Below are 129,768 nucleotides of genomic sequence, written 5' to 3'. Positions count from 1 at the left end.
CTTAGCTGCTTTCTGCCATCTGCTGCTGCTTCTCTGCTTAGCTGCTTCTGCCGTCTGCTATTGCTTCTCTGCTTAGCTGCTTCTGCCATCTGCTGCTGCTTCTCTGCTTAGCTGCTTTCTGCCATCTGCCGCTGCTTCTCTGCTTAGCTGCTGCTTCTCTGCTTAGCTGCCACCACCATCTGCTGCTGCTTCTCTGCTTAGCTGCCGCTGCCATCCACTGTTGCTTTGCTGCTTAGCTTCTGCCATCATCTGCTGCTGCTTCTCTGCTTAGCTGCTGCTGCCGTCTACTATTGCTTTTCTGCTTAGCTGCTATCTGTCATCTGCTGGTGTTTCTCTGCTTAGCTGTCACTCTCATCGCTATTACTTCTTCATTAAGCTACTATTGCCATCCACTCTTACATCTCTACTAAGATGCTCTTACCATCTTCTGGAGCTATCATCTACTACTGTTTCTCTTTAGTTGCTGCTACCATCTATTATTACTTCTCTGCTTAGCTGCTGCCACCATCTGCTGCCGCTTCTCTGCCAAACTGCTGCTGCCATCTTCTTAAACTATCAGCTCCTTCTACTTAGCTGCTGCTACCATCTATTGCTCATTCTCTGCCAAAGTGCTATAGCCATGGGCTGTAGTATCATCCTCTGCTGCTCCTCTACTAAGGGGCTACTGCCGTCTACTGGAGCTGTTATCTGCTCCGCCAAGCTGCTACTACTACCCGCTAAAGCTGTCATCCACTGCTGCTGCTACTCTTCTGAGCTGTTCCTGACAGTTGCTTCTCTCCTGCTGTCATCTGCTAGAGCTATCATCTGCAGCTGCTTGCAATCTTTTTACTTGCTGCTATCATTTTCTATCTGTCTCTGTGACTTTTTCTTTCCTCGGAGAGAGTATTAACAGCTTTTTGTGAACTGCTCCACAACAACATGCCTGGGAGCTAATCAACACATTTTCCTCACTTTTAATAGCCACCATATACCACATTTGGCTAATACTCAGACAACTGTCAATACCTTGTTCTTCTTTAATTTTTTCCTCCTCCACCCAAACCCTCCCAGGGAAAGGCCTTCAGCCCTCACAACTAGTTGGATTATCTTAAGTGAATTCCTTTCACCTCCCATCATGTCTCTGACATCGAGCTGCTGGCCCATTCAAATTACTGAAAATATCCACACTGGTGGGGTTGGGGTGGAACTAGAAACTTTTTTTTCTATTCCTTCCAGTACAAATGTCACTGACTCCTTATACTTGGCATGCTTTACCAACTTCCTTTCACTTCCCACATCCTTCTCTTCCTCTTTCTCTTAGTCACGTTTGCTTCTCTTTCAGCTCAAAGCCCCCTTTTCCTCCTGTAATTAATGTGCTCAAGTCACCTTCTTTCTTCTTGAGTTGTTCTCCAGCTGTAACAGTCTTTCCTTTCCTTTAGCTTAAGTACCTTATTAAAAAGTAGTATCAGTCTGCTTCTCTCTTTAGTATCAGCTTAATCCATCATTCCAGCATTTGCCCCTAATCTACATCATGTTTCACCCAATAGATTATGCTCCCAAGAACTCTGAAAAGTACTATCCAGTTACCGAGGCATCCACAATTTCTCAAGAATCCACAGTGCTTGCCACATAGCCACTGCCTTTGTCCCTGCTGCCTCCTTTTACCCCCCTCTCACCACCATAATGTGGAAACCCCTTCTTTCTTGTAGCTCTTATTTCCCTAGAAGCCCCTACAACCACTGCGTGTGTGTATGTGTGTGAATGTGAACATGTGCCCTCTAAGACTTTTCTCTTGGGAGGGGCTCCCTTGGAACTACTCAGATTCCTTCAGCATAAATTCTTTCTGTGCATGCCTGCTACATTTACTTTTAATTTTTCATGTCTCCTCTCTCAATTCTGGCTAATCAACAGTCACTTCTTCTGTAATTTTGCCTGTTGCTAGGAGGACTATCTGCCATTCCTTTACAACATGATGCTTTTCTTCTGTTGTGGGCAGATAACCAAGCTTGTTGGTTTTATTTAATAACAGTGCATACAGCTCCAAATTACTGTCTAAAGGATACAGAATGTGACTTTATTGGTAAGAGCTTTGTATCAGCTACTTCAGGGAATCAAAGACCTTTTTCTAGGGTCACAGAGGTGCTCCCAATCATGGAGGTTGGTGCAAATCTGACCTCCAGTTCATTGGTATGTTACTCTGCAAGAACACTGACGAAAACCAGGGGTAGATTAGCTATGAGAATATAACAAGGTAGTGAATGCAAAGCACTTTGAAAACACTAAAGCAGTATATAAATGTTAGTTACTATTTCAGTGGACCTGTGATGTCATTGATGGGGGTACTTCCTCTGACTCTGAGGGTCACAACTCATTCTTGCCTTCTCATGCATCTTTTGTCCTCATCCTCCCATTCATCCTCCACGGGCTAAAATAGAGAAAGGAAACATAAAAATTCACAATGATTATTCTTTAATATTGCTTTATTTTTAGTAAAACACTTTCCTCACAACATCCCTGTGAAGTATATATTAGATGTCTCATCATCTTTCTTTAACAAATGAAGAAAATGAAACTCAGAGAGGTTGAGTTACTTGTCTGTTGTCACACTGCTAGTATACGGAAGAGCTAGGATTCACTGTTCTTTTCACAACATATAGTGTCTAGCGGCAGGAAAAAAATGTAATTAATATAACAGGAAAAGAATGAGCATTGAGTTATTCAAAGCCCTGCTGTAAAAGAGAAGAAAATAGAGTAGTTGTTCACTTCTGCTGCTTCTTTCCTCTATTCATCTCCCCCCTCCCAAATTGTCTCATGGTCATTTTTTCAATATCTTGGTCTTGACAGAAATGTATTTAGCAAAAAAATATTAGAGCATTTAAATAGGTGCTTAATGAGAATTGCAAGAGCGAATTTTATTTGAGCAAATGATCTAAATTACAAATGTTACAATCCCATTCTGTGTACAAGTAATTTTATGCTTTTGAATTTAAATAGAAGTTCACTTGATTTACTGGATATTTTATTCTACACAAAACCCCTGAAATATAAGAACCCAGAATCTTGATGTTTACTAGTAACATTATCCTTGGATCTACAACCCTAGATGCCATGATTAAAAAGATCACTAGCTTGACCCTATCATTTACCCTGCTTTATAATTCCTTCTAATTCTTCACCCTTAGCACCATAGTAAATTCTAGCTAGGTATACCCTAACTAAAATTTCTAATAACTTTTCTGGGTAATGAGGACATTGCTTTGTAAACTGCGGAATGTGATTGAGATGTTAACTATTATTGTTGTAGTAAAACACAATTTTAGGGTAGACAGTGTTATAGGAGGAAATTAGTTCCAGAGGAAAAGTGATATAAGCATGTTTCATGATTTTATGGCAGACTTTGAAATTCAAAATTGATCCATATTGAGGTTGGTTCCCATACCCTACCTCTCTCATAAGTGCTAGTCATTCCTACTAGTGATACCCAGCAGATGTCTGGCTGAAAACTATATGAAATAGTTTCTCCCCTACTCTCACTTCTGGGGAATGGGTAGAACTGATAACTACATAAATACAATTGCCTGGAACACCATATTTCCAGCTTGGTAATCAAAGGATTGCCTAGTGGCCCAGAGATTTATTACTTTTGCTAATAATATGTATTTTAAGCCTTCTAACATTGCAGAGAAAAGAAGGCCGCGTGGAATTGGAACCCATACTCCAAACCAGATATTCCTAAACTTTTTGTGTCATAAACCCCTTTGGGAGCAGGTAAGGTGTTATCAACCCTTTCTCAAAATAATGTTTTTCAACATATAAAGTAAAATGTCTAGGAATACAAAGGAAATTCATTGAAATCATTGTTAAACTATTAAAAATAAAAACCATGTTCATGAACCCAGTGTTAAGAACCTCTGCCCTAAACTAAAACCCTCATGAGCTAATTTCATTATTTCCCAGCTTTTGAATAAGGGGGTCTTTGGGAAGAAGAAGGGACATGAAATCCTCAGAATAACTGAACATTAAGTGAAGGTCATGTCATCTAGAAAAGTAAGCCAGAGAAATGAAAAGGCTCTAACTACCATAGGTCTTTTCCCCTAGAAAGCATCCTCCTTCTGCTATTACTCCTGCATTCTCCATCATTCTTCTCTCTTTATCTCCTCTATTTACTCACTGGATCACTCTACAGAGAGATTTTTAAATCATCGCTACAGTAGAAAAACTCAGACTTCCACATCTGATCTCATAGTAGTTTTGTTTTGTCCTGAGCTGGGGGAAACTACAATTCCCAGCATATTTAGTGACTTAGCCCCTATGCCAAGACAGTCAGTTCAGCCTTTGCCTGAATGATTCAGATTGATTTGCTCAAGCCTAGCATATGGGCTTTATCCCAATCCTAACAGGTAGACAATGCTCCTTTATTTTCTTTAGGGGGTAAATAGTGATGTACATTTCCAGGAAAATGGTCTTTGTCTTTAATAAAATAAAAGAATAATTTGTTCAAATGATTTCTTCATAGCTACAAAGTGATTTACTCATAAATAAAAATGGAGGCTGAGAAAGGAGAGTATGCTACAATAAATGGGAACCTGTCGGCAACTGTTTGTATTTCCTATTCTACTTAGGTGTAAAAGGCAATGCCCTCATACTTGGCCAGAGCATGAGAGCTAAAGGGCTCTTTCAGCCTGGAGACAGTAATCATCATTTTCATCAACCAACGTTTATTGAATACCTTCTCTGTGTAGGGTGCTAGACAAGGGGCTAGAGAGTGACTGAGCCCTTCTAGATGAGAAGCTCCCTTTCTTGAAGAATCTGCCTCTAAAGAACAGAAAACTACAATGTGAGGTAGTGGAATGACAGCTGTACTTGGAGTCAGGAGATCTGGGGTCATGTCCTAGTTCCAACAGTCACTAACAGTGTGGCCATGGGCAAATCCCTCAGCCTCCTTGGGTTTCAATCTCCTCATCTGTGAAATGAGGATGGTAACATTTCTACTACCTACCTCACAGGGTTGTTGTGGGGGAAGTGCTTTGGAAATGTTTAAAGCTCTTATAGAAATGTGTCATTAGCATCAAGAGGCAGCATAATGCAATGTAAGGAGCACTGGATTTGAAGTTCAAAGTCCTGAGTTCTGCTCTGTCCTTCCTCTGCCATTTAAGACCTGTCTGGCTTTGGACCAGAGGCTTAACCTCTCTAGACCTCAGCTCCATCATCTGTAGAATGAAGGGGTGGGCTAGAGATGATCACTAAGGACCCTCCCAGCTGCAGATCTAGGAATATACCATAGATTTCTTGGTGAAGGCTATTCACATTTGTATACCCCTTACCATTGTCCTGGCTCTAAATGGAAAGAAGCAGTGTAAAATCTTGGAAAGAGCTCCAGACATTGGTTATAACTCTCCCTCTGCTCCTTACTGTCTGTCTAATGCTCAGCAGGTCATATAACCTCTCTGAGCCTCAGTTTCCTCATCTGTCAGTTGGGAATAAAAATACCTACCTCACAGGGTTGTTGTGAGGGAAGCGCTTTGTAAACTGTGAAGCTGTAGAAACATAAGCCATTGTTATGAACTATTTCTATTGTATTTGAGTTTTATTATTCTATCACCTACAGTATTGTAGGAACTTTACTGTTTTATCTTTATCATTTTTATTATGCTTTTAGTAAACCTAGTTTACCGTTAGGATTCTTTTTATTGTGCCAACCTGGTTTTTAGTAGTTTAAGACTGCTTTTTAGTGTTTTAAATATTGCCATTTGGCTCTTAACACGTTAAAATTGCCTTCTTATGTCTTCCTTCCACTGTCCTGAAGACTTATGGTCTTAGTTTTACTGTCCTAAAATTACTATTCGTATCTTAAAAATTTCCTACAGCGAGTGACTTTGGGTTGTTTTAGGCTGTTTTCATTATTAGATTGCTTTTGCTTTTAGTCTAGACTTTAATCTGTGACTTAGATCTTGAAATTCTTGTGTTGTTTTCCCTATCTGGCTGTTTTGAGTGATCTGCTAAGATGTTATCCTCTCATTCCATCTTAATGCCTTCAGTGTTTTCAAATAAAGAATCATTTCTCAAAACTTATGTATGGATTTTTTTTGGTTAATTTATCAGTAATAGACAGGAGAAAAAAATGGATCAGAAGTTGAAGGCTATGGGAGGGAGAAATCTATTTAAGTCTATAAGGGAAATTATAATGGCACAGCTTGGGGACAGGGAGGATGATAATTACAGCTTTCATTTATACAGTGTTTTAAGGTTTATGGAATCCTTTACAACTCTCAGAAATATTTGGAGGTGATAAAAAATAGGAAGAGGGGCAGCTAGGTGGCACAGTGAATAGAGCACCAGCCCTGGAGTCAGGAGGACCTCAGTTCAAATCCGGCCTCGGACACTTAACACAAAAACTAGCCGTGTGACTTTGGGCAAGTCACTTAATTCCAATTACCCTCCCAAGAGGAAAAAAAAGAATAGGAAGGGGATTAATACAGTAATTTGGTAGGATAATTTATTAATATTTGAATAAAGAGTAATTCATTGGAGACAGTATGTTACTGAAGCAGAGGGCCTGGCAATGGTGTCTTGGCCTTGGGTCTCTTCCCCTGCCCAGTGATTTTGATGTATGGGGTGTTATTGGTGTTTGGTACCACTCTGTGGTATGCTTCATGTAGCTGCCAAACCCCTCCACACAGTATGTATCTATACAGGGAGTAAATTAAACTTAAAGCTAAAATGTCATCTCCACTTCAGTATAATTCATCTGAATTCTATCAGCTGAATTTGCTCCAAGTTCTCATACATGGAGAAGGACATCACATTGACAGAGTCACTGGACATCTGACAGTAAGAAAATAATTGATCTATCAAACCAGACCCCACACAACCCAAAGGCAGCACTTCCTTTTGCTCTATTTTATTTGTTTGTTTTGTTTTTTGTTTGTTTTTCGGAGGGGGCAGAGTAATTGGGGTTAAGTGACTTGCCCAAGGTCACGGCTAGTAAGTGTTAAGTGTCTGAGGCTAGACACTAGAACTCAGGCTCTCCTAACTCCAGGGCCAGTGCTCCATTCACTGTACCACCCAGCTGCCCCTTCCTTTTGCTCTATTGATTCCTTACACTGCATATATCAGCAACTATTATTTTACCCATGCTGAACAACAGTGAAGAATAAAACTCCTCTTAGTAAGATGATTTAGTAGAAGGTCTTTAGGAATTACTGTGGTATACTTTTTGTTGCAAGAAAGAACTGGAAACAAAGTAGATGCCCCCTGGTAAATGGCTAAACAAATTATGGTAAATGAATATAACAGAATATTACTGTGCAGTAAGAAATTAAAACTATGATGAATACAGAAAATTATGGGAAGAATTAGATGAACTGATGCAAAGTGAAATGATCAGTACCAAGAACATAATATAGACAATGATTAAAATCACAATACTATCAAGACAATTGAAACTCAATGATATGAAATTATAATGCCCAAGTGTGGCCCAAAAGAGAAGATATGAAAAGACACCTTCCCCCACAAACTCTCCCCCCCCATTTCTTTGGAAAGGTATGCGCTAAGGGAACACAACACTGTATATGTCAGACTTTTTCCATATATTGGTTAATTTTGCTGAACTTTTTCCTCTCTTTTTAAAATTCTTTGTTATAAGGTATGACTCTCTGGGTGAGTGAGAGGAGAGGGATGCATTGGGAAGTATGTAAAAACAAAAGGTATTGACAAAAAAATTATTCTTAAAAAGAATTGCTGGCTGGGCATGATGGTGCATACCTCTAATGTGGACTCCTGGGGAGGTTGAGCACTTGAGCTTAGAGGCTCTGAACTGCAGTAGAGCTGAGAGTAACTGGGTATGCATACCAAGTCTATCACTAGGATGGATTATGGGAAATAACCACCAAATTGTCTAAGGAGGGTGAACTAAAGCAAGGCAAAAACAGAGCAGGTCAAAGCTCAACATAGGGAACAATATAGGGACTAGACCCATGAGTAGTCATCATACTTCCAGCCTGAACAAAATAAGGAGACTAAGGCTCAAAAAAAAGAAAAGATTAATCACCAATAAATCACCAATCTAGTGATAAACCTGTAAGAATTTAGCTAGCCTGAACCTCAAATCATTGACATGGAGTCAATCACCAAGCCACACTTGAACCCTCTTCAGCTTACAAGGACTTACCAGTGCTTACACCCCATTAGTATAGCATTCAGAAACTTAAGGTTAATTCTACACCATGATGGAGTGTCAGAGTGGGACTTTAATGGAATATTCATTTCTTAAAATAATTTACTTTACCAACATCAAAAAATGTGACTATTGGAAAATAAAATGCTTTAATTCTTAGGAAACAAAGGTTGGAAATCCTATTCTTTGACATGTCTTTGCCTGGGATATGGTTAGTAGTATTTTTTTCAATCATTTGGATGAAAGTATATACATTGGGGGACAGAGCCAAAATGGCAGAGTAAAAGCAGGAACTTGTATGAGCTCCTGCTCCAACCACATCCAATACCTGTAAAAAAAAATGAGTCTAGACAAATTTTAGAGCTACAGAACCCACAAAGTGACAGAGAAACAAATCTGCTGAAGGTAGCCTGGCAGGCCAACAGGAAGGGTCTATTGCACTGGGCTGGGGGCTGAGCACAGTCCCATGTGAGCCAGCCCAGACTTGCGGCCCAGATGGGTCAGAGCAGACTTTGGGAGAGTGAATCACTGGCAGCGGTGGTGGTTTCCAGAATTCTCAACCCATAAACACCAGGGAGAAAGTAAAAAGGAACTCTGTCAGAAATGGGAGAGAGAAGAGCATGGGTTGGCCCCTGCCCCTGGGGTGGTGGAGGTGATAGTGGCTGCAGCTGCTGCAGATTGTAGGGGGACCAAGTGACCAATCAGAGGGTAATTGCTCTTGCTTTGACCTGCTTGGACCCGCATCGCAGTCTTGGGTGGTAGTCCTGGGGTAAGGAGTGCTAGCGTACCAGAGCTTGTGGGGGCTGTAGTGAGGGCACCCTCCTCATAGCTCAGACAACAGCTCTGACAACAGATGCACAAAACCCCATAAATTAAAGACATAGCTCTCTCCACTCTGGAAGCAGAGTTTTACCATGGCAAAGAGCTCAAAGTCAAGTAATTGATTGACAAGATGAGGAAACAGAGGAAGTGCAGTCAGACCATAGAATCTTTTTTAGGGGACAAAGAGGATCAAAACATAGAACCAGAAGAAAACAAAGTCAAAACTCCTGAATCAAAAGCCCCCAAGAAAAAATATGAACTGGTTACAGGCCATGGAGGAGCTCAAGAAGGATTTTCAAAATCAAGTAAGAGAAGTGGAGGAAAAATTGGGAAAAAGAATGAGAACAATGCAAGAAAATCATGAAAGGCAAGTCAAGAGCCTGCCAAAGGAAAACCAAAAAAAACTGAAGAAAATAACACCTTAAAAAATAGACTAACTCAAATGACAAAAGAGGTCTAAAAAGCCAATGAGGAGAAGAATGCCTTAAAAAGCCAAATTGGCCAGATGGAAAGGGAATTTCAAAAACTCACTGAAGAGATTAATTCCTTCAAAATTAGATTGGAGCAAATGGATGCTAATTATTTTATGAGAAGTCAAGATACTATAAAACAGAGCCAAACAAATGAAAAAATAGAAGGCAATGTGAAATATCTCATTGGAAAAACCATTGACCTGGAAAACAGATCCAGGAGAGATCATTTAAAAATTATTGGACTATCTGAAAGCCATGATCAAAAAAGAGCCTAGAAGATGGCAGCACAGAAGCAGGAAAACTCCATGCGCTCCCCCCATAACCACCTCAAATACCTATAAAATATGATTCCAAACAAATTTTAGAGCTACAGAATCCACAAAGTAACAGAGAGAAACAAATCTACTGCTGAAGGTAGCCTGGCAAAAGGACAGCAAGGGTTCATCATGGCGGACTGGGAGCAGAGCCCAGACCCTTGTGAGCCCATGGTTTTAGCCTCAAGGTGGCCCTGACCAGCCCCCTCTAGAGGGACTTTGGGAGAGTGGATCAGTGGCAGCTGTGGTGGTTTCCAGAATTATCAACCCATAAATGCCAAAGGCAAAGTAGAAGGTCTGTGTGGACTTTGGGAACAGGGGGTCTGAGAGTGCGGTCCCCAAAGGGAGAAGTGGCTAAGGCATGGTGGCAGTTGCTGTGTGGCTGCTTCAGAGCTCCTGGCCTGCAGATCATAGGGGGACCAAGCAACCATTCTGAGGGTAGTTGCTCTTGCTTTAACCTGCTTGGATCTGGATCACTGTATTGGGTGGATATCCTGGGGTGTGTGACCAGGTGCCAGAACCTGTGGAGGCTTCAGAGAGGGCACTCAACTAATAGCTCTGGCAGCTGCAAAAACTCCAGTGATTTGGGACAAAGCTATACTCTCTGGAAGCAGAGTTCTACTGTGGCAAAAATTCAAAAGTCAAGTAATTGAGTGGCAACATGAGCAAAGAAAGGAAGCAAAGCAAGCACAGCAATCCGACTTTAGATTCCTTTTATGGGGACAAAAAGGATCAAAGCATGGCATGGGAGGAAGACAATGAAATCAGAAGTCCTGTGCCAAAAGCTTCCAAGAAAAATATGAATTGGTTACAGGCCATAAAGGAGCTTAAGAAGGATTTTGTAAAACAAGTAAGAGAAGTGGAGGAAAAATTGGGAAGAGAAATAAGAATGATACAAGAAAATCAGGAAAAGGGAGTCAACAACCTGACTGAAAAAAATAACAACTTTAAAAATAAACTAACTCAAATGGCAAAAGAGGCTTAAAAAGCCAATGAAGATAAGAATGCCTTAAAAAGCCAAATTTGCCAGATGGAAAAGAATCTCAAAAGCTCACTGAAGAGAATCATTCCTTCAGAATTAGATTGGAGCACGTGACTTTGTTTAGATTGGAAGCTAGTGACTTTATGAGAAATTGAGATACTATTAAACAGATCCAACAAATGAAAAAATAGAAGGCAATGTGAAATATCACATTGGAAAAACCACTGACTTGGAAAATAGGTCCAGAAAAGATAATTTAAAAATTATTGGACTACCTGAAAGCCATGATCAAAAAAAGAACTTAGAAATCATCCTCCAAGGAATTCTCAAGGAAAACTGCCCTGATGTTTTAGAACCAGAGGGCAAAATAGAGGTTGAAAGAATCCACCGATCACCTCCTGAAAAAGATCCCAAAAAGAAAACTCCTAGGAATATTATAGCCAGGTTCCAAAATTCCCAGATCAAGGAGAAAATATTACAAGCAGCCAAGAAGAAGCAATTTGAATATTGTGGGAACACAATCAGGACAACACAGGATGTGGCAGCTTCTACATTGAGGGATCGAAGGGCTTAGAATATGACATTCCGGAGACCAAAGGAGCTGGGATTAAAACCAAGAATCACCTACCCAGAAAAACTGAGTATCATGTTTCAGGGGAAAATATGGTTATTCAAGGAAATAGAGAACTTTCAAGCATTCTTGAAGAAAAAAACAGAGTGGAATAGAAAATTTGACATTCAGATAGAAGAAGCAAGAGAAGCATGAGAAGATAAACAGGGAAAAGAAATCATAAGGAACTTATCAGAATTGAACTATTTACATTCCTACATGGAAATATGATAATTATAACTTATGAAACTTTTCTCAGTATCAGAATAGTTGAAGGGAATATAAATGTATGTGTATATATATATATATATATATATACATACATATATATGTCTACATAGGAGGGTATATGGGCATATGAATACATATGTGAGTGTGTGTATATATGTGTACAGGTATACATAGACAGAGGGCACAGGATCAATTGAATAGGAAGGGATCATACTTAAAAGGTGAAATTGAGAGATAAGAGATGAAATAATGATGGAAGATGGGAAGAGACAGAATGGGGTAAATTATCTTATAGAAGAGGCAAGGGAAAATTGTTACAATGGAGGGGAAGAACAGGAAGGCAAATGGGAATGGGTCAGCCTTACTCTCATTGAATTTGGATTAGGGAGGGAATGACATACACACTAAAGAGGGTATCTCACCCTACAGGAGAGTAGGGGGGAAGGGGATTAGAGGGCGGATGATGGAGGGGAGAGCAATTTTGGGGGGAGGGTAGTTAGAAGCACACACTTTTGAAAAGGGATAAGGTCAAAGTTAAGTGCGGGGTGGGATAGGATGGAGGGAAATATAGTCAGTCTTTCATAATATATCCACTATGGAAATGTTTTGCATAGCTACAAATGTACAAACTATATTGAATTGCTTATCTTCCCAGTAAGGATGGGTCACAAGGGAGGAAGGGAAAGAAGCTGGAATTGAAAGTTATATATATATTTTACATGCAACTGGGAAATAAGATATACAGGTACTGGGTTATGGAGATCCATCTTGCCCTACCAGAAAGTTGGAGGGGGAATGGAGGGAGGAAATAGGAGAGAGCAGAGTGGGGGAGGGGGTATACAGTGGGATCACTGTTTTGGTTTCGTGGGTAGGGGAAAGATGGGGAGAAAATTTATAACTTAAAATCTTGTGGAAATAAATGATGTAAACTAAAAATAAACATAAAATTTAATTTAAAATAAAATAAAGAGCCTAGACATCATCTTTCAAGAAATTATCAGGGAAAATTGCCCTGATGTTCTAGAACCAGAGGGAAAAATAGAAATGGAAAGAATTCACCAATCCCCTCTTGAAAAAGATCCCAGAAAGAAAACTCCTAGGAATATTATAGCTAAATTCCAGAGTTCCCAGGTCAAGGAGAAAATACTGCAAGCATTCAGGAAGAAACAATTTGAGTATTGTGGAAACACAATCAGGATAACACAAGAACTAGCAGCTTCTACATTAATGGATAGAAGGGCTTAGAATATGATATTCCAGAAGTCAAAGAAGCTAGGACTAAAACCAACAATCACCTATCCAGCAAAACTGAGTATAATGCTACAGGGAAAAATATGGTCATTCAATGAAATAGAGGACTTTCAAGCATTCTTGATGAAAAAACCTGAGGTGAACAGAAAATTTGACTTTCAAATACAAGAAGTAAGAAAAGCATGAGAAGGAAACAGGAAAAAGAAATCATAAGGAACTTATTAAAGTTGAACTATTTACATTCCTACATGGAAAAATGATAATTATAACTCATGAAACTTTTCTCAGTATAAGGATCGTTGAAGGAAATATATATATATATATGTATACACACATATACATGTATGCATAGGAGGGTGTGTGTATATATGTGTGTGTACATATATACATAGACAGAGGGCACAAGATGAGTTGAATATGAAAAGATGATATCTAAAAAATAAAATAAAGAGATGAGAACGGGATATAATGAAAGAAGGAGAAAAGGAGAGATAGAATAGGATAAATTATCTCATATAAAAGAGTCAAGAGAAAACTGTTACAATGGAGGGGAAGAGCAGGAAAGTGAAAGGGAATGAGTCAACTTTGCTCTCATTGAATTTGTCTTAAGGAGGGAATAACATACACAGTCAATTGGGTATCTTACCCTACAGGAAAGTAGGGGGGAAGGGGGCAAGATGAGGGATGATAGAAGAGAGGGCAGATTGGGGGAAAGGGTAGTTCGAAGCACACACTTTTGAAAAGGGATAGGGTCAAAGGAGAAAATAGAATAAATGGGGGGCGGGATAGGACAAAGGGAAATATAGTTAAACTTTCACAATATAACTGCTATGGAAATGTTTTGCATAACTACACATGTACAACCTATATTAAATTGCTTGTCTTCCCAGTGGAGGTGGGTGAGGAGGGAAGAGAAAGAATCTGGAACTCAACGTTTTAAAAACAAATGTTAAAAAATTTTGTTTTTTTTTTACATGCAACCAGGAAGTAAGATATATAGGCAACGGGATATAGAAATCTATCTTGCCCTACAATAAAGTTGGGGGGGGGGATGGGGAGGATATAAGAGAGAACAGATTTGGGGAAGGGGTATTCAGTAGGCTTGCTATGTTGGGGTGGGGGATAGGGAGAGATGGGGAGAAAATTTGTAACTCAAAATCTTGTGGAAATGAATGTTGAAAACTAAAAAAATTAATTAAAAAAAGAAAGCATATACATCATCTGCAGATGATACAACACGGAGAGACAGCAAATGCATCCTGAATCAGGATCTAAAAAATTTTGAAAGGCAGGAATGGCGTGCTAAAGCTAATAAGGTGAGAAACTTTGGAATAATTAATGATAAGTTTTGTACTTGGGGTAATATAAATATAAATTCAACAATATAAATACATATGGGAAAAAATAAAAAGTTCCAGACCATAGTTTCTTCAGCTATAAAACAAGTGAAATTCGACTAGATGATCTCCAGGGTCCCTTCCAGCTCTACATCCCCTGACCAAATGACCCTGCCACAATCCTTGTCATACCACCTGCCAGGACACTTTGCTTACCTTCTTCAATGACTTCATCATTACTTTCACAGCCTTCCTCTCCAATCTAACCCCTGCTATTGTCCTTGGTGACTTCAGCATACACACTGATACCCTTTTCCAATCATTTCATCCCCATGATGCCTACATTTCAGCCATCATCTTCACCTTCCTCCCTTTACAACTTTAAACTGCACCTCCATATCCCTTGGGTCTGATGGGTGAGACCTTGCCCTATCTTGCCTGGAATCAGGTCTCCAGGTCACTTCTGTCCCATCTCTGCTCTATGTTGCTTCTCAGTTTCCCTTTATGTATGATGGTCTTCCCCATTAGAATGTTTGCTCTTTGTCCATGGAAACTGTCTTGATTGCATGTATCTGCATTCCTAGAATTTAGCACCATTGTTGTTACATAGTCAGAACTTAATAAATGGTCTATATCCTTCTATCTATACATCTTTCTTTCTATATATTTTCTAATACCCTACCAGTTTGTCTTCAATTCCATTTCCATTCTATATCAGCCATCATGCATGGCTACCATCATACAAAACTCTGCCTCTTTCAGATTTCAAACTGAAATTCTCTTTACTGATCAAAATGTCCAGTCCTCCTTTATCTACTCCTTTATGCTACAGTCAACCATTTCAACAATGCACTCTTCTTTACCCTTCAGATCTGTAGTCTTTCTGTCTTTACTCTGTTCATGCCCTGAAAATGCCAAACTCTGGGTCCTTCTGATCATGCAGTTAGCTCTTATTGCTGAGGTGTGAAACTATGTTGACTGCATCAATGTTATTCATGCTTTCTAAGTCAAAATGGCCCTTACCAAAGTGGATCTCAGTAATGTCTGGTGACCTTCTCTTCACCTATCATTGGCTTCTCACACAATCCACAACAGCAATTCTTACTTTCTCTTTTCTTCACATCTCCATATACACCTTCAATATAAGATTTCACCTTCTACTTTACAGAAAGATTATGGTGAACCTGCAGGAATTCTTTCATCTCAAAACTTCTTCATGTCTTCATATCCTCTATTCCTTTGATTATTAGGGGATGAGATGGTTCTTTTCTTTGCAAGGGCGATTTATTTGCATTTTTGGTCCAGTTCCCTCCTTTTTCTTCTATGACCTTGCTTCATTAATCACTCTCTCTCTCTCTCTCTCTCTCTCTCTCTCTCTCTCTCTCTCTCTCTTACTATACCCACAAAGTGTTACACTTCTACTGTTCTTGAACATTAAAAAAAAATTCCTCTATCTGATCACAGTCTGCTGTTATTCTATTTCCCTCTGCCTTTTAAATCTTAACCCTGTTTTTTATCCTCACTATGACCTCCAGTCTCTCTGTGTCTCAGTTCTTTCTCAGGCCACCAACCCCTGCTCTGTGTGTACTCTTCACTTCCCCATCTTGACTTCTTAGTGAACCAGTTTAACTCTATATTGTCTTCTTCTCTCAAGCCCTTTGCCCCCTTATTATGCTGCTGATTTTGCCCTGTAAAGCTTAGGGCACCATCCACCATCCACTGCCTTGCTTCTACTCATGGGCTACTGAACAATGTTGGAAAAAATCACAAAACTGTGCTGACAAATTTATGTTACATAATTTCAATTTATTACTCACTGAGGTGAGGCAATTATTTTATATCTCTCTAATCAATTCACTATCCCATTCACTAGAATGCCTTTTGTAAACCTTTTCATCCCTCTCAATGCTCCCATGTCTCCTCTTACCTCCATGCCTTTAGCTAAGAGCCTTGCCTTATATTCCACTGAAAAATTGAGGCCACTCATCCCCAAACTCCCTCATATAACCTTTGTCTCCTCATCTTACATTAACTCACATTCCTTTATCACTCTCTCTTCCTTCACCTCAATCTCACATGAAGATGTTGCCCTTCTTCTTGCCAGCGCAAATCCTTCTACGGGCACAAATTATCCCTTTGAATGCTATCTTTTCCAACAGATTGCTCTATCCATCATTCTCACTCTATCTCTAATCTTTCATTTCACCCTATTTACTGGCTGCTTCCTTACTAGCTAGAAATATGCTCATCTCCCCCTTTCTCAAAAACCCAAATTTGATCCATTAATTTCTACTAGCTATTTCTTTCATCCCTTTCATGGCTAACTCCATGGCTGTTAACAATCAGTGTCTTCACTTCCTTTCTTCTCACTTTCTTTCTAACTGTTTGTGGTCTGGCTTCCCAACTCATCATTCAGCTAAAACAAATTTTTCTCTAAAGCTATCCCTGATAGTGCTAAATCTAATAGTCTTCCTCTGCAGCCTTTGACACTCTTGATATCATTCTTTTAGATACTCTCTTCTTTCTGGGTTCTCTACCTCCTACTTGTCTGACTGCTCCTTCACAAGCTTATTTTCTGGATCTTCATAACATCTGTGTTATTCCTGATAACATAGGTGTCACCCAGGCCTCTTTTCTTGTCCCTGTTCTCTTAGCCTTCTATACTGTTTCACTTGGTGACCTCATCTTACCATGGATTCAACTATGATCTTTATGTAGATGATTCTCAGATTTATTTATCCAGCCCTAACCCCCCCTACTGACTTCCAGTCTCACATTTTCAACTCAAACTAGATCTCCCACAGATATCTTAAACTAGATATGTCCAAAACTGAATTAGTTTCATTTCCCCAAAATTATCTTCTCTTCTTAACTTCCCTATTACCATTGAGGGTGGCACAAGTCTCCTATTCACTTCCATTCACAACCTAGACGTTATCCTGCTCTCCTCACTGTCACCCTTCCTATATCCAATCTGTTGCCAAGCCCTATGAATCCTGCTTTCATAACATCTATCATATATACCCTGATTTCTCCTCTAATACTGCTATCACCCTGATCCAGGTCCTCACTGCCTCATGCCTGAATTATTTCACAGCCTTCTGTTTGATCTTCCTGTCTCTAGTTTCCACCCACTTCATCCATCCTCCACTTAATTATCAAATTGATCTTTCTAAAGTGTAGGTCTGACCATAACACCCATCTATTCAATAAATTCCAGGGGCTTCCTATTACCTCCAGGCTCAAATATAAAATCCTCTGTTTTTTAAAGTCATTCATAACCTAGCCCCATCCTATTTTTCTGATCTTTTTATATCTACTCCTTTCCACTGACTCTGTGTTGCACTGTTCTGCCATAAGATATTCTACCTCCAACCCTATGTACTTTCACTGTCTGTCCCCCAAACCTGGAATTCTCTCCCTCCTCATCTCCAACTTCTGGCATCCTTGATTTCTCAGGTTCCAGCTAAAATCCCACTTCCTATAAGAAGTCTTTCTCAATCTCCCTTAATACTAGTGCCTTCCCCCATTTGATTATCTCTAATTTATCATATACATGTATACATATATATGTGTGTATATATATATATATATGTTCTTTGGACATAGTGGTTTTCATGCTATCTCTCCCATTAGATTTCAAGTTCCTTGAGGGAAAGGATTATTTTTTCTTTACATTTGTATCTGCAGCACTTAGCACAAAGTCTGACACATAGTAGGTATTTAATAAATGTTTGCTGACTTAGCTCCTCTCCCATATCTCCCAAGGTAGCCCATTCCAATTTTCTCAATCTTCATTCTCCATGATTTTTCTTCAATGTTTGTTACTGCTAACCATACCTTCTACTTCACAATACTAATCATAGCACTCTTCTGCTCAAAGTACTAAAGACTTCCTCACTTCCTATTTAGTAAAGTCAAAACTTTCACCTGATTTTCAAGGTCTATCATAATCTGGTTCTGACTATTGCCTAAGCCTTGTCCCACACCATTACTTATGTTCTAGACAAACCTATTGCCTGCATATGTTCTAAATTTTCTTGCCTTTGCCTGTGTAATTCACAACTGGAACAATCTTCCCCCTCCTTTGTCCCATCTGCTGAAATTCTACCAATCCAAGTCAAATGTCACCTCTTTCAATGAGGCCTTCCCTGATCCTCCTCCCCCAGAAATTAGCTTTCCTTTTTTGGTCCTTGTAGAGACTACCTCTTTTACCTATATTCTGTACTATGGTTATTTTGTGTTTGTGGCTTGTCAACCCTACTGCATGTTTGAAATTATTTAATTGGAGACCTTAAAGTTTAACAAAAACATAAACATGTTACTAGAAAAATATACAGAGTAAAATGAGCATATTTACAGAAATCATGCTGAGTGAAAAATAAGATCAACTGCTTATGAAAGCAATATAATTTGGTTTCTAATGGTTTAATCAACAATGCACTGCTCCAATAAGTGAGCAGAGCTACAGTTTCTTTTACACAAGAATTCAGTACAAAATGGTGCTAATTAAATAATCCCAGGGCATATTTCATTCCTGGAGTAGCTGCACCTAGCTTTAAAAACCATAAAGTAACATTGACAGCCTTCAAAAGGAGGCCTTATTACCATCTAACACCATTAGATGATTCTAAGTAACTACTGGGTGATTTCAAAACTGCTTAAAAAACAGAACAGCCAGTAGATGATATTACAATAGTGCTTTTTCTCCTGTAAGTATAATGCTTTATTCAGCTAATATTCATCCCCCAACCAATTCTTCTGAGATAACTTCAGAAGGCAAATGGATTGTTTTGATCGGTGGCATTTTACTAATGCACACTGAAAAATAATTTAAGACCTGACAAAAGCAACCCTTCAGCTATTTACAGACCTCAGTTGTGTTCCCTCTAATTCTCTTCTTCAGGCTTCTTCTTCAGGAATAAGGACAGACAATGTGATTCAATGGAAAGAGCTTTGAATTGGGAGTCAGAGGATCTGAGTTACAATTCCAGTGGTTCTATTTGCTGTGTGAGTTTAGATGATACTTCATCTCTCTAGTTCTCATCTGTAAAATAAGAGGGATTGAATGAGATGGCCTTTGATGTAACCCCTAGTCCTAGATCTATGACCCTATGCCTTTTTTCTGAGATTACTTCCCACTTAAACTATATACACCTTGTGTGTTGTCTCCCCCATGTAGAAGAACAGCCCTGAGGAGAGGAACTGTCTTATTTTTCTATCTGTATCCTCAGCCCTTAGCAAAGTGCTTTTTATTGCCTCATAGGAAGCATTTAATAAATGTTTTATTCATTTGTAGTTAAGATGTTCTTCTAGGAGAGGAAAACTGTGGCAGGTGAAAAATGAAATGACTGAGGAAACAAAGGTTTGATCTTCCAACCATAATCATTTATAAGCAATGCATGTCAAATGCCTAAAAAATTGGGACCAAGCCCTCTCCTCAGCTCAGGGCTGAACCCAAATACAAGTGGAGACAGATTTTTTATAAATTAAAAACAATTAATCAAATAAGACCAATTAATTAAATGGAAGCAATACAATATTAGGTGATCCGATTTCTAATTGGATGAAAGATTTGGGACTTTGCAAGTCGGGAGGGGGAGAACAAGCAGGTATAATTCCCTGAATTCAGAAAAAGGGGTGTCCCATGCCCCCCCTCCCAGTGTCTGTGAAAGAAACATGGAAACAATCATTGATTTGTCAGTATGGTGCCAGTTTGTAGATAAGAGATATATGGATTGCTTGAGATGTACACCTGTGAACAAAACTCCTTGCATCACTCTTTGGATCTGAGCTTCTGGTCAACATAACCTAGGTTCTTAGTTAATGGTCTCCAAATAGCAGGTTGGGGTGGTCCAGCTTCCCACTCACACAGAGCTTGGTTCAAACAATGCAGCAAGGCCTTCCCACAATTGAACAAAGTTTTTCCACAAGACAGAAATTGGACTAGACTCATAATTGAACAGAAAGAGAGTTAGCTCCAGAACTGAGTCACAAGATGGAGGCAGTGTGGTTCACTCAGTTCCCAGAATTAATCCCTTACTATCCTAATCCTCTCAATCCCTCAAGAACCCAAACAATCACCCCACAGGAAACACAAGCTCCTTCTTGAGCAAGACTCCTCAAGTTTTTTCTGTTTTGGGTCCTTTTGGAAGTCTGGTGAAGCCTACGACCCTTTCTTGGAATAAAGGTTTTAAATGCATAAAATAAAGAAACCTATTGAAATAGTTATCAAATGTTCACAGACTTCAGATTAAGAACTCCTAACGTGGAAAGACTTACATGAACTAATGCAAAGTGAAGTGAGCAGAACTAGAACTTTGTACACAGTAACTGCAATATTGTATGATGAAGACCTATGAATGACTTACCTATTCTCATTAATACAATGATCCAAGACAATACCAAAAAACTAATGATGAAGCATATTATCAGCCCCCAGAGAAAGAACTCCTATTGTCTGAATACAGACTGAAGCATGCTATTTTTTGCTTTCTTTCATTCTTTTGTTATTCGAATATTCTTGTACAAAATGACTAATATTGATATGTTTTACATGATTGCACATGTATAACCTATATCTGATAGCTTATTGTCTCAGGGAAGGGGAAGGGGAGGAAAGAGGGATAGGATCTGGAACTCAAAACTTAAAAAAAAAAAGTTTTAAAAATTGTTTTAATGTGTAATTGGGGAAAAAACAGAATATATTATATAGAGACTAATGCCAAATTTAAAAGTCTAAATCCTTGAGGAAATTAAAATATACATCCTTAAAGTCTAGATATAGAAGAGACCTGTAATCTAAATCTAATCATCTAATCTAAAAAAAGATCATAACATTTTATAGACGAGAAAACAGAAATTCAGAGAAGGTACCACTGGTGACCTTGGATAAGTCACTTAACCCATGACCACACACTGTCTGAGCAAGGTTTTAACATAGGACTCCTGAAGCCAAGTCCACTGTTTATCCACTATGTCACTCCATTTCTTTCTTATTATGTTGTAATCTCCATAATTGCAAGCACGATGTCTTACCTAAATTTTGTGCTTCCTTCAGTAGGCCCTTAAAATGATTTTTTTATTTAATTGATATAAACTCCTGATTTTGGCATTCCTACTCCCCAATCTGGCTACAATTCATCTTTCCAGCCTTAGGTCATACTCTCTCTACTCTATGTAGAGTTGTTCTCTACTCCAGTCATACTAACTTAGAGATTCCATTTCCCATTCTTCCTCTGACCTCTCCCAGCTCTACATCTGTGCTCCCACTGCCTCCCTTACCCAGAATAAGCCTCCCTGTTGAAGTCTATACTGTAATAGAATGAACTCAAGAACTAGAGTCAGAGGAAGTGGGTTTGAATCCCAGTTCTGTGAGCTACTTCCTCTCTGTGAACCACAATTTGTTCATTTGTACACTCAGTAGCTTAGAGTAGGTAGGTGTGCACTAATGTTCTTTCCAGCTCTAAAGTCACTATGTTCTTAGACTTTTTCTTGCTTTAAGGCCCAGTTCAGAAGTTATCTTCTCCATAAAACTTTTCAGAAGCTATCTTCTTCATGAAACTATTCTTATTCTTTCCTGTCCCCCAAATGAAAATAATCTCTTCTTCTTCAAATTTCCCATAGCATTTTGCCTAGATTTCTGCTTTCTCTGTGTCATAATTGTTTGTCTACATATCTTTTCTTTCATTTTCTTTTTTCTATTTTTTAAATTAAATTTTCTTTTCTATTCTGCTTTTTTTCCTTCCCACCATGCCAACCCAAATGAAGAAAGCAAGAAAAACAAAACCCATTATAAACATGTGCAGTTAAGTAAAAATACTCGTGTTCACATTTTTTCCAACCCCCTTGGACTATAAACTTTGAGAGTAAATGCTGTCATACTATCTTGTATATTTAACATCCACAATGGTTCCTTGCACATAGGAAGTATTTAGCAAATATTTGTTGAAATTAAATGAATGTCTTCTTTCTCACTTCTTTGGATCTGTCCCACTGAGAGGACTCCCATATTTCCTATGATATCTCCCTGTCCTCCATTAAAGTCCTACTCCAGTGTCTCATAGTGGTATGGAGGTGACATTGGGTTCTCTGTATGAGCTTTAGTTAAATTCTACCAAGCAAGAAAGGTTTTTTTAGTATAGGTAGAGTGAAAGACTACCTGTTTCTGGTTTGAGAACCAACCTAAGTTAGGAGCTCAGGAGAGCAGTAGATAATTAATACCTTGGCCACAGCAGCTTTCCAAATCTACTTACTTAGTTGCAGAGATGTTTAGATTTGGATTGGAAAGGTGATGTCTGATTTTTTAGTGTATTTTTAGACACCTTTAGAGTATCTTTTGAAAGGTAGTCTCTAAACTTTTTTTGATCATGCACTTCTATCACTATTATTTTTTCCTGATGGATATGCTGTCATGGTTGTGGGTGCCTGAATTGGGTTAGGTTAGAAACACCCCAATTGAGCAACCATTGGCACTGAAAAAATAAAGTTAGGAGCTTGCTCTGGGGTTGGGCTGTATTGAATGAAGAATAAGTGTGTGAGACGGTTATATGCATCAAAGTAGAGTTAAGTGAAGAGAATCAGGGAATCACTTTATACCATCACGACAGACAACAGGATAGCTTTAAAAATTTTGTTTAATTATATGTGTGTGTGTATAAAAGCAAGTGGTACACGATTCACAGTTCCAAGTAGAGGGAAAGGGAAACGAACAAGCATTTATTAAGTAATTATTATGTTCCAGGCATTGTGCTAAGTGGTTTAATTAAATATCATTTCATTTGTTCAATCCTCTTTTTCTATTGTTCTGTATATGGAAATGTCCCTTTTTTATTTACCACTTAATTTTAATTAAATGTTACTAACTGATTTTCAGTTTTTCAAGTTGATATGGTTGTGCTGGAGATAAATCTCATGATTGGCTTTCATAGAGTGGCCTTTGATGCATTAACACTGGTTGATCACATGAAACATGAATACATTGCTGAGGCAGTGAGGTAGTACAAGAGATAGAGGAATGGACTTGGAGTTTGGGGGACCTGAATTAAAATTAGATAGTTACTAGCTGTGTGGCCCTGGGCATATCATTTGAGCTCTGTCTGCCTCCATTTTCTCAGCTGTCAAATGGGAATAATAAATGTGCCTACTCGCAGGGTGGTTGTGAGGATCAAATAAGATAGCCTACACACACAGAGCTTTTAAAACCTTAAAATGCCAAATAAATGCTACCATTTGTTAAGTACTGTCGACCTGGAAGTTTGGTTAAAAGAGGCAAATATGCTAGGTGACACATAAATTCATATTGTTTATTCTCTTAAAGCTAGCAGAATACATGTACATGGAGCCAAAACAAATTCTGTCTGATAAAAAAAAAAGTCTTATATACATTTTGGAGCAATCCCAACTCAGGATGTCTGTGTCCCTCAGATTTGTGATCTCCATTTATGTTTAACTGTAGCATGAGAAAGGAATTTTCTTTTTCTTTTTTTAAAGCAATTGGGGTTAAGTAACTTGCCCAAGGTTACATGGCCAGTTTTTTTTGTGTGGGTGTTGTGTCTGAGGCCAGAACCTATCCAGGATCCTCCCAACTCCCAATAGGCGGTGCTCTTACTGCGCCACCTAGTGCCCAAGAAAGGAATTTTCTTAATTGAATAGGCTGTAAATACAGTAAGATAAGAAAGCTGACAGAGTACCAATTGAAATTACAACCCAGAGTATCTGTGTTTCCTTTACCATTAACATGACATAACATAGTATACCTCCACAAAATATTAAGATAAGAAAAGTCCCATTATTCAAGATCCTGTCTTGGGTTAAGGTGTCTCACCCTTACCTTACATAAACAGAGGAATGCTCCTAACTTCATCTGGCCTTGTAGTTGTTGACACAGAAACAGCATTAACAAAGAAAAGAATGTCTTTTAGGCCGAGATGCTTTCTTTTGGTTGATTAGTTCAGGCTTTGGCCCTTACTGGGTTTCAGATGATCTTAAAAGATTATCAGTATCTACTATGAACAAGGCACAATGATACAAAGACAGAAACAAAGGAGATCTGGCTCTCAAGGAGCTTTCATTTTATTGGGAGCAAAAACAGCATGTGAACAAGTCAACATGCATATGCCATACCCTGTGCTAAGCCTAGGTACACAGTGAGGTGGATGTAAAATATACACTAGTAATTGCAAAGTAGTTTTGAAAGGTACTAACAAATGGGGAGGATCAGACATTTGATCTCAGCCTTGAAGATAACTTTTCTACTGATATACTTGGAACCTTCCAAGGTTCTACTCAGAGAATGAGCTTCCTCATTCTGATGAGGTATGGGCTCTGGAAGCCCCCTCCAACTCTCCTTGAGTCCTTGAGGTACAGGCTCTGGGAACCTCCCTAGGACTCTTTATTGAATCATCACATTTGATGAGGCATATCTGTTGCTAGACTTCCCAACCTTGAACTGGCCTAGCCCACCATTGTTTGTGGTCTCCAGGTGCCTTCCCACCCTTAATCACTCATTGACCTCATTAACTCCTCCTGCACACCCTCCCCAAACTCCTCCTCTAGATCAGCCCTAGATTCCTCCCATAACCTTCTGTACATAAGACCCCATCTTCATACAATGTGGTGTGAGAGCACCAAAGAAAAATGAGAGTGCCATAGAAGACCATAGAATTTTCTAGCACAGACTTACTCTGTGTCTAATGTAAGCAAACTTAATAAATTTTACTTTTCTTTGGCTGAGTGTTACACTCCAGTGGAATTCATTCGGCAGGACCCTGCGTGTTGGTATTTTGGGGTCTCCAGAGCAACCCTAACCCTCTTAGTGGGTAACCTCATTACTTCCACTTAACTCTTCATAGAATCTCCTTTACAACACTTCCCACCCCTCCTATCCCAAAGAAGATCTAGTGTACCAGTTTCCTTCTTTAAGGTACAAATAGTGGAACAAACAGTTCTAGAGTTTAGAAAGGCCCTACACAACTTCATTTTCCCCTGGAAAGTCTTGTCATTATCATATGCAAAATAAATGTAAAGGCACAGCAGTCCTTTCCTGGATACCCATCCCAATTCAAAGACTGTTTGGATAATATGTATATTTATGAAAAGAGAAAGGAAAGAAAGCAACTGGCAGGGCAGTCTACTGTTGCTTTGAGTAAAGATTTACTATTGGTGTTGGAATGTGTAGAAACAATCCAGACTTGGAATGAGGCAGTTAGCTGTAGCCCCAGGTGTTTACTTCTTCTCTTTTCATAGGAGTAAACTCCACCAGAGCAGATCCTGAAGTGGGAAAAGTGGGGCTTAGTCTGAGACCTGTTATTTTATACCTAAACAATGGCAGTCAGGAGGTTGGGGATCAGGGTGGTTGTTGATTTTGCTGCTGTTGCTTAGAATCAAAAGCTCATGGGCTTTAGAGCTGGAAGCTGATAAATCATGTTTTCCAAACCCCTCATTTCGTAAATCAGAACACTTAAGTCCAGAAGGTGAACCAACTAGTTGAAGGTCACAAAAGTTAGTTAAGCAGCCAAGCTAGAGGGTCCAGCTCCTAAACTAGTGCTTTCTGAAGCCTCTGCTTACCGACCCACGATTTTAAAGTTCGCGTTGTTTAAGGATTTGTAATTTAAATTTTTGTTACTCTTTAACTGTTGCCTAATCAGTGATTCTCATCCTATTCGACTGTTCATTTTAAGAAATAAGGGAAAGGTCATTTACTCGGGATTAACACACAGCTCATATTTCCATCATCTCTTCTCCAGACTCCAGGGTAGACGGGCAGACTAGAAGTTCCAGAATTTTTACAAGGCAGTTGCGTTAGCTAACAGCGGGCATGAGGGTAAGGCGCCCCAGGGCAAAAAAATAAGAACTCCCGCGTGCTTCTAGGGAGGTGTAGTTTCACTCCAGTCCACTCAGGAATCCGAGCGCCCAGAGAACTACAAGTCCCATGAAGCCCCGCGCCTCCAGTGGACGGGCCAATACCGTTTCCTGCACCCTCTCCAGAGCTCCCCCGCCAACGAGCGAGGAGGCGCCACCATGGCTGACAGGCTAGGCGCAGCGGGGAAGGAGACCTCGGGCTCTTCCAGCCCTGCCCAGCCGTCGCCGCCTGAACAGGATCGCGTGGCGGGGGCGGCGGTAGCTTCCGCTACCAGCACCATAAGCGGACTGTCAGTGGCCCAGGAGTCGCCGCCGCTGCGGGAAGGTCCCGCGGGGGGCGGGGTCCCGCCGGTCGGGCTGGCGCTGCGCTTCGATAAGCCCATCAAACAGGCCTTCTACAACACGGGCGCCGTGCTGTTCGTGTGCCTGTGCTGCGGCGCCGCCGTGCTCGTGTACTTCATCCTCGAGGCCTTCCTGCGGCCGCTGCTGTGGGCCGTGCTGTGCGGCACCTTCCTGCATCCCTTCAAGAGCTCCCTGACGCGCATGGGCCGCCGCTGGCTGCGCCGCCTGCACCGCGCGCACACGCCCATCGTGCTGGCCGCGCTGCTGCTGCCGCTCTGCTTCGCCAACTACGGCGTGGAGGCCCTGGGCGAGCAGGTGCTGCGGCGCCGCCGCCTGCTGCTGCTGCTCGGCGCGGGCGCGCCCCTGCTCTACTCCCTCTACCACCTGGGCAGCTACCTGGGCGTGCAGGTGCTGCTGGCCTACGCCTGCGCCCTCATCCGCCAGGGGCTGGACTACTTCAACACCCTGTGGGTGAGTGAGCCGACCCCCGCCGAGCCCGAGGCACAGGCACGCCCCAGTCCCCTCCCCTCCCTCTGCCCCGAGCCCACGGACGGACCGTGGCCCAAGGACTGCCTGGAACGCGCACCTGTAGAGACACTGTTTGCATTAGGTTTTGCGATCCTTTCTCCATAAAGCACTTTGGAGATCTTTTTTTATGTGCAAAAGTTGGCATTTCATTGAGATAGGTCTACAGGATTCTTAAGCTTTTTAGACTTCCTTGGCAGTTCCCCCTTGTCATAAAACATTCCTAAGATTCCAAAGGAAAACCGCATTTATAGTAATAGCTAAATAACACTCTGAGGTTTGTAAAGCACTTTTACGTGTGTGAGCCCATTTGATCATCACAACAACCCCGGGAAGTTATTATCCTGTAATATTATCCCTTTTTGCAGATGAGGAAACTGAGGCAGACGCATCTGATTTGCTAGTGTCTTATGTTGGATTAGAACTCACGTTTTTGGACTGCCTCTTGACAGCCTGTTCTGCTTTTGGACAGTTCTAATTCTTAGGAAAGTTCCCCTCCCCCCCACTTTGAACCTAAATTTGCTTCGAACTCCCACCTGTTGATCTGTGCCTGGTTCTGCCACTTGGGACCAAAAAAAACCTAATTCTTCTTCCATGTGACAGTCCTTCAGTTATTTGAAGACAGCTATCAAAACAGTTGCTGTCTAACTTAACCCCATTTCATATTTGAGAAGTTTTGAGGTTTTTCTTTTATTCTTTTATTTTTTTGATAGCCAAATGCAAGAATTTAAATTAATCTCTATTTAATTTCATCTGTTAGGTTCAGCCTGATGCTCTAGCCCTCAGGTGTGACCCTTTGACTGAATCCAAACTTAACAGAACAAATCCTCTTAATAAAATGATTTGTTCTGTAGAACTTGGACTCAGTCAAAAGGCTGTATCCAAGAACCTAGAAGGCCACATTTGGCCTCAAGGAGGGAGGTTCCTCACATGCCTAGCCTGTCATGATCCTTTTCGATCCAGTCATCCATTGGGTTTTCTGTTCTCCTCAGCTTTTAGCATGGGTAAATTTGATGAGCATACCATCTGTGCCTTTATCTGAATCAGTGATAAAAATATTAAATAACAGTTAAACTATCTGCATAACTTTGGGTAGGTGCCTTAACCTCCTTCTTATCTGTAAAATAAAGGGATTGGAATTTATGGCTTCTGAGGTCCTTTCCAGCACTAGATTTATGATCTCTGATGATTATCTCAGATCTTGACATGTGAGGATGGGAGTAAGGGTGAATCTAGTGATTTTGGTGCAAGTTTTCCTCTTCACATTTGCATGTGTTGATGTTGATTATTTTACTTATTTTTCTTCCCCTTGATTGCAGAGTTTCATTGAGTATTATTCCAGGCATTTAGGGGATACAAAGACAAAACTTAACAGCCTCTTCTTGCAAGGAGTTTTCATTCTACTGAAAAAGGAATGTTGGGGGTCTGGGTGCAGAGAGAGAGGAACATAAAAGTAACTAGGAAGTACATAAAGAGTACAGTAATTTCCTCTGGGGATTTTGGGAGGTCCTAGTACACCGGTAGGAGGTGGTACCTGAGCTATGCATTTGAGGGAAGGCAGGAATTCCAAGAGGCAGAGGTGGGAGGAAGTTGGGAGAGGGACATAAGCATTAACATCATTTAAAAATTACTGTTGAATTATTGCTGATTGTTGAATGTTTGATAAAGAAGTATTTCACAGGGCTGGCCGACAAAATTCTTTTTTTTTTTTTTTTAATAAGCGGTTGGGGTTAAGTAACTTGCCCAAGGTTACGTGGCCTTTCATTTTGTGTGGGTGTTAAGTATCTGAGGCCTGAACCGATCCTGGGTCCTCCTTACTGGTGCTCTTACTCACTGCGCCACCTAGCTGCCCCAGGATGACAAAATTCTAAGCACATTAATCTTGCCTAAATCTCCTTGGAATTTTTTTAATCACATATTTCACAGGTCAGATGCAGAATGAAATTCATGAAATTGAGAACATACATTAAATAAACTAGTAATAACTTAAAGAGTTTGGGTAGCTAGGGGGCTGTGGATATTCAGATACTTAGTAGCTGTGTGACCCTGGGCAAGTCACTTTGCTTGCCTCCATTTCCTCATCTGTAAAATGAGCTGGAGAGGAAAATGACAAACCACTCCAGTATCTTTGCCAAGAAAACTCCAAATGGGGTCGTGAAGAGTTGGTCACAGCTTAACAACAACAAAAATAAAAAACCTTTAAGAGTTTACATTATTTTTAAAACTTGATATTGAGTGCCTCCCTGGGAAAGAGATTTGTTTCAAAATATATCTATTCTTAAAATAATCTGAAAGTCAAGTGATTAAATTCTTGTGGCAGAGAAATTCTGAAATAAATTGTCAGTACAGAAAACGCTTGATAAACTAGATTTTTTTGCCTTCTTCCTACTTTTAGCAAAGAGAAGTCAATGATGATGGAATATATGTATATCAAAGAATCCAGTTTTTAACCCCACTTACAAGAACATTTAGATTCTTTCCAAATTCCTATACCTTTTCACATATCCAGTACTAAAATTAAGTAAATTTGTGTTTCTAAGGTGTTGATGTGGACTTGGAGTTGAGGGGAAGCCTTAATAGACTTGAATTATAAGGTTCCTTACTTTCTGTGAAATGGTCTGGGATACCACCATATAATATTTAATAAAAGCTCTTAGCATCTGGAATTAGGAATCAGAGGAAGTGGCAGAAAAGTAATTTCTGTGGCAGACTGACTGTAGTGTGTATAAGGAAGATAACTGACTATCTATGTACAATTCACTTAGAAGCCTGCCTCTGACCTCTGGGTGTGCTTATCTGCTGAATGACACTAAACCTAGAAATAACAGAAAAGATAACACAGATGCTTTTATACCATTGTAAAAATAAATGTGTGAATGTTTAGTAGAAAATATTTCTGTAATTAGTATCAGACCCTGGTAGAAAAGAGGAACTCAAAAATGGTTGTGAGAACTTCTTGCACACACTCCTCTTGTTATTAGTAGCACATCTTCTTTGTATCTCTCTTGAAAAGAGGTCACTGAGGGCAGAGCCAAGATGGCGGAGTAGAAGCACAAACTTGGCCTGGGCTCCTGCTCCAGCGACTTCCAATACCTGTAAAAAAAATTACTCTAAACAAATTTTAAAGCTACAGAAGCCACAGTGACAGAGAGAAACAGATCTCCTGCTGAGGACAGCCCAGCAGGCCAGCAGGAAGGGGCTATCGCAGCACTGGGAGCCAAGCACAGTCAGTCCCCTGTGAGCTGTGGCTCGGGCCCCAGGGCTGCCCAGACCGGCTAGAGCAGACTTCAGGAGAGTGAATCACCAGCAGCTGTGGTGGTTTCCAGACTTCTCAGCCCATAAACGCCAAAGACAAAGTAAAAAGGTCAGTGGGGACAGAAGAGCGAGGTCTGGCCCCTGCCCCTGGGGGGCAAGAAGTGGCAGAGGCCCAGAGCTGCAGCTGCTGCAGCATGACTGCTTCCAAGCTCCTGGCCTGCAGATTGTAGAGGGACCAGGAAACCATTCAGAGGGTAATTGTTCTTGTTTTAACCTGCTTGGATCTGGATTACAGTTTTGGGTGGTGGTCCTGGGGCGTGTGGCTAGTGTGCCAGAGCTTGTGGGGACTGCAAAGAGGACGCTCTTCTAATAATCCCAGCAGCTGCAAAAACCCCAGCGATTTGGGACAAAGCTTTCTCTATTCTGGAAGCAGAGTTCTGTTGTAGCAAAGAACTCAAAAGTCAAGTAATTGGCTGGCAATATGAGCAAGCAGAGGAAGTGCAGTCAGACCATACAATCCTTTTTGGGGGGACAAAAAGGATCAAAGCATGGAGCTGGAAGAGGACAATGAAGTCAGAACAACAGCATCAAAAGCTTCCAAGAAAAATATGAATTGGTCACAGGCCATGGAGGAGCTCAAGAAGGATTTTGAAAATCAAGTAAGAGAAGTGGAGGAAAAATTGGGAAGAGAAATGCAAGAAAATCATGAAAAGCGAGTCAACAGCCTGCTAAAGGAGACCCAAAAATACACTGAAGAAACACCTTGAAAAGTAGACTAACTCAAATGGCAAAAGAGGCCCAAAAAGCCAATGAGGAGAAGAATGCTTTAAAAAGAAAAGAGGTCACTGAGGAAGAGTGGATGGGGTGGGGAGAGGTAAACAATCAATGTCAGTATTCCCAAGGGAAGTTAGGTAGAGATGTGGATAGAGGCATTACTGAGATGTTAGTAGGAAAAACTAGAAGTCAGTATGCAGATTTTCATCAAAGGTACTCAATGCCTCAGAAGAACCAAGCTTGAGATACTATGTGTAAGTGGGATGAGAATTAGAAACGTTAAGAGATCAGATAGGTTAACTGCTTTGGATGGCCAGGGTAAGGTGAGTGAAACTTGGAGGTAGATTGTGGGTAGATACAGTAGAACTAAAGTCAAAAATAAGTAGTTAAATTTTAATCAAATTTCGAACATCAAGATTTTCTTATCTTTCTTTTGCCCCAATCATGTTATATTCTATACCACAGAGTCCTTTTTCATTTAGGGTTTTGATAGTCTACCATGGAGATTTTGTGTCTATAGAAGTTGACTTTCTGCCCAGAACTTTTTGATCACTTTTTAAAGACATCTTGCTTTTAAAATTTTTTAGAGTTTATTACTTATTTTTAGCATTCTTTTGTTTTTTAATTTTGAGTTTCAAATTCTCTACCTCCCTCCCACACTCACTGAGAAGACAAGCAATATGATGTCGATTATATATCGTGCAAAATGTATTTCCATATTAGCCATATCCACCCCCCCCAAGCCAAAAAAATAAAGTAAGAAAATTGTACTTCAGTTTGCACTCAGAATTAATTAATTCTCTCTCTGGAGGTGGATAGTGTTTTTTTGTTTTTTTTAATCATGAGTCCTTTGAAATTGTATTAATCAGAGCAACCAAGTCTTTCACAGTTGATCATCATTACAACATCGCTCTCTCCCAGTTCTTCTCACTTCACTTTGCATCAGTTCGTATAGGTCTTGCCATGGTTTTATGAAACCACCCCTCCCCTTCTCATTTCTTGTAACACCATAATATTTCATCACAACCATATGCCACAACTTGTTCAACCATCCTCCAATAGATTGACATCCCCTTGATTTCCAATTCTTTGCCACCACAAAAAGAGCTGCCACAAATATTTTTGTACATAAAGGTCTTGTTCCTTTTTCTTTGATCTCTTTGGGATACAGACATAGTAGTGGTATTTCTGGGTCAAAATGTGTGCACAGTTTTATAGTCCTTTGGGCATAGTTCCAAATTGTTTTCCAGAATGGTTTTGCCATTTCACTACTCTAGAAGTTCATTAATGTACCTGTTTTTCCTTCATCTCCTCCAGCATTTGTCATTTATGATAGTTGTGAGGTTGTTTTAATTTGTGTTTCTCTAAGGAGTAGTGATTTAGGGCATTTTTTATATGACCATAGACAGCTTTGATTTCTTCTTCTGAAAACTGCCTGTTCATATCCCTTGACTGTTTATCAACTTATGAAAGGCTCTTACTTTTTAAAATTTGACTCAGTCCCATATATATACATGTATATATATTTGAGAAACACAGCATTTATCATAAAATTTTTTGCTATTATTTCATTGTCTATGGTACTTTATAGCATCATGTAGTTTCCCTGATTGTCTCTTTTAATTAGATCTAAATTTGCTGTTTCTTTGTTTGAGGTCATGGTTGCTACCCCTGTCTTTTTTACTCTAGCTGAAGCATATTAAATTTTGTTCCAGCTCTTTATTGTAACTCTGTGTGTGTCTATCTGTGTCTAAAGTGTGTCTCTTATTAACAGTATGTTGTTGGATTCTGGTTTCTAATACATTCTGCTATCCCTTTCTGTTTTATGAATGAACTCATTCCATTCATATTCACAGTTATAATTACTAACTGTGTATTTCCCTCTACACTGTTATCTTCTGTTTCTCTCTCTCTCTCTCTCTCTCTCTCTCTCTCTCTCTCTCTCTCTCTCTCCCTCTCTCTCTCCCTCTCCCTCTGTCTCCCCCCTTTCCCCTTCTCTCCCTCTCTCCCTCCCCCCTCTCTCCCCTTTCTTTTCTTCCTCTCTCTTTTTCTCCTTATCTCATCCATCCTCACTATTTTGCTTCTAACCACTGCCTCCTTAATTTGCCCTCTCTTTTATGATCCCCTCCTTTCTCTTATCCTCTTCCCCTCCTCTTTCCCTGTTCGGTAATTTACATTTCTAAATGCAACTGAGTGTGTAAATATAGTCTTCTTTCTTTGAACCAATTCCTAAAAGAGTGTTATTTGCACATTTTCTCTTTCTCTGTAAAAGCTCTTGCTTGCACATCTCTTTCATGTGAGAAAATTTCCCACATTCTACATCTTTCTTCCCTCTTCTCCCAGTATATCCCTCTTTCTTCATCATTTTTTTTGAGATCATTCTTACAAAATTGATTCATACCCATGCCCTTGGTCTGTGTAAACTCTTATTAACTGCCCTAATAATGATGAAGTTCTTAGGAATTATATGTATCATCTTCCCATAAAGGAATGTAAACAATATAACTTTATTGAGTCTCTTATGACTACTCTTTCACATTTGCCTTTTTTTTGCTTCTCTTGAATCTTCTGTTTGAATGTCAGATTTTTTATTCAGTGCTGGTCTTTTCCTTAGGAATATTTGAAAGACCTGTATTTCCCTAAATATCTGGGTTTTTTCCACTATAATGTAAATTGCTAAATCTTGTGTGATCCTGACTGTAGCTTCACAATATTTGAATTATTTCTTTCTGGCTGCTTGAAATATTTTCTCTTTGACTGGGGAGCTCTGGAATTTGGCTATTATTTTCCTTGGAGTTTTCATTTTAGGATCTCTTTTAGGAGCTGATTGGTGGATTCTTTCAATTTCTAATTTGCCCTCTGGATCTAAGCTATCAGGGCAGTTTTCCTTGATAATTTCTTGAAATATGTCTAAGGATTTTTCTTTGATTATGACTTTCAGGTGGTTCTGTAATTCTTAAATTACCTCTCCTTGATCTGTTTTCTAGATCACTTGTTTGTCAGATGAGATATTTCACATTTTTTCTATTTTTTCATTCTTTTGACTTTTTTGTTTGTTTCTTTTTGTCTCATAGAGTCATTAGCTTCTACTTGTCCAATTTGGCTTTTTAAGGAATTATTTTCTTCAGTGAGATTTTGTACCTTTTTCTATTTGGCCAGTTTGGCTTTTTTAAGGACTAATCTCTTTCTGACCGTCTTTCTGACCCTTTTATCATCTCTGGTCCAAGTGATCCTGAAGCTGCTGCCATGTGTGGGCTCCAGATAGGCTTCTCTCCCGGTGTCACAGACTATTAATGCCAAACTCTTAAGTTTTCTTAGTGAAGAAAAATATGTCTCTCTGACTTTTTGTTGGTTCTACTATTCCAAAATTTTATTTGAAGTGTTATTTTAAAGTTGTTTGGAGGGGAATGTTGGGAGACTTAAGTTGTGTGGCTGCCCCTAATCTGCCACCTTGGCTCTCCTCAGGCATCTTGCTTTTCTTACAGATAGTTAGTCTTAATGGTGCAGGAACACAGTGGATTCCTGGACAACTTCTAGATAGGCAGAGAGCAAATGTGATTATGAATTATCTATTGAAAGTTCCCTGTAAAACTTACAGCATTGTTAAAGCTCTGTGAAGTGTTTGTTACTGCTGTCACATACCGTTCATCCTCACGAGTATCTTTAACTTTAACATATTATATTATGGGCAGGAGATGTTGACTTAATGCATTTAGCCATGCAGAAGTTCCATAAATAATGTTATCACTTCTCAAATGGGGTACATATTTTTGTCTTTTAATATCTGCTAGAATTATTGTGTGAAGAAAATAAATAAAGCTTTTATTGGTATGAGTACCAAAGATTAGTACCCTGAGTATGAGTACCCTGTGGATTTCTCCTCTAGTGATTTAGGAAGGAGACCTTTTATACAAATCTGTACTCTTATTAAATGCCAGCCAGATGATAATTGAAAGTTATAGTGGGGCTTTTCACTGTGTCCATCTTCCTCCAATGTGTCTTGAAAGATTAATATAAATCTGCCACTTTCTGTGATGAGGTATTGGCCATTGAAGTTTAGCAATCGCCAATTTCTAGATGACATATATAAAGTAAGAATTGAGCTGTCAGTTTACAGGATTCTCAGTATACTGTTTTATTCCTAGGGCTATACCAGTGGTCTCCAAGATGGGGTCCTTTGCATAACCCCAAGGGTTGTGTATGATCAGCCTGTTGGAATGTAGGAAGATTCTGTTCTCTCAATGATAACCAGTTGTGAGCCAATATAACTGCATTATCTCCTTAGTCCATTACTATTTAAACACTCCTCCCATTCAACCTCTTCCCACCACTGGCCTCCCATGGCTGCATTGGCTCCTAGGTCCTCAGCATAGTTATAACTAAATTCATTCCAGGTATTCACAGTAGTATGCGTGCAGAATTGCCCACCATACGTCCCCCAGTTTTTCTACACTGCCATTTAGGTTCCTCGTGGCAGGCATCCCTTGGTGAGAAGACGCTGGTATTCCTAGACTGTGACTGGTAAAGTTCTTCCCTCCCTCTTTTGTTTTAGTTAAAAACAGTGAGTCATAGAATAAGCAGGCATGGGCGGGACTGTGATTTACATCACAGATCTCATTAAATTGTCTTTACCCCCAAACCTACTCTTCTGTAGAATGTCCTTATTACTGTGGAGAGCACTATTATCCCTCCAGTCATCCAGGTTCTTCACCTCAGTGTCATCCTCAGCTCACTCCCTCACCCCATATATATAGAGAGAGTCAGTTAACAAATTTTGTCATTTTTACCTCCACAAGGTCTCTCACATCAGTCCCCTTCTCTCTTTCTAGTTCAGGCCCTCATCACCTCTCATCTGGACTATTGCAGTAGCTTTCTTACTGCCTCCAATCTCTTTTCTTCGATCCACTTTCCTTACGGCTTCCAAAATGAATTTCCTAAAGCACCGGTCTGACCATATCTCACCCCTACACAATAAACTTCAATAGTTCCCTGTTGACTTGGGATCAAATATTTCATCTTTAGCTCACCTTTATTAAATTTCTATTTTTGTATGAGTTTTATAATGTTCATAATTAGCACAGTAGAATATATATCTAATTTATTAAAAGTATACCTATATTTGGGCGTGTGCTCAAAGTTTTACTGAGAGGTATGTAGTTAAAATTTGGAGGCATAAAAATTTGTTTTATACAGCAGCCCATTTCTCTAATCTATTCCTTTATTCTTGGGTAAAGGGGATTTCCAAATCTTTTTCACCTGTTCACTTCTCTACTTCCTGCAATCTGACTTGCATGGTGAGAATGACTTCCTTATTGCTAGTTTTAAACCTCATCCTCTTTGATCTTTCTACATGGTGGTTCTTTAGACCAGATGTGTCGAACATTTAGCCAAGATCCACACTCTTGAGTATGGCAGGAAAATATTTAATAAAATAAATGCAAGTACAGTAGGGTAGATAATGTTAATATATGCTTTTCCAACTCCAGCTGCATATGCAGCTTCCAAGGATGCCGTGTAAACTTAGTGGCCCGTGTTTCTGTTTTAATTTGATGCTGTTCCTGTTCTTCCTTTCTTGGTTCCTATGATGTTGCCCTCTTACAGTTCTTTTTCTAGATACATGATTTTTCCTTTTGTCTCCTTTGCTGGTTCCTTTATCTCTGTTGACCCCGAGTATAGAAAGCCCCAGGGATTTTAGTTCTTGCCCTTCTCTTTCTGTATATTCTTTCAGAGAAGTCTCATCTACTCCCAGGGCTTCAGTTATCACTCGTACATGATAAAGAGTAGAGGGTTTCCCTTTTTATTTCATCTTCAGAAAACAATATCGCGGTAGTTAGTTAAGGTAGCTAGATAATATAATGATATAATAATAGATAGATAGCATTTATATAGCGCCCTACTGTGTGTCGGGCACTATGCAAAATGCCTTACAAATATTTTCTCATTTGATCTTTGCCAACAATCCAGGGAGATAGGCATTATTATCTGCATTTTTTGAGGAAACTGAGGCAAACAAGTAATTTGCCCAAGGTATCATAGCTTCTAAGTGTCTGAAGCTGAATTTAAAATCAGCTCTTCCAGACTCTAGGCTCTGTCCTCTATCCATTGTATCACCTAGTTGCCTTAATAGACAAAGACTAAGGCTTACTAGTTGGGACAGGATCTAAATAAATGATAGGAACACATCAAGAATTTTCTCTCCCTGGATGCCAACCAGGGAAGGTCCTAGAACATACAAATTTTGTAAGGATTGCCATAGTGTTTATAAAATCTCTTGTAGAAGTCTGTACAATTTCAGTCATGTTCCTAGCTCTACAAAAACTTTGACAATTGAGCTCCAAGCCCATTGGATTTAATAATCCAAATTTTTGAAAGGATAAATTGTTCATAACAAAGATTTGCGCTTGTCTTTATGTGACTTTAACTGAATAATACATTTAATTTAGTAAGCCTTAAGATTATGAACAAATTTTGCTAAGAATTGGAACTTTTTTTTACCTTTGGGAGGCAATTTTTAATCAAAGTTTTTTCCATAGGAACAGAATTGTTAAATCAACCTGATTTCAATCTAGTAGCCTATAGTTAAAGGAGAAACCTTTCCCAGGAAAACAACTCATAGTTTTATTCCCCACCCCACCCCCTCACAACAGCACTATTTGGTAAATAATTCAAGCAGTATCTCTGTTTTTTAAATGAGAAAACTAAGACAAAGATTAGATGACTTTCTCCCAGAGATGTGGAGTTAGTACCAGATTGAGAATTCCAAAGTTGGTCTTTTTACTCTAGATCACTTCTCTCTCTGTTTTCGTCTTACTTTCAGCTTGTTCTCTACCATCTTTCTAAAGCAGTGGTTCTCAAAGTATAGTCTGCAAACCCATGGGAGTCCCCAGGACCCTTTCAGGCAGTCTTCGGGGTCAAAACTATTTTCTTAAAAATGCAAAAACATTATTTACCTATTAAAAATATTCCTTCCTTTTCCAATTTCTTACCTATGAGGCCAAATTTTTTTCATATGCTTCAACCAGTAGCATGTACCTGAATCCAGTTGCCTTCTAGACAGTCCAACGTTAAAGAGATTTGCAAAAATATATAAAACAATGCTATTCTCACCAAATTTATTTTATTTTTGAAAATATAAATTTTTTCATGAACATGTATTTATGTTAATATGTAATGGGTTTATTGTTTTTTAATGAAGTAATTATTTTAATGTTTTATCAGTTTTAATTTCTAATAATGATAACTATTGATAGTTGTAAGCCACATAAACACAAGCTATTTAGGGTTGTCAGTAATACTAGTGTAGAGGGTTTCTGAGACCAAAAGTCTGAGGATTGCTAGTCTAAAGGATGGATGAGTAATTATTACACTGGACAGCATAGAAAGCCTCTTGTTAAATTACATCCATAAAAATAGGTTAAATGTATTTTTTGTGTGATTTAAAATATGATTTCATATTTTGTCTATCACTCATTATTTTCACAGGAATCATAGTTTTTCTACTGCAATTGTGATCATTTAACTCAACTAAAATATAGCTTTTTTGTTTTTTTTTTTTTGTTTAATTTTCCTCATGGGACATCAGTCCATAGCGTCCAACAGTAGTGAGCCAGGATACCATAGCCATGCCAAATCTTCTACAGGTAGCCTTGATGCACCCCCACTCCCCACACACACCCACATCCTTCCCCCAACCCCCTCTCAGGCTTTGATCTCTTCCTACCTACTGATTCATTCTGTGCTGTCTACAAATAAGCTCAGGTCTCCCCCATCCTGGAAAGATCTTCACTTAACCCTACAATTCCTACAACTATTGGCCTGTATATTATCTCCTTTTCATAACCAAGTTTATTGAAAACACTATCTACTCTTATTGCCTCCACTTCTATACTTTCACTAATTTATCGTTGTTTTGCAATGTGGCTTCTGACCTCAAGTCACTCAAGTGAAACTATGCCTTCCAGAATTATCAGTTATATCTTAATTGTAAAAATCCAATGGCCTCTTCTCAGTCATTGTCCTTTTTGACCTCTCTGCAACATTAGATACTGCTGACCACTCCCTCCTTTCTGAGTTATGGTGAGACTTCTGCTGTTTGTCTTGCCACTCTTCAGTCACCTTTGCTTTATCATCATCCATATCCCATCTGCTTGCTTTGGATGTACCCCAAGGTTCGGATATGTGCCTTCACTTTCTGTGAATATCTTTTTTTTTTTTTAATAATCAGCTTTATTTTATAGTACTTTCACGTTTGCAATGCACTTTACATACATTCTCATTTTATGTTTTATCTAGATTTCATGAACACTTTCACAAGATAGAATGGTTTTCTTGATTGACAAATCTGTAGAGAAACCTTGGAAGCCCATTTTAGGCTTCTTATGTAAAACATGTCCTGTAAAAGATACAAACACTACCTAATTACAACTTAGTATTGCTACTCATGAATTACCTTATAATGTTAACAGATTTTAAATTAAAACTAAGGTTAAAAAAAACCCTAAGGGTTTTTTACACCTCAAAATTTACATTTTTTTAAACATGGAATAATTGTCAAACAAAAGGATAATTTTTTTTCCTTTTTTTGAATAAGAGAAGATATAAGAACTTTCCTAAAACTACTTTCTTCATCTTAACTACCTAATATGTATAGCAGAGAACTACTACAGTAGCAGTTTTAAAATAGAGATACTTAAAAGTTTTGTATGATGTAGGTATGTTTGTGTTTATTTACATATCCATGTGTTTTCAACCTTATATTTTCTGTTCATTTATTCCTAAAGATCTGGACGTTGGTAGTTGGCTATGTGTTGGCTGTTTTATTCAAGTGGAATCCAAGTACTGAACGCTACTTGAGAGCAGTTTCAATTCCTGTCTGGATTATATTACTTTTCCATTTAGGTGGGTCACTTGTTTTTGATACCAAGAGGTGTGCCATATAAATTAAAGCAAATATTTCTAGATTTACTTAAAAATTTAGATTTATTAAAAATCCTATTAGGTTTTTAGAAATCTTAACTTTTAAATGCTACGTTTTCAGTTTTTCATCTTTTAATTTTGTTAGATGTTTGTTTTTAGAATTTTGTTTTTCACAACTGGAAAACTGTCATAATATTTAAAATATTTTTTAGAAAAATATATTGCTTTACCATTTCATTTCTCTGTTTTTCTGTAAGACACCTTTGGTCAGTGTTTTTATAAAAGTGTTCAAGATTACTTGTAAGGAGGTCCTTTCCTGCTCTCAACCCATGATCCTCAAAATATGACTTCCATGTTCTTGCTTGTTTCTTGGAGAATTTATTCTAGTAGCCCTTTGTTTTTGTTTTTGTTTTTTGACCATTTTTGGATTTGGGAGACTGAGGAGGAGGAACAGATCTCTGCCCTGGCAACCCCTTAGTATCTAAACCTTATACATTAAAGAGAGGAATGTTCTAGTTTATTATCTATGCTCTCACCCTTTTCTGGGAATTCAGAGTATCGTGGGCTCCTCTGAAGTCCTAGGAGATCCAACCAGGCCCCATATTTGAAGAGACAAATAGAAGCTTTGACGGAGATGGTTAGCATTTTGGCCCTGATTATAGAATGGCTTTTTATCACTGAGGAATAGCCTCTTCTGGGTTTGCTCAGTCAGAGTCTCCTAGAGTCTAGATTAGCTCCTTGGGAAAGCTCTGGATTAGATCTACATTTCCAGAGCTGGATCAGGGTATTTCACATAGAAGCACACTGTTTACTTTTTCCCCTTCCAAATCCTAGTCTATAGTGTAGAGTTTTAAATGTTTTAATTATATACACACATACAGTAGCTGTCCATTCAAGTCCTCACATTGATCTTTTAAAGGGCTTAGACTTGTTTACTGTTTATTTTCAGCATCTCTGGCTGGCTCCTGGAGGATTCCAGTATTCCTGGTTATAGTTTTTCTGATGTCTGTGGGTACTTTTTATGAAAAGCAGAATGAAAAAGTCTCCTCTGGTAAGAACTTTTATTTTCTTAATAGCAGTATTCCAAGAAGCATCCTAGAGATTAAATGCCAAACAAATTGTAGTAAAACAAAAAAACTTGCCACATTTTCTGTTCAAAAATATTATTTTAAAAAGTTTTATTTTGGTAATGGTATATGTTCTTTGAGAAATTAGGTTTAAAGAATTATTGTTCTAAAGCATTCTGTATTCATAAAAGTTGTGCTTGCTGGGGTGGGCAACCATTTGGGAGGGGTAAGAAATACTCTAAATTTGGAGCTTAAACTTTTTTAAAAAATGTATTTATTTACTTTTAGTTTACAACATTCAGTTCCACAATCCCTTGAGTTCCAAATTTTTCCCCTCCCCCCTCATGGCGGCATGCAATCAATTATAGGTTCTACAAATACCTTTACATTAAACTTTAGTCAGGTTGTAAAGGATTATAACCAGTGGAGTGAACAGTGAGAAAGAAGGAACGAAACACACCAAAACACAAGAGAGAGCTGCTTCCATCTGCATTCAGACTCTGTAGTTCTTTCTCTGGATGTGGAAATCCTGTTCCATCATGAGTCTTTTGGAGTTGTCTTCTAACTTTGCATTGCTGAGAAAAGCCCAGTCTCTCTCAAAGTCAGTCATCCAGTTACAATGTGTCTGTAATTGTGTGCAAAGTTCTCCTGGTTCTGCTCTCCTCACTCAGTATCAGTTTATGTTAGTCTCTTGGAGCTTAAACTTATAGCAAACAGCCATTTGGAATGCAGCTAACTATGATCTCTGAAACAAGTTCTAATTTAGTTTAACTTTAAAAATTTATTGCCATCTTTGATGTTTACATCACTGTAATGTGGGAGTGTCTCCCTTCCTCCCAAGGACAACTATCCCATGCAACAAATGAAAAAAGGGGGGGGAAAGCTGTTCATCAAAACCAACCAACTGGTCAAATAAGTCTGACAGTATGTGTGTGGTGCTACACACTGACGATCTCCCAGTTCAGTAAGAAAGGGAAAGAGAGAGGTTATAGAATTATAGAACTAGAATGGGAAGGCCTCAGAAGCCATCATTTTCTTATTGTTTCTTTGGGGGTAACCTTGATTGTTATTCAATTTCAAGGGTATTTCTTATGTATATTGTTTTCCTGGTTCTCCTTACTTCACTTTGCATCAAGTAATTTAAATCTTTCTCTGCTTCTCTGTAGTCTACATATTTATTATTTTTTAGGGAGTAGCCATATTCCATTACATTTCTACCATCTTCTCGAATTATCTTAGGAGGACAATTGCTTTACCCTGACGTTTGTTTATTTCTGCTGCTCTACATTCCCAATGAAGTTCTGTCTTTTTTTGTAGAGAATTTTGGAGAACCAAACATTTTCTGACTTATTTTGCCATCTTCCCAGAATCCTAGCAAGCTATTTTTAAAGTTTTCAAATACCAGAATCGCTATCATTAGAAAAACAGTGGGCTGCTAGGCGGTGCAGTAAATGGAGCACCGGCCCTGGAGTCAGGAGGACCTGGGTTCAAATCCGGCCTCAGACACTTGACACACTTACTAGCCATGTGACTTTGGACAAATCACTTAACCCCACTTGCCCTCCAAAAAGAAAAAAAAAACAAAATAATGGTAACAGTAGAAGTCTATAAACACAAAATACAAACAGTTCATTTTAACATGGAAAAATTAGAGAATGATTTTCTGATACTCTGCTTGAATTTTCTTTCCTTAACCCATAATTTCCTAGTCATAAACTAGATAATACAACAATCCCATGACTATTAGTGACATCCATTTGCTGCTATCACAAAAAATCTTAGGAGCTTGTTACAAGTGTAGGAGTGTAGGCTTCTTTATTTCCCATTACTCTCCTGCCACGGTAAATCATCAATAAACCAGTCTTAAGCCAGTTTTCCTGATTGTCACAGTAATTACTTTATTCTGAGTGGCAATAAATAAGCACAGGTTTTTTTTTTTTTTAAAGTAAACTATTTATAGTTTCATAAAGCAAATGCAGAGTTGACCTTTTTGGTGTTTATTGATTCCCTGCTTTATAACAATGATATTATTAATAACAGACAAATATATTTTATATATATATATCACTTTAGAGTTTGCCACATACTTTAAAAGAATACATTCCCAGGGAATGGGTCAACTTTATTCCCATTGAATCTGGCTTAAGGTGGGAGTGAAATACACACTAAGTAGGGTATCTCACCCTCCAGGAGAATAGGAGGGGAAGGGGATGAGAGGGGGGATGATGGAAGGGAGGGCAGGCTAGGGGGAGGGAAGTTGGAAGCACCCACTTTTGAAAAGGGACAGGATCAAAGTAGAGAATAGAACAAGTGGGAGGTAGGATAGGAGGGAGGGAAATATAGTCAGTCTTTTACAATATATCTACTATGTTATTGTTTTACATTAGCCACACATGTACAACCTATACTGAATTGCTTATCTTCCCAGTAAGGGTGGGTGACAAGGAAGGAAGGGAATGAATCTGGAATTGAAAGTTTTAAAATAAAATATTCAAATATATATATATACACACACACATATGTGTGTGTGTATATACTATTATTAATACCATCTTACATGTAATTGGGAAATAAGATATACAGGCACTGAGGCATAGAGATCTACTGGAAAAGCCTAAAGGGGTATGGGAGAAAATATGGGAGAGAGCAGATTGGAGGAGGGGATATCCTGTGGGACTGCTATTTTGGGGCGGTGGGTAGGGGAAAAACGGGGAGAAAATTTGTAACTCAAAATCTGGCAGAAACGAATGATGTAAATCAAAAGTTAAAAAAGCATTAAAAAAAATACATTCCCATTTGAGTTCACCACCACCCTGTGGGATGGGCATTATAAACATCATCTTTATCTTAGAGATGAGGGAGCTGAAACTCACAGAAGGAATGTCCCACAGACCTGTGGCCCTCTAGGTCCTCAAATGTTGTCCTTTGACTGAATCCATACTTCACAGAATAAATCCCTTTAATAAGAGGATTTGTTTTGTAAAACTTGGACTCAGTCCAAAGGGCCTTGAAGGCCACAAGTTCCCCACCCCATCTGTGGTCACACAAGTAGTAGGTGTCAGAGGGAGGATTTGAACCTAGGGCTTCCTGATTCCAAGACTAATAACTCTTTTTCTAACACAGTATGCTGCCTCCAAGACAACTCTAGACAGCACTTTTCAAGTCCTCTTAAGTCTAGATTATTCTTTGAACAGAATGTTTTTGCCCAGATCCCAGAGAAGTTCATATTCTTAGTCATGTTTGAATCTCTCAAACTTTATTCTTCATTATGATTTTTGTTCTTTTAAGACCCCAAGCCATTTAATCTGTTAGAATATGCTCCCATTTTAGCCATTCATTTACATGCCCACAGTCATTAACATGTTCACTAATAAATAGTCAAACATTGTATCAGTAATGCCAAGTTAACTAGACAGTAGGCACCCTCAAATTAAGGCCAAATGGAATTCTGAGACAGTTTAAGCTCTTTGGTCTTCAGTTAAAAGCTATATACATTAGATGTTCTGACAAAAGAAAAAGAGGCTTTAGACATCTAAACTAAAATCTCATCTCTTAAAAGAAGCTTTTCCTGATCATCCTTAATTCTAGTGCCTTTCCTCTATGGAGAGTTTCTGGTTTATCTTATATGTAGTTTATTTGTACTCTCTAATCTAATTATACTTTATTCCTCATTTCCTCTTTGTGTATGTTGTATGTATGTCTTTATTCATTGCCTCTCTTATTAGAAAGTAAGTTCCTTGAAGGAGAGAGTATCTGTACTCAGTAAGCTCTTACCAATGTTTGTTGATTGAATGAATTAAGGTTAAAATGCCCTAAGAATGCTATTCTGCTGGTTAGGCATCTGTCACTGCTGTGGTGTGCTTCTAGAATCATAGTCTAGAGAAACCTTTCAATGAAGAGATCTTCTGTTTTCAATCAGTTGTGAAGCAAGATTGTTTACAACTTTACTTTAGACAGGAATGTGTCTTGGTTGATTGGCTAAAAGAAATTTATCAAAGTTTTTTTGACATTATAATCATGTTTGGTTGCAGTGAGATTTCACAGCTCTGTGGTGGTACTAACAGCTTTGTGGAATAAAACTAATAAATCAAGTGAATGAATGAAGCAAAGGGAGCAGGAATGGGTTTGAATGCTAAGAAAAAAAGCACAGTAAAATTTTTGTAACATTGGCACAAGTTAGGTAACATTGTGGCAAAATGAGATCTGAAGCAGAGGAATGGCTTATCTTTCCATTTCTGATATACTGCTTTTCTTTATGGCTTCACCATCAGTTGAGTATAACAGTTTCTGTGAGACTTCTGCCAGACTTTGAGGCCGGAGGGATATGGGCTGTAGTAATGCTGCTAACACCTAATACAACAGCATGTCATTAAGTCTTGATGCCATTTGTAAGATATATCTTAGTGTGAAATCAACATAAAGTCAAATGTATCTTATTGTATTTTCAACTGGATATTTTTTGAGGGCTTATTTATAGATACTTTGTAGATGTGTAAAATCTTAAACCCCTCTTGGAATTTACATGTTAATAATATCCATTGTTTTGGTGTAAAGTTTAATTTAAAATAGTAGGAACAAATTTAAAGTATTTCTAATTTGAAGCAACCTTTCCTTTTTTTTTTTTTAAAGAAATGTGTTTATTTTATAGGGACAGAATTACCGGGTCAAGTGATTTCTATTGCTGCTTCTACACTGGCCACATTTGCCATATCCATCACAGGGTATGAGCCAGGACAGGAAGAAAATGATTCAGCACAAGAATCTACAGGTGACCGATAAATAATATATATGAACATATATAATATACATATATAACATAAATTTATAACATCTTATGATCATTTATTTGTGGTTTATAAAACTCCTTGTCTTTTCTTGTTACTACGCCATTTTAAAATATTTCTTTTCTTTTTTTCTTAGTCTTAACCTTATGTATGTATACATATTTTTTAATTTTTTTAAACTTTTTTTGCTTTATATCCTTTTTATTTTGTTCCATGTTTACATTTTAATCTGGTCACACCCCATCCCTTTTTTTGCTTCTTTTCCTTTTTTTCTCCTTTTCTTCATCTTTGCTCTTTTTCCTTTTTATTTTGCCTTGTTAAAAGGATGTTTAACATAAATTATTTCTGAAGTTTTCTTTGATTTCTTCTTTACTTTATGCCTCAGGGTCTTTTTCCTCTCACCTGTAATTTTTTTTTTCCTATTCTTTTCTCTTATTCCTCATCTCCTTTGGATTCTCTGTACCTGTCTTCTTTTTTCCCTTCCTTAACCCATTTCTTTTTTTTTCTTTACTCTATTTGATCTGTTTTTTTATTTTTTGCCTCATTTTCCCCTTCCTTCCATCTCCACCCACTTCTAATCATCTGTTGTGAATGTCTTCCCTTTCCCTGTTTTTCTTTTAGAGCGCTGAAGGGGATCTTAACTGTTAATACTGTTTCTTTTAATGGTGTTTTAAAAAAAAATTTGTCATTTCAAAAAAATAAAATTTTTTTTAAATTATGCATTTTCAGTTTAATAATTTACTGTAAATTTGTGGGGTTTTTCCTGCATTGACATTTTGATGACATAATACTGCACCATATAACCATATAGTATCATATTGTAAATAAGTCATTACATGCACATTTTCCTGCTGATGCATGCTGGGCTTCTCGACAAAGCACAACTATGCTTCCCTACCAACACTTACTTGTTAAGACCTGTGGGTGGACTTGACCACTGATTGGTTATAACTTGAATTTTGTGTTTATTTGGAAAGTAATGTAATCACTACAATTTTAACTCTGTTACATAACAGATGAAACATGTACAAACGGTTTTTTAAAATTCTCTTCTTTCCTTATGCTTCCACCATCCACTTATTTTTATTCAGCATCCCCCCCAGTTGCACCCAAGGCTAGTAGCCCCCCACAGGGTAGTAATACCCACTTTGGGAACCTATGCTATAGAAGTTATTTTTGGTGAGTATGAGACACAAAGTCTTCACAGACTGACTTTTCAGTGGTGTTATATGTAATTGAACATATAAGTCCCATTTAATCGTGGTCACAGACATAAATGTCCCTCAAGAAACACACAAGATATATTTTCCTAGTCCCTCTTTAAGGCCAGTGACATTAACGCAAATAGAAAGGAAAAGATGAGGGATCCTAGTCTGCCATAGCCTTCTTCCCCCTCTTTCCTCATATTCAGCTACTTTATACCCACAGGACATAGGTTTCTTTAAAGACAATAATAGTAGTATCTCATTGTTGATTCATTAGGGAAAAGGTACCATTGTACTTCATCATGAAGTTTTCAGTGTTGGTTATATCTATTTTATTCTTTCACCTGAAGGTCAGCTGTTTGCTTTCCTTTCTGTGATGACAGCCATTCAAGGAGAAAAGGAATCAGGGGCCTTCTGGGTACCTTCAATACACCAATAATCAATCTACTCTTTTGTCTGGTGAACTCTTTTAAAAATTCTACAAGGTTTGGTGGACATAGCTTGACCAGTAGAAAAATGCTTGGGTACAGTTAGGTTGTTGATAGGGAGAGGCAAGAGTAGTAAGGGTGGTTTCTGTAGAAGCTGTTTGAGCTAATGGTTAGTAGTGGGTCAGAGGAATGGGCAAGATCAGTGCAAGTGCTTTGTGTGTGAACTAAGAGCTACTATATAGATACTTGATCTAGTCATTTTTTTCTCTTAGGGAAAGGGTGTAGTTAGAAAAACATTTCCCTTTTATAGATCATACACTAAAATCATACTTTAATTTGTATACCTTATTTGAATATCCAGAGAGAATATATTTGGACCAGTGATGCTGGTGATACTTTTGCTTGTAACAGTATTTTTTCTATCTTTACACTTAAATACTTAGAAATTTGGATTTTTTTTTTACTTAAAATTAAGATTTTTTTTCTTTTTAATTTAACCCTATTTATTTACATAAGGCATTGTATTATTAGGAATTAAAGAAATAAAATAGAAATAATCCTTGCCCTCATGGAGCTTCAACATTACTTGAGAGTAAAAGGATGCATACTGTGTATACAGATAAGCAGATATAAAGACATTATGAAAGGGAGAAAGTAATAACAAATGGAGGAATCATTTATTTCCAGATATTGGCGACTCCATATGCAAAGGCATGGAAGGATTTAATATTCCTGTGGGATTTAGTGTTCTTCAGAAACAATTAAGCTTTTTAATAATTTAATGCTAACTTTAAAAAATTTTAAATTATATTTCACTCTGTGTCCTAAGGGATATGACAAATACTAAATTTAAGAAAACTTTTAATAATTTTGTTAGATTTTTATGGTCCCTATCTCTTAAAAAATCAAGAACAATTAAAATAAACTTTGTTTATTTTAAAAGTTCAAAACCTAGATAATGTCATATGGTAAACTATGAGGTCTTTTGGGATGCCATTTGTATCAGAGGTAGATTTGTGAAAGTTCATACTTCTAATTGCTATTTCAGCTAAACACCCCTATCACTAATTTTGGAAGGCTAGACTAAACAACAATGCAATATTATAACCTACTTAGAAAGTCATATATTCTAAAGAAATGAATAAGCCTCCTGAAAGTTTGGTTTGTAAATAAGTATCTATGAATATATCTTGGGATTTATATGTAATAAATTGACAGACTTTTTAACCATTAATAGATGTTTTATAGGTATAGTAATTTGTATACTTTAAATTGTTTACTAAAATCACGGAATGGTAGAAACTTAGAAATAATTTTTCCTACCCTTTTTATTTTACTAATGAGGAGAACAAAACCCAGGAAAATGGTGAGTTGCTTAAAGTTTCATTATTAGTGGCATAACCAGATCTAAAGGCCAGATTATCTGTCAAACAAAAAGACAAAAACAAAACATATCAAGTGAAGATAAGAGCGAATGTTAAAAGCTTGGTTTTTATAAATGCTAATACCATACCAGTCTACTATGCCTAGTAGAAATTTATTTTTTGTGGTTAATATAGCATATATCAGAATTCTTAGTATTTTATTATTTGAATAATGTGTATGTTTTCAAAACTTAAAATAGAATAGTTTGATATGTTGCCCAGTAATAGTGTTTATTAGAAATTAATCAAGGGGCAACTAGGTGGTGCAGGATATAGAGTACCGGCCCTGGAATCAGGAGGCCCTGAGTTCAAATATGACCTCAGGCACTTAACACAAAACTAACTGTGTGACCTTGGGCAAGTCACTTAACCCCAAGTACCCTACCCTGCCCCCTCCAAAAAAAAAAGGAAAGAAATTAATTGAGTATATGATTTTTGTTCTTTTTATAGAAACTGCAAATGATGGAGAATCTACTCATACACTTTCTTCTTCTTCCACTGCCTCCTCCCCATCTCCCACTTTGGGCAGACAGAGGCCTGAGATTGGAACATTTCTTAGAAAGAAGAAAACCAGTGATGTCTACTTTGTCACCCTTGTATGGGCCATCATTATAGTCCAGATCTGGTTGAATTTGTGGATTGTCCAGTTGCTTCCAGTGCCTATTGCAGGTCCTTACATAGTTTATTGCTGTTTTTTTACATTTCCACTTGAACTTTTGTGTGTTTGCAAGTAGTATTTGAATGTGGAATCAATTTGCAGGATGTTAGGGATCATAAAGAAGCCTGATTATTTGTGTTGATGTGCAGTGTGATATCATGCACAAGGAAAAGGAAAGTGAACAAATAACCTAGTTTGATATGTTATGAGAGCTAACCTTTATTCACTTTTAAAAGTTACATCTTTTTTCATTGGATAACAATTTCAGTTTAAGAATTATGCTTATTGAATTTTTAAAATTGAGAAATGTGTTGAATTAAATGTATTCACACATTCATATATTGTTATATTCCTTTTCATAACCATCCTTCTTCTTCTACTCCACCATCTTGGCCCCACCCCCCATAACCATCCTTAAGTACAAATACCAATGTTATTGATTTTTCTGTTTTAGTACCTTGGCTTTCAGTCAAACCTTTAATGCCTTGATTCTTTAAAGGACAAGCTACAAGGCATAGAAGGGATTGAACATACACCATGCCCATATGTTATTTCAGGAAATCCCTATAAAGCCCTTTATTGAATCTGGAACTTGGAGTTTCTTGGAATATGGTTTAAAAGATGTGGTTTTTTTTTTATTTTCTAAAGCATTCGGGGTTAAGTAACTTGCTCAAAGTTACACGGCCAGTTATTTATGGATGTGGTGCTAAGTATCTGAGCCCGGATTTGATCCTCAGGTCATCCCAACACTGGAGCTGGTGCTCTTACTTGCTGAGCCACCTGGCCTCCCCTAAAAGATGTGGTTTTTAAAATCATCTTCCTGAATGGTCCCAGCAGGTAGTGTGATGTGGCAGCACAAACATGAAAGACAGTTGCTGCTTTAAGGTTGTACTATTTATTTAGTTCATCAAGAGTAGCCACCCTTTGAGGGTGCTCAGTCATCACCCTAAACTGCAGAGTGATTGTAGGGATCTTGGGATGATCTTATGAACAGAGATTGTGACCAAAGGAAACACACCAAAGATTGTAGTTACTTGAATGGTCTTTATCAGACTTGGACCAATCCTGAAGACTATATAAGACTTGCCTTAAGGTTTAGAATAATCTGGAGCCTCTTTCTAACTCAGTCAGGAAAAACTTCATTGGAATTCCTCCACTCAAAAGTCAAGGTTCAGTGCAGGAAAATCAGCTCAAGATTTCAAACCTGGAACAGGAAAACAGAAGTCCTTATCTTGGTGTAGAATCATAGAGGACCAGGCTAATACTAGTTTTAAGGAGCAAGTTAAGGATAGGCAAGATTGCCAGAACCAAGTGACATGGCTTCCTTAAGAGTTGAACTGCTTTTGACCCATAAATTTTCAGTCTTGCTAAACCTCTACTTGAATAAACAACATATTTCTCTGCTGAGTCCTAAAAGTAGATTATAGAACGCAGAGAATTTTTTTAAAAAAGAGTATACCAGATATGAGACTAAAAATATTCTACAGTAGTATGAGATCATGGCATATTCATACCTAGAATACTATGTGGTATTTTAGTTGAAAAGAGCAACTAAAATAATGAGGTGTTTGTGGGGCTCCATTTGAAGGCAAATAAAAAGATTCATATTCTTCCTTCTGGAAAGATGAAGGCTGCGAAATGTGTTTGAAAATGAAGTTTTTCATATAATTCTGTATTATTACAACCAGAAGGCAGCTCTTAAATCTTGAATGGTGTAAGTTTAGGGCAAATAGGAAATAACCAGTTCATTTATTCAGCATTCATTTGTTTGTTCAATAAGCAATTGCATACAACAAGTAATAATACAGGCATGTAACTTAGTACCTTGAGGTAATATAAGAAAAAAGCATAAATATATTTTAGAAGGCTTCAATAAATTAATGGATTTTATTATTATTCCATAAAAACTAGATCAGACCTTAATTACCAAGATACCAAGTTAATTAATACTTAAATACCAAGAAACCAAGTTAATTATTTCTGACCTTAGCATTTTGAGGACTATCTTTCTGGCTCTTATCTATTTCTTGTCACATTTCATGACTATGTTCTTATGTTTGAGGTACTGTCATGTGAAAAAGGACTTAGATTTCTTTTACATGGCCTGTGACCAGAGTAGGAGCCATGAATAAAAGTTGCAGAAAGATAGATTTATAGTTTGATTAAAGAAAAAACTTCATATCTAATAGGATATGAAGTAATCCAGTTTGGATTATAGTATTCAAAAGTGAAATCGAATTCTTTCGTTACCCTATTACTGGAAGTCTTTAACTGTAATCCAGAAGACCCCTTGTCATAAGCTGTTGTAGAAAGAATTACATGTAGTTATCACAATTTAAAAAAAAAAAACATTCACAGATCCCAACTGTAGAGCCTCTGATCTGGGGTAGTTCTAGAAGGTATTTCTCCTTCCAAAAACATTCTAGAAATCTATAAAATTATTTTAGTGGATTCTGTTAAGTACACGAACGTAGTTATTTCCTTTTCCATGAATCTCTAGTTGAGTATAACTTTTTTTTTAAGTCTTTGCCTTTTTATTTTTTAAAATTGATTACAGTCTGGGTACTCAAAAAACTTATTATACACTTTGGAGTTGTGGACTTCTTAAAGAAACGTTGCTATGGATGGTGGCAAGTTCTGGAAAAGTTTTTGAAGGAACGGCAAGAAGCTCTCGCGCCATGGCCCATTATAGGGCTTGGAAAATTCATGTTAAAAGTTGATACCAAGGTACAGTATTTCAAGTGGGGGGGAAGGGGTTTGCTGTAGTGTATTGCTTTTAAGACATTTCAAATAACAACTTTTTGTTATTTGAAAGAGAACTTCAGAACTACTGATAAATGAGTTCCGTGTTCAATCAATGTTTTCCTTGTAGTCAGGGATTTCACATTTAATTTCATCTAGGTGTATGAGGGATTCCTCCTTTGCAAGGGAATAGCAAAACCAAGATGAAATTGTGATCTGAATGTTTAATATTCATAACTACAGAGGAGCATGTAATTATATGAGAAGCATCTTATATGTCACAAACCAGAAAAGGCCTAATTTAATCTTCTTTCCTACAAAAGTTGAGTCTTGTTTCTGTGATTGAATCTTAATACCTATTCTTCAAAGCCCAGAAGTAGATGAAGGATTCATTTTTAAAGCTACATATTGCACATTTTAAGGAGATTTAATTTTACCTTAAGTATAGTGGAAAGAGGAGGGACTAGGAGTCAGATAACTTGTCCTTATTACTCCATCTACTCTGACACTGGAGACATTGCTGCTTCATGTTCCCAGGTGAAAAATCATCTCGTCCTATGCCCTAATTAGTTTTTACTTTCAAACACAGTGGAAGAAAAAGGCTGAGAGTGCTGAACTTTGATTCCCAGGTCGGTAATGGCAAAGCTGAGACTCTCACCCAAGTTTCCTGACTCTTAATTTTATGCTCTTAATATTTTGCACCTCATTTTATGCATTTGTAAAATGAGGATGATACTTACAACACCTTCCTGACAGAGTTGTTATAAGGACAGCATTTGTAAAGAGGAAAGAAAGTATAGTGTTTATGTTATTATTACCTTATTTATCACATTAATTCTCATTTATAGCAGAAAGTTAAAGGAGTCCATTATTGTCTTTTAAATCAGAACAGATACTCAGATAATTGGGAATTAAACCATCTATAAATTAAGTTAATTATGGATATTTGTGAGTTATTTTCACTATCAGGAGGAAGTCTGTCACCAAATAGAACAGTAATATAAACTATCTTATTTAAAACAAATTTGCCTAGTTTTAATATTTTTCTTCAGTGTCAAACACATAATTAAGTAAACTATTTTCATTATGTGAAGTGCATATATACATTTTTTTTGCCTTTTTTTTTTTGGAGGGGCATTTGGGGTTAAGTGACTTGCCCAAGGTCACATGGCTAGTGAGTGTTAAGTGTCTGAGGCTGGATTTGAACTCGAGTGCTCCTGACTCCAGGGCCAGTGCTCTATTCACTGGGCCACCTAGCCACCCCTGCATATATATATATATATATATTTGAGATTAAAATGACTTTCAGTTCAGTCAGAAACCCTTAACATATTTGATAATTAAACCACTCACAATTCATTATTTACTTTACTTTTCTTCAATGTTCATGTAGGTTTCACCTGAAGAGCTGACATTCAAACCCAGGACCTCTGATGCCAAATTGGAAGCTAATTTAGCATTGTCCAGATTTCCTCCTTCACCTCTTCAAGATGTTTTTTTTAAGTTTTATACTATAGGCATCACAACGTTTTAAATTAATTAAACTTATACTATATTCATTTGCATACTTTTTATAAAAGCAGGCCTGAACTGCCTTCCCACCTCACCACCCAGTCAGCCCTGTAGGAACCAAAGTAGCATCATCTAGATTTGTCTCCTATTTAGGTTTTTTAAATTCAGGAAGTTATTCATGACTTAGAATAGGAGATTAAAGCATATTTATACTTGTAGAAAAATGCTTTAAAAGCCGCATGTAAACATCAGTTCATAAATTTCTTGGATTAATTGGATATACGACTTATAAAAATGACCTTCACAAATATAAATCTAATCTTTGGGATTTTAACATAATTGATAAAAAGAATGCTCTTCAAACATTGCATTTATGCCTTTATAATTAATTGTAGTAGCAAAATTTTGCCATCAACATTCATTTAGTGGAATATGGTGGATTTTAGGACATGAAGATACTGAATTACAAATTTCTCAACTCTTTTTTTTTTTCCTTAGTTTCTTTTTGTTCAGGAATGGTTTTATTCTCATGTTTTAGACAAATTTCTTTATCTTTTCCCTTCATTGAATTCTATAATAATCTTCTACTGTTCTCTTCTCATTTCCCCCCCAATCTCCAAGCTCTGGCATTGGCTTAATAAGAAGGTAAATAAATGAATATATTGGTTGCTACTAATAATGCATTGGGTTTTTTTTCCTAACCTTGCTTTTCAAGTCTATTTCCTTCAGAATTCCCAACTGTTATCATAGTTTTTTGTGTAAGCTATGGAAGGTCATAAAATACTAAATTTGCCATAGTGTTCATGGTAACTTGTTTAAAATTAGAGATGTGATGAAATCCCCATCCCTAAAGAGCTTAAAAATTCCTTGTTTTGTCATGGCCAGCCAGGAGCCCACATTTGTATAATGGTTCACAAATTGGGAATGCTCGTATTAAACATTTACTGAAAAGGAAACAAGCCACACAAGCCCTCCTGTTGGTGTCCATTTCTTTTCTTGATAAAATAGTCGCTTTATTAGGTGCCTACTGTGAGCCAGGCATTATGCCAAGCACTGGATATACAAAAAAAAAATTTAAGAGTTTCTGCACTCAAGGAGTATACAGTCTATTGGGGAGGCAACAAAAACTTATGTACGTCACAGGATCATCTATTTAGATTCAGAAAATTCCTTGGATCTAATTGGATCTAATCCAGTATCTTCATATCACAGTTAAGGAAATTGAGGCTCAGGGAAGTCAAATGAGATGCTTAAGGTCAAACAGGTCATTAGCATCAGGGACAGGATTTGAATCCAAGTCCTCTAGTTCCAGAGTCAGTAATTCTGCCCCACATAAAACAGATATAAGTTGTGAAGAGAAGGTACTAACATCTGGAGGGCATCAGGAAAGGCTTCATGGAGAAGGTAATGTTTCAGTTGAATCTTGAAAGAAATTAAGGAGTCAAGAGGTGAATGCATTCTGGCATGAGGGAAGGCCAGTGTGAAGGCAGGGGGACAGTTGTTTATCTTTACCTCCTGTTCTGTTCATTTCACTCTGTCTCAGTTCATACAAGTTTTCTCTGAAACCATCCCTTTCATCATTTCTTGTGGCATGCTAATATCTCATACATTCATTTACCATAATTAATTGTTTAGCTTTTAAAGATCTTCACAACCTCCCTTTCCAGCCTCATCATTTGCTATTTCCATTCCCACAATCTCCTGTTCAGCCTGGCCTTTTCTCTGTTCTTCCTACACAGGAGCGCTCTTCCCCTCTCTCTTCCCTCTTAGTCTGCTATGCCTGGAGTGCCTCACTCTCACCTCATAGAATCTATCTCTTCCCTTCGAGTCAAAACTCATACTCTACTTTCTACAGACCTTTCTTGAGACCTATAACTGCCTCTCCCCACCCCAACTATCTTGTATTTATATTTGTATGTGTTATCACCTCAGTCCTTTGAGTGTAGCTCCCTATTACTTACAGGATCAAATATAAAATATTCTATTTGACTTTTTAAAAGCCCTTTATAGCTTAAAAAACCCTTTTTAGAGCCCTTTTCTACCTTTCCAGGCTTCTGACACTTTACTCAGTCTCTACATATTCTGCAGTCCAGTGACCCAACTTCAGGCATTTTCCTTGCCTAGAATTCTCTCCCTCATTTCTGCCTCCTGACTTTCTTTCAAGTCTCAGCTAAAACTTCGCATTTGGCAAGAAACCTCTTCTCGTCCTTCTTCATCTTACCGCCTTTTATCCTGCATGTGTCCTGCTGTCCTGGCCGTCTGCATGTCTTCCCCCATCAGACTGCAATCTCTTCGAGAACAGGGACTGTCTTTTTACCCTTCTTTACATCCCCATTGCTTAGCACAGCCCTGGGCACGTGAATGAACGTTAATGAACGTTAATAAACATTAATGAACATTCATGAACGTTGGCTGATCGATTACTTACGCAGGCTAAGAGAGAATGAGAATCCAAAGATGACAGACAGCAAGGTTGCGACCCTGGCTCACTGGATCTTCAAGAGTGATACCTTTGAGAGAAATAGGGAGGTTTAGAAGAAGGGTCAGTTGGGTTAGAGTGACAGATTCCCAGGGGTTGTGGTTGGAGAGAAATAAGATGCTTTGAATATGTTGAAGTTGAGATGCACCATTTGAAATGGTCAGCAGACAGCTGGTGATGCAGAACTTAATTTTATCCAATCCTTGACCACATACTGAGAGGTAATATTCTACATAAACACAGCTTGACTGTAACTCACTTTTTGGAAGTACTCTGTCAGGTTCCAAGATGGGCATGTTACTCACGGAAAGCATTTCTTTCACTGTACGATAAGAGTATACTTGGTTTTAAAAGCGAAGGAAAAGTGAGGATACTACGAACACCTGAACTTTGGGTAGACAGTAAAAATATTTAATTTATGATTAATTCTGGCAGTGTTGACCCATGTCTGAAATCTGTAGGGTTGTATTTTCCTCCTCTGTTGAAAATAGCACTCTTTAAGGACTTTCCCAATTTAAGTAAACATTAAAGTTTCATTTTTACTAAAAGTTGCAGGAAATCCTCTACCTATTTGTATGTAGCTAAATGGTATTTTTGAAAAGTAACTGTTGCCTTTATGGTATAAGATGAAAAGAAGTTGTTTCTAGGATTGTAAAGCAAAGGATTTCTTTTTTCTTTAATTGGTTTAACAGTTGTGTGGTGCTGAAGGGAGCTCACAGCTCATATGAGTTAAGTTGCCTTAACTAGTGGTGACATTCTGGTCTACTATTTATGGTTACTTCTGAGTAGCTGCCAAGTTATTTTTTAAAGCTATCCAGAATGACTACTCTCCCCTGTAGTGTGAGAGTTCAAAAGTCTTACCAGGAAACAAATTTATAGGACAAAGTCATCCTCTGCCTGAAATAATGGGTAATAATAATCCAAGAGGAGGAGCTAAATGGGCTATACTTAACAAAAGTAATATTAGACTTTAAGGAAAAAAATAACTTTTGTCTAATTGGATCCAGGCAAAACTAAACATAATCTACTCAGTGCATAAACATACACTGTTCCCATGATGTTCCCATCATGTTAACATAATCTGTAGTTTTCATTCCCATTCAGCCCACTTTTTCCTGGTTAGTTTCCATTCTCCACCCCCCAGCTTTCTTTTTTTTCCCCACAATTTGTTACTTCCAGTAGGATTCAAATAGACAAAAGGTGAACTTGATCATTCCAAAGCGCAGTGTAGCACAAATACTAACTCATAGAACCCAGGTCCCTGACTCCGAATCTGTTTTTTTTTACTTTTGCACCCAAGTCATTTTAACCTCTTTGAACCTCAGTTTCTTCCTCTGTAAAAATGAAGGGATTGGAGGAGATCGTTTCTAAGGTATAACCCTGGCACATAGCAGACGCTTATCCAATAAATACTACTTGATGGATGTCACACCTTGTTCACCATGGGCAAAATCATTACCTTTTCATAGAATTGCACAATTTAGGACTGGAAAAGTTACCTTAGAGATAATATGATCTCCTTCTCAAGAGATGGGTAGTATTCATTGCATTGAACAGAGAACTTAAGTCTTTCAAAATTGTTTTCTTTTTTTTACGGTGTTGTCATTATAACATAACTTCTTTTCCTGGTTCTGCTTAATTCACTCTACATCAGTATATGTCTTCTCAGGTTTTTTGAAGCTATCGTTTTGTGTCCTTTTCTAAAGGTTCTTTTCATTTCTCACCTTCTATGATTTGTTGTGTCTTTGATTCCCTTTGCTTGCCTATCTGACCCTTCCCTTTAGTTTTCCATTTCTGACCCCTTAGCTAGCTATCCTATGGCCTAAGAACAACTTACCAATCACAAACTTAATGAATAGAGTTTTATGTTCTTAAGTTTTGAAGTATACAAATAAAATGTTTTATAAATCTTAAAAATATTAACAAAAATTCAAATTAAGTTACTTTTTTACTTTACTCGCTCTTGGTTAATTTTTTTCTAGGGGGCTGTGGAAAAAATATTTCCTCCTCCCCAGTCTAAATGCTAAGGTTGGCTATGAGTGGAGATTATAAAAAAATGAGTTTTTATGAAGATTCTAAATGTGTATATTTTAAAATATCTGTAATTAAGATATATACTGTTCATAGATCATATATTTTCTGTTACAGATATATAGATAAGTATTTGCAATTTCCAAGGAATTTATTTTTTTAAATACTGTCTAGGAATATATAACATACTGTATTTTAAGTACATACTGTATTTTAAGTAGAAAATGTAATTGTTTTGTTGAATATAAATATAGCATAAGTATCCTTGATTTCAGAATGCTTAATTTTACATAAATTTGTATAGCTTCCTTTTTTGTTCATTTCAAAATTTGATATATCTTAAAAAGACCTTCCATATCTTAAATCGCTGTTTATTACCCTACACTTGCTTTTGTCTTGGGTGTTTTGACAGCATGCATTGAAAATTAATCCTTATGATTTTATGTCATTAACTTTAATAAAATACATTTAAAGATAAGCTTTATTCTCCAGGATAAATCTGGTTTTGGTCTAGTAACAGTAGCCTTGATTACATATATAATTACATGGAAGAAATGGGGGAAGGTAACTTAGAAACCAGTTAGTCAATAACCTAATAATAATTAAAGTTTTTGGTTTTTTTACGTTTCCCATGGTAAAAATTTTTCACAATACTTTTTCATCATTATTTTGTTTTTATAATTCAGGTGATATGCACACAGGCCCTTCTGGCAAAATACATGTCAGTAAACCAAATTTAAATATTACTAATGTAACAAGTCTATAGAAACAGCATTACTATTACTATTCATGAAATCACTTTGGTTAACTTGCAAATAGTAAAGCAGTTTAGAATTCTGAAGCATCTCCTCAGAATGATTAGTTAATAAAAGAAAAATTACTCCATTTTTTTGTGTACAGTTGTATTCTTTCTCAAATATTAAATGTCTTTGTTCAGGAAAGAAAATGTAGATTTTTGCTTGCAAAATTACTGAGCAAATTAGTCCCTGAAGGAAATACAGTGTCACTTTTCAGCAACAACCACTAGTAAAATGGTAATGTTGAAATAACCTGAAGTGAAGATGAGTGCCAGGATCTCAGCGTGTAAAAAAAGGTGGGATATCAGCAGAAAGTCACACATAGGAGACATTGCCATATTTTTTAGATCCAGTATGTGTATTTTCGTGCAAACTTCAGAAAATAAAGGTATTTTTTGCTTTTTACATTGCGTAGCATTTAGGGCAAAAGTGGTAATAAACCCAAAAGAAAGATAAGTAAGTTTGTGAATGCCTTTTTCCGTAAACATATTTTTCAGGCATTTTAATATATTAATTCCTTAGGTTTTAATAAATCAGATTTTCCTTCTTTTTTATGAGATCTAAAAAAAGTTATTTTCACATCAAACCTGTTGCTTTTATTTTCTTTGTATTAATGTAAGACAACTGTATTACAGGTGGTGTAGTTAACACTTTTGTACTCTTCAGTGGTTAGATGTAATTTTAGTACTATAAATATTTCTTCAAAATAATTTCTTTAAATTAAACTTTAGTAAAACTTGACAATGATTCAGATTTATTTTTAATTATTGACAAAGCTAAACTTTGAAAATTAAAAGTACCAAACTACTTTTCCCAGATTTTTTTTTGTGAATACTCCCCAAATTCTTCATAACATGAACTCAAGACAAATAAATGTACTTGATGTTTAAATTGGATGCCATTTTTTATATGATAATTTCCAGGCATATTTATAATCTATGTTCTGTTGTGTATATATGTAATTTAATTTGCAGAATTGCTTACATTTTAACATTTTTTCAAATGCCATCTTTTCTAATGCCAAGAATACAGTCTATCTTGCATTTGAATAAATAAACAAAATTGATGGAACATCATTTTGTAAATCCTGTTTTCTCTCCTTTTTTTGCACAGATGATCGTGTGGTTGGAGAAAATGCTAGATAAAATAATCAGCATTTTCATCATATTTTTGCTAGTAATAGGAACCCTTCTTCTGGCCCTCCTCCTTACAGCAAAGGTATAGTACTTAAGATTTTATTTGGAATAAGATATAGTGCTTAATATTTTATTTGGAATTATCATCAGAAGACATGGCTGACTCTACTATTTATGATAGCACAAATACTGCTATCTGAATGTTATTTTGGTATGAACAAGAAAAATAATCAATGCACAGTAGCAGACACTTAGCAAATATTGGAGTAGAATTTATTTATGCATTAAGACATTAAATACCTTTATTATTATCACATTTATAATAGCTTTTAAATGCTTCCTGACATTTCTGTTGGTTAGGTAGCTTTCTGTTTCCTACTGCCATTATTTAAACAGGTTAACTGTCAAGTTAGACTTGGCTTTGGTCTAGCTTTTTCCCCATGCTAATCCCTGTAGAAAGTGCTCCCACAAACTGATCTTCTCTGCCTCTGACCCTTGTGGCATTCCCTTCTCATTGACAGAACTAAAAAGAGATACAATCTCCCCTAAGACTAGTGGACTATTCCTGCCACTAGGTCCAGCTTCCTTATGGCTCTTCAGGGGGTTGCACTTGGCCCATGAATCCCTATCTCACCCCTTTAAAGGGAGAGTTACTAGGTTGCAGCTCACATTTAGAAAACATTATTAAATGATTTTGTGCATTAACAGAACACTCTTCAACCCTGCTATCAGCAAGGTTAAATGTGGGGAACCAACTCCAGCGACCCTGCCCTTCTGTGGCAGAGCCTGAGATGGTGGTAGAGAGGAGACCTCCCAGCCAGCAGCAGAGCTGAGAAGGAAAAGTTAGGTGGAAACAATAGACTGGAAAAGAGGTACTTGCCCAGAGGTGTGACAAGCCGGGACTCTTGTGCGGTGGATAGCAGAGTCAACTTTATTCAGCCAAGAGTCCCGTATATATAGTGTAAACCTGCATAATCATCATAAGCCACTATCTTTGGGATTACACCATTGCCCTAGTTCCCATTCGCCTCGTATGTGATGGCCGTGTACTCTGTCCTTGTTATCAGGGTGTGAGTACCAGGCAGAATGTTCCAAACCTCCCTAGAACAGGATGGAGTTCTCCCAAGGCTTCTAGTTAATATTACGTTGCAACATTATGATAGTTTCCCCTGAGAACTCTGTGGGCATCCTTGTTCCCAAGGTGGGATCACATACCACACTTCTCACAAGGACGTGATGCCCATGCCTGTGAGCCTTCCTAGGGGATGGGCAACCGATCCAGGGCTGGTGGCAGGGTCTGAGGCTGAGAGGGCTTATTCAGCCATCAGGGTCAGAGCCTCACTGGCCTGTGGTCCTCTACAGTTAAACATGATGTATTAAAGATGAAGTTAAGCTTCCTTTACCATGCAGGTAGAAAACTTCTCTGCAGTTTTGAATCTTGGAGAGTTCTTAGGGCACTGAGATATTTAATGACTTGCCTTTGCTGTCACACCCAAATGTGTCAAAAGCAGGATTTGACTTAAGGTCTTCCAGACTTCCAGGGCTAGCCCTTTGTCTCATATGTCACACTACCTCCATTTGTTGAATGGTTGATACAAGCTCAATTTTAAGTTTAAGCATTTTTTGCTAGTAGTTGTTAATCTTAAAAAAATGTTTTAGCATTATTTGCTTTTCATTCGAAGTCTTTCTTTTTTAACCCAGGTGCATCAAGAGAGTGTACACATGATTCAAGTCACAAGCAACTTAATCAACGAGACTGTTGCCAACCACCCAGAATGGGCGAAGTAAGGCCACCTTGCTGAAGTCTGAGGTTTGACCAGAGTAGTGGGAATGGGTAATGTGGCTAGGCATTGCTCCTTTGATGTAGAGATTATAATTTTTAAAAAAAACTGAATAGACTAGGCTCTCTTTCATGTAGGAATAATGATTTAGTGACAAAAAATACTCTTCCCCCAATATCAGAGACCTTGGAAATCTTCACTTACTTTGTAAAAAGTGATCCATTCTAAAACTAGTAGTTATTCAAGACCTCTCAACATGTTTTCACTTTGTCCAGAAGGGATGGAGACGGTCCCTAGACCTGAAATTTTGCCTCCTTCTGCTAAGACAGGTTGGCACCTTCTTTGCAACTTCATCCTTATTGCCTAGAGCACTTTGAGGTTAAGTGGCTTACCCGGGTCACATGGAGATAGTATGTGTTAAAGGTGGAACTGAAACCCATAACTTCTTTCCAAAGCTGGCCTTCCATTCACTGTGTGCAACTGGGTAACTTGAGTATAATCATTTTACCAGATTTTATAATGGAACAGGAGAGGCATAGTGACTGCAAGTCACCTTCAGTGTTATCAAGACCTGGGTTTAAGTTCTGCTTCTGACAGCTTGTGGGCTTTGTGGCCCTATACAAATTACTCCCCATAACTGTAGGTTGCAGAACTTGTGCCAGCATGTATTGGTAGAGGAGGTTTTCTCAATACCAGTGAAATCACAGGTCCAGTCCTTCCTCTCACCCCCAGCCCCTCACAAAATAAAAACAATGAACTCCAGGTTAACACAGTCACTTTAACACAATCTCTTTAGAGGTTTCTATCTTTGTTTACCCTACTTAAAGTTCTTTTAGCTCTATTTAGAAGAATAAGAACATATCTGTCAACATCTGCCCCAGGCATCACATCACCAGTGCAGTACCCATAGCAGTTGCTGTGAATATGCAGACTAATTTCCAGGCTTAAATCAAAGAATAAAACAAACTCTCTTCTCAAAGATGAAATCAAGATAATTATTCAGATACCAGAAAGCCAATTCCACCATGGTAACAAAGAAGTTTATACACATCACCAATCCAGGGAGTGCCTCCCCACAAACAAGCTCCCCTAGGCAAAATTTCTCCCTCTCATGCTAGCTGCTCTGCCTTAGCGCTCCTCAGCTCTGCCTCACTCTCCTCTTTCTGCTTCACCTGTTCCGCAAACTCCTCCGACTCAAATGTGGCTCCGTGTGACTCAAAATGTGGCCTGGGCCAAAGCTCAAAGCAGGTCACATGGGCCTATTAAGGGACAGGGAAGATCTTCAAATTCCCTTAACGTTATAGACATCAACAGAAAGAACCACCAATTTTTTTTTTTAAAAAGGCATTGAATCCAAATGTTAGTAACCTGTAGACACAGAAATGGCATTTTCTTTTGCATTTTGGAGTTTGTAGTACTACTTGTCAATCGATGTAGGATAGTTGTAATGCTTTGATACCATAGTCAATGTTATATGCAAAAGATTTTACTTTTTTAATTATTTGGGAGAGTAAAGATTGCTTAGCAGTTTGTGGATACTTTATCTTCATTCTTAAAAATTTCATAATCAAAAATTTCCAATTTTTTTGAATAATAGCTAGCTTTATATAGCACCTACCATGTAGGTACTTTACAAATGTTACTTCATTTGAGCTTTACAACATCTCCACAAAGTAGATACTGTTATTATCTCTTACAGTTGAGGAAACTGAGGCAAACAGGTTGAATGACTTGCCCAAGGTCACATGGTTGGTAAGCGTCTGAGGCTAGATTTGAACTCAAGGCTACTTGATTCCAGGCCCAGCACTCTATCCGCTGTGCCATCTTGTCATCTCTTAAGAAAAAGGAAAAAAGGAAAAAATTCAGTATTTTATATTCTTTCCCCCATATGATTATTATTCTCAATGAACCCTCTGACAGAATTTGTATTTGCTTAATCTATCTCGGTAAATAAAACTAACCAAGTCTAGATGACCCTAGAGAAATCCACGACAACTAAGGTAGAAGGTTTTGGAAAGAGAAAATAAAACCTAGAGTGCAGAGGAAAAATTCCTGTAGAGAACTTAGACCAGATCCAGGAGATAGGGTTAGAATGGACACAGCTTCTTTTACACCACTGAGGCAGCTTATGACTCTGTGTTCATTATCTGCTGTTAACTAAAAATATACTTTAATCTTTCCCTTTTTTTAAACCTCAGTTGGCTTCCTGAAGCTCAGGTAGTTCAAAGAGCTCTCAATTCTGCAGCTAATAATGTCTATCAGTATGGTCGAGAATGGATAACACATAAGGTAAGGTGGGAAAGTATCTTTTTTTTCTGTTTTCTTCCTGTTTGTTGTATATTTTTGGCAACTCTTTATTATCAAATAATGGAGGATACAGTTTAACTTTTTGGACAGAATAGAGAACAACTTGTGAAATTAAAGTTTCAATGTAGTTATTGATCTTAGTTTAAAATTAATTTAATCAACATTGTATCATGAATACACATACGTAAGCTTCCTCAGTTCTCTATATGGGTCTTTCTTCTGCATTCTAAGTTTAATTTTCTTCAAAAACTTCTACCTTGTCAAGATTATAATCAGTTTTAGCTTTGTTTGGTGACAGTTTCATCACTTAGGTTGAAGAATCAGAAAAAACTGTTAGGTAGCACACTTAATTTTGATTAAAGAACTGAAGGGTAGAGTAGAAGTGGCACGAATATCAGGAGAGAAGTGACTGTCCCAGTAGTTTGAGGTAGTCAAAGAGAAAAACAATTGTATTTAAATATGTGAAAGCTCTCAAAAGTGAAATTGTAGCAATATGTCACAAATTATCTCTGAGACAAAAAGATGGGAAAAACATTTCAAGAAATAATTGTGGCTTAGAGAACATGATAGGAAAAGTGTCCAAGAATTCAGTATATTCCAAAAGAGAGTCTCATGAGTGTGACAGGATGAAATCTAATAATAGTAATTGCTGGCATTCGTATGACACGTGAAGTTTACAAAAGTGCTTTACATATTTTCTCATTTCATCCTTACAACAACCTTGTGAATTAGATGGTAATAGAATTATTATTATCCCCCCCCCTTTTTCTTTTGCTTTTTTGGAGGGCGATTGGGGTTAAGTAACTTGCCCAAGGTCGCAAGGCCAGTTTTTGTGTTATGTGTCTGAGGCTGATTTGAACTCAGGTCCTCCTGACTCCAGGGCCAGTGCTCTATTCACTGCACCACCTAGCCGCCCCCAAATTTTTTTGCTTTTTATTTTTTTGGAGGGGCAAAAGGGTTAAGTGACTTGCCCAAAGTCACATGGCTACTAAGTGTTAAGTGTCTGAGGCCAGATTTGAACTCAGGTCCTCCTGATTCCAGGGCTGTGCTCTATGTCCCCCCCCCCCTTTTTTTTTTTTAACAGATGAAGAAACTAAGACTAGGAGATTTAGAGACTTGCTCTTAGTCACATAGGAAGTAAGCATCTCAGGCAGAATTTGACCTCAGGTCTTCCTGATGCCAAATCCCTCCTCTGTGCCTAGCAACCTAGGATAAAGGGAAATTTAGCAGTAGAGCAGGATTTCCAGCGGTCCTAGAGTGCCCTTTACCCTCTCCTTTTTTCTCTATACTGTTTAATTTGGTAATCTCATCAGCTGCAGTGGTTTCTATTATCTTCTCTGTTCAAATGACTCTCAGATCTACTCAGATCCAAGCACTTACCTCTCTCCTAACTTCATATCCAGCTGCCTAGTAGACATCTCTAATAGGATGCCCCAATAGACGTCTTAAATTCAACATGTCCAAAACCGAACTTATTATCCTGCCCTCCAAACCTCTTCCCAGCTTCCCTGTTGTTGTTCAGCATGCCGTTGTCTTTCCAGTCACCCTTGCTCACAAGCTAGGGGTGATCCTCACCTCCTGCTCTTACCCTTAATAGTCAGTCTTTTGTCAAGTCCTGTCACTTGTGCCTATGGAACATTTTTTCCATATGCCTCTTTTCTAATACTGCAGCCACCCTAGTGCAGGCCCTCATTTCCTCACACCTGGCCTATTCTATTCCAGGACTCTTCCCATTCTAAACCATCCTTTGCTTTGCTGTCAATTAGGTCTTCTTAAAAAAAAGGTCTGAGCCTATCATTTCCCTAGCCAGTAAAATCCTGTGGTTCCTTTTTACCTTGATAATCAAATATAAAATCTCAGTTTGGCTTTTAAATCCCTTTATTACCTCACCTCTTCCTACCCTACCAGTTTTCTTATACCATATCCTGCAGTGCAGTGACCCTAGCCTGCATGCTTTTACACATACTGGACACTCCATCTCCTGATTGAAAGCATTTTCCCTGTCTACCCATACCTGGAGCTCTTCATTTCAGTTCAAGTCCCACCTTCTGCTAGAGACCTTTCCCAGACCTCTTTAATCTTAGTCCTGTTTATACAGAGTTGTTACCATGTTGTCTCCCCCTTTAGACAGAACTCTTTGAGGACAGTCATTGTTTTTGCATTTCTTTGTGTCACCAGTGTCTGGTGCCAATAAACTAACTGGAGTGGTCAGGCAGAAGAAAACGGGGATTGAGGAGAGACAGGACTGAGCTGGGTAGAGATTGATGCGATTGTGAGCTGCCCATGGCAGCTGTGAGCCCACAGGGAGTGGGAAGTAAGGGGTAGGTATTGGCTAGCTCTTGGACAGGGAGATGGCCTCTGACTGGAGGCCTCAGGAGATGAGAGATAGAGCAGCTGAAAATGTGGAGTATAAAGAAGGCTGAAGGGGATGGCAGTCGCAGGACCTCGAACGCCCTGGCTGCTGCCACAACCCCAGCTCCTTCAGGCTCCCACTGCTTTCTTCCACAGTGGCAGCTGTTCACACTTCTCCCTATGGAGAAGAGAGGGAAGAGGAACAGAAATTTCCAGAGATGTTAACGATAGGCCTTGAAAGAAAGGAGACCTTTAATCCCAGGCAAGTAAAAACATCCTCCAAGTAGAATAGCACAGAACTGTTGCTGGGCCAAGGAGTGCTAGGGTGCCTGTCAGCCTCCACCCCTGAGGGAGCATCTGACCCTCGGCTCATGCTTGTGGTCCAGATTTAGGCTTGAGGGATCCAGGCCTTCAGAGAGAAGATTAGACTGTCATTATCCTTGGTTCTTTAGGCCCTCACCCTGCACCTCTTGGGAAAATGACTTAAAGTTTAGATCTGGCTTATGTCAAGGATCTCCCCAAAAGAAAGAAATGAGGTATGTAATGTACAATACATTGTATACATTACATATCTACAGATATGTAAGACAAACTATACCACTGGACTTTTTTTTTTTTAGCTGTGAACCACATAAAAGAAATGCTAAACACAAAAGACCCACAGGGATGATTTTTTTGTAAAAAAAAATGTAGTAATTTATAACTACCATTATACTACTAGAATTACTACTAATTGTGTGACCCTTGGCAAGTCACTTATTTTCCATCTGCCTCAGTTTCCTCAACTGTAAAATGGGTATCATAATACCTTCCTTCTAAGGTTGTAATGAAGATCAAATGAAATGATACTTATAAAATGCCTGGCAGTAGGCAGTTTATAAATGCTTATTCCCTTTCTTCTTGTTATTATTATCCTTAGTAGTAATCATAATAATAAGTAATAGTTACAATTGTTTTATGATATATATGGCCAATCATTCCTAGACTTATAGGGTATGTGAGTGTCCTTGCATTTGGCTTAGATGTAGCTGTAACTGGTCTAGGAGAAACATATCTTTTCTTCTGAGTGCTCTGGTGTGTAGGATTCTTTTTAGGACCCAACTTGTATTCATATGTATTATAATGGGCCTGGTGAGAGTCAGGCTATTTGGACCAATACTTAAGTTGTCTGAGGCGAGAATTGGTACTCATTATGGTTTATTCTTAAAGGCCTGCTTGCTTTAGACTTTAATCTTTAGCCAATATTAGAGGACATAAAATGGAAAAGAGGCACTGGCTGTTGTTTTACATATGGATTTCAGCAAGATGTTTAACATTCCTTCTTTTTTTTTTTTTAAAGCAATCAGGGTTAAGTAACTTGCTCAAGGTTACAAGGCCAGTTATTTCTGGGTGTGGTGCTGAGTATCTGAGCCTGGGATTTGATCTCCAGGTTATCCCAACACTGGAGCCAGTGCTTTTACTTGCTGAACCACCTGGCTGCCCCTAAGCAATCGGGGTTAAGTAACTTGCTCAAGGTTACATGGCCAGGTGTTTCTGGGTGGGTGCTAAGTGTCTGAGCCCCAGATTCGTTCTCCAGGTCATCCTGACACTGGAGCCGGTGCTCTTACTCACTGTGCTACCTGGCCGCCACTTAACATTCCTTCTTAAGTTTCTTTGTGGACAAAATGGAAAACTATAGGCAATATCAGTATTCCCAAGTACAGTGCAGAATTTTTTTTTCCCCTTTAAACTGTGAACTACTTCATCCTCAGTCTCAGGCCATTAATTCTCAGTTATGCTGGAGAAAGGGGAACCAAGATGTTTTTGTTTTATTTTTTATATTTATAGATATTAAGGGATAAGGACACTAGATATTAAAATTTTTGTAAATTGGCAAAAAAAAAGTGTCATGGACTAGTGCCAAATGATAAGTAAAACTGGATTTGTAATGGGTTGAGCAGTTGTGCCCCCAAATACAGAATAATCAATTATTGTTCAACTAAAGAGAGGTCTTCAGTATGTAGACCTGATTTGGATGATAATATAGAGAATTTGATCATCAAATTTTTGAATCATAAAAAGCCAGAAACTTCTGTGTTGGATGGCATGGTCAGGTTTCAAATCAGCAGAAGACCTAAATAAATAGAAACAGTGAGCCAAATCTAACAAGATTAAATATAAAATCATGATTAGATATAAAAGTGATCTTTGAAATAACTGGCTGAACATGTTGAATTTAGTATAGTCTTTTAAAAATACAAGCTGTACTTAATAACTTTTTGGTTTCATGAACAATCTTTTTCTTTATATGGAAATGTTCATGTTTGATATTTGTGATATATGGAATAACAAAAAATTTTTTTCTTTCTAAAAACAAGACAAAAGATAAATGAAATAACTGGATGACTTAATAGAAGATAGTTTTGACATGTTATATAATTTGTTCCACTAGATATTTCTTAATTTTATTTGTTGGTTAACATTTGTTAAATTAAATTTGTTAATACAAATACTTTAGCTTTTTTTTTTTTTTCACAAAAAAGAATTATTTTGTGTCTGAAACTGACAACTCAGGTGCAGAAATCTAATTATCTATATCTATAATGTCATTGAAAATCTATTACTCTTGAAGTAGGTTTACAAAAACTTATATAAGAGTTACTTTTAAACTCTAACAATAATAATCATAATTATAGTATAATGTAGTCACTCAGTGACCACAAATGACAAACACCAACATACAATGGCGCAGGACTTTTCTTTGCAGAGTTAACTGGCGAATATGATTCCTTTTCTCACAGTATGTTTCATTTGTTCATTAGAATAAAGCTAACTACCTTAGATACCTAATGAAATAATAGAAGTAAGCAGAAGAATAAAGAAAAGAAGGTTTCATTAGAGTTTTGAATTGTGGGGTATTAATTAGTATTTACTGTTTATGTACTTTGTAAAAAATCTTGAATACCAGAGTTTATTTGGAGCATGTAAATTCATGCCAGTAAATTTTATTTTCATTTTATTGTTTTCTGTAATACCAAACCTGTTTTTGTGTCTATTGTAGCTTCATAAGATTTTGGGAGATAAAGTGAATAATACTGCTGTGATTGAAAAACAAGTACTAGAGCTCTGGGACAGACTGTATCATTCTTGGTTTGTGAAGGTGAGTAATTGCTGCAACTTACAAAGATACAGAATTTCTAGGAAGGTAGATTTCACATCATTATAAGGAAAAAAATCCCTAATAGAGTGGTCCAGAAATGGAAAATGCTACCTAAAAGATAATGACACCCACATCCCTGGAAGCATTCCAGACCAGTCAGTGATTATTTACCAGATATGTTGGAGACGGTTTTCATTCTTCAAATGGCATTTGGACTAGATGATCTCAAAGATACCTTCTGACCTTTAAGATTCTATGTCAGCTGTAAAACTATTTTGTAAAATCTGCAAACATATAGGGATACTGGTTCAATTAATAAGTTATTATTTTCATTTGTTGAGTGTAAGGTCTCAACTTAGGCTCTGCAATTAATCAGTTGCAATTGACCAGTCAATGTTAGACCCTAATCTGATAAGTCCTTTTAGACTTACATATTTCTTTGCATAAAATAAACAGTTCCTCCCCTATCACATTCTGTTTATTTCCTTTTATTTCTTACCCCTGATACCAGAAAAGTTTTTAATTTTATAATGTTAAAAGTACATCCCCTACAGAAAAGGCTGAGGATCTCTGTCTGAAACAAAACCTTTACCAAATCTTCACAATTTCCCCCTTTTAATCTACTTATGTTTAACTCCAAACTTACAAACAGAATATTGTCTGTGTAATATTACTTAGTGAAAAATAGTGGCATTGTAGTAACTGCTAGTCTTAGGTATGTGCTTTCCCAACCAGTGCAAATTTAGCAGGAATTATGAGCTCCGGGCGAAGCACAGAATGGAAAAGGGAGTAGTTTTCCCCAGTGCTTGTGCGGGTATAGCAGAAACTCTGCTTTTATAACTTTAACAAGTTGAGAGAGAAGAAGCAGTAAACGAAGGCCATTGTTTGTCTTAGTGACTGACCTGTGATTAATAACATTAATCTAGAGTGGGTTTGGAGAGCAGTAGTGAGGTGCTGGTATTAGGTCTAACTAAGTCCAAGGCAAGGAATTGGAACTCATGGGTAGAAAGTTGTACTTTTTAACTCATGTACTGATGGGCCAGGAAATTAATAAAGCCATTAATTGCTACTTTTTCTTCCAAGCAAATATGAAGTGAAAATGATAGGAATGTTTATCTGCAAGGACTTTTTACATAGGTATTTCTGTAATACCCCTTTTGTTTCTCTTTACCAGGATAACATATACCTGTATTCTCACTATTTTGCTTAACCTCCTTCACTGAAAATTCAGATTAAACAGTCAATCAGAAACATTTATTAAGCATCTAACTAGAAGATAAATTGGAGATAGGAAAGACTAGGGTCAGGGGCTCCAATGAGAACTATTACAGTTATCTGAGAAATGATGAGGCCCTAGACTAGAGTGGTCATTTTAGTAGAAAATGAGGACAATAGTGAGATATTTGTGGAGGCAGAATCAATAAGATTTGGCAACTGATAAGGTAGATGGTAGGATAGAGAGAGTGAGGAATCAGTGATGACCTCAAAGTTGGAATCCTAGGTTACTAGAAGATTAGTGCTGCCCCTCATTGATATTTGGAAGTTTGGAGGACAGGTAGGCCTTGGAAAAAAGGTTATGAGTTTTGTTTTGGACAGATCGAGATTCTGGTAGACACAGGAAATACAGCTGGAAATGCCCAATAAACGTGTTGAAATTTATGGAACTAAAATTCAGAAGAGAGACAAGGGCTGAATGTATAAATCTGGAAGCCATTTGTATATAAATACTAACTAAACTCATGGCAGCTGATGAGATAACCAAGCCAATTATGGAAGAAGTATGCCCAGGACAGAGCTTTGGCATAGGCCCAGTGGAGGATGATCCAGCAAAAGAGAGTGAGGAGTGGTTAGTCAGAGGGAAGAACCAAGGCTCCTGAAAGCCCAGAGAAGAGAAGGTGGCCAACAGGGTCAACAAGAATGAGAATTGAGAAAAGGCCGTCTGGTTTGGTCAATGAGAGATCGCTAGTAGTTCTGAAAAGAGCACTTTTAGTTGAGTGGTAAGGTAAGAAGCCACACTGAAAAGGGCTGAGAAGTGAGAGAGAAACAAGTAAAGGTCATGAGACAACTTTTTCTAGTTTAGAAGTAAAAGAGAGGAACTCTATGGGATGATAAAAGCAAGGCGAGGAATTACGAGTTTTTGTGGAAAAGCTAACAATTTATGTAAGCAACAGAAAAAGTTAAAATCTTTAACCCTTATTGTGAATGACAGAGAAAACATTTCATGTCATCTGAATTGGAGGAAACTATTCAAAGACAGAAATCATGCCAGTAAATAACATCATGGATTTTAATGGTAGTTAAATGGACTTCTTTTAACTGTTATCTTTGTTTCTTCTAGCTGAAGTAAATTTCTTCCATTTTTTTTTTTGGAGGCAGCCCAGGGGTGCTGTGGATGGAGCGCTAGGCCTGGAGTCAGGGAGTTCTAAGTTCAGATCCAGCCCCAGACACTTAACTTATTAGCTGTGTGATGCTGGGCAAGTCACTTAAACTCTCTTTACCTAAATTTCATCAACTGTAAAATGGGGATAATAACAGTACAACCCACGGGTTTTTTGTGGGTCAAATGAGATAGGAGAAGTGCATGGCACAGTGCCTGGCATGTAGTAGGCATCCTATAAATGTGTATTTCCATCCCCTTTCTGCCCCTTCCCCTATATTTTCAGTTAGTCACGCATGTCTTAAATTCCTCACTCCTGCCAACCCAGCCTTTTCCTAATTTCTTTACATGTGATCACCCAAAATAAAAAATAGTAGCTATAGTTTGCCTTTCATTTCGAAGAAGTATAAACAACATGCTTTGAGAAATGTGAGGGGAGGGAATCATTTCTGCCTTGTTGCAGAAGGCTTCATTGTTTTGGAGGTATGGGCATTGACATGGGTACCTTGAGGGAGGAATACTCTTCAACAGATGGGGATAGGAGGAGTTAATTTCAGGTATAGGGAATGGGATGGAGAGAGGTAGAGAAACAGAGAACAAGATGAAAAAAGGAGAAGTGCTGCAGTGTTACTAGAAGGCAAAATTTGTCATCAGGGAAATAGTTTGAAATAATAGTGGAGAGGAGAGTTGAACCCAATTAAATTTTAAATTTATACATATATACACACACATATATGTGTGTGTGTGTGTGTGTGTATATGTGTGTATTTGTATGTGTACATGAACTCAAATATGCAGATTTTACAGATACACATGTTCACATCCTCCTGAAATAGGACTATTACTTCTTTCTTCCTGCCTTAATAGGTCTTGACTACCATGCCTAGCTATTAGAATCCTGCCTTTCAGGAAAATATAGAGGGTAATGGAGGCTAAGAAAGTAGCTTCCATCTTGTCACAGGTACAGGAATTGTCTTCTCTTGCTAACTCCATCGCCTCTAGGCCTTGACTTCTTGACCATCTCTGGTAAGCCTTTCTGCAACTGCCACAGCGTCGTATCTACTAAATCCAGCTTCCTCCACTTCTGACCTGACAATTCTTGGGCATAAATAAATACATTAAACCCAAAATATGAGGAATATGAGTTGTCTGTCTGTCCTCTACAGTTAAGTGGTTTGACTACTGGGAGAGTGAAGAAATAGGGCCTAACAGTCTTGTGTTCATCTGTTCCTTGAATCCAAAGGAATAGAGAGAAACCTGGAAGATAAATGGAGAAGGGAAAAGAAAGAAAAGATGGAGAAAGTAAGGAGAAATGGAGAAACTGGAAAAGTATGAGAGGAGAAGAAAAATGTGTTTGTAAAAGTATAAGCAGTAATAATAACTAGCTTTTATGTAGCTCTTGAAAGTTTGTAGAGGATTTTACATATTCTCTCCTTTGATGTTCACAGTAACCCTGCAAGGTGGGTGCTATTGTCATCCCCAGTGACTTGCCTCAGATGATACAATTAGGAAGTGTCTAAGGCAAGGTTTGAATGTAGGTCTTCCTGACTCCAGGCCCAGTGCCTTATCCAGTATGCCTCCTTGTTGCAAGCAATAAAACTAATATTGACAAGTTTAAGTACTTTTAAATATACTTCTAAAAGTCCAGTGCTCTTTAAAAACATTAATATATTTTATTTTTCTCCCCTTAAAACAATTTTTAAAAGATTTTTTTTTAAGTTTTAAGTTCCAAATTCTATCCCTCCCTCCCCTTACCCTTACCTGACACAGCAATCTGATAGTTTATACATGTGCAATCAAATCCATTACTTTTAAAAAAAAAAACTTAACTTGATGTAATATTCGCATTCTGTTTTACTTTGTAGAATATAACACATTCTGGAAAGCACAAAGGTCACAAGATGACTATAAATCGTCAGAATAGCTGGCTTGGAGATATTCTGGATTGGCAGGATATTGCTTCTTTTATTCATGAGAACATTGAGACGTTTCTTTCTGTAAGTAATTTTGTTTATACTGACATATGCATGTGAATGAAAAGTGTAAGAACTACCTCTGACTTGTTGGTTGAGGCATTTACTTGACCTTTTGTATAGGGGATGCCTTTATTGCTGAGGCATTTCGTTTGAAAGCTGTAGAAGTAGTTCTTTGTCACCTTCTCAATTGGCTGAGCTGGTCCCAGAAAAGTTGCATCCTACCACATTCATCATAGTACTGCTTATAAAAACCTGTTTGCTCCTTAGAAATTTGGAGCCCTGAATGTCTCTAAATCCATCAGAATGTACCTGGTAAACACTGAAAGAGTGATCAGATTTTTTTGTAGATCTAACTATTCTTTTAGAGGGTTAGTGATCACCCCACCCTAGTGATAGTTTCAGGGCATAGTAATGCCCATCAGATATATCTCAGGGATATATTTGAGATAAAGTGAATCATCGGTACAAAACTATTTAAAGTTTCTGAATCCTATTTATTAGGTCATTTGTTTAACATTCCAAAAAAAAAAAAATTCCAAAAAGGTGTGGCACCTTTAAAAAATTTTCTGAAAAGATCAGTAGGGGTGGTGTGAGTGGGTATATGTATGTGGGTGGGTAGGTAGATGGATTAAGAAGATGATAATACTCTTAAAGAATTTTCTCCTCAGTCATGTGCCATAAGAAAAAAAGGTAAGGGGAGAACATTAGTCTATTTTTATCCTCAAGGTCAAATTAAGAGGTTATAGAACCATAGAGCTAGAGGTGGAGGGGGCCTCCTAGGGTCATCTAGTCTCACCCCCTGATTTTACAGATAAGGAAACTGAGACCTAGGGAAGGTAAATGATTTGCCCAAGGTCACAAATTTGGTGGATATTAAATAGAAATTATTATATTTGTTTTTCTTTTTCATTTTTTTATTCTGAACTTTACAAATACCAAGTAAAATGAGTATTTCTGAAGAACAAGAAAAGAGGATTGCATATGAAACTGGACATTTATTAAGTATAGATTGCTTGTGTTCTTAAGTATGTTTGCAGGTCTCAAAGTGCTATATAAATGCTAGTAGCTGTATAATAAATGCAACATATAACTTTCAAAGACATCCTGCATATCTGATTCCTGTTCTTTTTTAGAGAGTGAACCCTATCCCTAGTTCTCTTCCCATTCCTCTCTACCCCAAAAAATTGTAGGGAAAAGAAAAAAAAACCCTTGTAACAAATATGCATGGTCAGGCAAATTATATTCCCACATTGGTCATATCCATAAATGTATTCAGAAACAGAATTTGAAATTAGGTACTCTGACTTGAGATGTGGAATTTTCCTTTCTCCATCAAGGCAACCCATGAAGGAAATTTTACCTCTGGATGGAAAAATAGTTTAGGACAGAGGAAAATAAATTCCGATAAGATTGATGAGCACACCAGCAATTCCACTTGCTAGGCCAGTACTCCAAAGAGAGAAGAGACCCATAGGTACAAAAATCATTTATGGCAGCTCTGTTTGTTATGGCAAAGAGCTAGAAGCTAAGGAGATACCCATTCATTGGGGAATGACTGAACACATTATGATATATGATGTTACGTACGGAATGTTATCACCCTGTAAGAAACTATGAAAGGGGCCTTTTCAGAGAAACCTTGGAAGAGTTGTATGAATTAAAAAAGAATGAAATGAACAGAACCAGGACCGTAATTTATACAGTAATGACAATATTGTAAAGAAACAAGTCTTTGAAACACTAAAGAAATTGGGTGAATGAAATGATCAACCATTACTCCAGTTATGAAGTATGAAACCGACCTCCTTATAGAGAAGTAACAATCTTAAGGTGCACAATGAGACATTCTGTCTTTAGACAGAATGAATCTGTGGATATATTTTGCCTGACTATGCATGATTGTTAGAAGAGTTTTTGTTTCTTACTTTCCTCATTATTGTAAAAAAAGAAAAGGGTTATTGAAGCATTGTTTTAAAAAAATGCACAAAAATGAACAGAAGGAAATTCAGAAGGAAACAAACAGGACAGTTTTGAAAATAAAACATTGAATTTATTATATACTTAAGAGGGGAAAAGCAAACTGCACATAATAAAGGTTCAGAATCCCTTGTACAATCCTCATTATTTGCTCTAATTCATATGTGGAAATACTCATTTGGTATTTGTTTACAACAATTTTTTAAATTTTTTTAAAATTTTTTTTGCTTTTTGGAGGGGAGGGCAATTGGGGTTAAGTGACTTGCCCAAGGTCACATGACTAGTTTTTTGTGTCAGTTGTCTGAGGCTGGATCTGAACCTACGTCCTCCTGACTCCAGGGCCGGTGCTCTACTCACTGCACCACCTAGCCACCCAGTTTACAACAATTTAAGAAAGAAAAGGAACGGTTTTTCCCGGGTGGACAAAAATAAAATTTAATTAAATTTCAGTTGTTCATAGTTAGGTACCCCAAGAGTACCCAAGTATAATTTCAGTTTCTGTAATTCTTGCTCATGTTTTTGTCTCTTAGTTTTGTTGAAATCATACCATTTTTAAATATTAATATATATATATTTTTTTTAATTTAAAACTATCATTTTGATAGAAAATTTTGGATCTTGAGGTTTGTCTTTGACCCTTTTCAAGTTTTCAATTCTGAAAAAAATATCCTTATGGCCTGGTTTGGTATGCTAATAAAATACCACCCCACTCTGGTGGCGCTGCCCTTAGTTGCAGAAATAGTACCAAAGGAGAAACTAAGCCACTCTTTTTTTCTTTGAATATAGTTTTTGTCTCCACATCCAACAATTAGGGTTAAACTCTCTTGTCAGCAAGCAACATGAAAAATATTTACATTTTACAGACAGAGTAATTGAGGTACTTATAGAAAGTAATTGAATCATCAGTCAAAGTCAAATCAAAGTGGGTAAAAGAATTGAGTCCGGGGGCAGCTAGGTGGCACAGTAAGTAAAGCTCTGGCCCTGGAGTCGGGAGGACCTGAGTTCGGTTCCAGCCTCAGACACTTAACAGCCACACAAAAAAACTAGCCATGTAACCTTGGGCAAGTTACTTAACCCCAGTTGCCCTCCAGACGGCAAAAAAAGAAAAAAAGGAATTGAGTCCTAGCTGAGTTGATTTCCTTAATTTAATAGTAACATAATTCTCCTTTTTCAAGGATACAATTTCTCATTGATGCTGGTTCTAGACAATGTTTAAATTCTTTTTTTTTCCAAATGCTTTATTAACTTCTGATTTACATCATTCACTTCCGCCAAATTTTGAGTTACAAATTTTCCCCCCGTTTTTCCCCTACTCACCCCCCCAAAATAGCAGTCCCACAGGATATCCCCTCCTCCAATCTGCTCTGTCCCATATTTTCTCCTATACCCCTTTAGACTTTTCCAGTGGATCTCTATGCCCCAGTGCCTGTATATCTTATTTCCCAATTACATGTAAAATAGTATAGATAATAGTATAAATACACACACACATATATACATACACACATATGTATATACACACATGCATATTTGAATATTTGATTTTAAAACTTTGAATTCCAGATTCATTGCCTTCCTCCCGTGTCACCCGTCCTTACTGGGAAGATAAGCAGTTCATTATAGGATGTACATGTGTGGCTAATGCAAAACAATAACATAGATATATTGTAAAAGACTGACTATATTTCCCTCCCTCCCATCCCACCTCCCACTTGTTCTATTCTCTACTTTAATCCCGTCCCTTTTCAAAAGTGGGTGCTTCCAACTTCCCTCCCCCTAGCCTGCCCTCCCTTCCATCATCCCCCCTCTCATCCCCTTCCCCGCCTACTCTCCTGTAGGATGAGATACCCTATTTAATGTGTATTTCATTCCCTCCTCAAGCCAAATTCAATGGGAATAAGGTTGACCCATTCCCTTTTGCCTTCCTATTCTTCCCCTCCATTGTAACCATTTTCCCTTGCCTCTTCTGTATGAGATAGTTTACCCCATTCTGTCTCTCCCCATCTCCTCTCGTTATATTCCTCTCTCACCTCTTAATTTCACCTTTTAAGTATCATCCCTTCCTGTTAAATTGGTCCTGTGTGCTCTATCTATGTATACCTGTCATATGCCCATATACCCTCATATATATATATATATATATATATATATTTCTATTCCCTTCAACTACTGAGAAAAGTTTCATAAGTTACAATTATTGTTTTTCCATGTAAGAATGTTAATAGTTCAACTTTGATAAGTTCCTTATGATTTCTTTTCCCTGTTTATCTTCTCATGCTTCTCTTGCTTCTTGTATCTGAATGTCACATTTTCTGTTCAACTCTGGTTTTTTCAGCAAGTACGCTTGAAAGTCCTCTATTCCACTGAATGACCATATTTTTCCCTGAAACATGATACTTAGTTTTGCTGGGTAGGTGACTCTTGGTTTTAATCCCAGCTCCTTTGACCTCTGGAATATCATATTCCAAGCCCTTCAATTCCTCAGTGTAGAAGCTGCCAGATCCTGGGTTATCCTGATTGTGTTTTCACAATATTCAAATTGTTTCTTCCTAGCTGCTTGTAATATTCTCTCCTTAATCTGGGAATTCTGGAACCTGGCTATAATATTCCTAGGAGTTTTCTTTTTGGGATCTTTTTTAGGAGGTGATCGGTGGATTCTTTCAACCTCTATTTTGCCCTCTGATTCTAAAACATCAGGGCAGTTTTCTTTGAGAACTTCCTGGAGGATGATTTCTAGGTTCTCACTTTGATCATGGCTTTCAGGTAGTCCAATAATTTTTAAATTATCTCTCCTGAATCTATTTTCCAGGTCAGTGGTTTTTCCCATGAGATATTTCACATTGCCTTCTATTCTTTCATTTGTTTGGATCTGTTTAACAGCATCTTGATTTCTCATAAAGTCTTTAGCTTCCATTTGCTGAAGTCTAATTCTGAAGCCATGATTCTCCTCAGTGAGCTTTTGAGATTCTTTTTCCATCTGGCAAATTCGACATCTGGCATTCTTCTCCTCATTGCCTTTTTGAGCCTCTTTTTCCATTTGAGTCAGTCTGTTTTTTAAAGTGTTATTTTCCTCATTCAGGCTATTGACTCTCATTTCATAATTTTCTTGCATTGTTCTCATTTATCTTCCCAATTTTTTCTCCACTTCTCTTATCTGCTTCTTAAGGTCCTCTATGGCCTGTAACCAGCTCGTATTTTCCTTTGAAGCTTTTGGTGCAGGAGTTCTGACTTCACTGTCTTCCTCCTGTTCCATGCTTTGCTCCTTTTTGTCCCCAAAATAGGAGTGTAATGTTGGAATCTTCTGTCTGCTTTGTTTCCTTTGCATGGTCATGTAGCCCCTCAGTCACTTGACCCCTGGGCTTTTTGCCACAGTAGGACTCTACCACCAGACAGGGGAGCTTTTGTCCCAAACGCTGGGGTTTTCTCAGTTACTGGAGGTATTAGATGGGTACCCTCTCTGAGGTCTCCACATGCTCTGGCAAGCTGGACACACACCCCCAGACCTCCACCTTAGACTGCAATCCAGATCCAAGCAGGTTAAAGCAAGAGCGATTACCCCTCAGACTGGTGCTTGGTCCCCCTACACTCTGCAGGCCAGGAGCTCAAGCTGCCACGTTGCACTGGCTCAGCGGCTTCTCGCCCTGGGAGGGCAAAAGCCATATACTCCCACTTACTGCACTGACCTCTCACTTTGTCCTTTGCATCTGTGTGTTGATAAATCTGGAAATGGCCACAGCTGCTGCTGATCTGGAGTCCCTCAGGCTAAGGCTGGTCAGGCCTGCCCTGGGGCTAAAGCCTTGGTGTGGGGCTGGGCTTGGCTCCCAGAGCACTGTGCTGACTGATTCCTGCTGGCCTGCCAGGCTGTCCTCAGTGGGAGGTTAGCTTCTCTGTGTCATTTTGTGGGTTCTGCAGTTCCAAAGTTTGTTTAGAGTCCCCTTTTTACATGGATTGGGGAAGGTGGATGCAGGAGCAGCGGGGAGGTCCTGCTTCTACTCCGCCATCTTGGCTCCCTTAAATTCTTATTAAAAGGAAGAAGAGGAAAGGTGCCTTCAAAGTCCTGCTTTTAGAGATTTCCAGGACTGGTTGGATTTATTGCTCAGACTTAGGTGAATGGAAACAGCATTCATTGCTGATATGGAAGAAAACTATTTCTTTCTAATGAACTAAATAAATTGCTCAAGGACAATTCATGTTTACAAAAAGTTAAACCCATTATTTTCCAAGGAAGGCCTGCCTTTTTTGAATTGTCTTCTGCAATGTCTGTTAAGACAGACTATTTAAATCAGATACTTCTCACCCTCTCTCATTAAATACATATTCATCCTCATGGTAGTGGGGGCTGTTACAGGGTGTCCCAAAAGTCTGAGTGCAATTTTAAGCCGTTAAAGTTTAAAAGACATTAAGACTTTGGGAACATTCTGTATTATGCCCCCTGAATCACTCCTTCAGCTAGGCACATACAGCAGACATTTACTTCCTTTCCCTATATTCTCCTGTAGATCAAATGCTACTCAAATTTATTAGCGTAGGCCTCCTACTTCTAGGACATGATTTTATCACATTGGTGGCATTTATATAAGGTTCTGGTAATAGGAGCTTATTTGTTCCTGAGGTAGGTTTAAAACCCTACATTTTACAAAGAAGTTAATTTGTCTTTTTAAAGTGATCTCAAGTAGAGTCTTGAGGCTGCACTTTTAACTTCGTTTTCCTTAAAATCAGCCCCAAATTTGGAGTTTCCAGGACAAAGCAAATGCTTCCAATGAGTAGGAGTCTCAGAGAGTTGAACAGAAGTTGACCAGAGCACTAACACAATTATGCGTCAGAGACTGAATTTGAACCCAGGTCTTTCTGACTCTAAGGCAGACTTGCACAACATGTGACCTGTCAAAGTGGCCTGCCAACAGTATATTGTACAGACCTGCTTTATGCAAATCCCTCAGCAAAGCCAACTATGTGAAGTTCCCTTAAGGTAAGTCTGCATAACATACTCAGCATACTTGCCCACAGGCTGCTTGCAGCTTGGCAAAGGATTGGGGGAGCAGGGTGTAGCGGATGTAAAGCAGCCCTGCATAACACATCACCTGCAGGCCATATGTTGTGCAGGCTTTCTGTAAGGCTACTTTTCTGTCTGCTGTGCCAGACTACTTCTCATAAGCTGCAAGGTATCCTAGAGGAGAGAGAAATCAAACTACTGCTGCCACCTTTGTCATCACCTCAGACCCAGTAGGTGAGCGATAGCCCAGAACTCAGTGCCCAAGGCCCTACAGAATAATGACTTCCATATTTCCAGCCTGGCTCCTGTAGAACATTATTCAGGGAAACAACACTTCTGGAAAAAGAGCCCAGCATCCCCACTGCTGACCAACTGCTACCTGCGGGCACATCAGCCAAAGAGCCCCCTTCCCTCCTCTTTTCTCCTAGTCCAGAGTAGGGAACCTCTGGCCTCAGGACCACCTGTAGACCTTTAGGTCCTCAAATGCAGCCAAATCTGGGAACTTGTTCTGTGAAGTTTGGATTCAGTCAAAGGGCCCCGCTTGAGGACCTAGAGGGCCACATGTGGCCTTGAGGCCAGAGGTTCCCCACCACTGTCCTAGCCCCTCTTAGTACTACTTCAAGCCAAGCTTTTATACAAAAGAGAAACCCTTTTGGCTGTGCAACACTGTTTCTATAAATATGGGTGCTGCAACCCCTAACTTAGCAGTCACAGCTCCCTCCTGAAGATTCAGAAAAGACAATTCTCATCACCAAAGTCAGATATGGTTTACCAGTGGCTAAAAATGACTCCTTCCCCTCTCTCATCCATCTCTGTTTAACCTGTCTCATGTACTTAATGGCATTCCAAATGGTGTTATAGTTTTTGTGTGTTTATCCCCCTACTAAACTGTAAAATTCTTGAGATCAAAAGCTTTGTTTTTCTATCTTTGTTATCACCATCACCCAGCATAGGTGTATTACATGTAACAGGTACTCAGATTTTTTTTTAAAGCAATTGGGGTTAAGTACCTTGCTCAAGGTTACACGGCCAGTTATTTTGTGTGGGTGCCAAATATCTGAGGCCGGAACTGATCCTGGGTCTCCTATCACCGGGGCTGACGCTCTTACTCACTGCGCCACCTGGCCACCCCAACAGATATTTTTTTAACTGAATAGAAGAATATTTCTTCTCACTTCTCTATTCAGCTAGCCTCCCAATTATGTCACCATCAAGAAGCCCTCTTCCGTAGAGTAGGATTTTTGCCCTCTCTGCATGCAGTTTTAACATTTTACAGCCAGCCTCACAGTGTCTAATAGTTCTTCAATCTGAGTTATTTGTAGAGATTGTCCTTTAAAGGGCTGAACTTTTCCCTTTTGAACAATATAAACAGAACACAGCAGAAAAAATTTTAGACATTTCTAGAATGGTATGGTTTCCTCATATGCAGAAAACACATTTTTGTGTCTTTTTTTGCTATTTAATAAAAGGATGCTTTCATTAACTCTTTTAAATTAGTTCTGTTATTTGCTGCTGAAAAGTCTGATCAGCTTGGTAGCCGTGACTTGTTTTCTTTACACAGATATACGGCTAAGACCCAGGAGCTTGGTTTTCACCATATGCTTTTTAGCACTGTCATAACTTTCCATGTTCTTATAGATAACATTTGTATGAAATTTCGCTGTAAAAAGAATAAGTATTTTAAGATAACTGTAAGACTTTGCATCATTTCTATATAAACTCATGCAGTATAAAAATTTTAGTGGAGTAGTTGTAGACAAGATTAAGAAACAAATGTATTATCTTCTTTCTTCTAGGAGTTCATTACTTATTAGGAGCTTTGGAAAACACCTGTCCATTTTCCAAACCTTTCAGGTCTTTGGTGTTCCATAAACTAATCTGCATGGTGTGAAGCTCTTGAGTCTGGCTTTGTGTCCTTTTAAGGCAGCATTCCTTATATACTGTTCTTTCTGTGTATCAATTGGTCCAGGCTATTATAAAACCAATCAAAATCTGTTGGGACATGTTACTCTGGAATGTTGCAGACTACAGGTTACCTGCCAGTAGCTTTTGGAAATCCCTTTAATAAACCAATCAAAGAGAATTTGTTTCCCTCGTTCAATGATTTCAGTAACTACTTATTTTCTATCATAAGTTCTCCTTTTTTTGTGCTCTTTCAGTTTGTAGCAAAGAGAATACTGATGGTATTTAATATTGTGCTTTAACATTTTAAATTTTAGGTAGTAAATACTTGAAACTAAGATCCTGAATCTGGGAATTAGATTGATATCCAGAAGATTTGTATTTGAGTTTTAACTTTTATTTCCTTCTGGCCATTAATGCCAGCAAGTAGTGATATTGGTTCCTATCGTATGTTTCGTTGCTTTGGTTGGTGTCATCCAGTTGTTTTAGTCATGCCTGACTCTTCATGACTGCACTTGGGGTTTTCTTGGCAAAGATACTAGAGTGGTTTGCCATTTCCTTCTCCTGCTTATTTTACAGATGAGGAAAATGAAACAAACAGTGGTAAGTGATTTGCCCAGAGTCACACAGCTAGTAAGTGTCTGTGGTTGGATTTGAACTCAGGTCTTCTGACTCTACAGTCAGCACTCTATCCACTGCTTTACCTAGATGCCCCTTCTTGGTTTGGTATATACATGCCATGTACTTTTTTGTATGTAATAATTAATGCCTTTGTGACATAAATAAGCACCCTCATTCACATAGTAATTAATTGGTTTTATAGGTTTACCTATTTGCTAAAATGTTTCTCTGAAAGAATGATTACTCCTTATTGGTTAATTTCTACTTAAACTCTATAGTTAATAAATTACGGGTAATCTTGAAATTATGATTTAGAAGTGTTTTTTTGGAGCCAATTTCTGCATGGTGTGAAGCTCTTGATTGGCAGCATTCCTTATGCTGCTTTTTCTGTACATTATTGGGTCTAGGCTATGCTAAAAGCAATGACAATCTGCTGGTAAAGGCTTTCCCCTTTCAGATTACCTTGCTCTGCTGTGCATGAGTGTATACACATATTGTGTGTATGCATGCACTCTGGGTATATCCGCAGTGCTTGGTACATGGTAAATACTTAATAAATTACTTGTTGACTGAGTTCGGATATTTGACTCTCTTCTTTCCAGATCCTGGAATCCCTGTGGATAGTGATGAGTCGCAATGTGAGCCTGCTCTTTACCACAGTTACAACATTAGTGACTATTCTTTTCTATAGTGGGACAGCCCTCCTCAATTTTGTGCTGTCTTTGGTATGTATGTTCCTGATACCTCCTTTTCGGTCTGTGCTGCTCTTCTTCTGGGCATTCTTTTTCTTTCTAGACATAGCTGTTTATTTTTCAGAATATACTTTATTTTCATTTTCTCTGCTTCTTCATCACACTAAAATCTAAAAAGGAAGAGGCCATTAAGTTTTATTTCAATTTTAGTATGAAATATTAAAATTCAGATTTAACCAAAGGTTTGCCATTCAAAATTTCTTATGAACTCTACTATTTGCTTGAATTTTTCAGGATATCCAAATATTTAGAAATCTCTGAATTAAAAAAAATACTATAGAACTAATTAGTAAAACTTATTATTATAGCCCCCGTTTACATATTTCTATGTAGCTTAAAAGGAACTTTTTGCTATGACTTTGTTGGATTGTACAAATATCAATATCATTAGTTTACAAATGGAAAAAGCTCAGAAAGTCTGTGTGATCTGCCTGTCATCATAGAACTAGAAAGTGTGAGAACTTTCTGTGACTGTGAGTCAGGACTTTGAACTTTTTTTTTTTTTTTGCCTTTTGGAGGGCAGTTGGGGTTAAGTAACTTGCTCAAGGTTACACGGCTAGTTTTTTTGTGTGGGTGTTATGCGTCTGAGGCCGGAACCGAACTCGGGTCCTCCTGACTCCGGGGCTGGTGCTTTACTCACTGCGCCACCTAGCCACCCCTGGACTTTGAACTCTTAAGTCAAGTGTGTTTCCCACTATACCTCTCAAATAGTGACTTAATTTAGTAGATACTCTTTGACTACTTGCTGAGTGCAGAGATAACTTTGCTTAGTATTATGAGGTATTCCTTTCCCTCAAAAAATCTATTAAGAATAAAATTAATAGGCAAAGGCATAGTACAAAGCAGATCATAATGAGTCCCATTGAAGATCTACAAAAATAACATCATTTACAACTTCAAAGAGAGAAGAAATCCCTTCCAGTTCAGGGAATGTTTCATGAAGAAAGGTTACTTTGGATCTGGGCTTTCAGGAATGCTTAGGATTTTGATAGAATGAAGGAACAATATCAATAAAGACTGGGCAGCACAGAGTAAAGCAGTTTGACAGAAACTTTAAAGGAGTAGTAAGAAAGAAGACTAGAGCCACATTGTTGTCAGGCTGAAGAGTGTCACAGGATCGTAGCTTTAGAGAGAGAGCTTAGGAGGGATCTTAGAGACCAGGTAGTCCAGACCTCTCATTTTACAGATAAGGAACTAGCATCAGTCAAGGGAAGTGGATTAAACTTGCCCAGCATCACACAGGAAGCAGAGATTGGGGTTTTGAGGCAAGGGAATAGCATGACTGGATTAATCTGGTACTGGTATATAGGATGCATGGTAGAGGAGAGAGAAAGACTAGAGGCTGGCTGGAAGGGAGTGCTGTTAGGAGACTTTTGTCCAAATGAGAAGCCCAAATTAGGAGTTTTAGAAGACAAATGCAAGGTGTACCAAGCACTTTCCTCACAACAGCAGTGTAAAGTAGGTAGTATAATTATTATTCCCATTTTGCAGATGGAAGAACCAATGCTTAGGCTAAGGGACTTGCCTAAAGTTGATACCTAGTAAGTATCAGAGTTCAATCTTGAATCTCCATAGCTGGGGTAGTGTATAAACCTCAATCTGAAAATTGATCAGTCAGGGCTTGGGGCCTACCCATGAAATTGCCTCAACAAAAATAATTTCCTCTGCCTTCCTTTCCTCTCTCTCTTTTTTTGTTTTTTATTTTGTCGAGTAGTGAGGGGAGAGCAGTACCCCAAAATAACCGTGATATAAAGACAAAAGGCATCAATTTACAATGTCTTAAAATTTTTATTTTCCAATTTGATCTGAAATCTGTCATCATTTAGTGTTGTCTTCATATGTATCATATAAGGTATTGTGTATGTGCTCTTGGTCCTCTGCATTCGGCATCATTTTATATAGGTCTTTACGATGTGTCTCTAAGTTTCTCATACTTAGATTTTTTTAAGGCACAATTATCATCTGTCACATTCATGATTCATCTACCACCATTTCAGCCATTGCCCAATCGGTAGACATACCACTTTGTTTCCAGTTTTTTGTCACTACAAGAAATACTGTTACTATTATTTTGAAATACGTGAGAACTTTTCTTTTTTCTTTGACCTCATCGAAGCGTATGCCTAGTTACTAGCGGGATCACTCGCTCAAAGGATAGAAGGAGTTTAGTCATTTTCCTTGTATGATTCTAAATGTTTTTTAAGAATAATTAGACCAACTTCCTCAACAGTGTATTATTGTACCCCTCTTCTTATAACCCCTTCAAAATTGACAATTTCCACCTTTGTCAATTTGATGAGTATGTGATATGGTGTCTATAATTGTTTTAATTTCATAGAATTACAAAATTTGAGATTTGGAAAGGACTTTGCATTTTTTTTTTTCTTAAATAGCTCTGAAAGAAAGGATGAAGGAGTTCATTAGAATGGTTCAAAAATCTTTTGAGGAATATAATTTTAAATGGCTATTCTATCATAGACATTTCCTGACTCCCTTAAGTAGTGTGTTTATTTTCATGTTATTATTTTCATAGTGTCTTCATAAACTGTGATTTGCTTTACAGGTGATTTTCTTGACCACACTGTTTTATTTATTAAGTTCCAGTGATGAATATTATAAACCAGTGAAGTGGGTAATTAGTCTGACACCACTGTCTCAGCCAGGCCCTTCATCTAACATAGTTGGTCAATCTGTGGAAGAAGCCATAAGGTAGGAACGCAGTATCTGCTTTTCTCATCACATTCAAAAACTATCTAATCTCAAAACGAATTTTCTTATATTTTGTCTTCTTGTTAATACTCTCGTATTAAGATCCCCAACAGACAGGTATATGCTGTATTTATAAAATCATTCATGAAACGGAATATAATGAAAAATGCAGACTTAATGGAAAATAAGTCTGGCACGATTTCATTTTTCTCTGAGATCTGGTATTAATTAATCAAGGGATTAGCTACTTCTGCGATTAATACTGAAAAAAATGGGAAGCATTGTATATATTAGAAGAGCATTACATTTTTCTAACATTTGTCCAATGAGAAAATAAAAATACATTTCCAAGAAACAAACATTTCCCAATAGGGGGAAGCCCATTGTTTAACTATTCATGAGGTAAGAATTCATTTCAGCAAACAAGAATAGGCCTAAGGGCAAGAATAGGCCCTAGCTTCTTGAGGTGCAAAGGCAAAAATGAAAAGCAGTCCTTGCCTTCATGAAACTTAGATTAGGGGTTGTAAACAGACCATCTAGTATATTCTTTTGTCTTAAACTCTCGTAGACAAACGAGAATCTCCCTGTCTTTAAAGAGTTACCAGGGGTGGCTAGGTGGCACAGTGAATAGAGCACTGGCCCTGGAGTCAGAAGGACCTGAGTTCAAATCTGGCCTCAGACACTTAACACTTACTAGCCGTGTGACCTTGGGCAAGTCACTTAACCTGCCCTCCAAAAAAAAGTTACCAGAAAGAAAGCACCATAACATTCTCTTAATAACCCATTTTATGAAACCTCAGAATTAGACAGGGACTTCAGGAATCCTTAATATAATATCTCCACTTGAGTGGTCATCCATCCTCATTAGAAGATGTCTGAAAAAGAGAAATTCATTACTTCCTGTGGCAGCCCATCATGCTTTCAAGTAGCTCTAACTTTAAGGAAAAATGTCTTTATATTAAACTTAAATCTTCCTCTCTGCTGCTTCCACTCTTTTCTTCCCTGTGCCTTCTGGAGACTTTAAGGCTTTAAGGAGGCTTTTCAGCTCCTCTTCCAATCCTGCGACTCCTTGAAAACTGTCATGACTTTTCTTGTCTTTTCTCCTCTGCCATTTTTTTTCCCCTTAAGACTTTTCTCTTCCATGATAAAGATCTGCAGTGCCTTCACCCAGTACTCATTCAGCATAGTCTGCTTTACCATCCTGGTTCTCCTTTTTTGGATGATCTCCAATTTGTAATATTATTCCTAAAATGGAGTGCCTACAACTTAACAGTACTTTACCTGTGGTCTGACCAGGGCAGCAAAGAATGAGGATATCACCACCCTCATTATGGACATGATGCCTTTCTTAATACATCATCTAATTGCATTAGCTTTTTTGGCTGCCATGTTATACTTTTGACCCATACTGAGCTTGAAGTTCACCAAAATTCTCAGATATTTTTAGCATGATTTGTTTGAACTCAACTTTTTAAAGAAATTTACATTTATCTCTCTTCAGTTTCATCAGATTCAGCCCTTTGTTCTATGCTCTTAATATTTTGGATCCTCATTCTGTCATCCAGTTATAATTATACCTCCTTATTTCATATGGTCTGCATATTTGATAAATATGTCATTAATGCTTATCTAAACCACTGATTTTGAAAAAAGTTGATGAGCGCAAAGGCAAGGGCACTTTTTTCCAAACTGACATTCACCTATTCGTTTCTATTGTTTTTAATCTTGTCATTCAGTCAGCTCTGAACTTAACAAGGTACTTTTTGTCTCACTTTCTCTTTTCCATCTTGTCTACAGGGAAAATACAAAAGACTGTCAGGTAGGAAACAAGTGTGATATAAAAAAAAGATCAGTAAAAAGTTAATTGTAAAATAGTCCATTCTAAAATTTTGCCACTAATGAAACACAAGTTCTCTGGCAAATACTTGATACAATAGATTCTCCTTTTTAAAAATCAGATCATTTTGTTGTTATTCTCTTACTGTCAGAAATGTCTTCCTAATATCTAAATCTCTATAGTCTCTTCTTTGTTTTTTGTATTTATAGGAAGGGAACAGATAGCTCACATCTTCTATATAATGTTTATTATTGAGTCACCTCTCAAAGTTTTCTTGAACTTAAAAAACTTAAATTGTTTTAACTCCTTCTTAGTTCTATTTTTCAGTTCTTTGGTTATCCTTTTTTCCTCTCCTTAAGCCCTCTCTAAAATTTCTACATCCCTGTAATCCCTGTGGTATCATCTGATAGCATAATGGTCATAATTTCTATATCAGTGTCAACAATAAATAATTTTTGAGCACTTTTATACAACATCCTCTACCTTCAAGGAGCAGGGGAGATGGGACATAAGTAGAAAAGAGAAATAACAATATTAGATAGACAATACTAAAAATCAAATGAGTAATATAGTTAAGAAATGCTCTTGGAGTTCACAGAAGAGTGACTACTGTGAATTTTTAGTGTGATTAAGGAATGTGTCATGCAGAGACTAAGATCGTGTTAGACGAAAAGGTAGGGCTTAGATAAGCAAAGGGACAGGAGATGCTTTCAGACTAGAGGAGCACCATGAATGAAGGCATGGAGGTGTGGGAATGTGTGGCATTTCTGGGGGCCAGTAAGTGGACCAATTTGCCTAAGTAACAGTTAAGTCTGTGCTGGTCATTATGGGGGGTACAGGATGAAGACACATGGTTCTTGCTCTCAAAGAATTTGCAATTTGGTATGAGAGATAAGATTACACAGTGGTACAAGACAATGTAGAGGTTCATTAGTAAAGATATAAATATAATGCTATGCAAGAGAGAATATTTCTTGGGGTAAATAGAGGTCAGGAAAGGCTTTGTGAAAGGATGAGTAGGAGTTAGACAGGTAGAGCTGGAAGGTTAAAGCCATTCTTGAAACATTATGTGAGAAATTACCAGAAATGTCCTATTTTGAGAGGAGGATTTTAAAAGTAGCTGAAAATGTTATAATCTCCCCTTGACTCTTCCTTCTTATTAATTACACTATCCCACAAGAGATGAGAGAGAAGTATGAGGTTACAAGAGTGATGCCTAAAATACAGAATGAAAAAGGCATCTCATTTCTTCACCAGGCTCTCTGGCAGCTGTTAGGACAGTTACTCATGGTACTTACATGATACATACAAGCTCATGATACAGAATTCCCAAACTGAGTGGAATGAAAAAGTCACAAGTGTTATCAGACCTGTTCAGTAATTTCACATCCCCAGTATCTTTCTATAATAAAAGTTTATATGTGACACAAGTGAGCCATTAGGGGACAGTGACCAAATCACAGAAATCTTCTATATGGCACATTTCACATTGTAGCCACTCTAGAATATTTATTAAACAACTAAAATATATACAATTACCTCAGATCTCCATTAGGATAGCTTTACTATATGTTTTGAATTAGTTAATTTGACCATAATTTTCCTTCACAACATATGGAGGAAGACAAGTTGATATGAATACTTCTTCCTTGACTACCTCTTGTCAGATCTCAAGGTTGATAGATCCAAGCTTCAATAGAGCTTTTTTTCAATTTTTTGTTAACTGATCCTTGGCAAATTGTTCTTTTGTGTTGTTATTCTGCTCAGGTAAATCTTTTATATGCTATCACTATTTCTGTTAATCCTTGCAGGAGGTAAAGTTGAAACAAGCCTTGTTAGCCCATATGCTTAAATTTGACACCCTTACCCCCATAGCCAGTGTAAGCCAGAAAGCTACCCGACTTAGAGAAATTAACGTTCGGTTGATACTTTGCTTCCCTCTGATTTTGCATATCTCCATAACAAAAAACTTGATGAACTTCACAGAAAATTTTAGTGAAATGTTTCCTCTGTTGATTAAACTATTGTTACATTCCAGAGTCGGGGAAAAGCATGCTTTAGTGAATGAGTCTCTTATACATCATTAATAATATCAGTTATCTCTGGGACTGTTTTTTTCTTTGTTGCATAAATTGCCATGGGAAAAAAAGAAAGACAATTATCACCAGGTGACCACCCTGCTTGTTACGGATCTGCCTTTCTACAATTAGCTTGTTCCTAAAAGAACAGACTTTGTTATGAGGGCTACACCCATAGTTTTTCCAGTCTTGTAAGACCAACCCCAGCTTGTAATCCACTGAAATACATTCTAAGAACTCAGGGTCACATCCTCACCACAGTGAAGTATTGGGAAACAGCTTTTGGGAGGATGCTAAGAATCAGTTTTTTAGATCAAGAAATTTGAATTTGCCTCCTGGCATTCCAAACACAAGGAATGTGAGATCCTTTGCAAATGAATGAATGAAGATTGCCAAAAGAAGTCAATAATATTGGTATTGATATTTTTACTATAAATTGTACCAAAACAAGGAAGGACAGCTAAATGGAAGTAGAACTCACAGATAGTTAGTCCTTAGAGAGGCAAAGAAAAGAATTGGTGAACTGGATTTTGTTCAGTGCTCAGAAGCTACAAGAAATATTACTTCATTAGACATTTGATCATCACATATTGCACAAGGTGGTGATTATGTGAATGGAGAGAAGGGGGAAGATGTTCCAGATGCTGTGGAGGTAGTACAGGAGTTGAGATCTAGGGCAGAAGAAAAGTGGTAACTTTTTGGTAAGGAGGATGCACCATCTCTGTCTTCTGTTATTATTTACCCTTTGTTCTTGAAGACAACCATGGCATCAAAAAGGTGATGCCATGACTTGCAAGTAAATTGAATTTAAGTGAGAGAGGGCTGTGCAAAGTCTCCAGCTTCACATTCTTCTCCAGAGCCATCTGAGTCCAGTGGTAAGATATAAATCAGGACAACTGGAGATGGCCCCACATTGACCTTTTTAAGCTATGGTCTCTCCCAGAACTCAGTTTAACTGAGACAATACCTATTCAGTGATTGTGGGTAGGTAAGAAATGAGACAAAGAATTGTCTCTTCCCTAATTTAAAAAAAAAAAATCAATCTGGGAGGAGAAGATCCTCAGGGTTTCTGACCAAAACAGAAACAATTGCTATTTAATTTATTTGGAGTGAATCAGGGCCCAAAAAATGACCTCTAAGTATGAATTGGGCTGGGACTTGTTGTTGGCCAGTCAGTGAGAGCCACAGTGAATTGGGTTTCAGGCATGGTCCTTAAGAGAGAACTCTAGCTGAAATCTCAAAATATGTAAGGGTATGGTTCTCTATGTGGACAGAGGGAAAGGAAGGAGATTCCCAGTGGGGTAGCCCATACTAGTCAGAGGTTGTTATTTTTCCTTCATTCTCAAAGACAACCGTGGCATCAGAAATGTGATGCTGTGACTTGCAAGTGAATTGGATTTAAGTGAGGGAGGGCTGTGCAAGTCACCAGCCTCACTTCTTCCTCTGGAGTCATCTGGGTCCAATGACAAGATACACATCAGAACAAATGGAGATGGCCCCAGATGCAGTGGGAGCTCTGCATGGAATGATACCAAAGAGTTTTGATATGTGGAGTAGGGAAGAGGGCACTCAGTAGTTTGTTTCAGTTTTCACAAAAATAGTAGGTAAGGCTTTCTGCTGAGAGGGAGATGGTATAAAAATGGTATAGTTGGAGTTGAGATGTGTAGCAGCTGTTTGGGGGAATGTCAGCTAATTATAAAGCATTGTCATGCATCAGTGAGGATTCAGTTGAGATTTGGTCACATAAATTTGTAGTAGATCTATTTGGCACCATTTCATGACTTCTTATAGCACCATTTAGTGTGCAGGATAAGAGAAAATGGGTAGAGTAAAAGTAACTGAGAGTGCCAGGTTAACAAGTTGTGAATGCTAAGAGGAGAAAGAGACAAAACATTCAGTCAATCAAGTACATATTAAGAGCCTACTATGTGGTAGGTATTTTGCCAGGTGCTAGGGATACAAGTAGAAAAAAATATAACCCATCTCTGTACCCATTGAGCTAACATTCTAATGTAAGAAACAAGTTAAAAATACCCCCACTAAACTACATCCTCCTTAAGGGCAGGGCTTGCTTTTTGCCTTCCTTTGTATTCCAAGCCCTTAGCAGAGTACCTGGAGTATAGTAGGTGCTTAATAAATGCTTATGGATTGACAACATATGAATATAAATAGCATAAACATAAAGTTAATAAATAAATAAATATATTATACATAGACAAATAGTTGAATTAAAGCTACCTCGGGGGAAAGGAGCACTAGCAGTTCAAGGGATCAGGAAAAGCTTCGCACCGAAGACGATGTCTGAGCAACATCTTAAAGGAAGAGAGTGACTCTTTGAGGCAGAGGGAAGGAAGGATTGCATTTCAGGCATGAAGGACACCCAGTATGAACATGCAGAGGCCAGAGATGGAGTGTTGTAAGTGAGGAAGACAGGAGAGCTTGATTGGGTTGCAGACTGAAGTTCTACAGGTGATATCCAGTGAGGTTGGAAAGGTAGGTGGGGTAGGTGGGTTTTTTTTAGTGCTTTACAAGCTAACCAGAGGAGTTTACTTTTTTCTTTTGCTTTTTGGAGGGCAATTGGGGTTAAGTGATTTGCCCAAGGCCACACGGCTAGTATTTGTGTTAGGTGTCTGAGGCCAGATTTGAACTCAGGTCCTCCTGACTCCAGGGCTGGTGCTCTATTCACTGCGCCACCTAGCCGCCCCTGGGAGTTTACATTTTAAAGGCAATAGGAAGTCCCCATAGTTTATTGAGTAGAAGAGTTACATGGTCAAAACTATGCTTCAGAAAAATTACTTTGGTAGAAGACTATAGAATAGACTAGAGAGACTTGAACCAAGAAGCTGTTGTAATAATCTAGGCCAGAAGGGAGGAGGGCTTGAACCATAGTGGTAACTAGTTGTGTGAATAGAGAGAAAGAATTGGGTATGAGAGATGTTATAAAGGTAGAAATGGTAAAATTTGGCAGCTGATGGGATGTATGGAGTAAGGGAGAGTGAAAAGTCAAGAATAATGTCAAGTTTATGAGCCTGAGAAACTGGAAGAATATTGGTGCCTTCAGCAGAAATAAGGAAGTTTGGAAGAAAGTTTTGGGGAAAAGATAATTTATTTTCCTGAAATCCCATTTAAACTGTGCATACCCAACAGTATTATACTGGAGCGGTTTCCCCAAGAGAACAAATTGAGGAAAAGGACCCATATGCACAAAAATATTTATAGCAATTGCTGTTCTGGTGGCAAAGAATTGGAAACTGAATGGATGCCCATCAATTGGGAAGAGGTTGAACAGGTTGTAGTATAGGATTGTGGTAGAATACTATTACGTAGTAAGAAATAATGAAAAGGATGGCTTCAGAAAAACCTGAGAAGACCTATATAAACTGATGCAAAGTGAAATGAGCAGAACCAGGAGAACAATCTACACAATACTAGTGATATTGTAAAGATAATAAACTCTGAAAGATTTGGTAACTGATCAACATCATAACCCCCCACAGTGTGAGAAGACTCCTAATGAAATAGATAGAGAACTGATGGATTCAGTTCAGATGGAAGCATATTTTTTCCTTGTCTTTCGTTTTAATGGGTGATGGAGCAGGACATGATTAACATGGAAATTTATTTCTATACATTTTTTTTTTCTTTTGGAAGGCAATTGGGGTTAAGTAACTTGCCCAAGGTTACACGGCTAGTTTTTTTGTGTGGGTGTTAAGTGTCTGCGGCCAGAACCGAACTCAGGTCCTCCTGACTCCAGGGCCGGTGCTTTAGTCACTGTGCCACCTAGCCGCCCCTATACAGATTTCTAATAGGTTTTGTTTTTCTAGCCTTCTCATTGAATAGGGAGAGGGAGGGAATTTGGAACCAAAAAAAGATTTTAAAGAGTTGCTGTGCTTTCAAAATAAATAAAAATAACATTTTAATAAAGATAATGAGTTGTTTTAGACATGTTGAATTTAAGATGTCCCCAGAACATCCCTTTTTGAAATGCCCAGTTAGCAATTGGGCTGAAGCCTCAGGGAGAGACTAAGGCTAGATATGGCGTTCAGGAGTCATCTTCTTGGAGATGATAATTTGACCCACAGGAGTTGGCCAGGTTACTGAGAGAGAGCACTGAGGAAAAAGAAGACCCAAGACAAGAACTCTGTGGCACACCCACAAGTAGAGACTCAAGAGCAGGAAAAGACAGTGTATGGTTTACCTGATCAACCACAGGGCTGAGAGTGAAGGGAGGAAAATAAGACTGGATGATGACAAAGTGGAGGAGAACTGAGAGTACGGGAATGGGGGTGCGGGGGCCAAAAACCACGCGAAGGATGAAGAACAGGGTTAAGAGAAATGAGATGAGGAGGAAAACGGGAGATTACAGTCAGAAAGGGGGATTTCAGAGTTCAGGTTCACAGATGGATGGTTAATAAACTGGGAGAGCAAAGTACTTTAGGGAGTGTTAGTATATATTGAGGACTCCAAATACAACTTTAAGGGGTTGGGGTAGAGAGATACAGTGTAAGCCAGATTCTAGACTTGGCAGGGAGGAAGAAGGGAGTGACCTACAGGCCAGCAGGATCCAATAAGGGTCCAAATAGGGAGACAGATGATTCTCAAAAGATAAATGAGAATAATAGAAGTAAGAGCTCTAGGAATTGATAGCAAGGAACGTATTAGTCTCTCTCTTTTTCCAGTGTGTCAGGTGACAAGAGAGCAAGCACCTCTTTTACTTTAGGGGGGTAGCTAGAGATGTAGTATCTTCCAGAAAGAGATTCTTTAGAAGTCAGATAGAGAGTATAAAAGGAAGAGAGATGATGAAGAGGAGTTTCTTAATGAATGGGGTCGAGAGAGAAAGCAAGGGAGAGAGAGAGCGTGTAGTGGAAGTAGTCGTGGGAAAGCATTTTTCCTCTCAGTAGCAGGTATAGAGCATATAGAATGTGTGACTTTGCTAGTCATAACAAGGATCTCATTCCTCAGGGACCTATGATGGCATAGTAGTGAAATGTCCTCTCTCTAAATACAGGTGAATAGAGGGTTAGAGGCAACAGGGCGTGGGATCCTGCATCTGTTTTGGTAAGCACTTGATATTCAGAACATCTAGGACCTAAAGGAACTCTTACTCAATGCCAGGTTTTTGGTTTGGTTTGGTTTCTTGCCTTATCTCAAAATAGTGGAAGATGAAAAGAAACCTTTTGCTCCTGCAAAGGTGTGTGTGCAACATCTTGGTCCTGGATGGGACCTTGGTGGCAAAAGTCCAAATGTGAACACTCATCATTTATTGAGAGCTGACACATTGTTATTCAAGGGTTTGGTGAAAAAGATCATGCTTCTAAATATGGCAGTAAGTTCCTGAGCAAGCAGGTGTCCACATGTAAACTTTGACAGGAGCTAGGATTGCAGAGTTCTGGGCAGGGGTCTGAGTGCCAACAGTGGCCTCCCCAAGTACCTGGGTGCTAGTGGTTATGAGGGGGTAATGCACTGGTTTGGCTTTTTTTTCCCCTTTATACAATAATGGTAGGCACAAGGCAGAATGGGTTCTCTTTCCCACATGTGGCAGTCTATTACCATCTACTTACCTTCCACCAGCCATGACATTCCGTAGTAATGGAGAGCTGATGGGTCAGTTTGTTTTCTCAGACTGACTTGGTGACTGAGGTAGTAGTTAGGACAGCCATGCATGTCAGTACATTTTGCCATAGTAAGTTCCAGGGGAGGAGGAGAGGACTCTAAAGGACCAGGTCCTGAGAAGGACCAGGGCTGGACTAGCTGAGTGATTCTTACTGATCTCCCCCAAACTAACTTTTACCCTTACCTCTTTCTTGCTCCACACATTTGATTCCCCATTATCTATCAAATAAAATCCAGTCTCCTTAGTTTGGCAGTCAGAGCCCTCGACAGGCTAACCTTAACATATATTTCCAGCTTTATCTCCCATTATTCCTTGTTAGGAGTCCTCCTCCCTAGAAAAACTGGATTGTGCTTGGAACTTTCCTTCCTCTTGTCTTTGCTCAATCTGTTTCCCCTAGCTACTGAAAATTAACTTAAATGATATAATGTCTCCATAAAGCCACCTCATCCATATGTAAACTTTCTCTGTACTGAACATCTATAATATTTATTATCTATAGCTCTCATAAAACAGTTATATATTGCTTTGTATTGTAATTGTACATACATGTGTCTTATCTCCCTCACTAGATTGGAAGCTCCCAGAGGGCAAGAAACTATGTCCTTTACATTTTGGTATTCTCCACAGAATCTTGTATAAATTATTTCTTGTATGAATGATCTCATTGTGAGAGATTCATTCAACAGACATGTATTAACAGCTTACTGTTTCCAGAATACTATGATAAGCTATGGAAGAACTGCGAATTTATATAAAATATAGTCCCAACCCCCATTGAACATATAGCCCATGTATTAAAAGCAGTTATAATGTAGGAAGAATGCATTAGTGGGTCCAACAGAAGAAAAGTGCTCTGACCACTTCCCAGAAGAAAAGCATTACCAGTGGGGAGAGTTACAGATGACTTCACATAGGAGGCAGAATTTGAATTGTACTTTAAGGGATGAGTAGAAGTTCAATAGGTGATCTCAATGAAAAGACTGAGCAAAACTTTCATGGAGAAAGGATCCATATGAACCTTGATTTAAAGGGTAGGATTCAGATAAAGGGAACAGAGGAAATAGAGCACATCACAAACATTAAATATTTAGGTTTACTGAATGTCACTGAAATACATATTCTATATAAGAATCATAAAGCAAGATTTTAGTTATATATCATACTTTCTGTTTTTTATATTTGTGATAGATATTTGGTCATTTTGGTTACATGAAATAGCATATTTAAGCATCAACTTGAAAATTTGGAGACCAAAGATTATCCTACTCACTAAGCTGAAATCTCTGATTAATCACGGTTACTAAAATTTTGGCTTATTAAAAGATATCATATGCTGTGCTAGTACAAAACCAAGTTTTAGAAATTTTTCATTATTCTTTAAAATGAAGCTATATAGGTTTTTTAGTGCAAAATCTCTCAGTTTAAGTTCTCTGGTGGATTCCATGTTTATTGTGTACCAGTGTCTTTAGAGACTTCCCTTCAGGTAAGGGATAAGAGGCAAGTAAGCTTTTTAGACAACCTCTTTTCCAGTTAATATAGTAATATTATCAATAGCTAAATAATTTGCCCTAACTTGATAATACAGTTATATACATCAGGTATGAAGTTTAACACTGCTAGCCTAAAAATTCAAGACATAAATTGTGTCAAAGGAAAATCCTCTTATGCTTTGATCAGTTTGACCAACTGTATTTTCTTAAATTAATGGTGCTCATTTATATTAGATACATCTGTGTCATGCCATAACATTGGAAAATTTGAGGGTCCTGATGATAATGTTAAAGTTGGGTTTGTTTTTGAGACTGAGCTTCTCCAAGTTTGTATAAATCTCAGAATTGTAATTAAAGATCATTTAAGCAGTACTTAAGAATTTATGATTATGTTTTCACTGACTATAATAAAAGACATACATTTAGAAAAATTTCAGTATCATGAAGATTGAGAATTCCACTGAAGCACTTTCTCTCATACCATTGACAACTCTTGTGGCCAAGATAGTAAGGAGATCCATTTTCAAGAGAAATCTAATTCTCCTTCATTAAGTTTGCATAGTGGGACGGCTAGGTGGCACAGTGAATAGAGCACCGGCCCTGGAGTCAGGAGGACCTGGGTTCATATCCGGCCTCAGACATTTAACACAAAAAAATAGCCATGTGACCTTGGGCAAGTCACTTAATCCCAATTGCCCTCCAAAAAGCAAAAAAAAAAGTTTGCATGGTGCATCATTTTAAGTTGGGGAAAATGAACTCTTAAATGGAGACTTTAAACATGTTGTATAGATAATTACCATTGTAATTTCTCCATTATACAATTTGGCTTTAGAATATAATGTCAGATGTGCGTAATCAGTTATTAATCGTAATGCTTCAGGAAAGTAGAAAAATTTGAATTATTTATAACCCAGTAATAATTTAAGTAAAATGGATTATTATTGGGAATTAATTGCATGATATTCAAAGCTTCCCCATACTTTAACTTTTCCATTCTGAAGTACATAGTTATTTATATACTCACTAACCTCATTGAATCTTGAATCTTAATTTACTCTAATTCTTTTTCATTGTTAGTTTGCTGAATGAATGAGGATGAGATTCGATTTTGAGTTCATGGATCTCACTGAGTTAGTGGCATGCCCATCTTTCCCTGTGCTATTTTCCCTTCCCCTAGAAGCATGTCATTCTCCTAAATGTGCATACCATACCCTTCTTCCCTGATGTTCTCATTCTGCTTGCTCTAGTGGAGATATTGCACATTACTAAGTTGCATGTTGTCACGGCCTTAGTGCAATTTAGTATGTGTGATATTTTCACATGAGTGCATGCACACGGGTATGGCTGTGGCTTAAAGTTATTGTAGCTTTTAGTTTTTGTTGGGTGAGAAATTTCCTTATGTGAATCCAATTAAAGCATTGTATAATATCCTTGTTAATATTTGTACTGTACCTTTTGGAGCTTATCAGAAATATATATTGCATAACATACATATTGTTAAGACAACATTTCCACTTGAGAAATTGTTGTTTGGGGTTTTTTTTTCCATTTGTGGGTAACTCAGAGTGCTTAGTTTTTATTATACATTTAGGGTAGTTATCCAGAAAGTAAGATTTTTTTATTTTCTGTTTAGAGCAAATTAAAATTTCATTAAAAATACTCAGGAAATTTATTATTTATTTTGAGTTTGCATAAATTGAAATGTAAACAGCAGGTTTAAAGCAGCAAGGAAATAGGTACCAATCCATTGGAACAAGTACCTCTTCTAACAGTGATAGAATAGTAAATATTTTGCCAATATGGGAAAATTAATGAAGTGAAATTATTTTAAAATAATCAGATCAGTAAACATAATAGGTTCTTAATCATTTGATTAAAGATGGTACTAAAAAGAATTTAAATAGACTATCAAAATATGAGAAAATGTTAGTATATTTTCTAAAGAAAATAAATTTGTCTTCCATTTTATTACTCAGTGTTCTTGAGTTCCATGATCCATTAATGTGGGTAGTCCCTCCAACAATTTAAATCACAACCCATCTACATTTTATTATCTTGTGCATTTCTTTTACATGCTCTCCCTTAAATCTACTATAGAAGGTCTGCCTAGTGTGCTAGGAACCTTCCTTTAGGTTTTTTAACTCTCCATGAGTACATGTGCAGCATTTGACTTTTCCCCATGTTATCTCTCAACCTATACTACTGAACCAGCCTTTTCTGACAATCCATTTCCTGATTGTGTTTTTTACAACCTTTGCTAGGAAGTCATCATTGTTGATATGCCGCAGCAGGAAGGCCTAACTACGAACAATGGTGAAATAGACTTCAATTTAACATACATATGGTAGAACTTTCTAACAAAGCTATCTACAAATGAAATGGGCTATTTCATGAAATACAAAGTTTCCTGTTACTAGGAGACAAGTTTTGATTCAGTATAAGGAAGAATTTTCCAACTACCAAGGATTATCCCACCTTTTGCTGAAGCCTGTCCTGGTGTTAAACTGCTTCACTCCCCAAGTTGCTAGTGCCTTCCTTTCTAAAACTGTCTTCCATCCACTGTGCGTTTGTTTTGTACATACCAAGTTATTTACATGTGGTGTCCCCCATAAGAATGTGAGCTGCTTAAGGGCAGGGGCTGTATCCCCAGCACTTAGAACAATGTGCTTAATAAATGTTTGTTTTCTGTTTGTATCCCCAGCACTTAGAGCAATGCCTTGTACATAGTAACTGCTGCTTAATGATTGTTTTTTGTTTAAGTGTTCACTGTGTGCCAAGCACTGGGGATACAAATAAAAAAAGAAAAATACTCCCTGCCCTCAGCAGGCTTATATTCTAACAAATAAACAGGAGCTGAAAAGGAGGGGGAGGGGATAGTTTTGAGATCCAGAAGAAGTCTGGAAGTAGGCAACAATGATTTGCTAGTCATTTTTCGAGGAAATTATAAAGAGAATTTCTTGATTAAGAAGTTGGGCTAGATTACTTGCAAGGTTCCTTACAGTTATATGATCCTATGAATATGCATAGCATCATATACTGAGTTGTATTTTTTTTAACATGGCAGTAATAACGTAAATTCATGTTGACTTGTTTTTCAGTTTGATTAACAAAGACTACGACTTTTTTTCTTTTTGAAGGGTAATTGGGGTTAAGTGATTTGCCCAAAGTCACATGGCTAGTAAGTGTGTCAAGCATCTGAGGTCAAATTTGAACTCAGGTCCTCCTGACTGGCCCTGAGTGCTCTATTCACTGCACCAACTATTAAAGACCACGACTTTTAAAATTTAGGGGGAACATTTCTCTTAAGGGGTTTATAGTCTTAACACAGATCTAACCCCCACTCCAGCCACTACCACCATCACCCCGCCCTATTCTGCTATCAGTCATAGAGCTTTATTTTTTTTTTTTAAGCAATTGGGGTTAAGTAACTTGCTCAAGGTTACATGGCCAGGTGTTTCTGTGTGGGTGCTAAGTGTCTGAGCCTGGATTCGATCCCCAGGTCATCCCAACACTGGGGCCAGTGTTCTTACTCGCTGTGCTACCTGGCTGCCCCAGTCATAGAGCTTTAAATCATAGATGAACATTATACATAGATTCTTGGTGCTAAAAGAGATCAGAGAGCATCTAGTTCAGTTCACAGCCTGTAAGCTAAGAATGGTTTTTACCTTTTAAAATAAAGCATGCAGTATCAATATTTTGTAAAGCATAAATATTTTGAAATATAAAAACTATTTTTTGGCTCATGAGCCATACAAAAACAGATGGAGGGCCAGATTGGCCCAGGGTTGTCATTTTCTAACTAATGGCCCAATCCTCTTTTTCTGAATGAAGAAGCTGAGGCCCAGAGAGATGAACTTATTTGCCTAAGGTCACAGTTAGTGGCAGAAGAGATGAACTGACAAGAGTCCAGGTCACTTTATAGATCTGCTGTTTTTTCATTACATGATTGTACTTCCTATAAGCTATTCCTTATCAGGAAAATGTTAGGGACCCACAATCTATTGGGAAGATTAATTAAACTTTATACCAGGTTATTCCCCATGATACTTTGAAGGCTTTTATCAGTGAGTGTGGTGGGAGTTATATCTTAATGAAGTAATTAAGAAGTTAGTGTCCTATATATGGAGGAAAAGGTTAGGGATTGTTTTTTTTTTTTCCTACTGCCCAGGAATATTAGACAGACTTGCTTTCCCTTCCATTGTTACATCACTTCTCTGTTGATGCCTTTCTTCTCTGAAGCTCCTTTCACTGAAGCTCAGAGCTGCTACTCAGGTCCCCTTTCCCTATTCTGACCACTGTCGAAGGAAGAGAATTAACTGTGGCAAGTCCTTATTCCCAGGAAGTGCTGGGTGGGATTTTTTTTTTTCATTTAACTCATAATTTTCTTGTTTAGCTCCCTTAGTATCCTTTTTAAGACATTTAAAGTCCTGAAGGGAAACTTGTTTGTTCGTCTTATATCTTTGAATGGTATTACCATATCATCATATAATTCCTGCCAATTGATCAAATATGTTGACTTTTCCAGATTTCTCTTGACTGGTGTTTGCATTTCAGAGTTCTTACTCACCTCTAGTCTAGTCTTTTTATCAGAAATATTTGAAAGTCCTCTATTCAATTAAAGATTTTTTTTACCCTGTAGGGTTACCCTCTCCATTGTACAGGGTAAGTTATTCTTGTTTGTAAGCCTGTATCATTTGCCTTTTGGAATATTCATTTTTAGTGGAAGCTTAAAATTCTTATGTGACCCTAATTATGGTACCTTAGTCTTGAAATGCTTCTTTCTGAATACTTGCAAATTTTTTTTTCCCTTTGATGTGGGAACCTCTGGACTTTGACCTTCCTGGGACTTTTCCTTTTAATAGTTCCTTTCAGAAGGTGATTGGTGGAATATTTTTATCTTTACTTTTTTCTCAGATTCTACTTTATCTGAGATGTTTTCATTTATGTTTCTTGAAAGAAAAGGTCCTGTCTCAGGGAGTCATTAGATTTATTTGGTCTATTCTAGTTATTAGGGGGTCTTACCATGTTCTCTTTTAAGCTTTATATTATCTTTCCAATTTTTCCCTCATTTTTTATTTCTTACTCCATTTCTTTTAGGTATTAATGTAAATCTTGTAGAGGGGGAGCTAGGTGACACAGTAGATAGAGTACTGAGCCTGGAGTCAGGAAGACTTATTTTCTCAAGTTCAAATCTGGCCACAGACACTCACTAGCTGTGGGACTCTGGGCAAGTTACTTAACCCTGTTTGTCTCAGTTCTTCATCTGTAAAATGAACTGGAGAAGGAAACAGCAAACCACTACAGTATCTTTGCCAAGAAAACCCCAAGTGGAGTCATGAAAGTCAGACATGACTGAAACAACTCAACAATGAAAATCAATTTTTCCTTTAGTCTCTGTTTTCATTTGTTATAGTTATTCTTTTGGGGGATTTTAAAATTTGCATAGTTTTTAATACTGTTAAGTGTTTTCTTTGATTTTCTGATCTCTCTAACTTTAGTTCCTAAATTGGGGCTTTGTGCCCAAACTAGACTCCATCCCCTACTGTGTCTTAAAGGCTCTCCCCATTCCAGTCCATCTTTCACTCAGCTACCAAAACAATCTTCCTAAAGTTTAAGTCTGACCATGATACATCCTACTCAATAAACTCCAATGGCTCCCTATTACCTTCAGGATAAAATATAAGATCCTCTATTTGGCATTTAAAAACCTTTACAACATGACTTTTTTCTTCCTTTGAAGTCTTATACTCTTCTACCTATTCTACAAAGCACCTATAATTCTAGCTGTTCCTGCCACACAAAAATCCATCTCTGGCTTTTCACTGGCTATACTCCACTCCTGGAATGCTCTCCCTCCTCACTTCTACTTCCCACCTTTCCTGGTTTCCTTCAAAACTCAGCTTAAATTCCACCTATGACAAGGGATCTTTCCTGGTCCCCTCTCAAACCCTGTAAGATTAGCTTTCATCTGCTCTATATCTTGACTATATTTAGCTGTTTACATATTTTCTCCCCAGTGAAGTGTGAGCTCTTTGAGGGTAGTGACCAAGTTTCTTTCCTTGTATCTCTAGCACTTAACACATTGCCCGGTACATAGTAAGTGCTTAATAAATGTTTATTGACTGACTGACTTCAGTTAATCTACTAAATTTATGAGCTTTGCCTTTTGCTATACTCTTTTGTTCTTCACATGATTTTTATACCTGGTAGACAACTGCTTATTGCTTTGTAACCTTAATTAATTGAGCTGAAGAAGTTAGATAATAGAAGGAAGAGAAGTTTAAGTATCATTTACCTCTTCACATGCTATGGGTAACATATTGTAGCCTAGGTCCCTTGGGTTCATCTGTGTCATCAGCTTCAAGTTACCCACATAACAATAATTTATTATAGTTTTGTCAATAAAATATCTGCTGGGATGAAAACAAGGTGAATTACTTAAGTAAATAAGTAACATATTTACCTAATTGGTGATTCATTGTCATTACATCATGGATTATTAGAGTTGGAAAAGACTTCATAACATAAAATCATCTAAGAATATAGAACATAGAAAAAAATTAAGAGAAATTGTATTTTATAAATAAGGAAACCTAAAGAGAGATGGGAAATAACTTCCCTCTGGCTATTTAGCAGACAATGATAAAGCTAAAATTAGAAACTACTTCTTCTATGTTGTATCCCTTCACTGACTTTCCAGGTCAGCTTTTGATTATCTATATTCATTTTGGGGTGAAAAATACAAATGGTTCAGAACAAAATAATTCAGAAGTCAAAGTTAATTCAATCCAAGTAATCCTTTTAAGGTAGAAGATTCTAAGGACACTATAGCGATTTATCCTACAGGTAACCACCGAGAACCAATTACTGCCAATTGCCCTGTTGAGTCATTTCCTTGTTTTTCATTTCATCCTAAGGATGTGAGCTAGTCTGTAAGAAAACCTTATATGAAATTAATAGTGAACCACAGAGATGCAAAAGGGTAGGTCTGTAAGTCTGGGGTCATCTAAATTTAAGAAGAGCTAACCTCAAATGTGAGATAAAGAAGCCAAAAAGTGAGGCAAAAGACAAATTGCAGCAACAATCTAATGAACATGAATCTTTGGACTTTCAAAAATGGTGTCAGTTATTTAGGTAACAATGTGAGTCATTAATCTTTGGTACATTATTAGAGGAATAATTAATACTTTTACTTTTGGGACAAGTTGTCTCTTTTATTACATAGATATAAAAGTTATTTAATTAAAAAGAATTATTTTATTTTTCGTAGTAATATGGTTTTGGTGGTTTTTTTGCTTTTTGAAGGGCAATTGGGGTTAAGTGACTTGCCCAAGGTCACATGGCTGGTTTTTGTGTTAAGTGTCTGAGGCTGGATTTGAACTCAGGTCCTCCTGACTCCAGGGCTGGTGCTCTATTCACTGCACCACCTAGCTGCCCCTATAGTAATATGATTTTAATATTCTCTAACAATAAGAACATTAACCTAAGTTGTAATTGAATTTTCCAAGTAACAATGTGACAGTGATTTTATCTTTTTTTTTTTTGTCATTTTAGAGGTGTATTTGATGCTTCTCTGAAAATGGCTGGGTTCTATGGATTGTATACTTGGCTGACTCACACCATATTTGGAATCAATATTGTCTTCATCCCATCAGGTAACCATCGTAATATAAGTTCAGTTATATTCTTTTTTTTTTTTTTGAGCAATCGGGGTTAAGTAACTTGCTCAAGGTTACACGGCCAGGTGTTTCTGGGTGGGTGCTAAATGTCGGAGCCCGGATTCAATCCCCAGGTCATCCCGACACTGGGGCTGATGCTCTTACTCGCTAAGCCACCTGGCCGCCCCTCAGTTACATTCTTTTAAATTGACATTTTGTTTAGGGTCACGTGTTATTCCCCAGGTTTGAAGTAATACTTTTTCTAAATCTGGCTCAGAAATCTTTGGAGAGTTGAACTCAGAGTATGAGTTAACATATATTTTAAAACTGTTATGGTGATTGTCTAACAGCAAACATTTTAGTATCTTTATGATTTTGTCCTACAGAATGTTGTTGTTACTTTCTGGGGGCCAAGACTCCTTCCTCTACTGCTACTTGAACTATGTATACATCTTATCTGAGTTCTAGGTAATTTCTGGAATCATCTAGCACCCTCTTTATAACTGAACTCTTTTCAAGTCATTTTGTGTGTTACAAAGTTAGAGAAGATCTGGCTCAGGCCCCTCATTTTTATAGGTAAGGGTACTGAGACTTGGAGGATGAAGTGACTTGTCTAAGGTCACACAGCCTGATGGTGGAAGGACTGAGATTGTTCTTTTGATTCCCCAGTTGAGTTTCTGTCCATTGCACCATACTACCCTCACTAATTTTTTCATCAATTCTCATAGATTTTTTTCCTTTTCTATAGACATTTGTCATCTTAAAGGGACCTTACCTAGAGCTGCTCTGTCACTGATACCTTCTTTCCCCATTTATCCATGGTCAGCAGTGTTTGTAATCTAATGGCCCTAACCCTACCCTGTTTTAACCAAACAGCACCTAGAACTAAGAATTCAACCACCTTGTGAGTCAGTTCATTCTATTTCCAGAAAGCCCTAAAGGTTAGGAAATTCTTTTATTAAACCAGAATCCTCCTCTTCCTAACTTACATTCATTGATTCTGATTGTTCCCTCAGAAGCCACATGGATTAAGGACCTTTTTTTGAAGACAGATTCCATGTCTCACTCCCATGTGTTGTCTTCTTCATGCTAAACATGCCCATTTCCTGTAACCAGTCTCCCTGTGAAATGGTTTCAAGTTTTCTCATTATCCTGCTCTGATCTGTGCTTTCTAACCCTGGAAGAGAGATCCTGACCAAGAGACCTTTTGTTTGGGGCTGCCCTTTGGATTCCATTTTATTACATAGATACAAAAGTTCTTTGTAATTAAAAAGGGTTATTAATTTTATTTTTCATAGTTATCTGATTTTGATACTCATGAACAATAAAGGCGTTACCTTAAATTGTAATAATGTACTGTTAAAATAGAAAATGTTCTTGCTCTATTACTGAAGTAGCAAAAATAGTAAAGATTATGTTCAGAAAAATGAAAAGGTACATAGAGCAGAAATCAAAGGTTACCCTAAGATTATAAACGTGAAAAATTAGGTTTAGATCTCGGGGTTTATATCATGGCCTTTTGGCAGTCAGGTGAAGCTTATGTACCCCTTCTGAGAATAATATTTTTTACTGCATAAAATACATAGAACTATATTTAAGTAGTTTGATGGCTTAGTGGATAGTATTGAAAGACCTGAATTCAAATCTAGTCTCAGGTACTTACTGGCTGTGTGACTCTAGACAAGTCCCTTAATTTCTGTTTGCTTTGGAAGCAACTAGATGATTCAGCGGGTAGAGCACTGGGCCTAGAGTCAGGAAGAGCTGAGTTCAAATCTGATCTCAGACACTCATTAGTTGTATGACCCTGGTCAAGTCACTTAACCTCTGTTTGCCTAATCCACTGAAGAAGGACATGGCAAACCATTCCAGTATCTTTGCCAAGAGAACTCCATATGGGACCATGAAGAATTGGACACAATTGAAAAACAACAATATTGAAATAGTCATCAGAATATTTTTTTACAAACAAGTTCATGACTTAAAAGGTTTAAAAAGATAAGAAGCTTGTTTCTAGACATGTTGCACATCCAGTTAATCTGAAAGCAGCTAGAAATGTTGACCTGAGGTTCATAAAGAGAGGTCAGGGCTGGAAGGATAGATTTAACTTGGGAAAGTGGAAGAGATCCAAAGACAGACCCTTGGGGAACATCCACATCTAGAGATCAGAAAGTGGACAAACACCCAAAAGAAAAGATTAGAGAGGTAGAAGAATCCAGCAGCGAGCATCTTTTAAGCACTCACTATGCGCTAAGTGTTAGGGACGTAAAGACGAAAATAAAACGTTCCTTGTACTTGTATACACATATAAGTAAATATAAAGTAATTTGGTGGGGTGAGTGAGGCATGAGCAACTAAGGGAACCAGGAAGGGCCTCATGTAGGAGGTGGCACCTGAGCTGAGCTTTGAAAGACACTAGGGATTTTAGGATGTGAGAGGAAAAAGTGCTGTGCAGACATGTATTTTATTCTAGAAATTAGGAGGGCCATTGGAGCTTGTTTGAACATGGGAGTGATGTAGCCAAACCTGGACTTTAGAAATATTACTTCAGTTTGGGAGATTATATTATAGAGGGAAAAGATTTGAGGAAGAGATACCAATTAATAGGCTATGGCAGGAGCCTAAGCTAGAGGTGGGATGGGCCTGGACTAGGCTGACGACCTGGAAAGCAGAGAAAAGGATGGCAGGAGAGGTTGTAGATTTGGCAAATGAGTGGATATTTGGCATGAAGGGAGAATGAGGAATTTAGAATGACTCCACAGTTGTGAAACCAGGTAACTAGAAGGATGGTAGTGCTTTTGACATTAAAAAGGAAGTTCAGAAGAGACATGGGTTGGGGCGGCCAGGTGGCTCAGCAAGTAAGAGCACCGGCTCCAGTGTCGGGATGACCTGGATCAAATCCGGGCTCAGATACTCAGCACCACACCCAGAAATAACTGGCCGTGTAACCTTGAGCAAGTTATTTAACCCCGACTGCTTTAAAAAAAAAAAAAAAGAAGAGACATGGGTTGGGGAGAGGAGGGCAGATGAGTTTAGTCTGGGGTATATTAAATTTGCAATGCCTTAGGACATTGAGTTGGAAATGTCCAGTGGTCAGGTGGTGATGTGAGAGACTAGAGTTCAGGAGAGAGGCTAAGCTAGGCTCTATGGATTGAGAGTCATCTGGGAGACAGAGCCTTGGGATTATACAGAGAGAGAGAGAGTAGGGGAGCAGCCAGATAGGTAGGGGGAGAACCAGAGAACATTATTTTGAAAGCACAGGAGAGTCTCAGGAGATGAATTGGGAGGAGGTGGTCACTGGGGTCAACTGCTTCATGCAAAAAGGTCAAGAAAAATGGGGACTGAGAAAAGGTGACTGATTCCATTGGTAACTTTGGAAAAAGAAGCTTGAGGTGAGGAGAGTCATGAAGTCAGAATGTAGCTTATAAGGACTTGGAAAGGAAGGAGAGGCAGTGAGTGACGCTGTGTGTTTCTGGTGATTTGGCTGTGAAAAGGAAGAGAAAGAATGATAATGTGAAGGGGACCGTAGCTTCAAGAAAGAGTTTTATAAGGAAAAACTTTTCTGTGTAGGTGTGACTATTATGGAAGTGTTTTGCATAACTACACATGTATAACTTATATTGAATTGCTTCCCTTCTCAATGAGGGTGAGTGGGGAGGAAAGAAGGGAGAGAATTTGGAGCTCATAGTTTTAAAAACAAATGTTTAAAAAAATTGTTTTTACATGCAATTGGGAAATAAGATATACATTCAGTGGTGTATGGAAATCTATCTTGCCCTACAAGAAAGTAAGGGGAAAGGGATAAGAGGGGGAGGGGTGATAGAAGGGAGGGCAGACTGGGGAAAGGGATAATCAAAATGCATGCCTTCCTGGGGTGGGGAGGAGGGGAGAGATGAGGAGAAAATTTGGAATTCAAAATCTTGTGGAAATTAATGTTGAAAGCTAAAAATTAATTAATTAATTAAAAAAGAAAAAGATAGGCATGGGAATGTTGTCCCCATTTCACACATGAAGGAGAAATGATGTGACTTGTACGAGGTGACAGTGAATTAATGGCAGGGCTGAGACTAAAACATAATCCAAGTATTCTTTCCACTTCACCAGGCTCTGTGTGTGGGAATTCTTCAGTAAACATTATGCCTCCAGTTCACTGAAGCTTGACTTCAGTTAATCAGTTTAACCTTTACTTACTTTTTTAACCCATTAATCCAGTACCCTGCATTCCTTGAACATTCCATTGAATTTGGGTTATTTTACTATATGTGAATGGAAGCGGGGGAGAGGGTCCTATTGCAAAGAATTAACAGTTTTACTTACTATTTTTCTATGGTATGAAGTTTGTTTTCTTTTTACTTTATTAGCATTAGCAGCAATCCTTGGAGCAGTACCATTTCTGGGCACATACTGGGCAGCAATACCTGCAGTCCTAGATCTGTGGCTTACTCAGGGAGAAGGATGTAAAGCCATCTTGCTTCTGGTTTTTCACCTCTTACCAACCTACTTTGTAGATACTGCAATCTACTCTGATATATCAGGGTAAGTATTTCACAAAGCTAAAGGTAGTATTAGTTGTAATTATGTCAATGTCTTCACATCTTGATAAAAATTCTTTTTTAAAAAATAATTTAGAGGAATTTTTAAGAGTTTCTTACTCTAGCAGGCTTTGTGTTTCTGTTGCCATTATAAAACTTTAATAAAAACTGACTTCATAAAATAGGGCTATTTATGTTACTGGAGAAACATATTTGGTGTACAAATACTATACAAATTAATGCTGAGCCTATGTGCAAAAATTGACAGAAAAAATAACATTAAGGAAATGAACCAACAAGCATTTATTAAATGTCTGTTCTGTACCAGGTACTGTATTAGACTGAATTGGAAAGTAAAGTGAACCAGTCATGTGCCAAGAGTGAGAAATAACAGATAGATTGGGTGCTGCGATTACCCATGAAATGTTAAAAGGCCCAGAGGAAGGCCTCTTATTTGTTGGGGGAATGCAATATTTTTTAAAGGAAGATGCTGATATGAATTGCCCAGGTTGAAAAGATGGGGATGAGTTATAATCTCCAGCATTGGAGTAGATACCCACCTGAGAATTAAAGTAAGGAAGTATATAACTGAGTGTCAGAATATATGAAAATTGTGGGCAGACTCATGTTTTAGTGGTATCTTCTATGGAGAAAGAAATATTACCAGATATATACCAAAATGAAGAATCAGTATTTTATTTTAGAACTTTTCCATTAAAAAACCTTTTTGAAATCAAATATCCACATCTTTACATACTTTTCCTTGTTTTGTCTAATAATTTCAGCTCTTTTGTTGTTGTTTAATTTTGATCTTGACCTGTGAGGAAGTCCTAACATAGGAACTCCATTGATACTGATCTGCAGCTTACCTTGTAGTTTTAGAGTTGCCCAGGACAGAGAGGTTAAGTGACTTGCCCATGTCACAGAGGCAGGCCCCAGCGTTCCCTTATTCCATGGCTAGCCTTTCATTTGTTACATCATTCTAACTCTTGGGTTTCAACATAAACCTTTAATTTTGACATGTAGCAATTCCATTTCAGCCCATATCCTCCTAGAACATTGTACCTTCTAGGAGAAAAAACATGATCTCCATCTGTTTTTAAAATATTTTTTTCTATTCTAAAGTGTTTGTAAATGCTAAAGTTTGGGCTTTTTTTTGGGTTTGATTTTGGAGGGCAGTTGGGGTTAAGTGACTTGCCCAAACTCACACAGCTAGTAATGGTGTCAAGTGTCTGAGGCTGGATTTGAACTCAGGTCCTCCTGACTCCCGGGCCGGTGCTCTACTCACTGTGCCACCTAGCTGCCCTGAGTTTGGTCATTTTTTTTTTAAAAGCAATCCGGGTTAAGTAACTTGCTCAGGGTTACACGGCCAGGTGTTTCTGGGTGGGTGCTAAGTGTTAGAGCGCGGATTCGATCCCCAGGTCATCCCGACACGGGAGCCAGTGCTCTTACTCACTGTGCTACCTGGCCGCCCCAAGTTTGGTCATTTTTTAAGGCAGAGAACTTTAAAAAGTAGTTTATGTGAGAAGCCTGTGACAAGTTGTAAATTCTGGTAGAAACCTGCTATAACAAAGAATGTATTTCCTATATTAATTGAGCATTAATCAGAGAGGGAAGATTGATTAGAACTGATGTGATATTCAAGATAGAGAAATACCTCTTTGATTATAAAAAGGCTACCATATTGTTTTGCTCTGTGGCGACTTACACAGATTCTTGTCTATGTATGGGCACACACAATAGTAATCAAATCCAAGGAACATGAAATAAAGAAAACCACAGGAAGAATCCTTGTCCCCTAAGATAAAGGGTAGAAAGAGATGATTATTTAAGAGTGATTATTTAATTTATTTATTTAATCTTATTTAAGATTATTTAAGAACTGGTTAGGAAAGCTAAAGAGGCAAATCAATGCCTAGACTTCTCTCCAGTAAGCAGAATAGGTCACAGATGTACAGCACCCAAGTCCTGGAAAATTTTGATACATTGAGCACTCACAAGCAAGAGAAAGTTAGAGGTTTCTCAAAGTACTAAATTGTAGCAGTGATTATTTAACAGGTAAAATACACTGGAAAAGGATAGTTCATTTTTTCCCAGGCATTATATTTCCTCAGACCTTGCTCTTAATTTTGCATCATATTATTTATAATTAGAAAATAATAAATATTTATTCTCTTATTTTAATAAGATTTAAAGTAGGATGGCATTTGACTGGCATCATTGGGGAATGAGGCATTTCACATATGTGAATTTTCTATGTAATTGAAATATATTCTTTTGACCTCCTTATCTTATTTTGAAAATGATGACCGTTTTTGATGGAAATCTTTGTTTTTTCACTCTAGACCTATGACTTCAATAGCATAAGGAAACTCCCCCTACTTGAGCAGATGGGCAACTGATCTCTAGCCTTTGGTCTTAATTACCTGGGACACTGAGAAGTTGTGACTTGCACAGGGTCACACAGTCAGTATATGACAAAAATGGGACTTGAACATATGATTTCTTGACTCTGAAGTCCAGGTGTTTACCCACTATTTCACTTCTGGTTCATGAAAGTCTTTGTACAAAATGTACATTACAGACAACCTAGCTTTCTCAAATAGAATAAACTAAATATGATCTTTTTTTGATACCCCAAAGATTATCATTGAGAACAGTGGTTTTTGGCAACTTGTACTATATAGGAGAAGGTGTAGGAAGAGGGTAGAAGAGGAGGGGAAGGAAAGAGACAAGGAGAAGGAAATAAGTATTTATATAGTTCCTACTCTATGCCAGGCACTGTGTTAAGGACCTTATTTTAAATAAATATTATATCATTTGATCCTTACAACAATCCTACAAAGTAGAATAACATCTCCATTTTAAAGTTGAGGAAACTGAAGCAACCAGAGTAAGTGACTTATCTAGGGTTATACAGCTAATAAATGACTGAGGTCAAATTTGAATTCAGGCCTTCCTAACTTCAGACTCACTGCTTTGTCCACTCTGCCATCAGCTGCCTCTATTATACAGTAATATCTTCTTAAATCTGCTTAAACTTCTTCAGCCTTTTCTGCTAAAGATACAGATATAAAAGTAACTCACTTTTCTGCAGTGCTTTACAGTTTAAAAAGAACTTTCATTACAGTAGCCCTGTGAGGGTAAATGGTGCCAATATTATTATCCTTTTACAGATGAGGAAACTAGGGTGCAGAATGATTCATTATCTTGTCCTTGATTACCTAGGCATTAGCTGCCAAAGCTAAAACATGAAGCTAGAGCTCCTAACTCCCAAGTCCATTGTGATTTCCATTGTACCGTGTTGCCTATAAGAGAGTGATGTGATCATGTGGGACTCAGATGTTTTTAATATTTCCTCATTCTCTCTGTTGTCCACTGTTCTTTAGTCAGTATGCTCTGTGTGATTGGCTATTATAATTCATGGCCTTATTTTACACACTTTTGTTGGATTAATGTTCCAGGGATGATGCTCACCTGGCTGATACCATGTTTCCCACTGGAAGGAAAGAGTCCTTGATTTGAAGCCAGAGGACCTGGATTCAAATTTACCCTCCATCATTTACTATCTGAGTAAATTCAGGCAGATCTTAACTTCTCAGAGCACTTAAGCTTTGTAGTGGTCATTTACAACTTTGTAGACTTTTTCCCACTTACCTTCATTACTTGATTTTGGACAGTACAAATTACCAGAAGTCTGATCACCCAAGAAATGAGGCATGGGTTTTTTTGTTTGTTTTTTTGGAAAGACTGGGCCTGCAATTTCTTCAGCATAAGAAATTGTAAATTAATAAACTCTCTCTAATAATATATCTGCTCTTTAGCTTACAACCTTGAAGACTTGCCTGGATTGTGATTCATTATTGTATCTTTTTCCATTAAAATAATGGAATTGTGTTATACTAATAATCTGTTAACCCATGCAGCTATATTTCTCAGACACCACTATTCCACTGGTACCAATGATCCAAATCATAGGAATAATGTTCTAGGAGTAAATAATCAATTTCTCTAATACTGACCTTCCCATTCAAACTTTAAAAATTATAATAAACATCACAGACCTCATGGGCATACAACTTCTGTAAATTAACCTGATTACAGTCAGCTATCAAATTCTCATATGAACCAGTTATCTCATCAACTTGGATATTCCCTGAAACAGTGAACATCACAACCCATCCTTGGTTGTCTCATCCTGTGCACTTCTTGCCCATGTCCTATAAATTCACCATGAGTCCCCACCTCCTACCCCAGCTTTATAGGGGCTTTCCTTACTTTCTTCTCAAATTTCAATTAACTGCATTAATTGGGGAAGGAGTGGAGAGATTGTGGTGCTAAAGATTAAACCTTTCCAATGCTGTTTTTATAATGGATTCATGATTTGAATTTACATTTTTTGTTTCATTATTTTTGAAAGAATAAGATCACATACCTTGTTTTCAAATTGACGTGAATTTTTTTGATTTTTTAAAAATGTTTTCTTAAAAGGTAAATTTGTATTGAACAGCAGTACAATCAGCTGAACTTGGTTAGTTAATTATTGACATTTAAATTAAATTCAGTGCATAAACTATAGTGATTGTTCAGTACTTGCCCATGTGACCTCCTTAACATTCTTTTTCATTTAATTTTCCCCTTAGGGTTGTAGATAGTTTTTATTCTATTCCTTTCTGGTTCATTTTTTTTAGACTATTTTGTATAGATCTTAACAGATTTCCCAGTATATCTCATACCTGTTAGTCTTAATTACATTATAACAATAGTTTTCAAAATTTTTTTTGCTTAAGGCACAGTATTAATTCCCATAGAAATTTTTTTCCTTTCTTTATATCCCTAGTGATTAGCACACTGCTTGGCACATGGTAGGCGTTTAATATATATTTGCTGTCTGATTAACTGACCATAGGAATCACAGCACAATATAGAAGAGTCAGGAGACTTAAGTATGTATGAGATTGCAAGTATAGGTTCTACACAATTCCAACACACCTAGCTAAAACTTAATTACACCATTGAGAACCACTGCATTATAATATCTACTGTGGAATGCACTACAATTTATTTAGCAATTTGGACTTTTAGGTTGCTTCCAGTTTTTGTTCTTTCAGATAACATTACTGTGAAAATCTTTTTACAGGTAGCTCTTTTTTTTTTATATTACACGTGTGTTCAGGGTATATTCCCAACCATGGAACTGTTGTGTCAAAGAGTGTAATTTTTTTAATTTTATTTTTATTTTCAGTTCCAAATTCTCTCCCTCCACTACTCTTTGAGAAGTCAAGAAATATGATACATTCCATTATACATGCAAAACATTTCTGCATTGGCCATTTCCAAAAAAAAAAGTGATTAATTTTGTAACTTGTACTAAGTATGTATTGTTTGATTTCTCTCCAGAAAGATTCTTAAAATGTGAAGTTAGACCAGCAGTAGCTAAGTGTACCTGTTCCTCCTCAACCTTGCCAGCATTGCATTTTGTTACTTTTAATCATGTCCACTTATTTGATGAGTGAAATGATGCCTCAAAGTAGTTTTAATTTGCATCGCTCTGATTATTAGGAAAGTTGAGCAGTTTTTTTAAAATAATTATCAGCATGGTCTGTTTGCTTTTTAAAAAATTCTTTTCATATGCTTTGACCATTTCTTTGATTAGAAATGGCCATTTTGTCTGTTTTAACAGTTCCTTAGCTTTTATATGTCAAGTTTTTAAAAGCCATATTTGCCCAACAGATCCTTTCATGTGACGTCTGTTTGTCTTGTTATTCCAGAGGAGGCCACCCTTACTTAACTGGTTTAGCAGTGGCCGGGGGAGCATACTACCTAGGCCTGGAAGGAGCGATCATTGGCCCCATACTTCTCTGTATACTCGTAGTTGCCTCTAATATTTATAGTGCCATGCTGCTAAGTCCTACAAACCCTACGCCCACCCCAAGTCAGACACTGTGGTGTTCACAGATGCAACGGTAAGTTAAGGTGGAGAAGTATCTCCAAACTGAATATGAACGTTGAACTAGAACTGTTTCTCCTCTTTTCATGAAGTTTGATTTAGTCAGTTAAACAGCAAATAAATCAGTGAGGCTTTTCTAAAATCCTCTTAAATTTGTGTGCTTTTTATGTATGCTTCATTAAATTATTGAGTGTAGCAATTCCCTGTGAGTTAGAGCTTTACAGCTGGTTCTATATTAAACTCATAGTGTATGGGCCAAAGGAAAAGAGGAATGACGTTTCATTAAGAAGACTGAAAGGAGAGGGAGGCATTCAAGTGCAGAAAGCTTATTTTAAATTCACACCTGGCCCTTTTGTTGCTTTTGCCTCTTGATAATGATGATAAAATGAGATGTGGCTATTCCTTGTTTACTAGAACAAGAAGTTCTAGTAAAGCCTTTTTTTCCTTGGTCAAAAAAAGTGAGATTGAGAAAACACACCTAAAATACTATTATCTAAGTTTTAGGTTGAAATTAAAATAATTTTACAAAAGATTTTGACCAGCTTACCCTTGTAACCTAAAGCAAAGAATTAAAAATTTATTGGTTCTGCTATCTAGTTAGGTCCTTGCTTCTCAAGGATTAGGCACCACTCCTACATACTTTTTTTGCATCTCTGATAAGTTCTTTTAATTTGCATAAAAATGAGTGTTATGGGTGGAGGGAGCTGTTGCTGGGGTTGAATATTCAGGTCTCTATGATGAATCTGAGGCTAGGAAGTTTTTGAGATTGTTTTCACAGTTTGCTTCAGTTTGATTTCAAATTTCTGTATTATAAAAAGGGTGAAAGGTGTTATAGTATATTGGAAGGAGGATTGAAGGAAAAATTGTACTGAACTAGTTTTAGTCATTGAGCAAGATACTTCTCTCCTCTAAATATGTTTCCTCTTTAGGAGCTGGACTAATTGAACCCCTCCCAGCTTTAATATCCTATGTTTTATTCACCTACACTCTGTGCTTCACTATCATTAATATTTCCAAAAAGACTGTCAAATGACCTAAAGTATTGTATGTCTTGTATCAATCTCTTCCTATATCTTTACCCCAAGCATGATATTTTATATATCTCTTAGATGGAATACCTGTGAATTTTAAAATTACCCACGTTCAATATCATTAGTATTTTCAAAGGGCATCAAAGGTAAGAGTGCCTGAAAAGTGTTTTTAGCTAGAAGTGCCATTAATAAGCAAGTGTTCTGGTATACAAGTAAGTATTAATCCAAACTCCCCAAAGCTATGGTACCCAAAAAACCTGATAGAGTTTATAAGTAGATTTGCCTTTAGTTGTAGAAATACAACTGTTTAAATAGGATTTTTTACCCCAAAATGTGAACTATTTTATGGTTTTTTTTTTCTAGAATGTAAAAATATGCCAGGATACAAAATTCACTCAGGAAAAGTTCTTAAGGCTATAAACACAAAATCTTTTAGCACTGTGGTCCTTGGATCCTGGCATATTCACCCTATCTGAAGATAGCCAAAGAGATGGAGCTATGCTGAGAATTTCTGGCAGGGCATTCATTGGGGACCTTAGACAAGTAGCAGCAAGTATGCTTTCTCCTGAACCAAAGATGACTGCCAGGGCAAGCTCAGCCTTCCCTAAAGTCACAAGAAGCCATGTATATCATAAGCAATTCTACCCCTACCTACCCAAAAGTTGCTATTTTAATAGTATTTAGATATTTACAGGTATAAAAGCACTATAAATTTTTTCATTGACTCATAGTCTGTCAGAGATGAAAGAGACATTCAATCTATACATATTTCTTTACAGATGGAGAAACTGGGTCTTTAATGTATGTTTTGGTTTAGATAAATATAAGTATAATAATATAAATATGCTTTCCCTGCCGTTAGATTTTCTCTTGAAAAAATAAACAATTTTTCTTGAAGTAAAAACATTTTCTTATGTTAACTTTCAGAGGAAATTGTGAAGATCGAAAATCATCACAGTGATAATGCACCAGCTTCTTTAAGAAATTCTCCTTTCATTGAGTTCAGAACAGCCATGGACTTCTGTCCTTCCAGCTGTAATGATCAAAGAAGGCCCAGAGAAGTAGCATTTTAGAAAGAAAATGTGTCTACTGGCCTATGTGGAGCACTTTGATTTGCAAGAAAGAACAAATGCTGCTGATGGATTTGTATATTAACATGCAGTCTTACAGAAGAGAAACTTGTTTGATGACTTAGTTTTTAGAAAATGACCTTGAAAAAGTTTTAAGTTATACACTGGAGTCATGGCTGTTACCTGCTGGAATAGCTGACTTGAATGTTTTCCTTCGTGATATTCGGTTTTGTTCGAATAGCTTTGAAAAGGGCAACATCATAGCTGTTTTTTCCTGAAGTGTCAAGGGAAGTGAAGGATATATATGGTTCCCATAATTTTAAGAGCTCTGAAGTACCTGTTATTAAAAGTACATATAACATAATTAATTTATTCTGCTTAAAGAAATTTGTTTTAAATTATTTCTGTAATAACTACTTTTCCATGAAGAGTGCTTTCAAGAAACTTAGGAGGTTTACAGCATTCAACTGTGTGAGGAAGAAGGATGGTGATCTTTCCATCCTCTTTCCTTGCCTCTACCATTGTTAAGAAAGAACAAATTGGTATGAAAACATCTGACTTGGCAGTTAGAATTTACCCCTAGGTAACCCAGAAAGACTTTGCTAAGGATAAAAATGTAGCTACATTCTTAATATTGAAATGAAGTACTTTTTTTGGGCTGCTTTTGCTAGCCCTGCAATTATTTTTTAAAATAGGCTGTACAATTATGCATTTTTCCCCTATGTTTTTAGTGGGGATGTCAAGTACATTAATGGTTTGATTTCTAAATCCAGTTTTTCTTCACATTTGAAATTCTCCTCACGTTATTTATTTTTTAAAATAATGTCTTAAATTTTTAGAACACATTTAACTTTTTAAAGCATTGTTATTACTGTTACCATTTTTCATCCATGCAGACTGAGATAAGGTATGGCAAGTATTATTGTCCCTATTTTACAGATAAGAATATGAAGGTCGTGCTTTGTTTTATGGCTGGAAGGGACCTAAATGATCAGATGCTACCCCCTTGTTTTAAAGATGAGGAAACTGACGCCCAGAATAGTTCAATGACATGCCCAGGCTCTCATATGTGGTAAAGTGCTAGTGCTGGCATTGGGATCCAGATCTTCTGACTCAAGAAAATCTGATGTACTTTCTGCTGTGCCACACTGCCTAGTGAATGCCTCAGATTATATAATTTAATCAATATGGATACTTCCTGTAAATTTATAACACTTCCACAGCTTAGTCTTTATTAAAAGAGTCTCATGAGTTATTGTGACCATAAAACTTTAATTAGCTAGTAGCCAACTTCCTGGTGATGATGAGTGTCTCTGAATTTAGTTGAGCTTGTCTTTGATTGGCTAAAACAAAACCTTCCAGAGCTTGTACTCTATTTGCATAGCTTTTGAGAGTCAGGGTCATCTCTTTACCATAATGGATCATAGGAAGAGGGTTTCAGAAAAGGGACATTTTTATAATATTTTATGTTGGTTTATAAAACCTGTAGTGTTTTTTTCCTTGCTTCATGATTTACTCAGTTGATATTAGCATTAAACCAGATTTCAGTAGATGGCTATTTTGTAGTTTCTTCCACAAAACACTAGATTCTTTAAATTTAATTCTCCATCCAGATAATATTCAATTAAGTATAAAAATCACAAAAGATAATCCTATTTTAGTACATCAGTCATGAGGGGTTTAGACTTCAGGTAAGCTATTAAATAAATGACAGACAAAATAAAAATCATTCAAATAAATACTCTATTTGCTGTCTTGCAGTTTGCACAAAACTAGGGTAAAGAAAATTTCTGTTACATTAAGGACTTGTCTAGCGGTCCCCAACTACAGAACAGCAGGCCAATCTTTCTAACAGTAGCTCCATGTTCTTATTTGTGCCTCTCCCATTTACAGCCTGTGTGACCTAAGGCAAGTAACATTACCTCTGTGGACCTTCATTTCTTCCTGTCAAATGAAGCAATTTAATTAATTAGATGCTTCCTAGCTCTAGATTCAGTGATTCTCTGCTTTTCAGTTGGTACTACCACTTTAAAACATGGTCCAAATATATGTCTCCAGTATTCTTATATCAAGGGAAAGAGAACAGGCTTAAAAGTATTGTGAATTTCCCTGTAAAATTTTTAAAAATAAAAATGATGGCATGTTTGGTACTGATAAATCAGAGCTCACCACAAAGCAGTTAAGCATGCTTTTATGCTATTGCAGGAAAGAAATTGTTTAGTTTTTTAAAATAGCCTGAAGTTACTGATGCGCTCCTTTTCTGAGGTTTATGAATTGGAGCTTTTCAGATGTTTACTTGGTACATGTAATATACTATGCCAAATGTATGGAGAGAATGTGTGTGTATACACACACCTATATCTCTATATTAATGATATGACATAAGAGTAAATTTAAGATACATGCCCAAAGACTTCATTTTCTTCTGTCCACGTTTTATCTTTCAATATTCATTTACTGAACTCCTCTAGCCTGTGTGCACGACCTGAGCCAGAGGCTAAGGAAAATACAGAGATGAATAAGGAAGTAATTGCCCTCAAGGAGTTTCTAATCTTTGTCCAAACAAATTTTTTAATTCTACATAAATAGGGTTCAAATACAAATATTCTGTTCAGTGACTACACATGATTCTATAATGGTAATTAACACACATGTTCATCTGCAGAAGTACTAGAAGTCATGCAAAACATTATTTATTACTATTCTTAAGAATTAATTTCATCTAGATAAATTTTAAATTGAATAAAAAACAAGATGGCAATAGCTATCCCCACAACATTGGTTATATTAATTGAGCACTTATTAAGAAGTAGCCTGGCACACACAGTGAGTAAAGATCTGGGTCCGAGTCCCATCTTTGGCATTATGCCTGTAAGGAGCCAGATGACTTAACCTTAGTGTTCTTTACAACTTGATGGGACCACAAATTACAAAGAATGAGTCAATCTGACTTGGTAGAGGTAGTTCCTTACCTGGGAGATCTCTTTACCAGTGAGATCACAGGACCAATCCCCCACCCTTTTATTGAGTTCTATCATGTGTCTGCAGGGCACTGTACTGAGTGTTGGGCTAGATTCAAAAGTAAAAAAACACAGCTCCTACCCTTAAGGAGTTTACAATCTGTCTAGGGTAAAAGCGTGAACACAAGGAAGTGTAATGCAAGCTCTAACAAGATAAAAAAAATAGGAAAGTTCTAACGTTAACCCAGTGAAAGATTGGGGAAGAAAATGATGTATACCTTTTGTTCACCCCCATATTAAGTAAATGTGGCCCATCTTCTAATATTCAAATGCTGTATTATACGTTACAATGCTAATAATGTATTAGTTACTATTTTCACAAGAACTTCATTTGCTTTTATTAAATATCCCTAAATCCTCTTGCAGAGTTGAATAGTCGTGAGGCATCGTTAATCCTAGATGGAGTTCCCATCCCAGTTCTGTCATTTGCTTCTCAAGCTTAAGCAAAATTACTTAAACTCTGAGCCTCAGATCCCTCATCTACAAATTAAGGATAGTCCTACCCTGTCTTACAGGATTTTCATGAGGCTCAAATGAAAGACTATTTATGAAAGCACTTTGTAAGATGTAAAGTACTGTATAGACATAAGGTAGTATTATTGTTGTTGTTATTACTGCTCTTACTATTGCTGTGGTTTCACTGACATGGTCGTTATTTCTTGACTATCTGGAAGTGCCAAAAATGTGTTACTAGGTACCTGCTGTATCTACTATATTTATTATCTTTTAAAATAACTCCACATTTTTATCTAGTGTTAACCAAGCTTCAGCATTACTCACCTATCAAAAGAGACAGGCATGTTCGATTCTAAGAAAGATGATTCAGATGGCCTTCCACTTTTGATTTTCTGAGCTGGTTACCTTCTCAAGCATACAGTCCTAAGCTTCTAATCCTTCTGTGAGCCTGAGTTGCATTGCAGTGAAAGTATCTTCTGCCCAGTTCTTTCAAGTTTAGGTAACAGCTAATGAGGAGTAACATCTTAATTTTTTTTTAATTAATGTGTTATTATGTATTTAGGCTTAATAACATTTTATCTTTTGAAGTTAATAATTTGAACATATATCTAAAATCACTAAGCATCTTTAGTCCACAAAGAAGGTGATTACCTCCCTGAATTCTCCTAGGGTCACACCACATCTGGAGTGTTGTATTCAATTCTAGACATCACGTTTTAGCTGGAGAGTTCCTAAGAGAGAGTAGTCAAGATAGTGAGGGTGATTAAAACCAAGCAACAAGGAATAACGAGGGATATTTAGAATTTTTTTTTTTTAAGTCTTGAGGGGTCACCATGTAGAGGAAGGACGAGATAGTCTGCCTGGCCCCAGAGAGGAGACCTAAGACCAAGAGGAGGAATCTCTAAGAAGGCAACTTGTTAACCATTAGAACAGACATGAAATGCGCTGCCTTATTTGATAGCGGTTTTCACGAGAAAGCTGGATGGCGTCCTCCGGAGTACAAGACTCAGTTTGTAGAAGGGGTTGTCCCATGACGACCTCTGAGGCCCTTTCCAGCCATTAAGAGACCTCGTTCCTGGCACATACTAAGCACTTAATGAATTCATTCTTTAGCTAAGTTATTTAAAATAATGAAAATTATTTTAAGCCAGAATACTTCATCTGCTTTCTAATGCCTTGTCTCTACCTGAAGTAAGTCTTTATCAGGCTTTTGTGAGATTTCTATAATGGAAATGTAAATTAGTGAATCCATTACTATATTATGAAAGCCTGTAATGAAATTTCATAGGTTTCACTGGTAGCAGTAGTTTAAGTGCAGACTTTCATATTGGTTGTTAGATCCTTAAGCAGTTATGAAGAATAATTGCTTTATTATATGCAAGGTATTTTATTGAACTATTGAATCTTTCAGGAATAATAGCTCCACCATGTGATAACTTAACATATCCTATCTATACACATTAATTATCTTATTTGTTCCTCAAAACAAGTAAGGCAAGTAGCATTATCTCCATTTGATCTTTCCTTACAGAATTTGTGACTTGCCTAAGTGCCAGAGCTAGGACCAAAGCCTGCCTCTTTTGATTCCTTGTCCAATATTGTTCCCCATTATACTTTACTGCTGCCTCGTCTAGCAGTGCACTTGTTAATGTGTGGACAGTTGTCATTCTACCTCTCCCCTTACCACCACCCGGACCTCTGTGCTCTTTTCTTAATGTTTTTTTTTTTTAGTAAAATAATCACTGGTTGTTTTGTTGAAATGTGATGTCTAAAACACCAAATTTAATGGAATTATTTCTCACCATAAATTACTAAAACTGAAGATTGCTTCTGACAGTCAATTTCCATTTTTAAATTTGCATTTTCCTTTTGAAAATGCAGCTAAAATATACAGGACATCAATGTGAATTCTTAACAGTGATTTTAAAGTAAGAGATATAACTCCAGAGGACAGCTTACTATTTAGTCTATTCAAGTCTTCCTCATTAGTAATTTTGTCTCTCTGGTCTTTATCTTCCAAGTTAGGAACATAACATTTTAATTTTAGATGGTATAGTAAGAAAATATGCTGTTTTATTTATTGCTGTCTTATGAGAAAAATATTTGATTGCAAGCAAGTGAAGCTCTCTCTACCAAACTGGAATAAACTTTAAACATAAGGACAAAAGAAAGTTTAAAAATTTTAACATGGAATTTTTATTTTTAAAATTTGGTTAGCTCAGTGTACAATTAAAGAAAGCCCCCCCCTTAAAATGTAGTCTTACCAGAAAACCTGAGATTTAGACATAAGTTTCCACATTTGAAAAAACAAAAAACATTTAGAATAGGAATTCTTAATCTGGGGTCCATGGATAGATTTCAGGGGGTCCATGAATTTAGGGAAAAAATTACATCTTCATTTCTACTTACCTCTAAGTGAAATGGAGAATTCTAATTATGAATTTAAAAAAATTTTTCCAAGAAGGGGTCCATAGACTTCATCAGACTGCCAGAAGGGGTCCATGTTCCCCCCAAAATGACTAGGTACTCCTGGCTTAGAATTATAACATCTATAGATTTTCACAAAAAGAACCTTATGTGTCTTAAAGGAGCAAATTCTATTAGCGTACTAATAGAATAGTATTTTAGAGCTATAAGGAATGCCATTATGGGTGCCTTAAAAATTCTCTTAATGCAACCTCTTTATAGCAGATGAGAAAACAGAGGCCCACCCATATGAATACTGTCAAATAGTGAAGACAGAGAATGTTTCCTGTGAAGTAGTGAAACAAAACTAAACACAACCTACACCACCAACAACCACAATTGGCAGGATTTCTCTTAACTTTGCCCAGAAGAAACCTATGCCTAGGTCACTTGTGTATTGGTGCTAAGTATTTTATTTCTGTTTCCAGCTGGCCTGTTTCAATTTGTTCCTGTTGACGTTTTTTAAGAGAAATCTTTCATTTCCTAAAATTTTGAACAGTTTTGAGAACTTTAGCCCTTTTTAGCAAGATAGCTTTGTGTTCGCCATAGCTTAGGAATAATTCATTTCTATAGCCTTTTTGTGGTTTACAGAGAATTTTTTATGTACATGGTTTTATTTGAGTCTCATAACAAGCCCATGAGTCAGAATGATTCAAGCATGATTTTCCTTATGTTACAGATGAAGAAACAAGAATGATAAAATAACTTGTCCAAGGTTACTGAACTAATGGATTGAACTAGGATTGGAACAGAGGCATCTGACTTCATGTTTTGTGCTGCTTACACTACACCATGATGCCTCTCTATCATACTTTATTCTTTTGTTCAGCCAAAAAAAAAGGCCCACAAATGTGGGGCTCAAACTTCTCAAGTGAAGTTCGTCAGAGTTCCCTACTTTTTGGTGACCAAGTATGTGTGTGAGTCCCAGTGTCTATTTTGAGCAAATTTGGAGAAATGCTTCTTGTTGTCCATTCCAATGACACCCTTGTATTTCATGTTTACATATACCATTTGATTTTGAAACCAAGAGATGTAGCAGTAACTGCATATGTAACAACTTGAAAATATCAACTCTGAGTCAACATACTTCAAACAGAGAAGACTTGGTCTGAAATTAGAAACAAAAGCAGAATGAAGGTAGTAGCAAAAGCACTCTTTCTTGCACAAATGATATTTCTTAGCTTTCAACTTCTTTTGACAAGGTGCCAATGTCACTTCTTTGTAAATGAAAATTATATTTTGAAATAAATTTATCAGTGTTGAATGTTTAAAATATGATCAATGATTTAAATGAAATCTTATGTGTATTAAGTGATCAAAAAAGAGCTCTATTCTAATACAGTTAATGAAGAAAAACTCCCTTTCTGTCCTTTTTAGCCCTCTGTTGGCTTCTCTTCTTGTTCATCTCCCACTCCACCAACACTCTTGTTATATGTAGTGATTTGTGTAGTGATTTGAAATGGCTTCTTTTTTTTAAACATCAGAAAAATCTTTTGGAGAAGGAGGTTATGAGGATTAAGGAAGCCATTTATGTAGTACAAGGGTTCTGGTGGAGACCATGTAGGATGGGGGAGCCTTGTGGTGGTAAGAATGGATTTGGGGTGTTTTCTGAAGGGAGGAAACTGATGAGAAGTTGTGTGAGAGCTTTCCTTTTAAACATTTCTTGAGGGACTAAATGGGCACAGTTATAACTAGGTCTCTGAGGAGATGTGATATGTTTACTACCACCCCTCGATCAAAAAGCACGGTCTGTTAACAGGAAGACAAGATAAATTTCAAGTCATGATTCACCAATGTGTACTCCCTGTACCAGTGAAGACTATACCTCCTCTATAAATTAGTTGTGGCCAAACTATTGCCCTGAAGCCAACTCAGTGATGAAGTGAATTAAGGGACCCCTTGATGAAATCTCAAGCTGGTTCCCTAGCGTCATTAGCGTGTAGCAAATCATGCAGAAACTAAAGAATGATTAGGATTTCAATGAGTGTTAGGGAAGAAGGCATTTCAGGGCAGAAGTCTGACAAACCACATTTCCTTAACATGGTAACTTAGGTTTGGATGACACCTGTTGCACAGGGTGCATATGTATATTGTGCTGGAGTGCAGGAGATAAAGGGAAAAAATACAGGACGTGATCTAGAACAATGAAGTGCAGGCATCCCTGGCAGTACTAGGTCTCAAACTATACTACAAAGCAATGATAATTAAAACAATTTATACTGACTTTAAAAACATCAAGCAATGGAACAAATCAGATACACAGTGGGCCAAAGCAAACAAATGTAGTACAGTGGTTAGTAGACCCAAAAAACTACTGGGGTAAAGCCTCAGTGACAAAAACTGCTGGGAACACCGGTAAAGAATCTGCCAGAATTAGGTTATTAGACCAAGATCCCACATCATATATCATAATAATCTCCATGGATATGGAAGCTAGATATAAAAAGTCACATCATAATGAAATTAGGGGAGCAAGGAAGAAAATTACCTTTGTCAACTGTGGATAAGGAAAGAGTTCAGACAAGAGGTAGGGTGTAACATAAATGATAAAATGGACAATTTTGATTACATAAAATTGAAATATTTTTGCATAAACAGAATGACTACATTTGAAATTAGAAAGGAAATAGTTAACTGGGGAAAATATTTGTGCCAGGTTTCTCTGATAGAGATCTCATATTCAACTGTTTCAAATATATAAGAACATCAGCCATTCCTCAGTAGCTAAATAAATGGTCAAAAGCTATAAACAGGCAGTTTGTCAAAAGGAAGAAGTCCAAGCTATCAACAATTTGAGAAAATGTTCCAAATCACTATGAATTAGAAAAATGCAGTTTAAAACAACTCTGAGATTTTATTTTACACCATAAAATTGTCAAAGATTATAGAAAAGGAAAATGACAGTTGTTGGATTTGGAAATAGATACACTATTTGTTAGAGGTGTGACTTGGTCCAGCCTTTCTAGAAAGCAATTTAAAACTGTCTCTGCTCCCCCCCGCCACCCCATAACCTATATCAAATTGCTTACCATCTGAGGCAGGGGAGAGGTAAGAGAGGGAGAGAAAATCTGGAACTAAAGAAAAATTCAATGAATGTTTAAAATTATCTTTAGATGTAATTAGGAAAAAATAAAATATTTAAATTTTTAAAAATAAAACTGCCCCCAAAATCACTAAATTATGTATACTCCATAACCATTACTAGGCCTATATCCCAAAGAGATCAAATTAAGAGGAAAAAGATCTATATTTACAAAAATAAAGCAACTCCTTCCTGCTATCATGAGAAACTGGAAATTAAGAGGATACCCATCAAGTGAAAAATAGTTGAACATATGAATGTAATGGAATATTATAATACCATAAGAAATAATAAAAGGGATGGTCTTAGAGAAACCTAGAAAGACATTAATGGATGCAGTGGAGTGAAGGAGAACCAGTAGAATAATTTATACAGTATCAAACATTCAAGAAAAACAACTTATATAAAGACTTAAGAACTCTGAAGTAAGCAATGGCCCACCATAGCTCCAAAGACATGATGGAACCAAAGTAAAGAATTAAGACATACATTTTGGGGGCATAGATTAAAAAGAGGTGTGTGTGGGTGTGTACATACATAAACACACAGATATATATGATGTGTGGGTATATATGTATATTCTGAGTTCAGAGGATGCGGATAAGAAATAGGGATTAAGCTTAGAGATTGTAAAGGTATCCAATAATGGCTGGATTTGGAAGCAAGAAGATTTGGTTTCAAATTTTGCCTCTGAAACTAGTTGAGTCATCATAGGCTTAACTTTTATAAGCCTCAGTTTTCTCTAAAATGGGGCTGATAATACTTTTGTTACTTACCTCAGAAGGTTACTTTAAGACACAAATGAAATAATATATGTAAAATACTAGATGAATATCAGCTTGTATGGCCTTGCAATTTAGAAATGGCCAAAAACATTAGAACCTCAAAGAAAGGTTGAACAGAATTTTTTCTGCCTCATGATGATTAGCAGCTGTCAGAAAATAGTGGTATATTCAACCAGGGCTAGTCTTCCTACTAAATCCTTTTTGCTTGCATTATGTTTGTGAAACAGATATCCTAAAAAATTGAGTCTTGAACTAATAATTCCTGCATTGTTTCCACAGCCCTAACAAGACAAGTAACATTCCAGTGTTTATTGAATTGTAACCACTTTCCCCCATAAACACAAAACAGATCTCTTAGGGAACTACAAGGACCTGCCAAGTAAAGGGCCCCAGGACACCCAGGATCACCGTGAATGTGTTTGCTGATTTGCTATATCAGGGCACTCCCAGAATAAATTTGTACTCAACTGCACCACATTAAAACACTGAAGAAGAGCAATATTTGTTTTCCATATATGCATGCTTATATATATTTATATGTAAATTTATTAATAAGTAAGGTATTTTTCCCTTTTTAGACTGTGTATTTGAAGATTATTCCCCCTCCCCAATGGAATTTAAATTAGCGTTTCACATGTAGAGTTGGGATGTGGGGAGGGTAATAAGCACTTCTACAAAATCTTTGATTACTCACTTGAGAGAATAAGCCAAGTCTATTCTCCTAGCAATTGAAAGATAATTGTTTGTGTCCCTTAAGTGTTAATTGACCCTTGCTTTTTTTGTTTTCACCCCTAAAGTTATCAAAGATCTCTTCTTTCCATAATAATGTCATAGATATCATAGCACCTGGAAGTACAGAAAAGGCACTACTCATCTCCCTTGTAAGTCTACCTTGAGTAAATCAAAGAATGGTCCAGTGTCATACTCTTATCACACTCAAACAACTACCATGTTCATCAACTATCCCAGTATAGCTCTGAATTAAGTGGTAGCAAATAAGACCTTGCTCCCCACCAGTGACCATCGTGGAACCCTTAAAAGGAGGAAGCATTTCTAATATACATCAGAGATGAGACTTTTCCTATACTAAAAAGAGAAATCTGGGAAGTCATCTTTGAAGCTGTCATGTCACCACCCCAATTTAGACATGAATTTGAAGGCTGTAGCATCCCATTTGCATCTCCAGCCTTCCTTAGGCTTTGGTTGGCTGTATGTAATATATTTTCATAAAAATAATTTAACACAACTCATGCATACGTCTTTTGGGTTTCTTTTTCTCTCCCAAGTGACAATATAGATAACTTCTTTAGAGAAGCATTTGTTGCAAATAAAGAAATTGATGTGGATAAGATGATCTTCATTTCTAGACTCAAACTTAAGGATTCTTCATTCCAGCTGCTGCAGCATGCAGCCCTCATTTACTCTCCCTCATAATCCCCTTCACAGATGTTCTCTTCTCTCTAGCACAGGCCTTCATCACCTATGTGGACAACTGCAGAAGCCTCAGAACAGGTCTTCTCTTCACTATTTCCCTTTTCCAACCCATCCTTCATATTGCTGAATTAACCTTCTTCACACATAAACCTGGTCACTCTTCTGTTTGAGAATGTTTAGTGACTCCTTGCTTTCTACCAATTAAAGTTCGAATTCTGCCAGATTTGAGTTCAAGGCCCTCTACAATATGACATCACCCCACGTCCC

At 37.5% G+C, this 129,768-nt stretch overlaps 1 protein-coding gene and 1 long non-coding RNA gene across 3 annotated transcripts; both read left to right on the top strand.

Annotated features, from left to right (window-relative positions):
- Positions 1-6: 6 nt before the first annotated feature.
- LOC138175538 (uncharacterized) lies at positions 7-6,047 on the top strand. Its single transcript, XR_011172029.1, has 2 exons — positions 7-40; positions 77-6,047. It is a non-coding gene; the product is annotated as an uncharacterized lncRNA (long non-coding RNA).
- A 19,026-nt stretch (positions 6,048-25,073) lies between these two features.
- TMEM245 (transmembrane protein 245) lies at positions 25,074-125,473 on the top strand. 2 transcript variants are annotated; one of them, XM_069106010.1, is made up of 18 exons: positions 25,074-26,853; positions 39,717-39,834; positions 40,802-40,903; positions 45,568-45,687; positions 49,211-49,429; positions 51,976-52,145; positions 54,294-54,317; positions 60,093-60,197; positions 61,817-61,899; positions 64,095-64,185; positions 69,596-69,694; positions 73,937-74,068; positions 84,143-84,265; positions 86,856-87,001; positions 105,575-105,675; positions 110,037-110,211; positions 115,979-116,173; positions 118,116-125,473. In XM_069106010.1, exons 1-18 carry the CDS (start codon positions 26,200-26,202, stop codon positions 118,147-118,149), a joined length of 2,691 nt encoding a protein of 896 aa, XP_068962111.1. In that variant the 5' UTR covers positions 25,074-26,199; the 3' UTR covers positions 118,150-125,473. The 2 variants fall into 2 exon arrangements, with proteins under 2 accessions (XP_068962111.1, XP_068962114.1); XM_069106013.1 differs by lacking the exon at positions 54,294-54,317 and having other exon boundaries at positions 25,078-26,853.
- The last annotated feature ends 4,295 nt before the right edge of the window (positions 125,474-129,768 follow it).

Source organism: Petaurus breviceps, unplaced genomic scaffold (assembly GCF_028583685.1).
Source record: "Petaurus breviceps papuanus isolate PSGF00001 unplaced genomic scaffold, PetGlider_PUasm1.0 138, whole genome shotgun sequence".
Lineage (NCBI taxonomy): Eukaryota > Metazoa > Chordata > Mammalia > Diprotodontia > Petauridae > Petaurus > Petaurus breviceps.
The sequence above is the reverse complement of the archived record's forward strand: the minus strand, read 5'-3'. Positions and strand labels throughout refer to the sequence as shown.

Excerpts from the sequence above, each read along its gene's own strand:
- TMEM245 (XM_069106010.1), top strand. The coding sequence starts at position 26,200 with ATGGCTGACAGGCTAGGCGCAGCGGGGAAGGAGACCTCGGGCTCTTCC. Across the intron at positions 74,069-84,142 it reads ACATTGAGACGTTTCTTTCT|ATCCTGGAATCCCTGTGGAT; the intron begins GTAAGTAATTTT and ends TCTTCTTTCCAG. Across the intron at positions 105,676-110,036 it reads TATTGTCTTCATCCCATCAG|CATTAGCAGCAATCCTTGGA; the intron begins GTAACCATCGTA and ends TTACTTTATTAG.